General features: G+C 44.4%; 4 protein-coding genes across 15 annotated transcripts; 1 reads left to right on the top strand and 3 right to left on the bottom strand.

Annotated features, from left to right (window-relative positions):
• Positions 1 to 10399: 10399 nt before the first annotated feature.
• On the bottom strand, positions 10400 to 39279 carry RBAK (RB associated KRAB zinc finger). Of its 3 annotated transcripts, none has more exons than XM_068523991.1 (5): positions 38415 to 39279; positions 31962 to 32019; positions 20268 to 20394; positions 19902 to 19997; positions 10400 to 16270 (listed from the first exon to the last, which is right to left on the bottom strand). In XM_068523991.1, coding segments are annotated over exons 1-5 (2190 nt in total). In that variant the 5' UTR covers positions 38417 to 39279; the 3' UTR covers positions 10400 to 14363. The 3 variants fall into 3 exon arrangements, with proteins under 3 accessions (XP_068380092.1, XP_068380094.1, XP_068380093.1); XM_068523993.1 differs by lacking the exon at positions 38415 to 39279 and adding an exon at positions 34086 to 34327; XM_068523992.1 differs by lacking the exon at positions 38415 to 39279 and adding an exon at positions 33037 to 33480.
• Positions 39280 to 39451: 172 nt separating this feature from the next.
• On the top strand, positions 39452 to 110058 carry ZNF12 (zinc finger protein 12). Of its 10 annotated transcripts, none has more exons than XM_068523989.1 (6): positions 39452 to 39669; positions 42024 to 42088; positions 74713 to 74777; positions 81759 to 81885; positions 82154 to 82249; positions 109963 to 110058. In XM_068523989.1, exons 1-6 carry the CDS (start codon positions 39599 to 39601, stop codon positions 109965 to 109967), a joined length of 429 nt encoding a protein of 142 aa, XP_068380090.1. In that variant the 5' UTR covers positions 39452 to 39598; the 3' UTR covers positions 109968 to 110058. The 10 variants fall into 10 exon arrangements, with proteins under 10 accessions (XP_068380090.1, XP_068380091.1, XP_068380083.1 ...); XM_068523990.1 differs by lacking the exon at positions 109963 to 110058 and adding an exon at positions 103400 to 103432; XM_068523982.1 differs by lacking the exon at positions 109963 to 110058 and adding an exon at positions 85130 to 90870 and having other exon boundaries at positions 39452 to 39631.
• Positions 59588 to 62929, bottom strand: LOC137778607 (speedy protein E4-like). Its single transcript, XM_068565772.1, has 5 exons — positions 62794 to 62929; positions 62066 to 62124; positions 61500 to 61585; positions 59808 to 59976; positions 59588 to 59647 (listed from the first exon to the last, which is right to left on the bottom strand). The coding sequence occupies exons 1-5, from the start codon at positions 62861 to 62863 to the stop codon at positions 59588 to 59590; spliced, it is 444 nt and encodes a 147-aa protein (XP_068421873.1). The 5' UTR covers positions 62864 to 62929.
• LOC137749765 (zinc finger protein 33B-like) lies at positions 100746 to 121553 on the bottom strand. Its single transcript, XM_068524007.1, has 7 exons — positions 121367 to 121553; positions 120802 to 121000; positions 120398 to 120544; positions 119717 to 119865; positions 110282 to 110423; positions 109902 to 109997; positions 100746 to 102169 (listed from the first exon to the last, which is right to left on the bottom strand). Exons 4-7 carry the CDS (start codon positions 119771 to 119773, stop codon positions 101094 to 101096), a joined length of 1371 nt encoding a protein of 456 aa, XP_068380108.1. The 5' UTR covers positions 119774 to 119865; positions 120398 to 120544; positions 120802 to 121000; positions 121367 to 121553; the 3' UTR covers positions 100746 to 101093.
• Between the last annotated feature and the right edge of the window lie 1858 nt (positions 121554 to 123411).

Genomic DNA, 123411 nt, shown 5'->3' with positions numbered 1-123411 from the left:
GCGGGTTGAGATTTGTTCTCCTGTTCTCACCTGGTGGCCTCCTGAATGAACAAAGGTTTTCTTTGCTGTGCACCTCACTCCTCACTGTTTGACTTGCTGTGCCTTGGGCAAACAAAACACTCTCCCCAAGACCCTTAGCTCAGCTCCTGCTTTCCCCAGACTCAGGGGAGCTAGGCTGGGACCCTCTGCTGCAGGGCTGGCGCCTGGACAAAGGTCTCCTCAAGCAACAGAACACAAAGAAACTATAAGGGACTAAAAATAACTGCAGGCATGCGCAAATGGGGCAAATTAGGAACAATGAGATACAAAAAGGTCACAAACCAACTGCCATTTCTGAGGTGCCTGGAGCAAAATCAGGGCATGATCCCTGCACCACCAAGGGGGTGGGTAGACCACCTAAGCAGCCGCCTCTCCGGCAGACGCACCGATCCTCCCCCACCCTCATCCCATTTCAGGAGCCAGCCCACCCTCCTTGGAGAGCAAGCAAGGGCACCGGTTACTTGTTTTCACTCCCTCGTGCTGCAGCGTGAATCCCGATAAAGTTTTGCCTGAATTCCTCTTCTGGCCTCTTAAAAATTTCTGTTGATTAAAGGGTCCAAGGACCTGGGTCGGCATCATAAGTGTCACCAGCAAAAGCCCATTAACAATTCCCGGGAAATAAAAATAGAATCTGGGTAATAAAATAAAGTCTAACTTTTTTTTCCCCCTCTGTGCTTAGTCTAGTTTCACTTGCTCACAGGGTGCTGCGGGCAGAGGCCTGGCACCTGGCACTTCAGACCAGAGTTCCCAGTCTCAAAGAGTGCAATCTGGAGCCGTGAGCAGCACAGCTGCGACCACCCCTCCCCCCATCCCGCCACTGCAAGAACCCTACAAAGCAGCCCCTACCCTGGCCTTTCAGCTTCTTGGTGAGGGCAGGTACCCTAGACCCCGAGCTCACACCTCTCCATTCTTTGATCAAAGAATAAAGCTTTTCTGTGCTTCTGAACGGAACTTTAGTCTCCTTTTCTTGGCTCCAGCGGACACCGGGCAGAAGGACTCTCGTTGGGGACCAACTCGGGTGGGTGGGTAAAACCAGGGATCCCAGGGGCAGGTCCTGTGGAGGAAGAACCCTTGTGGGTCGCCCTCGTGTGGCTTCAAGGGCCCCTCCCCCTCCCCCCAGAATTTGCAGGCACAGGCCAGGCTCTACACGGGAGGGCAAGGTGGTCGTGCGAATGAACTGGCTGCCCCACCCACGGCTCCTGCCACGCAGACCGAGCCTGCTGGTCCCAGCATACCCCGGCCGCCACCTTCCATCCGTACCTGCCCCCGGGGCTCAGCCCGAGGGAACCTGAGCTCAGAACCCCTGGTCGGGACCCAAGCGCTCAGAGCCGGGGACCCAGACCCGAACCCCTCAAACCTTTCTGAGGAAGACGAACCCAGGCCCCGGGCAGTGGCAGCCCAGAGGCCCCAACACCAGGGGGCCCACAGCCCAGCATTCAGAGCCTGGGACGAGGAGGAGGAGGAGACCAGAATGGGGAGCCCGGCTAAAACCTCTGCTCCCCAGCCTGGGTAGCCCTGGGGACAAAGATCAGCCCCCGGAACCCAGAGGCCATCCTTCAAACCACATCAAACGTCCCTGGTCTTCAGACGGTCCCTCGCTATCACCTCCCTGAGACCCTTGCTCCCTTCACAGCAGTAATTGTTTTCCATCAAAGTGTTGTCTGTCTCCTCATTAGACTAGTAGCCCACAGGGCGCTTATGACTGGGGGTGTCCCCAGAGCCCCACACAGAGCGGCCCCGTTCCGGGAGGAAAGTACGCGAGTTGGCGGTGCAGTTCCGAGCGCTGCCGCCAGAGGGCAGGGCTGCCCGCACGTTCCCCGGGGACGCGGCGCTCCCGCTGCAGCCGGCTTCCCCGCGTGGACCGGGTTGTCCACGGAGAATCCTGCGCTCTCCTGCCGGGCGCGACGGGCGAGGGTGCTCTCCGCTCAGGAGCCGAGCCGTGGAAGGGGGCGGTCGTGGTCTCACTGTTGGGTGTGCGGCTTTCCCGTGAAGGCCCTGTCTTCACTCGGGTCCTTCACCTGTGCCACCACCGCCAAGCGCAGAGCCGCTTTCTCTTCCATCTTAGGCTGGGGCTAGTGTCCGTGCAGGGTTTGAGGGGGTCCTGACGTCTCACTGCTCTCCACTCAGTTTATCCAGCCCTCCTGTTATCAGCCTCACTCCTCATCCCCGCCCACTAGGTCCTTGGGGCCCCCAACCCCTGAGCCCTCTCCTCTGCTCTTAACTTCTGCAGGAACTTACGCTCCCGTCCTGTTTGCTCGGCTCAGGCAATGCCCACCAGCACATCCTTGTTCTTCTAACATGGTGTGGACCTCTCTCTTCTGCTTTCAACTCTCCCCCCCCCCGCCCCGCCCCGCCCCCGGCCGAAGGGAGAGGCACGTGGGATCCTTGTTCCCCGACCAGGGACTAAACCTGCGCCCCTTGCAGTGGAAGCATGGCGTCAACCACTGGACCACCAGAGAAGTTCCTTCTTTCAACTCTTTTTATGTTCCCTTTATCCTTGGGGTTTAACCCTCTTTAAAAAATAATAAATTCCGTGTTGCAGGTTTTCAGGCCGAGTGGAGATAAGCCTGTCACAGGCTGGTTGGTAGGTTTGGGGGAAGGTTAGATGCTGCATCCTGCAGATTCTGCGGGCAAATGATTGTAGTTTTGGCACCATTCTCTGGAGGTGGTGGGATGAAGTAGAAAGAGCAAAGATACCCAAGCTGACACATACACTTACTTATGCCAAAGATACCCAAGCTGACACATACACTTACTTATGCAGGAAGTGAATAGAACAACTCAGATTTGGGGGCTTGTGAAAGGGCAGTTCACACTGCTCTCCTCCCGTCCGAAGTTTGTAATTCACTGAGAGACACACACAGGAGTCAGACACACAGACGTGAAAATATCAGCTTTATTAAGAATAACTCTGAATTGGAGGAATGATCTAGATCTGGGGCCATGTGGGTTGCCCAATACTTTGTACCTGCCAGTCACAGGTGAACTGGAAAGCCACAGGTGCCTTCTGTGAGGGAAAGAAGGACCTAAGGACACGTTGCCCTGGAGAGACCGGGTGGGGTCTGCACAACGTACCCAGCACCTCCTCCAAACTCACAAATACTGTGAGTCCAGGTGAGCAGGGGGCGAAGGCAGTGGAGAGACCTTCTGTACTTCCTCAGAGGCGTGAAAATCCCTTTCTGGAAACATGAGGAGAGACAGATGTTGCCAGTGGCATAAGATTTTTCCAGATCCCAATTTATATCCCAGTGGTGAAACCCATCTTTGGAAATAAAACAACAGAACACTTGGCATGTCCTCCTCAGATAATTGGGCATCATGCATCCCAAATATGGACAATGGAAATTATGGATAGCACATAGTACCACTTTAGTAAAAAAAGGCATAGATAGCTGAAGCCACAACTACATTGAAGAGCTGCAGGCCACTGACCTGAAAGTCATTGATTGTGTGCAGCAGTGAGCTCAGGGGGAAGAGGGAGTTGTCTTTTCTGAGAAGCAGAAGGTACACATCACAGTGGTATCTTTAGATCGGCCAGAGTAGGATTATGTACGCTGTGAAAATTGGCAAACACTACCAGTCAGGGTTCCGTTCACTCAGAGAGCCGGTTGTTGACACTCAACATCACACCACTGCCTTGCTGCCCCTCAGCTTCACCAGCCTCGGGTACCACCTTCCCCCACACAAAGCAGTTTCCCCACTCCTGACCAAATCCCAAACCTGCTTCCCCTTCCTCTTTTTTTTTTTTTAATTTATTAATTAATTTATTTTACTTTTGGCTGCGTTGGGTCTTTGTTGCTGCGCGCGGGCTTTCTCTAGTTGTGGTGAGCGGGGGCTACTCTTCGTTGCGGTGCACAGGCTTCTCATTGCGGTGGCTTCTTTTGTTGCGGAGCACGGGCTCTAGGCGCACGGGCTCAGTAGTTATGGCACACAGGCTCAGTAGTCGTGGCACACGGGCTTAGTTACTCCATGGCATGTGGGATCTTCCCGGACCAGGGCTCGAACCCGTGTCCTCTGCATTGGCAGGCGGATTCTTAACCACTGTGCCACCAGGGAAGTCCCTCCCCTTCCTCTTGAGAGCACACACACACACACACACCCTAAGCAGGTTCTAGAACACATCATCCAGGCAGAAGGGATTGCAAATCAGTCATCCATCAGCAGTCGACACTAGTACCTGCTTCTCCCTCTGGAGGGACACCCATGGCCTGCCCTCTGTGGGGAGTGGCTTGTGGATTCCTTCCCCCAGGCTCCACGCTGGATGAGGTCCTCAGGGCTGGTGCCTCCAACCACAAATGAAGCTTTTGAGGTGCCTTTGTCAGCAAATCTGAGTCTTGCAGCAGATTAAAACCAGACTAGAAGAAAAGAGTATCTGTCGTGGATCTGCCTCTTCCTTACCCGTGCAAAATTAATATTTCATCTGAATCTCGTTTTTCCCTGAATTAAACATGATGCCTAACTCAACTGACTCAGCCCTGAATTCTACACCATGTGACATCTTATTCAGCCTTCAGTTGCTGGATCCTACTCTGTTGTATACTCACCAGAACAGCTCTGTGCCCGGCAACTTGGGGCTGAGGTTTTCTATGTGATTAAGCCACGGTTCTCACAATTATCTGCCTTAGACAGTGATTGATTTGGCTAATTCATTTGGCTAATATCTCATTTAAGATCTTTTCATCTATGTTCATGAAAGATATTGGACTGAAAATTGTTCCTTTCTCAAAATTTACTTCTTGGGGTTTGCAACAAGGCTATTCTGGCTTCCAAACACAGGTTTCCTATTCTCTGGAATTTATTTAAGATTGCCATTAATATTTTCCTAAAGTGTTCAGAAGGATTTACTAATGAGGTCATCTGAGCCTTTAGATTTCTTGGTGGGAAAATTTTAAACGACAGATGAAATTTGTAAATTTTTACAAATTAAAAAAATTTTTAAACTTACAGTTTCAGTAAGTTGTGTTTTCCAGAAAGCTGTCCATTTTATCAAATGTATCGGCACAGAATTTTCATATCTTCTTCTTGACTCTGGAATGATGTCTCACTTTATTCCTTTCCTGATGGGCTGAGGCGAGGACAGAGACAGGCACTGCGGACAGTGGAGAAGCACAGGCAAAGTCCAGGCACAGAGGATGGACCAGCCGCTGGACACCCTTGTCTGTCTGGAGATTTGGGGCACATGCCCCAAAGATATAAAGGGTCCCAACACCAGGACCTGCGGTTACTGGATGGGCATTCTGCCGGCAGAAGGATCTGCCATTTGACTGGATGGTTCTGTCAGCCTGGGGTCCCAGAGACAACCTGAGTCACGCTGTTTTGAAGACGGGGGCAGGGCAACCATCACACCTTCTGGAGGCTTCCCTGCACCATTTGGGCCCCATTTCTTGCTGCCCAATATCTGTTAGGCATGCTCACTCCGGGCCCCTGGTGCACCCGCACCCCCGCCAGCTGTACCCCTACCCTCGTGAGCTAGTTTATAATGACCAGTCACGCCCACTCATCTTGCCTTTTATGCCAGCCCGGCTGTCTGCACGTCCTCCCTCTCTGGCCTCCAGCTCTGCCCCTGCCCCTTTTCTTGATGCCCATGCACCCATCCTGCCCCCCCACCTGACGACAGATGTCATGGTGGGCCATCTCCTCTGGCTTGGATGGAGTAGGGACCTCTCCAGACAATGGTTGGGACCCTCAGAGCCGCAGCACAGCTGGGCGTGCCTGTGCTGCTGTAGGGCCTAGATGGCCCCACGGCCTGCGCCCAACATTTGACCCCAGAACATAGAACAGAGCTGACGAGGAATCTGTCATTTCTTTAACCTCAAAGCTTTATTTTAGCAAGTGTCCTCCTTCATGATGACCCACTGTGCAGCAGAACCACACTGACCCCATGTTGGCAGCTCCATCTCGGGCCCGCAGTACCCCCCCTCCCCTCTCCCCGGCCTGAGCTTTAGCCCACTCACAAGGAATGCACCCCCGCCAGGTAAGCTCCATGTTTACCCTTGCCTTCATCTGATATGAAAACTGGAAGAATGCCTTTTGCTGGCACAGATGGTTAATGGTCATGAGATCCCCAAGGGGGGAGAAACCCCCATTTCCCGTCAGTGCCGCCACGCATCTCCCCTGGTTGTCAGATTCTAATTTTAGCTTTGGCCCCTGTAAATCCCCCTGTACCCCTTTCAGCAGCACAGAGTTTAGCTGCAAATGCCTCTGGATAATCGTCTGCCTGATCCTGCCTGTAGGTAAGTTACCCACAACGAACGGCATAATTGTACTTTATGGGGTTGCCTGCTTCGTTTTCGGTCTTAAAGTTTCTTCTCCGTTTGGGGGATATTATTCAATATTTGTGCTGCCCAACACCCATCTGTGTGTGTTATCTTCAATTTTCAGCATTAGGACACTTATAAGGACTCAGCATTTTTAAACAGTCCCATGTGATCATCATTTTAGGCGACTTTCAAGGTGAGCCTGGGGCTGGAGCATCAGGGAGCGTGTCCCTCCGGACAGCACCCAGGGGACGCAGCTATGTGACCTCCATTCTCCACAACAAAATGTATTTGAGAATCAAATGTGGGCCACTCTTCTCTGGTAAGCCTCATGCAACAGAGCCCAGTTCCTGCCTCAGGAAATTCTAAAAGGGATTAGGTAAAAGTAAAGAAGCTGTTTTAGTCGGCTACACATTGGAGACTGGCCCGAAAAGGAAACTCCACAGCTGGCTGTAAGAAAGAAATTTATTACTAAATGGAGCTGGGGGTGGGGTCTGGTGAGGGTACACGTCTGTCCCCTGCCCACCCCCAGCCCCTGTTGCTGAGCCTGGGACGGGACAAGAAGTGGGTCTTGGGGGGGTGTTATTTGGGGTGGGGGAGGCTTCAGGTCGCCCCGCCGGTAGCCCGGGACGCTCCTCACAGAGCCACAGGCCTGCCTCCCAGGCTCCGGGGCTGCACTGCTGTGGCAGCCGCCTCGTACCGCGGGAGGACAGCGGAAGTGAGTGATGTGCCTTGTGGCTGCCCGCAGCGCTCTGTTTCCTCCAGCTTGGGTACCTGGGGAAGAACAAGTTGGCTCCAGGTGTTGCCGGAAGGGTGCGGCTTCCCAGCCAGCGCCCCGGTCCTCTGCGCTGTGCGGCTCCTGGAGAGGCACTGAGCCACAGGGCAGGTCCCCCCAGGGCTTGGAGCAGGTGGTGTGTGGGTCTCGGATGCCCCTCCAGACCTGTCCCCATGTCCCCTCGACCCCCTCCCTCTCCACCTTCTGACCCTCAGGGCTGAACCAGTCCACCCCCATCTTGTGCCCTGTTCTTATCTATCCCTGCCCCTCTGTCCCGTCTCTTTTCTGTCCCATTATCTCCTTATTCCTGCCCCTCGTCTGTTCTGCTGTATCGCCCTGTCTCTGTCCCTCGGGCCCCCTCCCTATATCTCTGTCTCTCCCTTCCCCGTGTCCCTCTGGCTTCCTCTCTTGCTGTCTGCCTCTGCCCCTCTTCTCCGTCCTCCTCTCCCCAGCCCCCAACAAGAGGCTGTTGCGACCTCGCTGGAGGCTCTGCAGGCTGTCCTGGGTTTTGGCGTCTGGGCTGGGAGCGGCAGTGGCGGTGGGGACAGGGGCGGCCGGGAGCAGCAGCAGGGCCAGCGGGCACCACGTGGCCAGGCAGGCAGGGCAGCTGGGAGGGTGCGCGCTGTGGGTGGCCAGAGGCCCCGCCCTTTGTCCCCTCCATCCCCACCCTCGCCCCTGTACTCCCCTCTCTATCCCCTCCCCCGTCCACGTGCCCGGTGCCTCACACACAGGTCTGTCACTCTTCACCTGCCCGCAGGCCTGCCGTGTCTTCCGGTCACTGGCCTCTGGCCCCCCAAGGACTCTTAGATCCAAACAGTTCTCGCCTGAGGAGTGGCAGCTGCAGCTCTGGACGCCTCTTTGAGCCCAAGCCAAGCTCCACTGCTGACCACACCCCTGGCCCGAGCCACGCCCCGTCCCCTGTTACGCCCACCCCAACACTCTACAAAGGCCCTGCCCCCAGGACAAAGCCACGTCCCAATGCTTTAACCACACCCGGGCCACGCCCTATCACAGAAGGCCACGCCCCTAGGCCAGAGCCACGCCTCTATTTGTTGAGCAGTCCTGCCCCAGAATGGAGCCCCCAACGCCCTTGTGTTTGGAGTTTTGGGGTTCTCCAGTGTTAGGATCCCAGAGCCCTGCGCAGCTCTCTCCTGTTCACACTGCCCTGACTTCTAGCTCCTCAGCCTTCCTGAATTCTCAACTCGGGGAGGCCACCCAGCTCTGCTTGGGGTGCTCTTCCCTGCACTGTGGCCTGGGGGCCACTTTGTTTCTCTTCTCTCAGGGATCACTGTCCTGCCTGATGTCCAGCGTCCGAAAGCCATGGTTTCATCTATTTTGTCCAATTTTTCAGTTGTTCAGTCAGGAGAGTAAATCTGTTTCCTGTTACTCCAGGAAGTAAAAATGGAAGATGAGAAATCTGCTTATTATCTTTTGGGTGACTGCCTCTTTAGAGAAGCCTTCAAAAATTTATCTTTGATATTCTTAAATTTCACTTTAATGACATGGATATTTCAGTATCTTTCCTGTTTGGAGCTCCAACTGTTCTTTTAATTTGACATCATATTTGTTTTTTCACTTATATAAAATGGTCACTCCCCTCCTTCCATGTAGCTCCTCCCCTTCATTTGTGGGTGTCTTGCTGAAATCTCTTCTAACCTTTTCACATCACATTTTCTTTACTCTCTCTAAAGCCTTCTGCAAAAGCTCTTTGCTACACAGTGTCTCCCACTCATTAACCACTGGCTCATCTAATATATTGAATTTTTATTGTTGATACTAAGTATTTCCCTTCTTTTGAACTGTTTACCTCCACATCGCTTTACCAATACACTTTTTTCTTTGAGGATGTTTATTTAGCACAGGTGGTTCTGTTTGTCTTTCTTCTGTGGGTGAAGTCCTCAGGGTTTGTTTTTCTTTTGCCAGAACTCACTTTCCCCTGGGAGTTCCTGCACTTTTGACTGGAGGAAAGGCCAGTCCTAGCCCCGCTTCTCAGTGTGGGTTTATGGAGGACACAGCTGCCTCAGCGGGAACACAGCCAAGCAGGGATGGACCACCTGAGCCTGTCAACCCCTCCCAGACATCGTGCTACAAAAGGACTCCGCTTCTTTAAAATCATCACTAAAACATCAAATTTCTTCTGACACAGGTCTGAACACCCTATATTTGTTTCATCTACTCCCCCCACAGGATTGGGGGTTCAGTGCTGGCTTTCCACTCCCAGTGATCCATCAGTCAGGCAGATTCCCCTGGGCTAACGTGTGGAGAGAACATTTGTGAAGCTGCGTTCGGCAGATGCCATGCTATTTGCACCAGTTTCTTCACTGTCCCAACTCCACATCTTCCTCCGCTGAGAGCACAGCCGTCCCTTCTTCCCTCGGAGGATTCCTGACACTATTTCCACTCCATACCCTTTGCTCACAAGTCAGCATTCAATGGCAGTTCACCAATCCGGCAGGAACTACAAGGGGGTTGATTTCTTTAATGTGAAAGGAAATTAATTTTTTTGGTTATAATTACCACTGTGGCGACTGGGGAGGGTTACTATTTTCTTTGTGGCCTTCATATAACTTAATTTGGGGAACACTGTGACACTGTCATTGCCACGTTTCCCCTCTTTACAGGGATTAGGTGGGGGACTTCCCTGGTGGCGCAGTGGTTAAGAATCCACCTGCCAACGCAGGAGACACAGATTCGAGCCCTGGTCCAGGAAGATCCCACATGCCGCGGAGTAACTAAGCCCGTGCGCCACAACTATTGAGTCTGCGCTCTAGAGCCCACGGCCCCAACTACTGAGCCCACGTGCCACAACTACTGAAGCCCGTGCCCCTAGAGCCTGTGCTCCGCGACGAGAAGCCACCGCAATGAGAAGCCTGTGCACCGCAACGAAGAGTAGCCCCTGCTCGCTGCAACTAGAGAAAGCCCACGCGCAGCAACGAAGACCCAACACAGCCAAAAATAAAAATAAATGAAATTTAAAATATATATTAAAAAAAACAACTAAGTACATAGTCCACACCATCAAATGTCATAATTCCTCATTGTTGTGCCATAAACCCAGCCAGCACCCCCCATTCCCCATGCTGAGTGCTCTTACATTTTATCCTGCAAGGTCTTAATTAACTACATCCTTCACTCACTAACGTTTGTGCTGTTAACTGCCTATTTTAAATTTGCTGAAAGGATAACTTGAAAACTTTAAAAAATTTTTTATCAAATCAAACTCACCGTTATACTTAACCTCAAAGAAAGGTCACCTCTATGACAGTGTGATGGTTAAGATGCATCCCAAATACAGGAATGTAAAAAACAATTCGCCTGAGAAAATATGAAAGGTTTACACACATCAGTTCTTTATTGAAGAGGCAGTCCAGACCTATTTATATGTGCCAGATGCATTTATATATGCAGAACCGTAGGATGACAACATATGTAATGGCCCTGTCACCTTTTCAAATATTTACTGAAAATATACATTACACTAAGCTTTACGGTCAGTGTAGGAAATCTTAGTAGTTGGCATTAAAACTAAGAGTATTTCCTGCACAAAATTATTCAAAATCTACCAGTTAATTCCTGTTATGCAGCATACTCATATACATCTAGAAAAATATGGCAAGGGTGCTGAGCAACAAAAATGGTAGACACATGTGATTTTTAAAAACATTTTATGGAAGTGTAATATACATGCAGAAAAACACACAAAGCTCGAGTGCACAGAACACTCAGATATTCAGCACCTAGATTTAGAAACCAATTATTACCAGCACCAGATGAATGCTCCTTGTCAGCCTTGGCCAAGGCTAACCGCTATCCTGATTTCTAACTGCATAGACAAGTTTTACCTGTTCTTATACTTTACCTGTTTGCTTTTGTGTCTAGATTCCTTCATTTAGCATTCTTTGTGAAATTGAGCTATTGCCTGTGCTTACTGCCCATTCATTCTCCTTGCCTTACAGCGTTCTGTGGTGGAAACACACCACCGACGTTCAAAGTTCTACTGCATAGGTGCCTTCAGAGTTGCTTTTTGAAGTTTTAGGTCATGAAAATTCTAGGACATGTCCCTTGGTGGACATATACATGCACAGTGGACACATTCATGTATGTCTGCTAGGTTTGGGTTTGTTAAAAGGGTACATACACAGGCTTGGCTCTAAGTGCCAGCTTTCCAAAATGGTTCTATCAATGGGCAATACCACCAGCAGTGTAGGCAAGTTCCTGTTACATTCTTGCCAAATCTTGCTTTTTCATGCTTTTCATTTTAACCACTTCAGAGGGTGGCAGTAGTGCCACACGGGGTTTTAAATCTGCCTTTTCCAAGATTATTAATAAAATTAACATACCTTTTCATGTTTACTGGCCATGTGGATAGCCTCTTTTATGAAGTGGACGTCCAAGTCTTTTGCCCATTTTTTTTTTCCTTGTAGATTTGTAGGTGTTTTTATTTTAGATCAGCGGTCAGCAACTATGGCCTGCTGGCCAAATCCTGTCCTCCACCAGTATCTGTGAATAAAGCCTTACTGGGACACAGCCATATTCATTCGTTTTTGTCTTATTTATGGCTTTCACACTACGACAGCAAAGTTGAGTAGTCGTGAGTGAAACTGTGTAGCCCACAAAGCCCCAAATATTAATACTATCTGGCCCCTCACCAAAAACGTTTACCAAGCCCTCTTTTACACTCGATTCTGCTGCCACATATTTGAATTGCAAACATCTTCTCCCCTCTGTGGTCTGCCTGTTCACTTTCTCAATGGTGGCTTTTTGAGAAACAGAAGTTCTTTAATGTAATATATTCAAATTAACAAGCTTTATTTTATGATTCAGTGCTTTGTGAGTCTTAAGAAAACTTTGCTTGCTGTAAGATTATAGTCTTCTTATATCTTTATTATTTTACATTTCATACTTAAAACTGCACTCCACCTCAACTGATTTTTCTGTTTTCTATTAAATTATGAAATTTAAATGATGACAGAGCATTTAGTGGAAAGAACATCCTTTCCCACATTACGATGATTACCTTCACCAAAAGTTAGGTGACTGAATTATGTTTGGGTGTTTCTGGAATCTTTACTCTGTTCCACTGGTCAATTTGTTTATCTTTGTGCCATTACCACACTATCATAATTCCTATGGCTTTGTAACAGCTCTTGATATCTGGCACTATAAGTTCTCTAGTTCTGTCTATTCTAGAAGATAGCTTTGACTATTATTGGTCTTTTGAATTTTCACATGAATCTGAGAATTTTCATTTACAAAAACTTGCTAGGATTTTGATTAAGATTGCATTGAATGTATGAATTAATTTGGGGAAAACTGACATCTTTTTAAGATTGTCTTGGAATCCATGAACAGGATATATCCCTCTTACTGTTCTGTAATTTTTTTTTTCCCCCTGGATACAATTCTTGAAAATATAGTGTTAGGTAATTTTCCCCCCAGGCACTTAAGGATTTCTGATATTACTGTAAGTGGTATTGTTTTAAAACTTTTCATTTTCTGTGTTCGTTGAAACACAGAAAATATATTAAAAACCAATTTTTGCATAATGACCTTGTATGCGGGGATTCTGCTCAATTTATTCAATTCTAATTATCTGAATATTCCCTAGAATTTTCTATGTATAAAAGCATCTCATCTGCAAATAAAAGTTTTACTTCTTCTAATCCTTAAGCCTTTTCATTCTTTTGCTTCCCTTAACTTTCCTGGCTAGGTCCTTCTACACAATGCTGAATAAAATTAAGTCATAGCAGATAACCTTGCCTCTTTTTTTGATCTTGGGAGAAAACTTTCAATATTTCACCATTTGATATGCTGTTTGTTGTAGTATAAGATACTCTTTATCCAATAAAGGAAGTTCCTTTCTATCCACAGTTTGCTAAAAACACAAATGGATGTTGATTTCACCACAAGTTTCCTGCATACTACTTTTCTTCAATGTGATATATTACAGTGATTGGTTTTTTTATTATTAAAATACCCTCACATTCCTGGAGTAAGATCCATTTGATCACTGTTTTACCTTTTTTCCAGAAACCGTCTGTTTTGTTAGCCTAGGATTTGGTCATGTGACCACTATAAACGAGTTACTGGTGATCATAATAAAATTAGCATGATTGGTTTAGATTACTCAGGATTTACCCTCCGTGTCTTGTGAATAGTAGATACCTAAACTCTTCCAGCAAGTAAAGAGGAGAGGAAGGACACTGAGGTTAATCAACAAAAAATGTCTGCTAGAAGCTTGCATTAATTTGTTACAAAATACTGGGAATAAGAGGCAGTGCACAAAATAATGACATCATATTCATATCAAATAAAAGCACAGGTAAAATTTCTGGATTACAAAATAGTGGCATACTGCACACTCAAACCTATGGGTTAAAAAACAAGAGTGGTAGGAGAGCTGGGCCTATGTTATAGAGCATGAGCAGTACAGCCATCCTTCACTGAACAGACTAGATTCCAAAGGATCTATGCATAGTTTATGAAAATAGTATTTTTAAGTCTTTTTTGCTCAAATGCAGTTGGAAACTTCACAAAAGTCACTGGTTCCTCTGTTGATGAAGCACTCATTAAAAACCATTTGTAAATGCCTCTAAAGAACAGAAAACTATGTATTTAACTATTCTGTACCTGTCAAACACCTCACCAATATATCCTACATTAGTACATTTTGCCACCTTAATACTCAAATAAGAACACTGCCTTTTCACAAATTATTCAAATCCAAACTTGCATAGAGTTGCATAGAATTAATCACATTTTGGAAACGTGATAGAAACTGCCATATACATATTTAATGCTACAATCCTCATTATCAACTCCAGAAGATTTTAAAACTTCATTTTCTGCAATGAAGGTTTATTCAGAGCTGATAGCTTCTGATATCATTCCTAAAAACATCTGATTTTATATCAGAAATATGGCTTTTAGTATAACAATTTCCAAGACAACGTATTTTACACATTCATCACTTTGACAGGTTTCACCTTGGTATGATTCCCTGATATGTGAATACAATTGGAATCCAAAATAAACATAAAATATTCATAGAGTTTCACTCTTTTATAAACTGTCTAGTGTCCAATGAGTTGTAGGGTCGCCTTCTGCTGAAAGCTTTGCTTCTTGTTGCAGTTTTAGGGATTCTTCTCTATGAAAATTCAGATTAGAATAAATCTAACACCTAAATGCTTTTCCTCATTCAGAAACATGAACTCTCAGACAGTGATGCCTGACTCCCGACCGACTTCCCATACTCATTATGTGCAGAGGGTTTTCTAAAATGAGATCTGACTTCAGAGGAGCATTCCCATGTCAAGTACGTTCATATTGCCTCTCCTGTGAATTCTCTGATGGCTATTGAAGGCTGACCTGTGATGGAACTTCTTTCCACATTCGTTACATTCATAGGGCTTCTCTCCTGAATGAGTTCTATAATGCACAGTGAGGTATGACTTCTGAGAAAAGACTTTCCCACATTCGTTACATTCATAGGGCTTCTCTCCTGAATGGCTTCTATAGTGTACGGTGAGGTTTGACATCCGAGAGAAAACTTTCCCACACTTGCTACATTCATAGGGCTTCTCTCCTGAATGAATTCTATGATGTATAGTGAGGTAAGACTTCTGAGAGAAGAACTTCCCACATTCATAACACTCGTAGGGTTTCTCTCCTGTGTGGACTCTTTGATGTCTAAAGAGGGATGAGTTATGGGAGAAGGTTTTCCCACATTCATTACATCCGTAGGGCTTCTCTTCTGAATGACTTCTATAATGTATAGTATAGTATGACAACTCAGAGAACAATTTCCCGCATATGTTACATTCATAGGACTTTTCCCCTTTGGGAAGTGACTGGTGCCCATCGAAGGCTGAATTTTCAAGGAAGGTTTTCCCACATTCACTACATTCATAGGGTTTCTCTCCTAAGTGAGTTGTGTGATGGTCGGTGAGATATGAGAACTTTCCACACTCACCACATTCGTGGGGTTTCTCATCTGTGTGTACTTTCCGATGTCTAATGAAGGCTGAGTTTAGATTGAAGGTTTTGCCACATTCATTGCATTCATAGGGCTTCTCTTCTAAATGACTTCTGTAATGGATAGTGAGGTATGACACCCGAGAAAAGAATTTCCCGCATTCACTACACTGATAGGGTTTCTCTCCTGTGTGTGTTCTCTGATGTGTAATAAGGGTGGATTTTCGGTAGTAGGATTTCCCACATTCATTACATTTATAAAGTTTCTCTCCCGTGTGTGTTCTCTGATGGTCGCTGAGGGCTGACTTGCGGGAGAAGGATTTACCACATTCGTTACATGGATACGGTCTCTCTCCTGAATGGTTTCTCTGGTGTAAGGTGAGATGTGTCTTTTGGCAGAAGGTTTTCCCACATTCATTACATTCATAGGGTTTCTCTCCTGAGTGAGTCCTCAGGTGTTGAGTGAGGTGTAACTTCTGACAGAAGGTTTTCCCACACTCATTGCATTTATAGGGCTTCTCCTCTAAGTGTGATCTCCGATGTACGGTGAGGGTTCCTTTTTGGCTGAAGGATTTCCCACATACGTTACATTCATAAGGTTTCTCTCCAGTGTGAGCCCTCTGGTGTATAATGAATTTTGACTTTTTACAGAAGGATTTTCCACACTCACTGCATTCAAAGGGCTTCAATTCCATCTGTGATCTCTGGTATACATTAAAACTTGACATCTGGATGAAGTCTGATCCAGAACCATTCCAATCATAGGGCTTCTCCCCCATATAAGCTCTCTTATGAGTAATGAAAACAGCTTCATTGTCTAAGGCTCCTGTGCATTCATTATATTCAAAGGGTTTCTCCAAAATACTAATTTTCTGAATACTTTCTTCATTTTGAGAAAAGGCTTCCCCATTTTGATGAAATTCATAGAGTTTCTCTCCATGATATGTTTTCCCACATTCACTACACTCATCAGGTTTCTTTCTTGCATAGCTTCCATCACTAATAATTAATTCTGAAGTAGATCCCAAAGTCTTTCCACATGAGACACAATTATGAGATATTAGGTTTGAAGGAACAAGGCTTATTTCCATGTTATAAGTTTTATCAAATGCAACCTCTCTCTCCTCAGTCAGGGTTCTGCTGTTGATAGAAACAGCTTGCCTTGAACATTCGTCTTTATTTTCTTGGGCTCTCTCCATCAGGTCATCAACTTTCCAGACTTCTTCTAAAAAGGAATAAAATTAAACAAACCTTGTGAATCTGAACATACCAGTTATAGAATGGGAGCAGTACTCAAGGACCTATTGTGGGCTTGACTCTGGCTTTAGGGTCAATCTCCACAAATAAAAATAATTATCAGTGTATAATCCTCTTTCCCCCTTGATTTGTCATATAAGACAAACAGACAGACATGGGGGGTGGGGGAGGGATGGGGAAGGGATGAGAGCAGGATAGGACTCAGCAGTAGAAGAAAGAGTAAATTCACATTGAACACAAGTACCTTTGTTACTTTACAAATATGTTCAGAACTTTGGTAGGAAACATGAAATAAACCCAAGAAATGATGAGCAGAGGAGAAAGTCACTGAAGGGGTCCCAGATCGAGGCTGAAATGGGAGGACTGAGAGCAAGTGGGATTCGTGGGAGAGCAGGAACAATTACTGGATGTATAATCCAAGGAAATATTCAAGTATGGATTATGTTTGAGAGAAACAGATTACAATGTATATTAAACTATATAATATCACTTCATACCAAGATTAGCATGGTAACATGCTAACCTAGACCCTTCCAAAATCTTTGCCTTTCTATTCTGCACATAAATCCAAATAAACATTCTAAATGCTCCAATTCCCTCATGTTTAGAGACAGTCCCACAACCAGGGCTCCAACTCTCTTGCCCTGACTCACACCGACCTGTAAGGAGAGACCCAGGCACATAAATGTCTGAAAGAAACCTAAGTAGACCAATCTCTCCAGTAAGATCAGTTCTCTGGAGAGTCCTGTGGTCTCATTTAACACTAAGTGACTTGTCTACAACACAGTGCACAGTGGCTACAAGCACTGGGAGCCCAACTCCAATGCGTCATAGGCTGGGGGACCTGGGCAAGTTACTTAACTGTGATGCAGTTTCGCTCACCTGAAATGTGGATAAGAGCTCCTAAAACATAGGGCTGGGCAAAGACTATTGATACATTAGTTAGTACATGTTAATGCTTAGAACAGTGACACAAAACAAATGCTCAGTAAGTTTTTCCATGAATTTTCTTTCAATCTGCTGACTTAAATTTACCAAAACCAGTCATGTTCCTGACATAATAGTATAGCTTAAGTCTGAATATAAACAAGAGTTCCCATACTCTCAGGTTTCATTTGGTGTAAAATCTTCAATATCAGATTTCTAAAGTAGCCCCTACAATATCAACTTTTATTTCCATGTATTTTACATGTTTTTGGATCTTCTGAACTATGTTTAGTTACTCTCATCCACATTCAACGCAACTGACAGTTCTGGGCTCAGAAATCTACAACATCCCTGTGCCCAAATACCAGCAGAAAAAAAACAAAAGTTATCCTTTACCAGTAAAATTTTCATTACCTAGATTCACAATATATATTCAAACTAGCATCACACTCATCTTCCAAAAACACCTTCTGCTCCAGGAAGCCTGGGCCCTGCCCTGCTCACGCCCAACCATAAGTCTGCACATGCTCTTGTTCACTCAACCTGACTTCCAGCCTGGTATGTACTCAAAACCTAGCTATGTTTCAGGGGAAGCCTTAAAATATTTATGAAGTCTCTTTCCAACTTTTTGAGGCTCTCCTTCCCTTAAATTTTAAAATAGCCTTAACACAAAGTTATATATCATGTATTTGATTATGAACATTCCATTTGAAAGCTAATTTTAAACTAGTTCATGCAGCTGTGCTCTCCTTTCCTAACTCAAACCTCTGCCTGTCAAATGTATGACCACACTTGTTATTTTTTTTTTTAATCTGTCCAATAGAAATTAAAGTAGTAGTTTCTAATCTGAATCAAATGGGGTGCTTTCAGGTTAGACTCTAACCCCCAGCTGTTTTTTCAGAATCCACAGTTCAGAATAAATTCTCTCAAAGAAGCTCCTCAGTGAGTGAATGAAAAATCTACTGAGTATCTTCTACATGTTACACAGAAAAGCAGAGCACTAAGACCCTTCCTTTTTGTAGGGTTATAATTCAGGTAGAGAAAGGAGCTCAAGCGACAAACACTTGCCATTACACATCAGAGTGCACAATCCTGTGCTAACAACCACTACGTGGAGGGGATGTGAAGAGAAGGGAAAGACTGGATGAAGAGCGAGAAATGAGGGAAACTTCAAGCAGGAGCTGAACTTTCAAGGTCAAATTTAAAGGATAAAGTTCTAGAGATTCTGTTGGACAACAATGTGAATACAGTTAACACCACTGAACTGTTCACTTAAAAATGGTTAAAACGGTAAATTTTATGGTTTTTTTTTTTTTTTCAAACTACAACTAAGGAAGGAAAGAAGGGAGAGCAGAGGGAAAGAAGATGTATCATCTGGGCGAGTAGAGGGACAACGACAGTTTGAATGGAAGACATTTAGAAATCTAGACCAAATGGCATTTGACAAGAGTTGGGGGAAACAGGACATTCATTTTGGTATGCAACATTGCACCACACTGTGGGGGATTGAGGAGAATTTAAATTCCACTTAAGAAGAAACAGAATAGTTACAGGCCTATCTTCTGAGCCTAGTGATAAGATCAACTGGATGTTTCAAATGAATAGATTTTGCAATTTCCAAATAGGATTCACTGTAATCCAGGTACGTATGAGAAAATACTGTTTACACCAATGTCAAAAGAAACTGAGAATATGAAGAACAATTTTAAGGCATTTCATAAAAGACAAAAAAACAGGTACAAGGCAGAGAAGACAAGTACAATGTAATAAATTAAGGGACTTGGGGAAGATGCACAGAATTCGTGGTTTGGAAAGGTCATAGTTTATCATCAGATGTGCTAAGGAAGAAGGAAGTGGACGATCCTTCCTGTGCTATTATTCTGTCAGGTAAGAGTTAAAGAGGCTACAGGTTACAGATGTCGGGTATCAATTTGGATGAGCAACATAAATAAAAAAGCCTTCAAAGTTGAGGCTAGATGAACCCTTTTATGGGATACAAAGACGACTAAAGAAGTGGAAGACAGGTCCTAGGGGCTCCTGAGGAGGCCAGAGAAGAACAGGAATTCACTGATGAAATAAACTCTTCCTGAACATCTGCTGCCGACACAGGGACGGGCAGACAGATGGGACAGGAAGGAGCACTTGGGAAAGAGGACGGCCCAACTCGTGCTGTGTCACCGAGTCACTGAGGATGGGCTTCAGGGACAGTGACCAGTGCACCCACGGCGAGGAGGGGCCGACCCACAAGCGTAGGGAGGGGACTACGCTGGGTGCCTGAGGGCCTAGAGGGGGGCGTGAAACTGGGGTGGAACACAAGCCGGAGGCGTTTCACAGCAAGGAAGGAAAGAAAATGGAAGATAAAAAGAATGACCAGAAAAGTCTCCAGTTAACTTCTCTGTCAGACTTTTGAGTGCCTGAAAACAAAGGAATTCTGTGATAATAGGGAGGTTAGTCACGGACAGTATGAGAAGAAGAGGGAGTGAATGCACCCTCAGTCCTAGAAGACACGGAAATCCTGTAAAATGTAAGCCCGGTGCAAAATCAGAAAGGGAGCATGCGCATACATGGTGGAGGGCAAGTGCTATTGGTGCCAGGAGGTGAGATTTAGGGCATCTGCGGTCACCCCAGAGGACCGGAGTGACCATTTACAAATTCACACTCCACCACCTCACCTGGGTGAAATTGCCGTGGGAACTCGCCATCTGCTACCCAAGGCTCCTCTCCCTGCTCCAACTTGAGGATCACGTTCGGTTTGGTGCTGTCGTACCCTGTGGATGAGAAAGAGCCAACTTCGACCTGCTGCTCAGCTCTGGGTCTCTGAGTAGAAGGTGCTGCCTCAGAGGCCACAAAATAAAGCGTCTATTTTGCACCTAATCAAAATCAGAACCTTTTGATCGAGAAGCAAATAAACAAATACTTTATCTGGTGCCCACAAAGAATTAAACAGTCTCATCACTGATTTCTTCGAAGTCAAGCATAAAATCCTTAAACTGGAAGCCCCCAGCAGAGCAGCAACTCAGAAAGCAGGCTCTCCTCACCCACGGAGACCAGATGGCTGTAGTTCTCCAGCATCACGTCCCTGTAGGTTGTCTTCTCATCAGGGTCCAGCTGCTGCCATTCCTCCTGAGTGAAGTCCACGGCCACGTCCTTGAATGACACTGGCCCCTGCAATGGCACCGTGATGGGAACTGGGTGACATGGAGAAGACTTATGGGGACAAGAGCTCACCCAGCTCACCGGGAAAGTCAACTACGGACCCTGAAAACCTCACTGTTGTTACAGATCGTGGGAGGAAAACAAGCCATATTAGAAACACACTGCCTTTGGGTTCTTTAATGTGTCAAACAAACGAACCAGCCAAAAAACCTCTCAAACCAAAAAAAAAAAGAGCTCCAATTTTGCAACTTAAGTATCTGAGTTCTGGGGACATAAGTTAATGAACCACCACTCCTGCTCTCACTCAAAGAGCTCACAGCCCGGCAAGGAGACACTGGCTAAGTGAACACGGGCATTTCCCTCCTTGTCGCTCTCTTCAGCAGCCTCTGCTGGTTGGGTCTCCTCTCCCTACCTCCTCATGCTGGCGCGGCCCAGGACTGGGGCCATCCCGGTTCAACTCCTTCATCCTCTGGCCCCTCCATTCTTATAGCTGGCTACCTGGAGCCATCTGCTTGGCTAAGTTTTCTAGTACTTCCTTCAAGTGGTATCGCAAACATCTCATTGTGGCAGCAATGAAAACTTGTTGCTTGAAAGACTGCCTGAGGTATTATCAGAGTGACACATACAAGGTGGAGCATGGTCTAACACGAGAAAAGTAAACTATTTTAATTTTACGTTGGCAGACTAGGCTCTGCAGGCTCAGCTGGGTGTTCTACACGATTCAGGGGCAAGAAGAGGACACAGTGTAAAAAGTACCCATGGCAAAACCTGCAGCAGCACCAATATTTAAGAGGTTGGCACAGGGCAGAGACCAAGAAGGCACTTTCTCGAGGGCAGCTTTTGGACAGGAAGAGTTGCCTCTAGTTCAAGAGAGTAAACGACCATATGCAAGTATTGGGTTGGCCAAAATGTTCACTGAGGAAACCCAAACAAACATTTTGGCCAACCCAGTACTTTCCTGCCTCAAAAACAAGACAAAAACCCAAAAAGCCCAATTCAAAGAAATATAAAAGTAGTGTTCTCATAAGAGCACTGGAACACAGAAGTTATCAACAGCAGGAATTTTTTTGAGGAAATTCTTGATTTATCGAGTAGAGCAGATGAGAAACCAGGACCACGGAACACACTCACACAGGGGCAGAGGCGGGACTGCAGCAAAAGTGACAGCAGGCTCGCCACCAGAGCCCTGGAAAATCTCCAGGCCCATCAAGAGGGCCTAGGGTTCCTACAGCAGTAGAGTGACTGGTTGACAGAAGAATGACTCACACAATCAACCAAGCAGCTTGAGAGGCTTCCTGTTCTCATTGCACAGAGCAGCCAGATCCACTCAGACTGTGCCGACAGCCCCTGGCCGTGGGCTCGGGGGCCAGAGATGGAGCCAGTACCACTCTTCAGACCCCTGCAATGAGGGTGATCACACATTCACTGTCCAAATGGAAAACTGCTGTCTGGGACAAAGGATAAACCTGACAGGACACCAGGAAAGGAGGTGCAACCCAAGACTATGTCAGGCACATCTGGACAAAGAGCCAACTGTTTCCATGTTGGACATGGACGTTTCTCCTAAAGCAACTCTTAGAAGACTACTCTCACCATAAAGCACCTGAGCAACTTAAACTTGTCTGCCGACTTGCCACCGGTTCAAAATGCAGTGGTGCCCACAGGTTCTGTGCATCAGAAGACACAGTCGACAAGGAATAAGGGAGACCACGGAATGGGAGAAAATATTTGCAAATCACGTATCTGCTAAGGGGTCAGCATCTAGAATATATAAAAGGAAACCATAAACAAGATGAAAAGACAACCCTCAGAATGGGAGAAAATATTTGCAAATGAAGCAACTGACAAGGGATTAAAAACAGCTCATGCAGCTCAATATCAAAAAAACAAACAACCCAATCAAAAAATGGGTGGAAGAACACATGAAAACATGCTCAACGTCACTAATTATTAGAGAAATGCAAATCAAAACTACAATAAGGTATCACCTCACACCGGTCAGAATGGCCATCATCAAAAAATCTACAAACAATAAATGCTGCAGGCTTCCCTGGTGGCGCAGTGGTTAAGAATCCGCCTGTCAATGTAGGGGACACGGGTTCGAGCCCTGGGCCGGGAAGATCCCACATGCCGCGGAGCAACTAAGCCCATGCGCCACAACTACTGAGTCTGCGCTCTAGAGCTCACAAGCCACAACTACAGAATCCCGCGCGCCTAGAGCCCGTGCTCCGCAAGAGAAGCTACCGCAACCAAGAGTAGCCCCCATTCACTGCAACTAGAGAAAGCCCGCACACAGAAATGAAGACCCAATGCAGCCAAAAATAAATAAATAAAATAAATATTAAAAAAATTAAAAAAAAAAACAAATGCTGGAGAGGGTGTGGAGAAAAGGGAACCCTCTTACACTGTTGGTGGGAATGTAAATTGATACAGCCATTATGGAGAACAGTACGGAGGTTCCTTAAAAACTAAAAACAGAACTACCATATGACCCAGCAATCCCACTCCTGGGCATATACCTGGACAAAACCATAATTCAAATTTAGATACATGCACCCCAATGTTCATTGCAGCACTATTTACAACAACCAGGACATGGAAGTAACCTAAATGTCCATCAAGAGAGGAATGGATAAAGAAAATGTGGTACATGTATACAATGGAATATTACTCAGCCATAAAAAGGAACAAAATTGTGCCATTTGCAGAGACATGGATGGACCTAGAGACTGCCAGACAGAGTGAAGTCAGAAAGAGAAAAATATCATATGATATTGCTTATATGTGGAATCTAGAAAAATGATACAGATGAACGTATTTGCAAAGCAGAAGTAGAGACACAGATGTAAAGAACGTATGGATACCAAGGGGGTAGGGGGCGATAGGATGAATTGGGAGACTGGGATTGACATATATACACTACTATGTATAAAATAGATAACTAATGAGAACCTACTGTATATCACAGGGAACTCTACTCAACGCTCTGTGGTAACCTAAATGGGAAGGAAATCCAAAAAACAGGGGATATATGTATACGTATAGCTGATTCACTTTGCTGTACAGCAGAAACTAACACAACACTGTAAATTTATACTCCAATAAAAATTAATTTAAAAAATACCTAGAATATACAGAGAACTCCTAAAGCTCAACAACAAAAACAACAATTCTAAAACAGGCAGTGAAATAAATAAAGTAAAATTTTGAAAAATGGGCAAAGCACTTGAATAGACATTTCTCCAAAGAAGTTTTACAAATGACCAATAAGCATATGAAAAAAAAAGCTGAACATCACTGATAATCAGGGAAATGAAAATCAAAACTGTGAGATACCACCTCATACCCATTAGGATGGCTACTATCAAAAAACCAAGAAAATTACAAGTGTTGGAGAAATTGGAACCCTTGTGCACTGTTAGTGAAAATGTAAAATGGTGCAGCTGCTGTGGAAAACAGCATGGTGGTTCCTCAAAAAATGAAAAACAGAATTAACATATGATCCAGCAATTCCACTTCTGGGTCTATACCCCCCAAAAATGAAAGCAAAGACTTAAAGAGGTATCTGTATACCTAGGTTCACATCAGCATTATTCACAATAGCTAAAATGTGGGAATAACCCAAGTGTCCATCGATGGACAAATGGTTAACAAAATGTGATATACATACACAGTGGAGTATGATTCAGCCTTAAAAAGGCGGGAAATTCTGACATCTGCTACCACATGAACGAACTTTTTTTTTTTTTAAAGTTCTTTGCTGTTTATCTGAAATTCAAATTTTACTAGGTATCCTCTTTTTTTTTTAAGTAACATTTATTTATTTATTTATTTATGGCTGTGTTGGGTCTTCCTTTCTGTGCGAGGGCTTTCTCTAGTTGTGGCAAGCGGGGGCCACTCTTCATCGCAGTGCGCGGGCCTCTCACTATCGCGGCCTCTCTTGTTGCGGAGCACAGGCTCCAGACGCACAGGCTCAGTAATTGTGGCTCACGGGCCCAGTTGCTCCGCGGCACGTGGGATCTTCCCAGACCAGGGCTCGAACCCGTGTTCCCTGCATTGGCAGGCAGATTCTCAACCACTGCACCACCAGGGAAGCCCCACATGAACGAACTTCAAGGACATTAAGCGAAGTGAAATGAGCCAGTCACGGAAGGACAAATACTGTAGGATTCCGCTTAGATGAGGTATTTAGTCAAAATCCTAGAGACAGAGAGTAAAATGGTGGTTGCCAGGGGCTGGGGAGGGAGAAATGGGAAGTTAGTGTTTACCGGGGGCAGAGTGTCAGTTCTGGAAGATGAGACACTCTCTCGAGGTGGATGGTGGTGGCGACTGCACAACATTATGAATGGCCTTAATACCACTCTACTGTACACTTAAAAAATGGTTACCTTAACACTACCGTACTGTACACTTAAAAATGGTTAGGATGGATGGGAGGGAGACGCAAGAGGGAGGAGATATGGTGATATATGTATACATATAGCTGACTCATTTTGTTATAAAGCAGAAACTAACACACCATTGTAAAGCAATTATACTCCAATAAAGATGTTTAAAAAAAAAAAAGGTTAGGATACTAAATTTATGTTATGTGTATTTTACCACAATAAAAAAAAGTGGAAGGAAAAAAAATGCAGTGATGCCTCTCTAATTACACACCCCTACCCACTCCCTTACAGAGCTTCTGCAGCCATCCCCTCCACAAAGGAAAGAGGAATGAAATGGGGTCATGGGTTGAGTATTTTCACATTAGTTATTAGTAATTATTCTCTCAAAAAGTGAAATTAAAAAATTAAGAATCATCAGCTAATTGAGAAAACAACATAAATAAAGGATAAACATTAGGATGAACAACTCAACAATGACTGAACCAAATTCACAAAGGAAACAACTTGCATTTGTGTCTACTGATTTATATTTTTTAATAAATTAAGCAGGATATTGCTTCCAGAAAATGAGAACATTCTGCTAAGAAAAAGCCACTGGAGAATACTTAGAAATTAAAGACTGGATTGTTGAATTTTAAAAAAATCCTCAAGTAAGAAGCTTGAATAATAAACGGGACATAGAATAGATAACTTAGGAAATCTCTCTGAAAACAAGAAACTGAAATGATGAAATTTTGAGATATTGAAGCCAGATCCAACAGATTCAACATTTTCAGAAAGAGTTATAGAGGATGAACAAAAAATCATCAAAGGCAGAATGGAAAATGATTCCCGAGCTGAAGATCATAAAAATAAACAAACAAACAAAACAAAACAAACCATCATCAAAAGGGGCCATATAATCTGCAAAGAAAAATACTGGGTAAACAAATAGATCAAGAAATTTCCTGATAAAACATCCAAAATTTAAAAATTAGAGGGAACTCCCTGGTGGTCCAGTGGTTGGGACTTGGCGCTTTTGCTACGGGGGCCCGGGTTCAATCCCTGGTTGGGGAGCTGGCATCTCGCAAGCTGCACAGCCAAAAAAAAGAAAAAGAAAAGGGGGGGGAGAAATCCTAAAAAGTTACAGAAGGAAAAAAATACACTAGTTACCCTGGCAACTGACATTCTAATTCTCAACCAAGAGAAAACAATGGAGAACACCCACAACTTTTAAAGAAAAAGGATTTTGAACCTAGAACTGTACACCAAGCCAAACTATCATTTAAGCCTAAAGACATTATAAAGGTATTTTCAGAAAAGCAAGACAATTTTTGTTGAAGAAAACAGTTTCCTTAAAACAGTCAGTGACATACTCCACCGAAACCCAAGAGCTCCAACAAAGACGAACATGGGGATGTAGAAACCTCACTGAATGACCAGCAAAATGGGTTCTCAGTTGTTGGAAGGAGCACTTGTTGGGACTGTAAACATTTAACTTGTATTTTGGAAGGGAAGTGCTCAGTAAACATGTTCTAGTATCCTATTGTTTATAAAGGGATTCCACCCACTGGTACAGCCACATCTGTGCAGGTCTCACAGCTGAGATTCCCCAAGAGAGCCTAAGATTATCCCAAGGCAAGCCAAATGAGCTTCAACATCACCTATAGGAAGTAATAACCTTCTGGGTTAAGGCAGTCCAGAAGGCAAGAAGTGGCAGGGGTTGGAAGACTGATCAATCAAGCAAATAAATTAAATTACATATCAATATTGCTTCTATCGATACAAGTATCCAAAATGAAATATTAGCAAACAAAATCCAATACCGCGTTGAAAAGAAAATATGTAATTATCTAAACAGCACTTATTCCAAGCATACGGACTGGTTTAATATTGGGAAATCCATTAATACAATATGCCATTATAATATAGCTAAGAAGAAAAATCTTACATTTCCAAAGATGCTGAAAAGACCTCTGACAATATTCAAATCATACCTAATTAAAAAAAAAAAACAACTCAAGAAAATAGGAATTGATGGATACTTCACCAACATGAATATACCTATGCATACACATACTCATACCCTAATGTGCACACGTGTGATACATATACACACGGGTACATACATACACTTTGTTGAGTCTAGACACAAACACGTATCTATGCTTCAGTCCTCTTAGTTCTAAAGTCAGGACTTACTTAATGGGTAAACAATAGACACATTCTCACAAAGATTAGAAACAAGGCAAAATGCTCATTATCTCCAATCAGAGAAAACAATTAAAGACCTAATAATCAATAAGAAAAAGTGAAACTATTTCTATTCACAGATGATACACTATACCTAGAAAACTCAGAGAATCAACAATGGAACCAAATCAATAAAAATAACTGTTAGGTAACAAAATATATAGTTAACACACATAAAAGCAACAGCCCTCATTACGTAAAAAGGAGTAAAAAGATGTAATTCAAGTGTACACACAGTTTACAATAGCAACAGAAAAAAACTCTTAATAAGAAATATACAAAATCTATACTAGAAAAATTTTAAAACACTCCTGAAAGACAGAGAAGTAGACCTGAACAAATGGAATGATTCTCCTTGTTCTTGGACACACTGTGAAGCACAATAAAACGAGGCATGCCTTCACCAAGACGTATCAAAACCAAACAGCTAAAAACTAGTGATAAAAAATAAATAAATAAAGACACGTTATATACAGAGGAACAAAGACGAGGATGACATCAGATTTCTCTTGGAATCAATGTAAGCAAGAAGCCAGTGGAGGAACACATTTAAAGTACTGGAGAATAAAAAAACCCAGCAATAATCTCTTTAAAAGTGAAGGCAAGGGCTTCCCTGGTGGCACAGTGGTTGAGAATCTGCCTGCCAATGCAGGGGACACGAGTTCGAGCCCTGGTCTGGGAAGATCCCACATGCCGCGGAGCAACTGGGCCCGTGAGCCACAATTACTGAGCCTGCGCGTCTGGAGCCTGTGCTCCGCAACAAGAGAGGCCGCGATAGTGAGAGGCCCGCGCACCGCGATGAAGAGTGGCCCCCACTTGCCGCAACTAGAGAAAGCCCTCGCACAGAAACAAAGACCCAACACAGCCATAAATAAATAAATAAATAAAATTTTAAAAAAAAAAAAGTGAAGGCAAAATAAAGATATCTTCAGACATACAAGAGCCATAAGAATTCATTATCAACTAGAAGAAATGTTAAAGTCCTTCAGGCAGAAGAAAAATGACAGCAGATAAAAATGTGGATCTACACAACAGAATGAAGCACCAGAAATGGTAACTATGTATTTTCTCTCATTATTTAAATCTCTTTAAAAGATTAATTAAAAATGACAATGTATCAGGAATTCCCTGGTGGTCCAGTGGTTAGAACTCAGAACTTTAACTGCAGGGGCCCAGGTTCAATCCCTAGTCGGGGAACTGAGATCCCACTAGCCACTCGGTCTGACAAAAAACAAACAAACAAAAAACAAACAACAACAAAAAAACCAATGTATTGTGGGATTGGTATTACCTGTAAAAATAAAATGCAACAACAGTATAAAGACCAAGATGGGAAAAATGGAACTGTAGCTAAGTGATCAGGCATATTACTTGAAGATAAACTATAATAAATTAAAGCTACATGCTATAAACACTAAAGCACCCACTAAAATAACAAGTGTTATGGCTAATAACCCAACAAAGGATATAAAATGGAATCACAAAAAATAGTCAATCAAACAGAAGGAAGACAAAGAAGATGGGACAAACAGAAAATAAAGACAACAGACTATAACCTAACTGGTTGTATCAATATTCAGGTTACAAGTAAATGGTCTAAACACCCCAATTAATAGACAGAAATTGTCAAATTGGATAAAAAAAAACAAGACCTAACTATATGCTGTCTACAGTGCTGTACTTTACATATACAGATGCAAATAGGTTAAAAGTAAAAGGACAGAATAAGACATTGCACACCAACACTACTCAAAAGAAAGCTGGAGTGGCTTTATAAGTATCAGAGATTCCATTTCACAGCACAGACCATTACCAGGATAAAGGAGGCCAATTCACAACAACAAAGTGGTTAATTAATCAAGAGGATCTAATAATCTTAAATGGTTAGGTATCTTTTCACAAAATTCATGAAGCAAAAACTGACAGAATTGCAAGGAGAAATGGACAAAACACAATCGCAGGAGATTTCAATTCCCCCTCTCTCACGACTCATGGGACAAGTCGGCAGAAGGTTAGCAAGGATATGGTGCACCTGCCAAACATTCCCAACTTGATGTTACTGACATTTAGAGAACACTCCACCCACAGAGAGCAGAACAGGCACCCTTCTCAAGTGCACGTGGAACTTCTCTGAGAGAGACCCTATTCTGGGTCATAAATCTTAAAAGAGTCATTATTTATGTAGTGTTCCTGCTGAAAAATCACCATCTAAATCTATGAAAAAACATCGGGGAAACATAAATTCAAAGAATTCTACAAAATAATTGGCCTGTATTCTTCAATTACTATAACGGTATTGAGAAACTATTCCATATTAAACAGACTTAAAAAGCATGAAAACTAAATGCAATTCATAATTCTGGACTGCATCCTACATCAAAAATAAAAAATTGCTATAAAGGAAATTACTGGGAAAACTGACAAAACTGGAAGTTGGATGACTGGATGAACTGTAGATTAAAGTATTATATCAAGGGGACTTCCCTGGTGGTCCAGTGGTAAAGAATCCATCTTACAATGCAGGGGACGTGGGTTCGATCCCTGGTCAGGGAACTAAGATCTCACATGCCGCAGGGCAACTAAACCCACGCGCCACAAGTACTCAGTTCGGGCGCCTCAACTAGAGCCCTTGTGCCGCAAACTACAGAGCCCACACGCTCTGGAACCGGAGCGCTACAGCTAGAGAGCCAGCACGCCCTGAAGCCAGTGCACCACAACTAGAGAAGAGAAAACCCCCATGCCACAACTAGAGAGAAGCCCACGTGCCACAACAAAGAGCCCGCTCACCACAACTAAGACCTGACGCCGCCAAAAATAAATAAATAATAAATAAATAAATAAATAAAAATAAAGTATTATATCAGGAACTTGCCTGGTGGTCCAGTACGTAAGACTCCCAATGCAGGGGGCCTGGGTTCGATCCCTGGTTGGGGAACTAGATCCCACATGCATGCCACAACTAAGAAGCCTGCATGCTGCAACTCAGAGTCTGCATGCCACAACTAAGACACGGCACAGCCAAAATAAGTAAATTTTTAAAAAATGTTAAAAAAATAAAGTATTACATCAATGTAAAATTTCCTGAATTCAGTGACCTCTGGCAAACATACGTAAGAAAATATTCTTGATCTTAGGAGATACAACTGAGACATTACAGGGTAAAGGGGCATGACACACACTCTCAAACGGTTCAGAAAAAAATATATGTTAAAGTTAAAACAACTGCAATGCAGTCAACACAATTCAAGACTAATCAACTGCAACATATGGGCTCTATTTGTATCCTCGTTGAAAAGAAAAAACTGAAAAACATGTAGAAAATTGTGAAACTTTGAACATTGATATTAAAAAAAAACGGTATTGTGGGTTATCCCCACCCACTTTTTAAAAGACTCATTATTGTTTAAAGATGCATACAGAAATACAAGTGAATTTTTTCTAAAGGATTTTTAAAAGAATATTTATTTTTAATTAATTAATTAATTTTATTTACTTATTTTTGGCTGCGTTGGGTCTTCGTTGCTGCGCACAGGCTTTCTCTAGTTGCGGCGAGCGGGGGGCTACTCTTCGTTGTGGTGCGTGGGCTTCTCATTGCAGTGGCTTCTCCTGTTGCGGAGCATGGGCTCTAGGCACGCGGGCTTCAGTAGTGGTGGCACAAAGGCTCAGTAGTTGTGGCTCGGGGGCTCTAGAGCGCAGGCTCAGTAGCTGTGGCGCACGGGCTTAGTTGCTCTGCGGCATGTGGGATCTTCCCGGACCAGGGCTCGAACCCGTGTCCCCTGCACTGGCAGGTGGATTCTTAACCACTGCGCCACCAGGGAAGTCCCAAATGAATTTTTTTAAAAGCCAAGAAAAGGGAGACTCCATGAGTTTGGCAGTAACAGATGTCAAAGGCAGATGGATGGTCAGGAGAGGGAAGGACCTGAAAATGTCCACTGGATTTGACTATAATTAGGTCACTGCTAATCTTTACCAACAGATTCAGGAGAGTGGTAAGGACAAAACCAAGACACCAAGAACTGAAATGGGAATGGGAAGTGAAAACACCTCTACTGTAGAATATTTGTCTGTATTGTGTGCTGTACAACCACCCAAAAACACATTAACAGAAATATCTGAAGGATGAGCAGGCCATTCCATGATTTAGGTTTTAGCCTTGGACTAAACCGTAAAAATGTAAACAGGTCTACTTGGATCACAATATTTTGGAGCCTGGAAAAATCACATGCACCAAGTTTCCGCTGGGCAGCAGGCCCACTGCTACGATAAACAATAAGTCTAAGCCATATACTGAAATGATTTGATGCCTGTTATTAGCAGAGCTATCCACAATTATTTCAACTTCAACAAACAAATTTTTCCAGGTCTTAGGAAATCTTTGAGACCCACAAGTAACAAAAATGCTTTCTTCTTATAGTCAACACAAATCACACGATGGATGGTATTTTCCTTTTTCTATAACTATCAAGAACATGAGTCATATTTGCAGCTCAATTCCAGTAGCCTTAAAGCATCATACTACCTATATGTGTGAACTGGACAACTAGGTGCCGCCCTGACTCTGTAACAACTCTATTTTATGTGATAATGTCTTTTACCTATTTCTACCTTCACATTTTTTTAAAATAAATTTATTTATTTTGTTTATTTATATTTGGCTGCGTTGGGTCTTCATTGCTGCGCACAGGCTTTCTCCATTTGCGACGAGCGGGGGCTACTCCTCGTTGTGGTGCATGGGCCTCTCATTGCAGTGGCCTCTCTTTGCTGTGGAGCACGGGCCTCTCTTTGCTGTGGAGCACGGGCTCTAGGCGCGCGGGCCTCAGCAGCTGTGGCTTGCGGGCTCTAGAGCGCAGGCTCAGTAGTTGTACCTTCACATTTTAAAATGTGGATCCTTATACACCTCCTAAAATGCATTACAAAACAAACTGGGGGAAAACATACACCGACAGGAAAACTCACCTGGGATTCATTCATTTTCTGCTGCTCTTGGAAAAATCGTAGACTGTAAACGGTGGACCTAGAGGAAGGGAAGCAAGTAACTGAAGTGCTGAGTAACCTGACCTGCCCAGGCAGCAACCTCCTGCATCAGGACCATCAAAGAAAGTCCAATAAAATGACACCCTATGAACATCCAGAAGAGGCTAAAAGGGTCCTACAAGAGAAACACACACCTGTACCTTTCCAACTCCAACACGATCAAGTTACTCTCATTGGTGAATATGAACAGTGACTGTTTCAAGGAGTTAAATAAAAAATGCAAATAAAAAAAATTTCCCTGTGACACTACTTAAGTATTTTCTTATTGTCTCTTTAAATTGATTAAAATTCAAAGATTCCACCGTAAGGGAGAATGTAAGCTCTCAAAAGTGGGATAAACGTGCATCAAGGCACCGCACTGTTTGTAAATCATCTGACTCAATTTGGTTACCGCTGCACTTATGAGTGTTTCATTATGAAACTGACTTTAAGTGGACAGAACACCTGTCCTAGGAGTTCTGAGTCCTGTTAGCGACCCCACGTGCACACCCGGTGAGGATCTGGGACAAGTCACCTCCCTTCTCAGGCCCAATCTCTTCCTTCCTCAACCGAGAAAGCGGGACAGAAGTCTTGCAGACTCATCCTGCACTAACTACACTGTGCGATTCCACAGGGCACAACCCAGGAGGACACTGGACGCTTAGATTAGACAACCAACGGGCTGATGGGCCTTGAGAGACACGTGCGAGAGCCCGACACGGCGACAGCAGGAGGACGAGGACGAGGAGGATCGGGGTTGGAGGGAGGGGTGGAAGCGGCACGTCCCAGCCGAGCCTGTGGCCCCTGCTCCCCCAGGACACCCGGAACTCACAAGTCCCAGGGCAGCCCCATCCGGAGCAGCCGGCCCTGCTCTCCAGCCCGGCCCCTCCACCTCCGGGAAGCGGTCAAACCCTCCCGGTCGCTCTCCCACGGGGCCCGGGGCGGGCTCCCCCAAGCCCCGCTCTCCAAGGGCCGCAGGGTCTACAACCGCCTGCAGGCCCGAAGACGCACCACCTACCCCGTCGGGACTCGCTGACCAGCCACGGGCTCCCGAGGCTCCGGGCCGGGGGCTGCTCCTCCGGCGCGCTCCTCTCCCGGGGTACCTCCTCTCCGCCTCACAAGGCCACTGGGCCCGAGGAGCCGGCTCTGGGCGTACGGGACAAGCTCCCTTCAGGCCCACGTCCCTCCCGGGGCCTCGCTGTGCCGCGCGCCGCAGACGGTCTGGCACTGCGTCGCCGCCGCCCGCCCGGCCCCTTCGGCCCAGCCCGCGGGCTCCGGGGCTCGCGCTCGGGGGTCCCCGTTCCAGCCTCTGCCCAGCCCACGCGAACCCTCGCCCGCACAGCCCGCGCCCGCTGGGTGCCAGCCGGGCCAGACGGCGTCCAGCCCTTCAGGCCCCGGAACCTTCCCCCGCCGGAGGCCAGAGCCTGGGAACGAAAGCAAGCGGTGACCTGGGCAAGGAAAGGAAACGAGAGCAGCGCGGCGCGGCGGCGGTGCGCGTGCGCGAACACGAACACGCACACAGGGTGAGACTACCAGCGCAGGAGGACGCCGGAAGTCCGCCTGCCAAGGCCCGCCCCGGAGAGCGAGACAAATACCAGGACTCTATTTCCCAGAAGTCTCCGCGCCGTCATGTTAGGGAACGTCTTAAATGTCTCCATCTCATCTGGCGGTGAAGAGGTGATGTGCTGAGAGGATGGGCCGCCTGGACCAGGGACTCAAATTTCCCCTTACTTTAAGGGAACGTCTGTTATGTCACCGCTTCTCGAGGCATCTTACCTATGTCCTGGTGCGCTAATCTTTTCCTTACCTTGCGTGCTTAAGTCTTAGAATAAGTGTCCACAGACAACTGATAAATAAGGGAAAGGGGTTTATGTTAGCTTACTATCATAGTGAGCTATTTAATTAAAGTATTAGTGAATAGAACTTAGCGTTAACATAATAGAGTATTAGCCTAGGATACCTTCCTCCCCCTCGTAGGGAAAAAGAAACATAGGTTTTCCAAACCACTTTTAATTCGTGACAACTGTAGAAAAATCATAAAATACAGAATTGAAAGAAGAAAATTACCCATTCCTTTACTTCCTGAAGAGGATTATGTGTGTGGAAAAAAAATTGTGTGTTTCAATGGACAACTAAGCATTATTTGGAGGACATCGCTCATCGCGTTGATTTCAGCCCTTTCTTTGTCTTCAAGCTGTTTTACACGTCTTTGAAGGTTGTAGGTAACATGAAATTCTGTCCACTTGGTAGGAAGTTCAGTTGACTCGCCAAAACCCTACCCAGGAAAAATCCAATTTTGCCTTCATTTCTTTTTTTACATATTCATTTCAATAGTCCGGATCTGTAATGTGTCTGCTTCTCAGATTCTCTTTTGAACCGGTTATAACAGCTGCAGGTTCCTTCTTGAATGAAATAAAATACTTAGCCTGTGCTCATTTTTATATCTATATGAGAGTCATGATCTCACACTTATTTTTTTTTAAGATTTATTATTTATTTATTTATTTATTTTATTTATCTTTGGCTGCGTCAGGTCTTAGTTGCAGCACGCGGGCTCTTTGCTGTGGAGCTTGGGCTTCTCTCTGCTTGTGGTGCGTGGGCTTCTCTCTAGTTGTGGCGGGCTGGTTTTCTCTCTTTAGTTGTGGCACACGGGCTCCAGGGCACGTGAGCTCTGTAGATTGCGGCACTCGGGCTCTAGTTGAAGTGCGAAAGCTCAGTAGTTGTGGCACGCAGGCTTAGTACCCTGCGGCACATGGGATCTTAGTTCCCTGACCAGGGATTGAACGGAGGTCCCCTGCATTGTAAGGGGGATTCGTTACCACTGGACCACCAGGGAAGTCCCTACCCTTATGTTTTAACAGTTTTGGAGGTCTTCACAGAGATCCTGGATGGATTCACCTAACAGCACCAGGTAAACTTTGTGTCAAGAGTAGTGCACCTCATTCCTCAAGAATTTTAAAGAACTATAATAGGATCCAGAAATTCCACTTCTGTGTATTTTTTCAGAAGAAAAAAAAACACTAGTTCAAAAAGATACATGCACCCCTATGTTCATTGAGCATTATTTATAATAGCCAGTGTATAGAAGCAACCTAAGTGTTCATCCATAGATGAATGGATAAAGAAGATGCATCATATATATATATATATATATATATATATATATATATATATGTATGTATACACACACACACACACACACACACACAAAGGACTATTAGCCATGAAAAAAAAAAGAATGAGGGGCTTCGCTGGGGTTGCAGTGGTTAAGAATCCGCCTGCCAATGCAGGGAACATGGGTTCAAGCCCTGGTTCAGGAAGATCCCACATGCCACGGAGCACCTAAGCCCGTGTGCCACAACTATTGAGCCTGTGCTCAAGAGCCTGCGAGCCACAACTACTGAGCCTGCATACCACAACTACTGAAGCTCGCTGACCTAGAGCCCATGCTCTGCAACAAGAGAAGCCACCGCAGTGAGAAGCCCACGCACCGCAAGGAACAGAAGCCCCCGCTCGCCGCAACTAGAAAAGAGGCCACATGCAGCAACAAAGACCCAACGCAGCCAAAAGTAAAATAAATAAATTTTTTAAAATTAAAAAAAAAAAGAATGAAATCTTGCCATTTGTGGCAACATGGATGGAGCTAGAGGGTATTATGCTACGTGCAATAAGTCAGACAGAGAAAGAAAAATACCGTATGATCTCATTTGTATGTGGAATCTAAAAAACAAAGCAAAAGAACTAATGTAACTAAACAAAAACGGACTCATAGATACAGAGAACAAACAGGTGGTTGCCAGAAGAGGGTAGGTGGATGAGTGAAATAGGTGAGGGAGATTAAGAGGAACAAATGACCAGTTACAAAATAAATGAGTCATGGGAATGAAATATACAGCATGGGGAATACAGTCAGTAACATTATAATAACTTTGTACGGTGACCGATGGTAACTAGACCATAGCTAGACTTATCATGGTGATCATTTTCTAATGTATAGAAATATTGATATTATGCACCTGGAACTAACATAGTGTTGTAGGTCAGTTACACTTGAATTAAAATTTTTTAATTAGAACGAAAAGAATAGTGTGCCTCGTTACCTATAGACACTTAGTCATACAGCAGTTCTCTAGAACATATGCATCCTGTGTAACTGTAACTTTATACCCATGGAACAACTCCCCATTCTCTCCTCCCCCACCCCTGACAATTTATGTTTGACTCTTTTAGATACCTCGTATAAGTGGAAACACACAGTTTTGTCCTTCTGTGACTGACCCATTTCACTTATCATAATGTCTTCTAGTTCTGTCCCCGTTGTCACAACTGGTAGGATTTCCTACTAATAAGTCTGAATCATATCCTATGTATATACCACATTTTCTTTACCCATTTCTCTGTTGATGAAAATTTGCATTGCTTTCCTATCTTGGCTCTTGTGAATAATGCTGTAATGAATGTAGAGGTGCATATATCTCTTCTAGATATTGATTTCCTTTTCTTTGACTATACAGGCTATATCATATTATATTACATTATATCATATTACATTGCATTCTATTATAATTATTGTGCTTCCCGGATCTTGTGTTTTTTACAGATTGAAAGTTTGCGGCAGCTCTTTGTGGAGCAAGTCTGTTGGCACCGTATTTCCAACAGCAGTTGCTCACTTCTTGTCTTTGTGTCATATTTTAGTAATTCTCACACTATTTCAAACCCTCCATCAGCAAAAAGATTACTACTCGCCGAAGGCTCAGATGATGGTTAGCATTTTTTAGCAATAAAGTATTTTTAATTTTTTTTTTGTTTCGGCTGTGCTGCACAGCACGTGGGATCTCAGTTCCCCGACCGGGGATCAAACCTGCGCCCTCTGTATTGGAAGGCGGATTCTTAACCACTGGACCACCAGGGAAGCCCCTAAAGTTTTGTTGTTTTTTTTTTTACACTACATATTTTTATTGCACAACACATATTTTAACCACATTAAGAAAACGATTTAAGGGAGAAAATTCCTCATATATCTCCCACTTAATATGTTAAATTTCTCCAATTCAGCTCTGAACCAACATAACCTGACTCACTGATAACAGTGGTCTAGTTTCTGCATTTAAGATGCTTTGTAAGCTTGGAATTAACATACACACACTACTATATATAAAATAGATAACCAAAAAGGACTTACTGTATAGCACGGGGAACTATACTCAATATTCTGTAATAACTTACATGGGAAAAAATCTGAAAAAGAATGAATATATGTATATGTATAACTGAATCACCATGTGGTACACCTAAAACTAATACAACATTATAAATCTACTATACTCCAATAAAAATTTTTAAAATGCTATTGTACACAACCACATCGTTTGCCTTCAACATTGCCGTTTCTGTTGACTGCATGGTATTTCATTGTGTTGATAAATTAGCATCTCTTGAGCCATTTCCCAAGTGTAACAGTTCAGGTAGATTGATCCTTTAAAAAGTGTTCTGGGGTGATCTCAATATAGGAACTTAAACAAAGTCACAAAATGATTACAAATCTTCAAACAAAAAAGTTCTGAAGAGAAAATCAAATTTTGGCTAACTATTAAAAGAATTAAAAGATCTCTCGTCAATTTTAATGTCAAGTAAACATGAAAACCAGTGTGTGTGAGCACTAGGCATAAATAATAAAAAGTAATAGTATATAGTTTATTCATGAAAACCTATGAATAAATTAAGAAGAAAAGGTATTATTATTATTATTATTAATTACTCATTAAAAAGTCATAGTCCCTCCCTTTTCTGGCCAAGGGATTTACCTCCAATTCCTTCTGGATCTGGTAGAGTGAAGAGGCAATATCTCTTCACCAGCTCCACTATGACCAAGATGTGTGGTCTTCAAACCAGCATCTGATTCCCCTGGGGCATGAGAAGGCCTTCTTAGGGCTTTGATACATGTTTCCAGTTCTTCATTGCCCATAAATTTTCTAACATTGGTTGGCCCAAGTCTAGGTCTGGATCACCAATAGCCCTCTGCCCCTTTATAAGAAAAAGTCATTACCCTTCTTTACTCTTGGAGAGGGCTTCCTGTCTCTCCCTGTCTTGGGCTCATCTCTGTTAAGAGTAAAGTTAAATTAAGACCAGGGCATTCTGCCCCAAGTTTTGAATTCGGATAAATGATAGAGGCAGTGGGAGTATTGACAATTTTTATTCAATAATTTTGCCTCTTCTATCCCGACTATTGCCCAAGAACGCCTAGCTCTTGGAGAGCAGAACAAAAAAGGCAAGAGTATCAGCCATAAAAAAGGATGAAATAATGCCATTTACAGAAACATGGATGGACCTAGAGATTATCATACTATGTGAAGTAAGTCAGAAAGAGAAAGACAAATATCATATGACATCACTTACATGTGAGATCTAAAATATGATACAGGGACTTCCCTCGCGGTCCAGTGGTTAAGACTCCAAGTTTCCAATGCAGGGGGCGCAGGTTCAATCCCTGGTCAGGGAACTAGTGTCACACATGCCGCGTGGCTTGGGTCCAGAAGGGGAATTTGGGCGATGCACCACAGCAACCCCTTGTGCTGGCCAATCCACCTGCTTCATACAGTAGGTCCGTGCAGTAAGTGCCAACCTCTGAGTTCTGATGAAAATCCCATAGAATCAAGTTTCAGCACACATTATCTCTGTTCCTCCTCTGAATCTGTTCATGCTGATCCTGTCTCCCAGAGACCTGTTAGCTACTGCAGGGGTTGGAAGTGTGTCTCATACTTCTTCCATAAGCAGCGTGGTGTGATGCTAATGCTTGGACTTGGGTGACAGGTGGCCATGCAGTTGAGCCCAGGTCTGCCTCTTGCAGTGGATCTTGGGTAAAGGTGTTGGTCTTTCCCAGCATTGATTTGCTTCTCTGTAAAATGGCTTCACTGGGCTCAGAGCCCGCAGGCCCGGGGCAGGGGCCCTCGGCGCCGCTGCGGACTCCGGCGCTCCGGGAGGGCAGGTCTTCGAGAGCGGCGGAGCAGGCAGGCTAGTGTCCCGGCGGGCTCGGGCTGTTTCCCCGTCGTCGCCGGCAAACAAGCCCGGGGCGCGCCGGGTCACGCCTCAGCGCCCCGCCGCCACAGCGGGCCCGAGGGAGGGTTCGCGGCACAGCGGCTCTCGGCCCGGGGCGGGCCAACGGCGCTCAGGCCTGGGGCTTATAGTTCCAGGAAGTCGCTGGCGAAGTCGGGCCGGGTCCGCGGGCTGCGCACAGCCCCTCCTGCTCCTCCCGCTCCTCCCGCTCCTCCCGCTCGGGCCTGAGGACAACCGGCATCTGCCGGCGCGCCGACTGGCGGCGGACTAGCGGCGGGTGCGTGTCTCTTTAAGGGGCCGGGCCTGTGCTGCAGGGGGGAGGGCGGGGTAAGCGTCGCTCCCCATGTGAGCGTGTGGGGGAGAGAGCGGCGGGCGGGCGCCGGAGGGAGGGAGCGAGTGAGCGAGCAAGCGACGCGGGCCGCCCCTGCCGCCGCTGCCGCCGTCGGACCAGCGGCGTCCTCCCCTCCCCTCCCTCCCGTCGCCCTGCCGCGGGGAGGGGGCTCGCGTCGCCATCTCCGCCGCTCCGGATGAAGCAGCTGCCGCCGCAGCCGCCTCCGAAGGTGGGGGATTTCTACGACCCCGAGCACCCGACCCCTGAGTGAGTGTCAGCTCAGCGGCTTCCTGCTGCCCTCGGCGGCCTCAGGGCAAGCGGAGGGCGGCGCGTCCTGACGGGTTGTGGCGTGGGGAGTAACGGGCCTGCGGTGGACTCGCGCAGGCGGCGTGGGGAGCAGGCCCGCGCCGCCGCCACCGGCCCCTTGTCCGGGCCGCCGCGGGCCCAGTATTTTTTTTTTAACATCTTTATTGGAGTATAATTGCTTTACAGTGTTGTGTTAGTTTCTGCTGTATAACAAAGTGAATCAGCTGTATGTATACATATATCCCTATATCCCCTCCATCTTGCGTCTGCCTCCCACCCTCCCTATCCCACCCCTCTGGGTGGACAGAAAGCACTGAACTGATCTCCCTGTGCTATGCGGCTGCTTCCCACTAGCTATCTGTTTTACATTTGGTAGTGTATATATGTCCATGCCACTCTCTCGTTTCATCCCAGCTTCCCCTTCCCCTTCCCCGTGTCCTCAAGTGCATTCTCTACGTCTGCGTCTTTATGTTTCAGACATTACATGAAATTTCTAAAAATCTTATATGTTCTGGTATACTGTTATAAGTCATAATTCTAGTTATTACTTTAAAATGTATATCAGAAATTTAAAAAAAAGATTAACTGTGAGTTGAACCTGGATGATGGATACAGAAGAGTTCATTATACTGCTATTTTTGTTTATATTTTATTGTTTTTATTGTTTTCTATAGTAAAATGTTTAAAAAATTTTTTTTAAAAAAAGCTCCCTAACTTGACGGCGCGGAGATTTCTGGGAAATAGAGTCCTGGTGCTTGTCCCGCTCTCCGGGCGGGCTTTGGCAGGCGGATTTCGGTCGTCCCCCTGCGCAGGTGCGCCTCACGGTTTGTGCGTGTTGGCGCACGCGCACCGTTGCCGCGCCGCCCTCGCTTCCAGTGCGTGGCCAGGTCCCCGCTGGTCGTCGTTCTCAGGTCCTGGCGCCTGGCGGTTGAGGATTGCGGGGCGTGCGGCGCTGGACGCCGTCCGGCCAGGCCGGCAGCCAGCGGGCGCGGGCTGTGCGGGCGAGGGTTCGCGTGGGCCGGGCGGAGGCTGGAACGGGGACCCCCGAGCGCGAGCCCCGGAGCCCGCGGGCTGGGCCGAAGGGGCCGGGCGGGCGGCGGCGGCGCAGTGCCCGACCGTTTGCAGCGCGCGGCAGAGCGAGGTCCTGGGAGGGACGTGGGCCTGAAGGGAGCTTGTCCCGTAGGCCCAGAGCCGGCTCCTCGGGCCCAGTGGCCTCGTGAGGCGGAGAGGAGGGACCCCGGGAGAGGAGCGCGCCGGAGGAGCAGCCCCCGGCCCGGAGCCTCGGGAGCCCGGGGCCGGTCCGCGATTTCCGACTGGGCAGGTGGTGCGTCTTCGGGCCTGCAGGCGGTTGTAGACCCTGCGGCCCTTGGAGAGCGGGGCTCGGGTGAGCCCGCCCCGGGCCCCGCGGGAGAGCGACCGGGAGGGTTTGACCGCTTCCCGGAGGTGGAGGGGTCGGGTTGGAGGGCAGGACCGGCTGCTCCGGATGGGGCTCCCCTGGGACTTGTGAGTTCCGGGTGTCCTGGGGGAGCAGGGGCCACAGGCTCGGCTGGGACGTGCCGCTTCCACCCCTCCCTCCAACCCCGATCCTCCTTGTCCTCGTCCTCCTGCTGTCGCCGTGTCGGGCTCTCGCACGTGTCTCTCAAGGCCCATCAGCCCGTTGGTTGTCTAATCTAAGCGTCCAGTGTCCTCCTGGGTTGTGCCCTGTGGAATCGCACAGTGTAGTTAGTGCAGGATGAGTCTGCAAGACTTCTGTCCTGCTGCCTCGGTTGAGGAAGGAAGAGATTGGGCCTGAGAAGGGAGGTGACTTGTCCCAGATCCTCACCGGGTGTGCACGTGGGGTCGCTAACAGGACTCAGAACTCCTAGGGCAGGTGTTCTGTCCACTTCAAATCAGTTTTAAGAAAAGATTTTTTTGAGTGTCGCACTTAAGTTTCTCCAAATAATTGAAAGACTGAAACGCACCTGAGTGTATCCCTTTATCTTGGGTATCCTGTGGATTTTCTGTTCTGAAGTTGTTAGCAGAGTTGGTGAGAAGAGATAAACTCTAAGCGTTTTTTAATCTCATTTAACGATGGAGGTTTATTTTAATAGGATTTAGTGTACACTGACTACTGAAAACAAAGTATCGCCCCAGTTACCACAGTCACGTGGGAGTTACAGACCTGAGGGTGGTTGCTCCCTCCTCATTCTAACAGGCCCTTCTGAAGGTGAAAGGGCGGGTCTCCCACAGGTGTCTCTTGTGGAGCCCGAGACAGGTGCTCGTGCACCCTGAGCCCCTTCATTCGTAGCTTCACTACCTGCGTTTTCCTTCTCCAGGTCCGCTTCCACTGTCACAGTCCTGCACGTTGTTCCAAGAGCAGCGGAAAATGAATCGGTCTCCGGTGAGTTTTGCTGTTTACGTATTGCCTTGCTGCTCTTGTTTTGTAATAACAGCTTGGGAGGCGAATAGTTCAAAATTTAAAATGGGAAAGTAGAAGTAGGTAAAAGATGTGGTTAGACAAAGCGTAGAGGAACAGGTCAGTACCAAGTGTTTCTGGCAAGTTCTACGCGCAGATCCCACGATCCTCTTATAGCCACAGTACAAGCCTCGGGTTCTTGACATTTGTGGCAAAATACCATCCCTTGCTTGACTTACATTGTCCTGCCGAAGCACTGTTGTTCTCGGGCGTGAAAGGTTTCCTTGAGGATCCCGCTGTAGGCCGCTAGCCTTCCTGAGTGACAGCCCCTAACGTGTTGACATTGGTGCCTTCCTTGTGCTTCCTGTAAGCCGAGAGCATGCTGTCCAGGGAGCACTCAGTGCATATAACTTTTCTGTTCAGTACAACACTGTTGTCCCGTAGGTACATTGTTTTCAGTGCTCAATCCAGGGATGCAGTGAGGATCCTCTGGAGGAACTGCCTTGTCACCCTTCAAGTAAATGTCCCGCTTTGTCTCTTACAATCTAACGGGGTCGCGTTACACACCACGTAGTGATGTCTCTGGCAAAGATTCCTTATTTCCCATCTGAATTTTTTTTTTTTTTTAAGAAATTCACGTTCTTTTATTTATTTATTTATTTATTTATGACTGTGTTGAGTCTTCGTTTCTGTGCGAGCGCTTTCTCCAGTTGCGGCAAGTGGGGACCACTCTTCATCGCGGTGCGCGGGCCTCTCACCATCGCGGCCTCTCCTGTTGCGGAGCACAGGCTCCAGACGCGCAGGCTCAGCAATTGTGGCCCATGGGCCCAGTTGCTCCGCGGCACGTGGGATCCCCCCAGACCAGGGCACGAACCCGCGTCCCCCCACCAGCAGGCAGACTCCCAACCACTGCGCCACCAGGGAAGCCCTCCCATCTGAATTTTATCGTGCAGCCTGCGGTCTTGGTTCTGCCCCTCCCCGGACCCTGATCCGGTTGAGGTGACCTGTCATCCAGCATACAAACCAGTGGAGATTTGCCAGTCCTCACTTCAGACCACTGTCGCCTTCCCATCTGCAGAGTCTCCTATGTTGGTTTCTGTGACAGATCTCTCCTTGCTCTCTTCCTGACTGATTCTTTCTTCCATCCTCTTTGTGTGTTGTCTTTTTACTCTTGGTTCATGACTCTTAAAGCTGTCTGATCTCACCCTCTGGTGCTTTTCACCTCCAGCTCTGTCAGTTCTCCCACCTGGACCAGATAGATGCCTCTGTCCAGCCACTTGCCAGCATCTCTATGGAGTTTGTCCAAAGGGCACCTCAAATGACTAGATCCAGTAGATCCAAAAATGATTATTTACAGCTCCCCCGCCCCTTGCCTTCTCCTTTTGTCCCTGCCGGCTCATCGTTGCATCATCCAGCCTGTCACCCTACCCAGAAAAATGGGTTCATTGTAGAGTCCTTCTCCATCCTCTGTTAGCACGTTGTAGTATTAGGCTTGTTAATGTCGTATTCTAAACGGTTTTTATTCGTTCCTCTTCATCCCATACTTGCTACCATTAAAATAGCTTATTTTTTCATTTCTGTAGTTACAGAACCTTTTTTTCTGTGCTGCTACCTCTTTCCTCCACCAGCTCAAGTGTGTTTTCCACGCTGAGTATTTCTCCTAAAATCTGAATCACAGCAGTTTGTCTCCACGTGGGAAGCACTTTAGAGGTTCCCTGGGTGACTGGACAAACGAGGTTGCCGTTCTGTGGAGCCATTAACCCTCGAGCCCAGCACTGGGGGGAGGTCGTAACTCGCTGCTGATGCGTTTGGATGGGTGTGTGGGGTGAGATCCTGCTCGGAGAGGCTTAGGAGAGAGGAGTGGGAGAACGGGGTTTGTTGTGTTCCTAGCTTTTTCAAGACGTTTTGCTGTGACGGGGAAAAGAGAAATTGGACAGTAGCTGGAGTAGGAGCTGAGGTCCGGGGCGGGTGTTGTGTCGTGTTGTGCTGTGTTGTAACGGGAGAAACAACAGCGGGAATGATCCAGTAGACGCGTGTGGGAGCGGGGAGAGCTGCGGCCCGGGGTCCTGGCGTGGGGAGGGGGTGGCAGAGCTGGGGTGCAGGTGGAGAAGCCCTCCGATGGCTTCTCTGTTCTCAGGGAAGCAGCTGCTCAGCTGAGGGTGAGGGTGAGGTTGGGGGTTGAAGGAGAGGGCAGCGCTCTGGGACCCCATGGACATTTTCTGCTCTGCTGATGGAAGGCTCCCCAGAGGAAGTGTCCTGCTTGCCTGGCTCTTGGCTTTGGCGACCCTTCACACCATCTAGTGTTGTGTCTCTTTTCTTAGACGTAAACATCCAATGTCTTCAGGTTCTGCATGTGATCTTAAGAAGTAATTCTCTGCTTCCAGGAGCTTCTCTTCTCCTCAGGGAAGGCACTTCAGAGACGTAATTATAGGAGAGGACGAGAATCCTGCCCGTCGATGCGTAGGGAACTCCAGAGTGCTGACAAAGCAGAGCCTGGTTATATTTATTTATTTATTTATTTATTTTAATTTTTATTCATTTATTTATTCATTTTTGGCTGTGTTGGGTCTCTGTTGCTGCACGCGGGCTTTTTTCTCTAGTTGCAGCGAGCGGGGGCTACTGTTCGTGGCGGTTCGCAGGCTTCTCATTCCGGTGGCTCCTCTTATTGTGGAACACAACTTCTAGGCATGCGGGCTTCAGTAGTTGTGGCTCACGGGCTTAGTTGCTCCGCAGCATGTGGGATCTTCCCGGACCAGGGTTCGAACCCGTGTGCCCACCATTGGCAGGCGGATTCTTAATCACTGCGCCACCAGGGAAGTCCGAGAGCCTGGTTTTAAATGCATTGTCAGAGCACGTGGCTCAGTGATTCGGGGAAGGGTGACGGCCCTCAAGTGACCAGGACTTGGGTAGCTGCAGAGGTTGGCGAGGCTCTCAGAGCAGCGTGAGGTGGGCTGGATGAGGCTCCTGAGGTGCTGGTAAGGACCGCCTTCCTTAGGATGTGGGCCTCCTGTCAGGACCAGCGGGACGTGAATGCAGGCGGACCCTGAGGTTGACTGAAGAGCCTCCCCTGTGTGCTGGCTTTGCTTTCATCCTGTGGAGAAAGTGAAACCTTGTAATTGGGACAGTGAGTCATCTGATCAAAAGATGTCATGTGTAGAGACTGTGGACGGCATGAAACGCGGGGTGGGGTGCGGTGGGTCAAGTCAGGGGGACTCTGGGCTCCAGCGCGATGCCCGACAGGAAGAGGCGAGGCCGCGGCGTGTTCCCGCTGGTCCTAGGCCCCGGTAAATGGTATGGACTGTTCCCTTGGGGATTTTCCTTAATCGCGAATGAGGTTGAGAGCGTTTTCACGTGCTTAGAAGCTGTTTCTTCATTTTAACTGATAGACAGTTTTAGAGCAGTTTTAGGGTTACAGGAGAATCGAGCAGACAGCAGTTTCCTATCCCCATCCCTCTGGGTTCCCTCCCTTGATAACATCTCGCGCTTGTGTGGCGCGTCATCTCAGTGATGGATCAGCACTGACACCTAATTCTCCACTGGAGTCTGTAGTTTATATTAAGGCTCACTCTCTGTGTCCTGCTGTTCAGGTTTGGACACGTGTGATGACCTGCAGCCACCACTGCAGTGCCACCCAGAACCATTTCAGTGCCCGAAACATCCCTGGGGGCCACCTGTTCATCCCCCCCAATGCCCCCAAGCCCCCGACAGCTGCTGGTCTTGTTACTGTCTGTGTATTTTTGCCCTTTCCAGAATGTCACGTAATTGGGATCCTTCAGTCTGTGGTCTTTTCAGACCGGTGTATTTGTTTTTATATGAAGGGCCTGTTCATGTCCACTGCCTGTCTTCCTGCCCCAATACTCTTTTTTTGTTTTGTTTTGTTTTGTTTTGTTCTGTTTTGTTTCCCTTGTCTTATTGACTTACAGAGTCATCTTAAATGTTTCTAAATTTTTCCAGTTGGGTCATGTTAGTAAACATTGTTTTCCAAGTTTTATTGTCTTTTTCCTGTGTTTTCCAGCATTAGTATGTAATTCATTACTTTTCTTTACTTTGAGAAGTTGAATACTATGCATTTGAAAAGTTTCTCAAAATCAGCACGTTTGTGTGGGTAAGATTCCTAGTTGAACAGCACCCTCCGTGGTCAGTACTGGAGTGCAGCTTCTTTGCGGGGGGAGGCGGGGGATGTGGGAGGAATGCGTCAGTCTAGTGGTTCCCTTTCTGTTGGTTCTTAGTTCCCCTTTCTGGTTCTGGGCACTGCATCAGCCACTCTCCTGGGATAGGCCAGGCTGGTGGGGTCCTCACTTGCTGTCTCTGGAGGCTGTGTGTGTCTGAGAACACCTTTCTTTTTCCCTGACTAGCGAGAGGACTCTCTTGGTTGGGGAGCGGCGTCCTAGGACTGCGGCCCTTGGGCCCCTGCTGTTCTGTGTCATTTGGGCCCCAGCCATGCGTGGGAGGTCTCTGACACACGGACGCCACTGTTAAAGTCCACTTGGGTGTTTGTCATTTACAATCCTCTGAGGAATACTCCTTTTCTCTAATGGAATTCCAGTGCTTAAGCTTTCTAGCCACTCATGAAAGGAATCTCAGAAAGCAAAGGAGACCGGTCCTCTCTGCCCCCAAGCAGGGGAGTGAGCCGACACTGTTAGCCTCACGCTGAGAACATGGCTTGTGGGAAATGTGTAACCAGTGCTGCGTTCTGTGATTACAAGGCCGTCTGTGGAATCTTACTGTACCAAGTGGTCTTTTTTTTTTTATTTATTTATGGCTGTGTTGGGTCTTTGTTTCTGTGCGAGGGCTTTCTCTAGTTGCGGCAAGTGGGGGCCACTCTTCATCGCGGTGCACGGGCCTCTCACCATTGCGGCCTCTCTTGTTGCGGAGCACAAGCTCCAGACGCGCAGGCTCAGTAATTGTGGCTCACGGGCCTAGTTGCTCCGCGGCATGTGAGATCTTCCCAGAGCAGGGCTCAAACCCGTGTCCCCTGCATTGGCAGGCAGATTCTCAACCACTGGGCCACCAGGGAAGCCCCCAAGTGGTCTTTTAAGACACATACATCATGGGTTGTTCCCTTGTGTTTTGAAACGAACCTAAAACCCCTAAATATTTGCAGTTCTGATTGCTTTCTTAATTTGTTATCCAGGTTTTCTGAAATCCATTTTCTTAAAGTTTAAAATGCAAGAAGAGTGCAGTTTTCTAATCTTCTCTTTTCATAAAGTGAACGTGGGCAAGCCACTTAACCCATCACCAAATAGAAAATCATTTGGAACATTCACAGTAATGCTGTTTTCAAGCAACAACAGTGCATGTATTTTTATGCGCATTAGAAGTGAAAACTACAATGTTTTCTTATTGTGCTGTTTTTTTCTCATCAGGCAAAAAGTACAAGCAATTAAACCCCCTCCCCCCTACAAATCACACATTTTGTGAAATTACAAATGCAAAACCGGGAAGTAGAATAAGGTGTGCATGATTCTACTTATGCATTATAATTAGACTAGTTCATGGTCTGATCCCTCACTCTCTTGCATTTGGTAATAACTTCCAGTGTGTGAACGTGTGGGCCCCCAGTCTTCATCCGGGCAGCCTCAGGTGTGACCGGTGACGCCTGCATGGAATTTGGGCAGAGCTTCTGGAAGACTTGCTGTCGCTTTCTGAGACAGGCTTCTGGAGGCTGAGCCGAGGCAGTTCTGCACAGACACTCGTCTGCCTTGGGCGGCAGCCACCTCTTCCCCCGCCCCGTGTGTCCCGTCAGCAGCTGGGCACCCTCAGCCTTCCCAGGCCAGCAAAGCCTGGGTCCCAGACATCTGTGCATCTGGAGCTGGGGGTCAGGTGACCTGGCATCTTAGGGGACCTTGCTAACAGGACCCATCCTGCCTCTTCGATTGTTCCACGTAAAGAACGTTGATTTTCAGTCAATGTCAGGAGTTTGTTGCCATCTGAAAGGGCCTCTGAGCTTGGCGTGGTCTTTTCCTTCACCTCCTCCACACCATTCCTTAGTTACCCTGCGGCACGTGGGATCTCAGTCCCCTGACCAGGGATTGAACCCAGGTCCCCTGCATTGTAAGGCGGATTCTTTACCACTGGGCCACCAGGGAAGTGCCTACCCTTATGTTTTAACAGTTTTGGAGGTCTTCACAGAGATCCTGGATGGATTCACCTAACAGCACCAGGTAAACTTCGTGTCAAGAGTAGTGCACCTCATTCCTCAAAAATTTTAAAGTAGAACTATTGTAAGATCCAGAAATTCCACTTGTGTGTATTTTTTCGGAAGAAAACAAAAACACTAGTTCAAAAAGACACATGCACCCCTATGTTCACTGAGCATTGCTTATAATAGCCAGTGTATAGATGCAACCTAAGTGTCCATCCATAGTTGAATGGATAAAGAAGATGCGTCATATATATATATATATGGCTACACGCACACACACAATGGACTGTTAGCCATAAAAAAAAAAAAAAAACAAAGAATGAGGGGCTTCCCTGGGGGTGCAGTGGTTAAGAATCCGCCTGCCAATGCAGGGGAAATGGGTTCAAGCCCTGGTCCCGGAAGATCCCACATGCCACGGAGCACCTAAGCCCGTGTGCCACAACTATTGAGCCATGCTCTAGAGCCTGCGAGCCACAACTACTGAGCCCGCGTACCACAGCTACTGAAGCCCGCTCACCTGGAGCCCATGCTCTGCAACAAGAGAAGCCACCGCAGTGAGAAGCCCACGCACCGCAAGGAACAGAAGCCCCCGCTCGCTGCAACTAGAAAAGAGGCCACATGCAGCAACAAAGACCCAACGCAGCCAAAAGTAAAATAAATAAATTTTTTAAAATTAAAAAAAAAAAGAATGAAATCTTGCCATTTGTGGCAACATGGATGGAGCTAGAGGGTATTATGCTACGTGCAATAAGTCAGACAGAGAAAGAAAAATACCGTATGATCTCATTTGTATGTGGAATCTAAAAAACAAAACAAATGAACTAATGTCACTAAACAGAAACAGACTCATAGATACAGAGAACAAACAGGTGGTTGCCAGAAGAGGGTAGGTGGATGAGTGAAATAGGTGAGGGAGATGAAGAGGAACAGATAACCAGTTACAAAATAAATGAGTCATGGGAATGAAATATACAGCATGGGGAATACAGTCAATAACATTATAACTTTGTACGCTGACGGATGGTAACTAGACCATGATTCTTTTCTAACGTATAGAAATATTGATATTGTGCACCTGGACCTAACATAGTGTTGTAGGTCAGTTACACTTGAATTAACATTTTTTAATTAGAACGAAGAGAATAGTGTGCCTCGTTACCTATAGACACTTAGTCATACAGCAGTTCTCTAGAACATATGCATCCTGTATAACTGTAACTTTATACCCATGGAACAACTCCCCATTCTCTCCTCCCCCACCCCTGACAATTTATGTTTGCCTCTTTTAGATACCTCGTATAAGTGGAAACACACAGTTTTGTCCTTCTGTGACTGACCCATTTCACTTATCATAATGTCTTCTAGTTCTGTCCCCGTTGTCACAACTGGTAGGATTTCCTACTAATAAGTCTGAATCATATCCTATGTATATACCACATTTTCTTTATCCATTTCTCTGTTGATGAAAATTTGCATTGTTTTCCTATCTTGGCTCTTGTGAATAATGCTGTAATGAATGTAGAGGTGCATATATCTCTTCTAGATATTGATTTCCTTTTCTTTGACTATACAGGCTATATTATATTATATCACGTTATATTACATCATACTGCATTACATTCTATTATAATTATTGTGCTTCCCGAATCTTGTGTGTTTTACAAATTGAAGGTTTGCGGCAGCCCTTTGTGGAGCAAGTCTGTTGGCACCGTATTTCCAACAGCAGTTGCTCACTTCTTGTCTTTGTGTCATATTTTAGCAATTCTCACACTATTTCAAACCCTCCATCAGCAAAAAGATTACTACTCGCCGAAGGCTCAGATGATGGTTAGCATTTTTTAGCAATAAAGTATTTTTAATGTTTTTTTTTGTTTTGGCTGTGCTGCACAGCGCGTGGGATCTCAGTTCCCCGACCGGGGATCAAACCTGCGCCCCCTGTATTGGAAGGCGGATTCTTAACCACTGGACCACCAGGGAAGTCCCTAAAGTATTTTTTTTTTTTAACATCTTTATTGGAGTATAATTGCTTTACAGTGTTGTGTTAGTTTCTGCTGTATAACAAAGTGAATCAGCTGTATGTATACATATATCCCCATATCCCCTCCATCTTGCGTCTCCCTCCCACCCTCCCTATCCCACCCCTCTGGGTGGACAGAAAGCACCGAGCTGATCTCCCTGTGCTATGCGGCTGCTTCCCACTAGCTATCTATTTTACATTTGGTAGTGTATATATGTTCATGCCCCTCTCTCGCTTCGTCCCGGCTTCCCCTTCCCCCTCCCCGTGTCCTCAAGTGCGTTCTCTACGTCTGCGTTTTTATTCCTGTCCTGCCACTACGTTCATCAGAACCACTTTTTTTTTTTCTTTAGATTCCATAAATATGTGTTAGCATACGGTATTTGTTTTTCTCTTTCTGAGTTACTTCACTCTGTTTCACAGACTCTAGGTCCATCCACCTCACTACAAATAGTTCAGTTTCGTTTCTTTTTATGGCTGAGTCATATTCCATTGTATATATGTGCCACATCTTCTTTATCCGTTCATCTCTCAATGGACACTTAAGTTGCTTCCATGTCCTGGCTGTTGTAAACAGTGCTGCAGTGAACATTGTGGTACGTGTCTCTCTTTGAATTATGGTTTTCTCAGCATATGTGCCCAGTAGTGGGATTGGAGGATCATAATGGTAGTTCTATTTTTAGTTGTTTTTTTTAAAATAAATTTATTTATTTTTATTTATTCATGATTTTTGGCTGTGTTGGGTTTTCGTTGCTGTGCGCGGGCTTTCTCTAGTTGCAGCAAGCAGGCGCTACAACGTTGTGGTGCGCGGACTTCTCATTGCTGTGGCTTCTCTTGTTGCAGAGCGCAGGCTCTAGGCATGCGGGCTCAGTGGGTGTGGCTCTCGGGCTCTAGAGCGCCGGCTCAGTAGTTGTGGCACACAGGCTTAGTTACCCTGCAGCATGTGGGATCTTCCCGGACCACGGCTCGAACCCGTGTCCCATGTGTTGGGAGGAGGATTCTTAACCACTGCGCCACCAGGGAAGCCCTATTTTTAGTTTTTTAAGGAACCTCCATACTGTTCTCCATAGTGGCTGTATCAGTGTACGTTCTCCCCAACAGTGCAGGAGGAGGGTTCCCTTTTCTCCACACCCTCTCCAGCATTTATTGTTTGTAGATTTTTTGATGATGGCCATTCTGAGTGGTGTGAGGTGATCCCTCATTGTAGTTTTGATTTGCATTTCTCTAATGATTAGTGTTGTTGAGCATCCTTTCACGTGTTTGTTGGCAATCTTATATCTTCTTTGGAGAAATGTCCATTTAGGTCTTGTGTCCATTTTGAAATTGAGTTGTTTGTTTTTTTGATATTGAGCTGCATGAGCCGCTTGTATATTTTGGAGATGAATCCTTTGTCAGTTGCTTCGTTTACAAATATTTTCTCCCACTCTGAGGGTTTTTTTTTTTTTTTTGTCTTGTTAATGGTTTCCTTTGCTGTGCAAAAGCTTTTAAGTTTCCTTAGGTCCCATTTGTTTATTTTTGTTTTTATTTCCATTTTTCTAAGAGGTGGGTCAAAAAGGATCTTTCTGTGATTTATGTCATAGAGTGTTCTGCCTATGTTTTCCTCTAAGAGTTTTATAGTGCCTTGCCTTACATTTAGGCCTTTAATCCATTTTGAGTTTATTTTTGTGTTATGGTGTTAGGTAGTGTTCTCATTTCATTCTTTGACAGTTAGCTGTCCAGTTTTCCCAGTCCCACTTATTGAAGAGGCTGTCGTTTCTCCATTGTATATGCTTGCCGCCTTCATCAAAATAAGGTGACCATATGTGCGTGGGTTTATCTCTGGGCTTTCTATCCTGTTCCATTGATGTATATTTCTCTTCCCTAAAGTATATTTCAATAAAGGTATGTACATTGTTTTTTTAGACACAAGGCTATCGCACACTTAACAGAGTACAGTGTAAACATAAGTTTTTCATGCACGGGTACACCAAAAAATTCGTGTGACTCGCGTTATGGCGGTATTCGCTTCATAGCAGTGTTCTGGAACTGAAGCTGCAATGTCTCTGAGCTGGGCCTGTATACCCAGAAGTGGGATTGCTGGATCATATGGAATTTTTATTTAAAAGATTTTGAGAAAACTCCATACTGTTTTCCACAGTGCCTGCACGATGTTACATTCCTGCCTACAATATGCAAGGGTTACGATTTCTCTACAACCTTGACAACTCTTATGTTTAAAAAGAAATAAAAAATTGTAGCCATTCTAACAGATGTGAGGTAATATCTCATGATGATTTTGATTTGCATTTCCCGGATGATTAGTGACGTTGAGCACCTTTTCATGTACCTGGTGCTGTGTTAAGTATTCCTAACACACATACACACACACAAAGGGATAGAAGGAATCTTTTGGAAGTGATGAGTATATTACCGTGATGGTGGTGATGGTATCACAGGTGTGTGCATAGGTCCAAACTCATCAAGTTATACAAATTAAACCTGGGCTGGATTTTGTATATCAGTTATACGTAAATAAAGCTGTAAAAGCCCAGCAACAAGTGGTGTGTTTCATGAGCCGGTGAAGCCCAGGTACATCTTTTCTCCTCTCGCAGGGGTGAACCCACCCAAGCAGCCATTGAACTTGGCTCACTTTCCGTTTCTTTAGTTTCCCCTTCTATTACTTTTGTGTTTCTGCTTTGTTTTCAGATTACAGCTAAGTGGTTCCCCATTTGTAGCAGCAGTGATTCTGAGTTTGGCTCTGTCGTTTGAAGACTTTTGATGGTCTCTCCAAAGCGATTAAGTTTCTACAGAACTAATCTCAGTTAGGTGAGAGGTGACAGAGGATCTGGTTTGTTAGTCTTTTCTTAGTCTTTTCTGTTTGTCTATTTGTCTACTTTGACAAGCTCAAATCAGTTAAGAATCTCTTGCCCAATGGGAGGAGAACGGCTCCTTAATATCTAGACTGGTGACTGTTTACTCCTGACCCATGTCTAAGACTTTAGAACTGAAGGTAAAAGTTCCATTTCTCTGTATGTCTGTGTGTCTGTAATTCAGAAAGGTCTTTACCTCTGACAGTGTGAGTATGTAATGTTTTCTTACTTCTGGATCTATTAAAGTAGATTGTAGAGTCTCTTAAATTAAAGGATTTCTGTCCTGATTGGCTTACAAAGATACAAATGTGCTTATAAAAATTATATATCCCGAAAATTCTCAGAGAGAAAGGAATTTGAACTTCTAATACTTTAAATGTGCTAGAAAAGTATTCTTACGGAAATCAAGTCAGGGAATTCCCTGGCGGTCCAGTGGTTAGGACTCGGTGCTTTCACTGCCAGGGTCCGGGTTCAGTCCCTGGTCAGGGAACTAAGATCTAGCAAGCCTCTCGGTGCAGCCAAAAAAAAAAAAAAAAAAAAAAAATCAGAAATTTAAAGACTTCAAGTTTACATAATTTAGGTAAATCTTTGGCAAATGAAGCCAGTTTAATATTTTTGGTTTAATAAAAAGTTATTCCTATCTTATTTATCAGTATTAGGCATACATTGAAAACAATTCTACTTGGGTGTGTTCTTCCTAAATTTATATAGGTGTACCCATCAAATAAGCTAACATTACTTCTACTTAATGTTTAAGGTTATGAAAAATGTAAATTTGTGTTTAACCACATTTAATTTTTATTCTGACAAACTTTATTTCAACAGTAACTATGTTTTGTACTGTGCTAGCTTGTCGATACGTTCCAAGATCTTTAGTTCACGTAAACCCTTGAACTGATATTAAATTGTGTTACTTACTGGATAATCATTGGATACCGAGGTCATTTGTAAGCAAGACAGAAACCTGAAACATTGATCACTAAGCATAATCTCAAGTTCTATGCTCTTGCTGCATATTTTTATTTGTTACCTAGAGGCTATATCTGTGGGTGTGTTAATGAATGTGTTTGTCTCTGGCACTTGGAGAAGTTGTGTAAGGGATGTTTGTGGCCACGTAAAGTTGTGTTATGTGTGTTCATGAGCTCTGCTAGCCTAAAATGCTGATGTGTGATGGTCAGTTGTCAGTTATTCACTCCCAGTTTTCTTTGTGCAATGGAAGTAACTTTGGTTCAAAGTTATTATGAATATAATATGAATGAGACTTGAGCAATAGTAATGTTATTGGCTGGAACAGAACTGAGGTTCAGCTGCTCATCGCTCAGAAGTCAATGTTCCAGAGACAAAGGTTGGTGGAAGAAGAAAGATGCTTTATTCAGGAAGCTGGCAACCTGGGAAGATGGTGGACTAGTGTCCCCCAAAGCATCTCCCAGTTGCCAATTAGAGGGAAAAGGGGTTTATAGGGAAAAGACGGGAAGTCTCTGGGCTGTGCAGGTGGGGGCTACATGCAGAGTAGCACAGTCAACTCTGACCATCATCTTGACATTGGTCATGCAGTGGTGTGGTCAGTGTCATGTTGATTGTTTCAGGCACAGTTAATCTTCAAGTCCAGTGTTGGTTTGTTCCCATTTCCTTGAGGCCAGTTCCTGGAATTGTGTAAGCCATTGGTTCAGGTCTGCTCAAGATGGAGCAGCTTATGTCATAACTCCAGTCTGGTCATCATACAGTTAGCTTTCTCCTCTTGTAGTGGTTTTAGTATCTGCAAAACAAGTTAGGAATGTGTCTCTGACACTGTTACTTATGTCCTTGGGGAGGAACTAAAGATTCTGTGACTGCTGTTGTCCTAATCGTGAACTGCTTGAACCTGTTCTTTTGTGACTCAAGGGAGGCCTGGGAGACTGCAGCTGTTTTACAAACAAGAGGCAGGGGACGTGGAAGGGCCCTGCAGGGTCCTGCTTGGTTCCAGCAACCAAGAGGTACAACTTTGTATGCAAGATGATGAGATGTAGTTTTGTTTATTAACAGGAACAAAAATAGTTTGGTCCTAAAGTAAGATGACTGATTGTTCCAGCACCAGAAAGAGGATAGTGAAGGACACCACCTGAATGAATCTAGAAAGTTGTAGGAGATTGGTGGAAAGGGAATTGTATTTGTCTCAGCCGAAGGTGGCTCAGTTTTGATGTTTATTGCAGAGATTTTCAAAAAAGAGCTTATGGTTCTCTTAAGTATCAAATATTATATTGATGCAAAGCTGGAGTTTGGTTTTCTCTCTGTAAAAATGATATATTTTTTCGTGGAGTATTGGTCTCCTTAATAAGTGGTTGGAAAAGTTGTTCTCTAAATCTGCCTAAACAGCAGAGATTCTGTATCTCACTGGAAGAGCTTTCTGCACCTAGTTCTGAATTCATCCGGCCTTCTTATTTTCTTGAAAATAAATGCACAGGGACTTCCCTGGTGGTGCAGTGGTTAAGAATCTGCCTGCCAGTGCAGGGCACATGGGTTCGAGCCCTGGTCCGGGAAGATCCCACATGCTTTTAGAAACTAGAGCACGGAGAGAGTAAGGTCATATGAAATTTGAAACGCTAAATATTGTCATAGTTTTAAGCAGTTTGAAGATTGTTGGGAGAAATTATGTGTCATTCATTCAAGTAATACACATTTGATGAATACTTGCAAAACATAAACAATAAAAAATCCTCTAGAGCCCGCGAGCCACAACTACTGGAACCCACGTGCCTCGAGCCCATGCTCCGCAACAAGAGAAGCCACCGCATTGAGCAGCCGATGCACCACAACGAAGAGTAGCCCCCGCTCACCGCAACTAGAGAAAGCCCACGTGCAACAACGAAGACCCAACGCAGACGAAAATAAATAAATAAATAAATGTATTAAAAAAAAAAGAAAATAAATGCAGAACACACTTTCTGCATTTCTGAGAAAGTTAAGCTTCCTTAAAACTGTGTTCCTTTTGGTCTGGATTTTTCTCTTTAAAGTGTACTGTCAGGAATTCCCTGGCATTTCTGGGGTAGGACTCTGCGCTTCCACTACTAGAGACCTGTTTTTGATCCCTGGTCAGGGAACTAAGATCCCGCAAGCTGCGTGGCGCGGCCGAAAAAACAGCAAAGACAAAATAATCATACTTTAGCCGTTAAACGAAGTCAAGGACCTTTAGTTCCTCCTCAAGGGCTATCGGGTAATATTCTGAGCCACGTCCTTGGAGCTGTTTTGCAGAGACTGAAACCCCCAGCAGGTGGAAGAAGTTAACTGCATGCTGCCCACAAGCACGTAGACCCCAGACCAGTTGGAAGCAGAAGGCTGATGATGTTGAGTCCCCGTTACCTCACCACCAGCCAATCAGAAGAATGTCCGTGAGCTGATCACGCACCTTGTAACCCTGTCTTCAACATGCAGCCCCTTTCTCTTTTCCCTATGTAGTCCTCAAGCAAAACCTCAGGAGGGGAGAGTTGGTTCTTTGGGACGAGTCCACCTTCTCCCCTGGACTGCCAGCTTCCTCAATAAAGCTATGTTTCCTTTTACCCAACACTTGTCTCTCAGTATTGGAGTCCTGAATGATGCAAGATCTGCCTCATCTGTAGTTTTTTCTCCATGAAAAATAATTCAGGATTATTTTTCAGAGTTAAGAAATGTGGTTGGATAATCACAACTCCAATTAAGCCACACCTCGTTGGGCAGCAAACAGGCAGAGCAGACTGGTAATGACCACGCACATCATGATTGTGAGAAGACTTTCATCTTTATTATATTTCCCCAAAAGCTGCATTGCATGGTACTCTTTAATAATCTAAAATAACATACAAACTTGTTGAGAGAAGTTAAAAAATTATGACTGAATTCCCACAATTCAGTAATGAGAACTAAAAAAATACAAATTTATGCTTACAAGACTTGGGAGGAAATACCCACCTAGCTGTAAGTAGAATGGAAATATTATGTAATAGATAAAATGTATATTATGTAATAGATAAAAACAAAAATCTCTCTTGAAAATGTGGATAAAATTGTATATATGTATAAATATACAACAGCTGTAATACTCATCACAAAACTTTGTAGGAATAAGATGTTTCACAATGAAGACTATTTCAAAACTATTTAAAATACATCTCTAAATATAAAATATAAAAATACAATAATTTTATAGGTGACATTTTCAAAATAAGCCAGTGAAAGTTAAGTCATCAGTCATGACCGTATGGCTCTAATTATATATTTTAAAGTTATTCCCTCCTATTCTGAGCCCCCTACACGCCACCTTCAAATGCTTCTAGACTGGGGCAAACAAGTGTATAAAAAATGGGACCTCCAATGTTCATCTCGGGAGATTTGAATGAAATGATCTGAAAATTGGGGTGGTGCCTTCCAAAGGGATGGAACGTGACAGAACCCTGATTTCTTATTGTCCTGCCACAGACTCCTAGAAGCACGCCCCGCTCCCAGGAGTGTGACACGAAAACTCTCTTGAGCTCGTTCTAGAAGATGCTGGGTTCTTCCCGATCATCTGCACAAGAGGCTTCTCCCTCCCTCCCTCATGGCTGTCATCAGCGTGTGGATTGACCTCCTGTGCAACATCCTCATCTCTCCTGGGCTCTGTGATCTGGAAGTAAGAGAAGGAGCAAGGACGTCAGATTTCAAAGTGGCAACTGTCCAGATACAAAGGTTTTCACATTCTTAGTCAGTTCTCACCAGAATTGAGACTCATTTATGATTGCAGTTTTATCAAATTCTCCATTCGGAGCCCCAATCCTGAACCATTCATTGTTTTCAAGTGCGATTCTTGGACTTTGGTGACCCTGACTCCAAAAACTACTGAATACACCTAAGGTCAGGCCCAGTCATCTGCTTTATAGCCAAGACTCCAGGTGATTCTGCTCAGGGAGCTGGCATTTGGAGAATGCTGCTTTAGTCTTAACACCTTGGTCCTTTGGCACCACTTAAATTCTGAACTTGGAACCACACTACAGACATCACTGACCGGTCAGCATCGTGGACCAGGAGACCTGATGCCTGATCCCTAATCCTAATCCTGGATCCTAATGTCTATTTTATTATTAATTTTTAATTTACTTATTTTCTTTATTTTATTTTTGGCTGCATTGGGTCTTTGTTGCTGCGCGTGGGCTTTCTCTAGTTGTGGTGAGCGAGGACAACTCTCCGTTGCTTCTCATGACGCTTCTCTTGTGGCGGAACACGGGCTCTAGGCGCACAGGCTCAGTAGTTGTGGCTTGCGGGCTCTAGAGTTCAGGCTCAGTAGTTGTGGCTCGTGGGCTCTAGAGCGCAGGCTCAGTAGTTGTGGCGCACGGGCTTAGTTGCTCCGCGGCATGTGGGGTCTTCCCGGACCAGGGCTCGAACCCGTGTGCCCTGCATTGGCAGGCAGATTCTTAACCACTGAGCCACCAGGGAAGTCCCTGGATCCTAATGTTTAAATAAAAGTCAGTCCTAAACTTGGTTAGTGTTATGGGCTGAATGTTTGTGTCCCCCAAAATTCTTATGTTGAAATCTTAAAATCTTAACCACTAAGGGGCTGGTATTAGGAGGGTGGGGTCTTTGGGAGGTTATTAGGTCATGGGGTAGAGCCCTCATGAATGAGATTATTGCCCTTGTAAAAGAGACTGTGGTCTGTTGTTTATAAGCCACGCAGTTTGTAGTATTTTGTTCGGGCAGGTCGAATGGACTGACAGCTAGTTTGCAAGATTTCAACCAAAGGTTTGCTCAATCCTCTGCCCACATCTAGAACTCTAATGTGTCCATTGTAATAAGCCATGCTGCAGATGGCATTCCTTAACCTTCAGTCGTTCTGATAAACCCCCTTGACCATAAAGTTGAGGGAGAAAAGGTGAATTGTACAAGAGGAATCATTGGTCCAGAAGTGGTGAGTCAGGGGAAATAAAGAGTCACAGGTGATCTGGCCATAAGCAATTGGAAAGTAAATTTGGATGAAAATAAAGCTAGTCATAATTCGTCTTTTCTTATTGAACGTGTAGGCTGTTCTATCTAATATCCTGTTTATAGACATTTACTTTGTGGTAGGTAAATCCTAGAACCCATATCCCTGAGGTATGTAAGGCCAAAAATGAATTAAAAAGGGAAACTCGAAACACCGTATATGGAAAAAAATCACCATCTCATCAAAGCTGTTATTTGGACCCAATTGCTTTGGGTGAAGTGACTTCAGTGAGACCCATGCGTCTGTGACAGACTGGTTTCCCCGAGGTCTGGCGCCCACGGGCCCCACGGTGCTGGTGTGTGTGTGTGGCTGTGAGGCCGCGGCTGGGCGCTGAGTCGGCGTGTGGCTGTGTGCCCGGCTGGCCCCCTTCACAGCGTGAGAGGTGATGTGGGTCCAGCAGTGGGATTCCTCCGATTTCCTCAGCAAGCAACGCGTCATTCCGCCCGCACCTTTGCGGACGCAGACCTACCTTTGCGCAGGCCGATGACCTCAGGCCTGCGTGGTCCTGGGGCCTCTAGGGCAAGAGGGCGCGATCTCTTCCCCACACCCAGAGCTCTGGATCAAAAGCCTGGATCTGGAAAGACAAACAGCCCCTGGAAATGAGGATGACGCTGCCTCCCCGTGCCCCGCGTCCGGTTCTTTCTCGTCCGTCCCCAAGTCCCAGACCGAATCCCCCATGATCCCCACCTCCTCTCCGGCCCTGCCCCGCCCCCAGACCGCCGCAGCCCACCCACCTGCTCGCACTCTTCCCGAGTGACCCTAGCGTTCCAGCCCATGGAACGGATGAACTGGAGACGCAGTTTGTGGAACAAGGGACGCTGGGAGCGGTTCTTTCCATAGAGGAACGAAAAGATGGCCTGTTTGGGGGCCTGGTTGTCCTCTTCCATGTCGTTGGCCACATAGCTGGGGAAAGACATCAGGTGGCTGTCATCAGCACAGGAAGGGCCTCCACTTGAGATCAGCTTCCCAGAAATGAGGCAGGCTGAGCATCCTGACACGACCCACCCAGCCCTGCCCAGCGTCCCCGAGAGCTGCCCAGTCATCAAGGCGCCACTGCCAGGCAGGACCTTCGCAAGGGCGCCTCTCACACCTTGATGATGCGGACAAAATCCAAACCCCCTGTTCCCTTCAACTTGTTGTATGTGCACACACCTCTCTCCCTATGTTGTAGGTGTATGTACAGTTCCTGAGGGCAGGAGCTGATCTGATCTATTTCTGCATTCATCCCTCTCCTACCAAATGACACATTTAGGGCTTGGTTCATCTTGATGCATTAATTCAACAGCCTTTTGTGAATCTCTGTTCCCATCACCTCATATTCCCCAGTGTGTAGGGTGTACTTTATAAGGTTTCATTAGATGAATGAATGAATGAATGAATGAACATTTTATCTCGTAGCCAAATGCAATACTGACTACCTCGAAGACTCACAATAACAAACATTCGCAAAATGAAAAGAATTGTGCTGAGTGTTTTGGGAATGCATTGACATTTTGACAAGACCTGCCTTCCACATTGTGTGTAGTCTAATGGGACTGGGGAAGGGGAAGGGGGGAGATAAGAAATGACTGTAATGCAAAGCATCACATTCTAATACGATTTTAACTAAAGTGCCTCCGGGATGCAGAAGTTAGGGAGATCAGGCATCGTGAAGGTTTTGGTGTTTGAACCCACTTTAAGGATAGGGTCATTTTCTTCAGATAAATGTGTGGGAAAGATCCCTGGACAGAAAGCACAATAGAAACTTAGAGGGCAGGGTATTTGGAAGGAACAGTGAAACAAAGGAATAAAGTATCAGGACAGTGTGATGGAGATTGCAGAGAGAGTTGAATTCCAACCCAGAACTCTGGCCTTGATTTGGCACGTAATTAGCCAATGACATTGTGTGAAGCGGTCAGACCTGGGTTTTGGAAGGATATTCAGGCAAATAGAGCCGACTGGCTTGGGAGACGTGGAAGAAACATCAGTGGGGAGCATTTTCCACCAGGTCCGCGCTATGTGATAAGGGCCCCCGATTGTGGCATTTGTCGTGGGAACGCAGAAACGGAAGATAATCACACTTGGTGCTGATGTGGGAAGACCCGAGACCGGAGAATCAGAACCGGAAACGTCTCAAGTCTATTTACTTGCGGGCAGGATGGTGTCAGTTCTTTCTTCCTCTCCTCTTAGGAGTGTTTTGCTTTGTTTCGTTCAGTGTTTTAATTGACATTAGGGCAGTTTGTTTTGACAATGAATGGTATAAAAGACATAACTTCGTTTGAAAAAGAAACCACTCTACCGTAATCCTGTCATTTTCACAGCCAGAGTGGACAGTACAGAGGGGTTTAAAAAAATAGATGAAAGGTCAGAGCCCCAGGTCTCCCCCTCCGCCCTCCGCCCTCCCAGGGGCTTGAATATTGACGGAGGGGATGGAGCAAGATACTCACAGAGCTATAAAGAAATGGATTCTCTGGAATTGCCAGGAGAAGAGCCCGGCCCGGCTGAAATAAGCTATCACCATCGACAGGAGATACTGATGGAAAGAGGGAAGAAAACGTAGGAGAGAGGTCACATCCTGGAAGAGGAAAAACAGTGGGATAAGGGAGCAGGGGACGAGGAATGGGTGGTGCCACTTGGAGAAGAGACCCCCGTGTTGGGTGAGCCTGATTATTTGGGGAAGGGGAGAGGACAGAAGGTCAGAATTTGCGACGCTCCAAGGATGAGAGGCTGTGGGTTTGAGGGCGTGGACTTAGGGCCGCTGGCACTGGACGGTGTTTGATGAACCGGAGCCAAGGCGAGTCCCCAGGAGCTGAGAGGAGAGGGGACTTAGGCAGCAACCACCAAAGGGGCACACCTGGGGCTCAGATCCCAGAGGGGACCTCGAGGCCCCTGGAGGGAAGCGTTGACAAGGCATCAGGTTGGGAGGGGAGTGGAAACGTGGGTGTAGAAAGCACCCCGCGTGCCCACCCAGGACAGGCGCTGGAGCAGGAATCCATCTCAGCGGGGGACTTACCTTGTCAGATACTTGCAGGTTTTTGTCCCAGGCGAGGAATTTCCTAATGACGGGATCCTCTGTGAAAAGAGGGCAGATGTTTGCCAGTGGGAACAGGGCTGTTGTGGGAGCATTCCAGAGCCAAGAGGGAGAACCACGCCCCCCCTGGGGAAATGCCAAGATGTGGCCCAGGGTGAAGCTGATGGGAAGAGGGGAGGGAAGACCATTCACTGTGGGAGGAAAAGGGGTGACTCCCCTTCTAGGGGGGCCGAGTGACAGGGAGTGATGCCCCTTCATCATGCATTCACGTACCAGTGCAGAGGGCATGGAGTTACTCACAGCCAATTTCTCAATTGACAGTCACGTCAGGGGGCGAAGGTGGCTTGTCAGCCCCACCTCCCCCCCAACCCCCCCCCCCCCCCCCCGCCGACCCACGCCAGTAAGATTCAAAAGGCCAATAAGAGCTAGAGTCTCAGGGGTACAGTTGAAACCAAGCGAACCTAATCCTGTATCATTTCTAAATCTAACCCAGTCTTGTATCATTTGTGAGTCTAACCTAATCCTGTATCATTTATGTGTCCCCTGTGTCCTTTATCCGTAGACAGTCCGCCAGGGACGGAGAGTGCACCAAGTAGCAGGGAATTCTTTTCCATTGGGAAAGTGTAGTCATTGGAAGTTTTTGTTTGTTTGTTTTTCAAGTATAGGATTGGAGGGTGCTGGGGGGGGGGGGTGGTGGTGCTGGTCCTTACCGAGCATCCTGTTGAAGACCTCGTGGTGCTCAGGCAGCACTGAAGACACCCGCTGTCGCTTGAGCTTCATCTTGAGCCCACTCAGCGACTCCACGACCCAGGTGTCCTGGGCCTCAGTGGCCGGCTCGCCCTCCTCCTCCTCCTCTCTGAACGCCACTGACCTCTTCCTCTTACAGCCAGGGCGCTGAGGCAGGGAGCTGCAGCCGGCCCAGGGGGCTGAGAAAAGACAAGAGACTACAATAGGACGTTCTCGTCTTGGGAATTCAGCCACTGGTGACCACCCAACCCCACCCCGACTCCGCCTCCCCCCCAAAACACCCCTACCCTTTCCAGTCTCATAGACCTCTGACCTTGCCCCAAGTCATCTTTCCATCTTTCTCTGTCCATATCTACCTATCCCTCCCCTGACTCATTTTGTCATTTTTCCAGCTTCCTGTCCTGAAAACTCTTTCTCATGGTAGGTAATTTCTCCCACTAGGAATAAAGAAGAAAAAGAACCCTCCCCTTGTTTCCTCTCTTCCCCTCTCTCATCTTTGGATCTCATCTCCTAACCCTCTTTCTTGCTTCCCAGGGTTTCCGTGTCCCCAGCTCCTGTCCTCTCCTCCCTCAATCCCTGGCTTTCCGAATGTCTCCCTTCTTTCATAGGCACCTGACGCAGGTGCTCCTTCCCGACCTCTGTACCCTTTCCTCCTTACTGGTCAAGCCTCTGAAATTCCTTCTCGTGCCAGCTCCCTCACCTGACGGTCCTGGGCTTTCTTCGTTGACAGTCACCTCCAGGGGGTACCCTAAGGAGCTGGGCTGGGAGTCCTGGTCCTCAACCTGGGAACTCGGTTGACGATTGGCCATGATTTCTCCCAAACTCTTCCCTTCCTCGAAGCCTAGACTCTGCTTTGTCCCAACTCTTCTTCTAGACTTGGGCAAAACACAAGTGGTCGTCCCTTCTCCAAGCTGCAGGGCAACTGGCAGTGGAGAAAAGCTCTGGCGAGATGCTATTGTCCACCTCTGCTGCCGAGCGCCACGGAGTCTGGTCCTTCCAATCAGGAAGGTCGGAAGCCTGTGACGTCATCATGGGTCATTCCAACCTGGCAACCAGTTTGAATGAAAACACAAGTAACTGTCAGACCTATGTGTGCACTTGTCCCAGAGATCAGGGGTAAATGGTATCTCCTGCCACTGACCCAACCTCTGCCCGTCCTCCAAAACCCCCCTCAAGGTGTCCGGACCCCTCTTTACCACTTCCCAGCAGGTGCGCTGTCCTCTCCCTGCTGGACTCTCCCCCTCGCTCCCATTCCTTTTCCACGGCCTGGTGGGAGAGTGGGGAGAGGGACAAGGAAACTTAGGGGAAGCAGCAACGGTTAAGCCTTATAAGAGTGAGATAAGTATGTAAAAAAAGATCCCAGGTGCACTGACTGACTGGATTGAAAAGTTACGTTAAAACACGCAGTTTGGCAAAGCTCTTCTGCTCAATGTGTACTGACACTGTGTTCAGAATTCTGCACTGGGGGAGCACACGTCCGCCACCCTCAGGCACCTTTGAGTCCAAGAGCCATTTTGAGAAGCTAAACTCAGAAGTACAGGTGCTCACGCACCCTTCAAAGGGGGTCTACAAACAAACACAAAACAACAAAAAAGGGCACCTTTGGATTTCACAAAGTCCATGGATTGTCCAAAGCCTGCCCCTCGATTCCAATTAAGAAATTCTAGTCTACTTATCAAAATTTTGAGAATGTGGTATCACTGTTGACCCAGAAATTTCACTACCTGAATAAAAATGTCACGTGTACAAAAGACTAAATGGAAAAATCTCCAGTTCAAGACAGATTATTTTTCTGAATAAAAATGTCACATGTACAAAAAGACTAAATGGGAAAACCTCCAATTCAAGACAGGTTATTTTTCTATGAGGGTAGGAAGTACACGGTAGCCGAGATGCAGAGAAGAAAATAGCCAACTCAGGGTCATGCAGTGTCACTGGAAGCTTCTTCTGAACCTCCCAACTCATACTTCCACTCCTCCCCTGGGTATCTGAGTCTTGCTTTTCCTTCCTTTCCTTCCTTTCCTTCCTTCCTTCCTTCCTTCCTTCCTTCCTTCCTTCCTTCCTTCCTTCCTTCCTCCCTCCCTCCCTTCCTCCCTCCCTCCCTCCTTCCCTCCTTCCTCCCTTCTCTCTTTTTTTATTGTGATAAAATATACATTCCGTAAAATTTGCTCTTTTTAAGGGTACAGTTATGTGATATCAAGAATTCACGTTGGGTTTCCCTGGTGGCACAGTGGTCAAGAATCCGCCTGCCGATGCAGGGGACACGGGTCAAGCACTGGTCTGGGAAGATCCCACGTGCTGCGGAGCACATAAGCCCGTGTACCACAACTACTGAGCCCGCAAGCCGTAACTCCTCGGCCCGCGAGCCACAACTACTGAGCCTGTGCGCCTAGAGCCCATGCTCTGCCACAAAGAGAAGCCACCGCAATGAGAAGCTCGCGCACCGCGCCGAAGAGTAGCCCCCGCTCGCTGCAACTAGAGAAAGCCTGCGCACAGCAACGAAGACCCAACGCAGCCAAAAATAAACAAAAATATTAATTAATAAAAAAAAAATTCACATTGTTGTACCACCATCCCAACCATCCATCTCCAGAATATTTTCACCCTGTCAAACTGAAACTCTGTCCCCGTTAAACACTGACTCCCCTTCCCCTGCTAGCCCCTGACACCCACCCTTCCACTTTCTGTCTCTATGAATTTGACCCCTCTGGGGATCTCACAGAAGTGGAATCATATAACATTTGTCCATGTGTATCTGGCTTATCCAGTTAGCATAATGTCGTCAAGTGTCATCCGTGCAGTAACCTGTATTAAAATTTCCTTCCTAGACCCCAAAGCCAGTGTGGACAGTACACAGTGAGTGAGAAGGAAATAAAACCCTGGGTCTAAAGAAGTTCAGATGTATGCCAAGTGCAATGGGAAACCGGTGAATGAGAGGTGTCGTGATCCAGTTTGCAATGAAAGGGAAAAGCTTTATTTTGGCTGCTGTATAAATGGATGGGGTGGGGTTTCAGCAAGAGTGGAAGTCAGGAGACCCAGATATGGTTGGGAATTTGTTGTGGTAGTCCAGGAAGACGATGTCTGAGAAGATGGAGAGAAGCAAACAGGTTCCATATACTTGGAGGGAGAATCAGCAGGGCTCATCGGGGGATGAGATTGGGGGGAGGTAGCGGGGAGGTATTTCTATTTACTCCGTGTGCACGTGTGTGCTTATGCCTCTACTGCTGAGACTTAATTGTACAAAGAAACACCTTTCCTCTTAAAAGTGGAATTGTTAAATTTTCACTGTTTATACAAAGAAATATCAATCATTTAAAAATACATAAATGCTCTTTGTATCAATTAGAAACTTCCTTTTTGTGGATGAATAATATCTGTTGTATGAATATACACACTACATTTTCTTTATCCATTCATCTGTCAATGAACACTTGGGTTGTTTCCACATTTTGGCTCTGAATCTTGCTTTTGAATTATTGTTTGGACTTTGATGAGAAGTATCTCTGTTGTTCAGGGTGTGCCCAAAGTTTTATTTTGTCTTTTGATCACTTACATATTTTTAATTAGCCCAAGCAATGCATACGTAGAGTCAAATCAGTTCATCCAAGGTGCAGGGACTGAGTGTCTCTTTGGTTTGCACTCGTGGACTTTCTGAGATGTTGTAGGTCTCAGAGACCATGCAAAGAGCGCCTGAGGTCCTCCAGAGCTGCCACAGCCCGGCTCTCCTCAGGGTCCGCACTGCTGGGAAAAGCACTGCTGCTTGAGGACCTGTGTCCCTCTGCTGTAGACGTTCCATTGTTAGGAGGCCAGTGAGTTCAGATTTGCATTCATCATGCTTTCAACCATCACAGCTGATTGGGTCCTTCTATAACAAAACAGAAGTCACTCTCCCTCTTGGTTAACAGGCTTTCAGATATTAGAAGGTTGGTATTCTGTCCCCGTGAAAATTTCTCTTGTATACTGTGAAATACCCTGATTGCTTTATCTAGTCTTCAGATCTGGATTTGCATAATCCCACCCCACCTCACCTTGTCCAAATGTGCTATAGTTAGGTGGGACCCATCTTAAGATGTGTTGGTATGTTGTCCAAAACTGGCGTAAAGAGCCCAGATTGAATCTGATGTTGTAACTGAGCAGGACCCTGTGGGGCCTTCCTGGGATGGATTCTCCCCATGTCTTCTGCCTGCTTCTTGTCTTCAGAAAATTTTAGCCTCCTAGCCTTCTCTGAGTTCGAAACAAACAATTTAATCAGAGAAGTGAGAAAGTGCAAAAAGAAAGGAAAACAGTCCCAAAAGACCAAATAATATTAGTGTAGCCGTTAAACAAAGTCAAGGACCTTTAGTTCCTCCTCAAGGGCTGTAGATAACTGTTCTGAGCCACGTCCTTGGAGCTGTTTTGCAGAGACTGAAACCCCCAGCAGGTGGAAGAAGTTAACTGCATGCTGCCCACAAGCACGCAGACCCCAGACCAGCTGGAACCAGAAGGTTTACAATGTTGACCTCACATTACCTCACCACCAACCAATCGGAAGAATGTCCACAAGCTGACCACACACCCCTCAACCTCCCCTCCCTCACCTCCCACTCTTTTGTAATTCACTTTAAACATTTTTTAATTTTATATTGGGAGTATAGTTGATTTACAGTGTTGTGTTAGTTTCTGGTGTACAGCAAAGTGATTCAGTTATATGTATACATATACCTATACTTTTTCAGATTGTTTTCCCATTTAGGTTATTACAGAATTTGGGGGGTTTTTTCGTCACTCTGTGTGGCTTGCAGGATCTCAATTCCCTGACCAGGGATTGAAACAGGGCCACGGCTGTGAAAGCCCGGAATCCTAACCTCTGGGCCACCAGGGAACTCCCTAGGTTAATACAGAATATTGAGTAGAGGTCCCTGTGCTATACGGGAGGTCCTTGTTGATTGCCTGTTTTATATATAGTTGTGTGTATCTGTTAGTCCCAACCTCCTGATCTATCCCTCTCCCCCACCTTTCCCCTTTGGTAACCTTAAGTTCGTTTTCTATGTCTGTGAGTCTGTTTCTGTTTTGTAAAGAAGTTCATTCATATCATTGTTTTAGATTCCACATAGACGTGATACCATATGATATTTGTCTTTCTCTGTCTGACTTCCTTCACTTAGTATGATAATCTCTAGGTCCATCCATGGTGCTGCAAATGGCATTATCTCATTCTTTTTTATGGCTGAGTAGTATTCCATCGCATATATGTACCACATCTTCCTTATCCATTCCTCTGTTGATGGACATTTAAGTTGCTTCCATGTCTTGGCTATTGTAAATAGTACTGCTATACATATTGGGGTGCATGTGTCTTCTTGAATGATGGTTTTCTCTGGGTATATGCCCAGGAGTGGGGTTGCTGGGTCATACGGTAGCTCTAGCTTTAGTGTTTTGAGGAATCTCCATCCACACTGTTCTCCATAGTGGCGGCACCAGTTTACATTCCCACCAACAGCCTCACCTCATCTTTAAACACCTTTCCCTCAAAGCCATTGGGGAGTTGGGGCCTTTTGAGCCCTAGATACCTAGACTCCTTGCTTGTTGCCCTGCCGTAAACGCTGCACTTTCCTTCACCGTGACCCGGTGTCAGTAGATTGGCTTTACTGCGTGTGGGCGAGTGGACACAAGTTCGGTTCAGTAACAGCGTGTTTGGAGACAAGCAATACTATCACCTCTCCTCCTGTCTTTTCCTCCTGTGGGTGCAGTTTAATATAACAACGGCTGTAGCTCTAGTGCAGAAATATCAGTAGAGTGAAGCAGAAGTGCTTTGTCAATACAATCCTTTCGGCATGAGAGTCACGTGGAGAAAATATTACAACACAGATGCCTGGACACTGCCTCACAGATTCTAATTCCACAGCACTGAGCTAGGGCCTAATTTTAACTTTCTCAATTGACCTGCTTCTGCTTTGGAAATCTCTGGGTGGGATGTGCCACCCAGGCTGGTGCAGTAGGGGGTCTTCAAGGCGTCATTGAATGACATAAGCGGGAGGGAGGTGAACCGTGACCTGGATTTAACACAGGCAGCCTCTGGCAGGGCTGTGGCCAGGCCATGGGTCCACAACTGAGCGGACGTCTGTGTCAGCCTCCAATCCTCCTGCCAACGGGTCCGTGACAACCCCTCCGGCAGCCTGGTGCTGCTGTGGATAAGCAGCCCTGGGGTCGGAGTTCAGCCCAGGCACTTACCTAGTACATACATAGTGCATGTGCTGCTGAGGAAACGGCCCTCTCCACCAGGAAGCCTGGAGCACATCCTCCCGTACAGCCCTCAGAGGGGCCCAACCCTGCTGACACCTGCATCTCAGACTTCCAACCTGCGAAAATGTCGGACAGTGCATTTGTGCTGCTTAAGCCCGCCAGTTTGTCGTACTTTGTGACGCAGCCCAAGCAAACTGCTACGGCCTCTATTTTGAATAAGAAGGAATTCACATGTGACGGTCACTTTCCTGCTTCCCCTGCATTTATTTTTTTATTTTTATTTTTAAAGAATATTTATTTCTCTTAGGCTGCGTCGTGTCTTAGTTGCGGCACGCGGGCTTAATTGCCCCGTGACGTGTGGGATGTTAGCTCCCGGACCAGGGTTCCCAGGCTTCGAACCCACGTCCCCTGCATTAGAAGGCGGATTCTTTACCACTGGAACACCGGGAAAGTCTCTCCCCTGCCTTTAAATTAAGACGTGTCCCTGAGCTTCAAAGAAGAACCTGTCCTTTTCTGTTAGATGAGAAACTTGAGCTTTCTTCTTAAACGTTGCATTTCCCGGTTGTGGTAGATGTGTTAGTGTTGAAAAAAATGGTTGAGAGACTTTAAGAGGAGAATGATTTACAAATCCTGAAGATGGGTGCCAGTTATCTTGATAAAATTGGTATGTTAAGAGACCAAACATAAACAGGAGAAAACACAGGCAACTACTTAGGAAATGAAGGATGGGAAAGGCTTCTTCAAGTACAGTGTCAAAGCAGATGAAAAGTATGAAGTGAAAGTGAAAGATTTGAACACAAAATATGTTGTTAAGTATCTGTATAACAGAATGTGAGAGTAAAAAATTAAGTTAAAAAGATAAAGAACAGGGATTGACAGACATACACTTGTATATGTAAAATAGATCAACAATAAGGACCTACTGTATAGCACAGGAAACTATGTTCAATATCTTGTAATAACCCATAATGGAAAAGAACCTGAAAAAAGAATATCTATATTCTTACATAAATACATGTAACCGAATCACTTTGCTGTACACCTGAAACATTGTAAACCAGCTATACATCAATAAAAATAGATAACTGACAAAAGAGGGAAAATATCTGTATTTAATAGAGACACAGATACAAGAAGAGAAAGCTTTATATTGTAAATATCCATATATATGAAGAGAGTTTAATGAAGCCAAACTAAAAGGTGGCCATTGCTGCTTCTGGTCAAGTTGAAATCACAGGGTCCAGGTTTACCCTCCTAGCTTAAACAACTTTAAAAGGGGGAAATGTATGAAGTGACGGTTTTTCGCCTTTTGGAGAGAGGGGTGAGTCGTGAGAGACATCAGCTCCCCGCTGGACACCCTGTTCATTTGGATGACTCCGTACTTATTCCCCCCTTTTTTTAAAAAAAATTATTTATTTATTTTTTGACTGCTTTGGGTCTTTGTTGCTGCGCGCGGGCTTCCTCTAGTTGCGGCGAGCGGGAGCTACTCTTTGTTGTGGTGTACAGGCTTCTCGTTGTGGTGGCTTCTCTTGTTGTGGAGCATGGGCTCTAGGCGCACGGGCTTCAGTAGTTGTAGCACGCGGGCTTAGCAGTTGTGGCTCGCGGGCTCTAGAGTGCAGGCTAAGTAGTTGTGGCGCACGGGCTTAGTTGCTCCGCAGCATGTGGGATCTTCCCGGACCAGGGCTTGGACCCGTGTCCCCTGCATTGGCAGGCGGATTCTTAACCACTGCGCCACCAGGGAAGCCCCTTATTCCCTTCTTTCGAGCATTTCCTCAAGACAACTTGTAATAGAAATACTTCCAGAGAGTGTCCAGGGCAAAGTACAGGGCAGGGGGCTGGGGAGCCCAGCATGTCTCTGGGCTGAAGGGATAGAGTGAGGTGTTGAGGTGGGCACAGCAGCTGGGGTTCACAGGCCACCCCAGTCTTCTGCTGAGACCCGGTCAGTGCACGTGGGTGAGGTGAGAACTGGAGGCCTGGTGGCGGGCTGACGGGCGCACTGCCCACCCAAGGTGCTTCCAGGGTACTCAGTGTAGCTGACGTCTTTACCTGGTGACAATGGAAAACGCGAGAAGTGCGCCCTGGAGGTTTGCCAGGCTCAGGCTCAGAGGAGGCGTGGTCGCTGTCATTCCCACACAAGCAGCATTTCATCGGTGGGAATTCAGGCAGAGGCCACAGTCAGCAGCAGCAAGAACCGGAAAAGACCATTCCTGGCTCTGAGCAGCCACTGCCAAGAGCAATTGTGGAGAAGCACACAGTTTGCGCAGGATTAATTTAATGTGGCACTTCGGCTGGGGAAATCAGGAATGGGTTACGTGCTTATTCATTTGGATGAGTCATCACTTCTTATTTCCGTTTGTAGAGGATTTCCTCAAGACGCTTGTCATATAAATACTTCCTCGGTCCCTCTCATAAGTATCTAAATCTTTTTCAAAGCTAAATCAGTCTCTTGCCAGCATTACAACCCAGGAATGTTTTTGTGAAGGACCTGAGAGCTATCTTCTTTATCTCTCTGTCACCAGGGGAGTTTAGGCTAGGTGTTAGGCACTTTGCTCTGAGCTGTAACTACCTGCTTGTCGTAGAGATAGGAGAAGTTGTCTTTCTCCTTTGGATAAAGGGTATGAACTAGCATGGACAGCCACCGAGATGACCAGGTGATTTTAGGATGTACTCTGAAAGAATGTATGCCACTTTTATGGTGTTGTCAAGTCTTTTCACATGAGACAAGTTCCCGTTTATCTTGAGGACATGTATGCAACAGATTTTATCTGCTGAGCTATTAAAAAAAAAGGTGAGGTTGATTTCATTTGCACAAACATTAGTGGTTCGCCTGTGGTGCACAACACAGTCTGGTTGAATGGCTATTCAACAGTAAAACCGTTTTCTTTATTTCTACATTTCTGGAGAGGATTTTCTCTGTTGGCGGGAGATTTTATTTTTATTTTTATTTTTTTTGTTAGTTAATTACTTCATTAATTAATGAGACTGCGCTGTGCAGCATGCGGAATCTTAGTTCTCCAGCCAGGAGTCAAACACGTGCCCCCTGCAGTGGAACCTAGGAGTCTTAACCACTGGACCGCCAGGGAAGTCCCTGGAGATTTTATTTTTAACTTTTCCCCTAGCAGCTTTTAAGAAACAGTTGGCCAAGAACACAGTTATATTATTTCACCCCAAAAATAGTGATAAATCATTACCCTTATGATTCCATTTTTGAAAAATGATATTTTTACCTAACATAAACAATATCCTCTTTAAGAGGTAAGATCCCAGGTATCTGTTTTCTTTTTTCGGTTTCTGTGTACCATCTGATTTTCGTATAGTTTTTAATGCGTTGGTTGTGTAATCTAAAAAGCTTAGGGGCTTCCCTGGGGGCGCAGTGGTTGAGAATTTGCCTGCTGATGCAGGGGACACGGGTTCGAACCCTGGTCTGGGAAGAACCCACGTGCCGTGGTGCAACTAGGCCCGTGAGCCACAACTACTGAGCCTGCGTGTCTGGAGCCTGTGCTCCGCAACAAGAGAGGCCGCGACAGTGAGAGGCCCGCACACTGCGATGAAGAGTGGCCCCCGCTTGCCGCAACTGGAGGAAGCCCTTGCACAGAAACAAAGACCCAACACAGCCAAATAAATAAATAAATAATAATGTTTTTTAAAAAAATTAGAGCACTTAAAAGATATTTTAAAATAAATAAATAAAAAGCTACAATTTCTGTTTTCTTTCCCTTCCGTGGGTAATATTAGTTTGTATCATGGCTGGGCATTTATTGTATTCTAGGATTTGAATGAAAGTTGTAGCGTTTCAGTTAAGCGAACATGACACACTCCTTCCCCTCTCCTGGTGGTGGGGGAATCTCAGATGTAACCCGAAATGTCTGAGGGCAGGGAAAGGACCAGGGACCCTGGAGGCCATCCCACAGCCCCCACTTGAGTCCACACCTTTCCTTGATCGCTAACAGGAGTGAAGACAAATGGGCAATTGAATCCCTGGTCCAGGCGGCCCACCCTCGCAGCACAGCAGCTCTTCACCGCCAGATGAGCTGGAGACATTTAAGACGCTCACTAACTTGACGGCGCGGAGACTTCTGGGAAATAGAGTCCTGGTGCTTGTCCCGCTCTCCGGGCGGGCTTTGGCAGGCGGACTTCCGGCGTCCTCCTGCGCAGGTGCGCCTTCACGTTTTGTGCGTGTCGGCGCACGCGCACCGTCGCCGCGTCGCCCTTGCTTCCCTTGAGTGCCCAGGTCACCGCTGGTCGTCGTTCCCACGTCTTGGCCTTTGGAGGGCCAGGATTTCGGGGCTTGCGTAGCTGGACGCCGTCCGGCCCGGCCGCAGCCATCGGGAGCGGGCTGTGCGGGCGAGGGTTCGCGCGTGTCGGGGGGAGGCTGGAACTGGGAACCCCGAGCGCGAGCCGCGGAGCAGACAGGGCCGGAGGGGCCGGGCGGGAGGCGGCGGCACAGTGCCCGACCGTCTGCAGCGCGCGGCAGAGCGAGGTCCCGAGAGGGACGTGGGCCTGAAGGAGCTTGTGCCGTAGGCCCAGAGCCGGCTCCTCGGGCCCAGTGGCCTTGTGAGGCGGAGAAGAGGGACCCCTGGAGAGGAGCGCGCCGGAGAAGCAGCCCCCGGCCCGGAGCCTTGGGAGCCCGGGGCCGGTCAGCGAGTCCCGACGGGGTAGGTGGTGCGTCTTCGGGCCTGCAGGCTGTTGTAGACCCTGCGGCCCTTGGAGAGCTGGACTCGGGTGAGCCCGCCCCGGGCCCCGCGGGAGAGCGACCGGGAGGGTTTGACCGCTTCCCGGAGGTGGAGGGGTCGGGCTGGAGGGCAGGGCCGGCTGCTCCGGATGGGGCTCCCCTGGGACTTGTGAGTTCCGGGTGTCCTGGGGGAGTAGGGGCCACAGGCTCGGCTGGGACGTGCCACGTCCACCCCTCCCTGCAACCACGATCCTCCTCGTCCTTCTCGTCCTCCTCGTCCTCCCCCTCCTGTCGGCGTCTGGGCACCTCGTACGTGTCTCTTAAAGCTGGTCAGCACGTTGGTTGTCTAAGCGTCCGCTGCCCCCCTGGGTTGTGCCCCGTGGAATCGCACAGTGTAGTTAGTGCAGGATGAGTCTGCAAGGCTTTTGTCCTGCTTCCTCGGTTGAGGAAGGAAGAGATTGGTCCTGAGAAGGGAGGTGACTTGTCCCAGATCCTCACCGGGTGTGCACGTGGGGTCGCTAACAGGACTCAGAACTCCTAGGGCAGGTGTTCTGTCCACTTAAAGACAGTTTTAATAAAAGAGTTTTTTGAGCGTCGCATTTCAGTTTCTCCAAATAATTGAAAGACTGAAACGCACCTGAGTGTATCCCTTTATTCTGGGTGTCCTGTGGATTTTCTGATCTTAAGTTGTTAACAGACTTAGGAGAGATAAACTTTTAGCGTTTTTTAATCTCATATTTAATGACGGAAGTTTATTTTAATAAGATTCAATGTACAATCGGTACTGAAAAAAAGTATCGCCCCAGTTACCACAGTCACGTGGGAGTTACAGACCTGAGGGTGGTTGCTCTCTCCTAATTCTAACAGGCTCTTCTGAAGGTGAAAGGGCGGGTCTCCCACAGGTGTCTCTTGTGGAGCCCGAGACAGGTGCTCGTGCACCCTGAGCCCCTTCATTCGTAGCTTCACTACCTGCGTTTTCCTTCTCCAGGTCCGCTTCCACTGTCACAGTCCTGCACGTTGTTCCAAGAGCAGCGGAAAATGAATCGGTCTCCGGTGAGTTTTGCTGTTTACGTATTGCCTTGCTGCTCTTGTTTTGTAATAACAGCTTGGGAGGCGAATAGTTCAAAATTTAAAATGGGAAAGTAGAAGTAGGTAAAAGATGTGGTTAGACAAAGCGTAGAGGAACAGGTCAGTACCAAGTGTTTCTGGCAAGTTCTACGCGCAGATCCCACGATCCTCTTATAGCCACAGTACAAGCCTCGGGTTCTTGACATTTGTGGCAAAATACCATCCCTTGCTTGACTTACATTGTCCTGCCGAAGCACTGTTGTTCTCGGGCGTGAAAGGTTTCCTTGAGGATCCCGCTGTAGGCCGCTAGCCTTCCTGAGTGACAGCCCCTAACGTGTTGACATTGGTGCCTTCCTTGTGCTTCCTGTAAGCCGAGAGCATGCTGTCCAGGGAGCACTCAGTGCATATAACTTTTCTGTTCAGTACAACACTGTTGTCCCGTAGGTACATTGTTTTCAGTGCTCAATCCAGGGATGCAGTGAGGATCATCTGGAGGAACTGCCTTGTCACCCTTCAAGTAACTTTCCCTCTTTGTCTCTTACAATCTAACAGGGTCGCGTTACACACCATGTAGTCATGTCTCTGGTAAAGATTCCTTATTTCCCATCTGAATTTTATCGTGCAGCCTGCGGTCTTGGTTCTGCCCCTCCCCGGACCCTGATCCGGTTGAGGTGACCTGTCATCCAGCATACAAACCAGTGGAGATTTGCCAGTCCTCACTTCAGACCACTGTCGCCTTCCCATCTGCAGAGTCTCCTATGTTGGTTTCTGTGACAGATCTCTCCTTGCTCTCTTCCTGACTGATTCTTTCTTCCATCCTCTTTGTGTGTTGTCTTTTTACTCTTGGTTCATGACTCTTAAAGCTGTCTGATCTCACCCTCTGGTGCTTTTCACCTCCAGCTCTGTCAGTTCTCCCACCTGGACCAGATAGATGCCTCTGTCCAGCCACTTGCCAGCATCTCTATGGAGTTTGTCCAAAGGGCACCTCAAATGACTAGATCCAGTAGATCCAAAAATGATTATTTACAGCTCCCCCGCCCCCTTGCCTTCTCCTTTTGTCCCTGCCGGCTCATCGTTGCATCATCCAGCCTGTCACCCTACCCAGAAAAATGGGTTCATTGTAGAGTCCTTCTCCATCCTCTGTTAGCACGTTGTAGTGTTAGGCTTGTTAATGTCGTATTCTAAACGGTTTTTATTCGTTCCTCTTCATCCCATACTTGCTACCATTAAAATAGCTTATTTTTTCATTTCTGTAGTTACAGAACCTTTTTTTCTGTGCTGCTACCTCTTTCCTCCACCAGCTCAAGTGTATTTTCCACGCTGAGTATTTCTCCTAAAATCTGAATCACAGCAGTTTGTCTCCACGTGGGAAGCACTTTAGAGGTTCCCTGGGTGACTGGACAAACGAGGTTGCCGTTCTGTGGAGCCATTAACCCTCGAGCCCAGCACTGGGGGGAGGTCGTAACTCGCTGCTGATGCGTTTGGATGGGTGTGTGGGGTGAGATCCTGCTCGGAGAGGCTTAGGAGAGAGGAGTGGGAGAACGGGGTTTGTTGTGTTCCTAGCTTTTTCAAGACGTTTTGCTGTGACGGGGAAAAGAGAAATTGGACAGTAGCTGGAGTAGGAGCTGAGGTCCGGGGCGGGTGTTGTGTCGTGTTGTGCTGTGTTGTAACGGGAGAAACAACAGCGGGAATGATCCAGTAGACGCGTGTGGGAGCGGGGAGAGCTGCGGCCTGGGGTCCTGGCGTGGGGAGGGGGTGGCAGAGCTGGGGTGCAGGTGGAGAAGCCCTCCGATGGCTTCTCTGTTCTCAGGGAAGCAGCTGCTCAGCTGAGGGTGAGGGTGAGGTTGGGGGTTGAAGGAGAGGGCAGCGCTCTGGGACCCCATGGACATTTTCTGCTCTGCTGATGGAAGGCTCCCCAGAGGAAGTGTCCTGCTTGCCTGGCTCTTGGCTTTGGCGACCCTTCACACCATCTAGTGTTGTGTCTCTTTTCTTAGACGTAAACATCCAATGTCTTCAGGTTCTGCATGTGATCTTAAGAAGTAATTCTCTGCTTCCAGGAGCTTCTCTTCTCCTCAGGGAAGGCACTTCAGAGACGTAATTATAGGAGAGGACGAGAATCCTGCCCGTCGATGCGTAGGGAACTCCAGAGTGCTGACAAAGCAGAGCCTGGTTATATTTATTTATTTATTTATTTATTTTAATTTTTATTCATTTATTTATTCATTTTTGGCTGTGTTGGGTCTCTGTTGCTGCACGCGGGCTTTTTTCTCTAGTTGCAGCGAGCGGGGGCTACTGTTCGTGGCGGTTCGCAGGCTTCTCATTCCGGTGGCTCCTCTTATTGTGGAACACAACTTCTAGGCATGCGGGCTTCAGTAGTTGTGGCTCACGGGCTTAGTTGCTCCGCAGCATGTGGGATCTTCCCGGACCAGGGTTCGAACCCGTGTGCCCACCATTGGCAGGCGGATTCTTAATCACTGCGCCACCAGGGAAGTCCGAGAGCCTGGTTTTAAATGCATTGTCAGAGCACGTGGCTCAGTGATTCGGGGAAGGGTGACGGCCCTCAAGTGACCAGGACTTGGGTAGCTGCAGAGGTTGGCGAGGCTCTCAGAGCAGCGTGAGGTGGGCTGGATGAGGCTCCTGAGGTGCTGGTAAGGACCGCCTTCCTTAGGATGTGGGCCTCCTGTCAGGACCAGCGGGACGTGAATGCAGGCGGACCCTGAGGTTGACTGAAGAGCCTCCCCTGTGTGCTGGCTTTGCTTTCATCCTGTGGAGAAAGTGAAACCTTGTAATTGGGACAGTGAGTCACCTGATCAAAAGATGTCATGTGTAGAGACTGTGGACGGCATGAAACGCGGGGTGGGGTGCGGTGGGTCAAGTCAGGGGGACTCTGGGCTCCAGCGCGATGCCCGACAGGAAGGGGCGAGGCCGCGGCATGTTCCCGCTGGTCCTAGGCCCCGGTAAACAGTATGGACGTTCCCTTGGGGATTTTCCTTAATCGCGAATGAGGTTGATAGCGTTTTCACGTGCTTAGAAGCTGTTTCTTCTTTTTAACTGATAGACAGATTTTAGAGCAGTTTTAGGGTTACAGGAGAATCGAGCAGACAGCAGTTTCCTATCCCCATCCCTCTGGGTTCCCTCCCTTGATAACATCTCGCGCTTGTGTGGCGCGTCATCTCAGTGATGGATCAGCACTGACACCTAATTCTCCCCTGGAGTCTGTAGTTTATATTAAGGCTCACTCTCTGTGTCCTACTGTTCAGGTTTGGAGAAGTGTGATGACCTGCAGCCACCCCTGTAGTGCCACCCAGAACCATTTCAGTGCCCGAAACATCCCTGGGGGCCACCTGTTCATCCCTCCCAATGCCCCCAAGCCCCCGACAACTGCTGGTCTTGTTATACTGTCTGTCTATTTTTGCCCTTTCCAGAATGTCACGTAGTTGGAATCCTTCAGTCTATGGTGTTCTCAGACCGGTGTATTTCTGTTTTTATATGAAGGGCCTGTCCTTGTTCTCTGCCCGTCTTCCTGCCCCAATACTGTCTTGTTTTGTTTTGTTTCGTTCTGTTCTGTTTTGTTTTCCTTGTCGTATTGACTTACAGAGTCGTCTTAAATGTTTCTAAATTTTTCCAGTTGGGGTCATGTTAGTAAACATTGTTTTCCAAGTTTTATTGTCTTTTTCCTGTATTTTCCAGCATTACTATATAATTCATTACTTTTTTTTACTTTGAGAGGTTGAATACTATGCATTTTAAAAGTTTCTCAAAATCAGCACGTTTGTGTGGGTAAGATTCCTAGTTGAACAGCACCCTCCGTGGTCAGTACTGGAGTGCAGCTTCTTTGCGGGGGGAGGCGGGGGATGTGGGAGGAATGCGTCAGTCTAGTGGTTCCCTTTCTGTTGGTTCTTAGTTCCCCTTTCTGGTTCTGGCACTGCATCAGCCACTCTCCTGGGACAGGCCAGGCAGGTGGGGTCCTCACTTGCTGTCTCTGGAGGCTGTGTGTGTCTGAGAACAGCTTTCTTTTTCCCTGATGAGCGAGAGGACTCTCTTGGTTGGGGAGCGGCGTCCTAGGACTGCGGCCCTTGGGCCCCCGCTGTTCTGTGTCATTTGGGCCCCAGCCATGCGTGGGAGGTCTCTGACACATGGACGCTGCTGTTAAAGTCCTCTTGGGTTTTTGTCCTTTACAATCCTCTGAGGAATACTCCTCTTCTCTAATGGAATTCCAGTGCTTAAGCTTTCTAGCCACTCATGAAAGGAATCTCAGAAAGGAAAGGAGACCGGTCCTCTCTGCCCCCAAGCAGGGGAGTGAGCCGACCCTGTTAACCTCATGCTGAGAACGTGGCTTGTGGGAAATGTGTAACCAGTGCTGAGTTCTGTGATTACAACGCTGTCTGTGGAATCTTACTGTACCAAGTTTTTTTTTTTTTTTTTTTTTTAATTTCATTTATTTATTTATTTATTTATTTATTTATGGCTGTGTTGGGTCTTTGTTTCTGTGCGAGGGCTTTCTCTAGTTGCGGCAAGTGGGGGCCACTCTTCATCGCGGTGCGCGGGCCTCTCGCTATCGCGGCCTCTCTTGTTGCGGAGCACAGGCTCCAGGCGCACAGGCTCAGTAGTTGTGGCTCACGGGCCTAGTTGCTCCGCGGCATGTGGGATCTTCCCAGACCAGGGCTCGAACCCGTGTGCCCTGCATTGGCAGGTGGATTCTCAACCACTGCGCCACCAGGGAAGCCCACCAAGTGGTGTTTTAAGACATATACATCATGGGTTGTTCCCTTGTGTTTTGAAACGAACCTAAAACCCCTAAATATTTGCAGTTCTCATTGCTTTCTTAATTTGTTATCCAGGTTTCCTGAAATCCATTTTCTTAAAGTTTAAAATATAAGAAGAGTGCAATTTTCTAATCTTCCCTTTACATAAAAGTGAACGTGGGCAAGCCACTTAACCCATCACCAAATAGAAAATCATTTGGAACATTCACAATAATGCTGTTTTCAAGCAGCAACGGTGCACGTATTTTTATGCCCATTACAAGTGAAAACTATGTTTTCTTATTTTGCTGTGTTTTTCTCATCAGGCAAAACTACAAGCGATTAAAAAAGCCCCACAAATCACACATTTTGTGAAATTACAAATGCAAAACCGGAAAGTAGAATAAGGTGTGCGTGATTCTACTTATGCATTAAAATTAGACTTTTCATGGTCTGATCCCTCACTCTCTTGCATTTGGTAATAACTTTCAGTGTGTGAACGTGTGGGCCCCATGTCTTCATCCGGGCAGCCACAGGTGTGACTGGTGACGCCTGAGTTGAATTTGGGCAGAGCTTCTGGAGGACTTGCTGTCGCTTTCTGAGACAGACTTCTCGAGGCTGAGCCGAGGCAGTTCTGCACAGACACTCGTCTGCCTTGGGCGGCAGCCACCTCTTCCCCCGCCCCGTGTGTCCCGTCAGCAGCTGGGCACCCTCAGCCTTCCCAGGCCAGCAAAGCCTGGGTCCCGGACATCTGTGCATCTGGAGCTGGGGGTCAGGTGACCTGGCATCTTAGGGGACCTTGCTAACAGGACCCATCCTGCCTCTTCGATTGTTCCACGTATAGAACTTTGATTTTCTGTCAATGTCAGGAGTTTGTTGCCATCTTAAACGGCTCCTGAGCTTGGTGTGGTCTTTTCCTTAACCTCTTCCACACCGTTCCTCCCTCCACGTTCTTTTGAAATCACCTGAACTTTTTTGTTTTTAACATGCTTGTCCTGTGTTGTATTCCTTTCTTGGCAATTGCGTAAACTTAACAGCCACCTTACATTTAGTTATTTAAATTTACTTCTCTGTTTTCTTCTTCATATGTGTCCTCCTTTAAAGAGTAATGAGATACACTTTAGATTATCAACAATAATAGTAGGTATCATTGAGAAGCATGTTATGTCCAAAGAACTATGTTAAGTGCTTTCCATGGATGAACCCATTTGATACTGATCTGTATCATTATGTGATAGGTACCATTATTATCTTTATTTCAGAGGTGATGGTACAGAAGGAAACGGTTTTTAATTACTGGTGTGAGTGTTTGTGAATTTATTCAAAAGATCCACGCTAAAACATCTGGGTGTAGCAATTTCTGGTTCTTTTGTGAGCTCTCTGTCCCTTGTCAGGAGTGTGCTCCTCCCCTGGAAGGTGTTGGTGGGAAGAAGGGATTCCAAGTCCCCAGCTTGGAATTAGGGGCAGCTGAACCAAGCTGTCCCCGACAGCTCGTGTAGCAGATCAGGGTCAGACCGCTCCAGGCTTATCCTCATAGTAAATACGGAACTAGGATGTGTTGCCTGGCTTGCTTGTTTCTTTGGTAAGTGTGGCGAATACTGCAGCTCGGCTCCTTCTGTGAGCTGTAGGAGAAGCTTAGGGCAGGAACGGGACACATGTGTCTGGAGTTTAGGAGAGAAGCCTGGGCTGGTGATATAAATTTGGGAAATGTTGACATGTAGATGGTAATTAAAGCCATGAGGCCAGATGGGATCACCATCAAAGCAAAAGGTAAAAGAAAAAATAACTGAGCCCCAGGCCACTCTAACTTGAGGATGACTCAGGGGAGAGGAGGAGCCAGCAAACGAGACTGAGAAGGAGTGGCTGGGGAGGTAAGAGGAGGACCACGCTGTTAACAGTCTGGAAGCAAAACGAAGGGGCACAGTGCATCCCGGGTTGGCACGCACGCCCTCAGGCCTGTGCTCCTCGGGGGCAGGGGCATTGTCTGCTGTTGTAGGTCCCCAACAGCCAGGATTGTTCCTTGCTCACAGTATAAGACAATATTTTCTTTCTTTGCTGTACACTGAACGAACTCATGGCAGTGTATTGTATTTATTTTCCTCCCACGAGATCCATAACATAAAAGAGGTATACAGTGTTAACTTTCTTGGTGAGCTGGGTAAGCTCTTGTCCCCCTAAGTCTTCTCCACGTCACCCAGTTCCCATCACGGTGCCATTACAGGGGCCAGTGTCATTCAAGGACGTGGCTGTGGACTTCACCCAGGATGAGTGGCAGCAGCTGGACCCTGAGCAGAAGACAACCTACAGGGATGTGATGCTGGAGAACTACAGCCACCTCGTTTCTTTGGGTGAGGAGAGCCTGCTTTCTGAATTGCTGAGATAAACAGGATTTCCCTCTAACTTACTGACTTTAACTTTGAATTTAATGGGACAAATGTGAGTAATCTGGGGCACCAGGCAGGAGGGCATTTGTTCTCTGCCTCCAAGTAGGTTCTGATTTTGGTACAGCACAGATGGCCACTTCTGTTGTGTAGCTCGAAAGGCAGCCCTTTGCTTAGACAACAGATCTGGAAGCCCAGCAGCCAGGCTCAAGTTCTCTCTCATTTCTGTTAACAGGGTGTCACATTATCAAACCGGAAGTTATCACCAAGTTGGAGAAAGGAGAAGAGCCATGGATAGTGGGAGGAGAATTCCTACTTCAGAGTTACCCAGGTGTGTGAGTGAGGCAGTGAGGAGGTCGGTAACTCGGAAGTGTTTTTCCCTGGAATTTTTTAATGGTGCCAAGCCTTAGAAGTGACTAAGGAGAGTTGCTTGTGTGCTTTAGCTACGCAAATCTCGCTCCCAAAGACTTCCTCCTTCCCCACAAAAGCTTATGTTGGTAGAGCTTCTCCACGCTTGCTTCTACCCAGAACCAAACCCACTCGCTTCCTTCTTCCTCTTAAACCTCAGATCAGATCCCTTGTTCTTACAGCATATTCAGTAACCTCTTATCGTAGATTCTTTTTGCTTTCAGGCATTCATAATCTGTTACTAGAGAATAACTTGTGACTTTCCATATTCTTATTACTTTCCTTTTTTCTTCTTTCCCATGAAATGCCTCAGACTTGTGTCTGTCTGCAGTTTCAGTTCTCTTTCCTTGAGGTCAGAGGTCCAACCCCCGTCCTGTGCATAAACCAGTAAACTCAGTTCACCTTTGCTGTCCTGAGCACGGGTGCTGGTCATTCCTGAGACGAGTGCTGCTGGAGTTTGGTGTCTCCCTCTTCCAAATGCCCATTTTCATCTTGTCTCCTATTTATTGTTCTGTGGTGAGGGCCTTGAATGCTGTCGTGTCGGAGTAGGTGCAGAGTGAGTAGGAGGTACAGAAATGAGTCGTGGATCATTTATCCTCCCACCCCCGCCCCCTCCAGAAATGTCTCTGAAGGATCTGCTTCGCCCTTCGGTGGTTTGTTTCCCGACTTCTTCAAAGGGCTCCTCCTGTCTCAAGTCTTGAGGGTTTTTGTCTGTTTAATGCTGCATTGTCCACCCTGACCTCTGGTTCAGTGTTTCCCGTGGGAGCAGTGGGCGCTCCTTCATTCTGACTGGATTTGCAAGATGTGTTCATCTGCCTTTCTAATCTGTCTTATCACTAGTCTCATAGGGTAAGCCTACAGCGATTTCCTGTTGATTCCTAAAAGGAATTTAAATTCCTCCTCCTTTAAGAATTACCCAATATTGGCCCTGTGTTAACCTGGAAATTTTAATTTTCTATTTTTTCCCGAAACTCTGGATAAATTCCCTTTGGTCCACACTTCTAAATGTCTTCTGTTTCATTGGGGTGTGGGTTATTTGTCCAGATTACACATTCTTTAAGTCTGAACTCAAATATTCAACCCCTCCTTGAAGTTTTTCCTTCCAGCTCTAATCATCACTCCAATGTTTTCTTTCTCTTGACTTTGACTCCACCTCATGGTGATGCCTTAAAAAAAAAGCTAGGTCTGATCAAGGAATCTGTTATTTGATTATGTATTTTTTGCTTGAGCTTCTGCACACCACGCCCCCCATAATCCAATAAAGAAAAGGCCATGTTCTCTCCCCTCATCATAGTATGTAACATATAGTACATGTTTATTTCTTTGATTATCTGAGGAGCCAGGTAGGTGAAAGAACCTTCTTGTCCATTCAGTCAGAAATAATTTATAGGCAGGTATTTCTTTTTATTTTATTTTATTATTTTCATTTTTTTAATTGAAGTATAGTCAATTTATAGTGTTGTGTTAGTTTCAGGTGTACAGCAAAGTGATTCAGCTATAGGCATTTATTTCTAAATATGCATGTCTAGGTGACATCCCATATATTCTGCTGGTAGTCGAAAGATGTCCATATGATTAAGAACAACTATGATTTCTATTGAGGGGTTCAAAGGAAATAGGAAATAGAGCCATACTTTCTAAGACGTTATGGTTAAGAAAAGAGAACAGAGATGCATGGGTAGTTTAAAACTCAGCATTGCACATGGAATGTTAATGTTCCAATGCAAGGCTGAATCAAAAATGTATGGAGAGTAATTATTTTCAACTTTAAGGGGAAATGGAGCTAATTAACTTGAGAAAGGACTTGAATAGTTTTTTTTTTTTTAAGCATGACACACCCTAAAATATAGGGTTTGAGTGGATCAAGGCTGGAAGTCCGGCAAACTTAGTAAAACAATAGGAGCAGAGACCTGTGGTTGAACGTAAGCTGGGGCATTGCTGGTACCAGACATCTCGGTGTAGGTGACAGTGCCTTAGCCTGTGATCTGTCTCTCCACTTGATGTGAAGTGCCATGGTGTAAAGCGCTGATCCACCTCCTCAGACTGATTCCTCCTTGTCCTTGTCCAGCGGCTAAACTCATTGTCGCCCCAACAGTTTACCTGTTTGCTGTGAGTCCTTTCACATCAAAGAGTTGGTCATTCACCCAGCATCCTTTGTCTTCTCATCATTGCTCTACGTTTGTATTTTACTTTCTATACCCAGTTTTGAACAAAATCTTAAAAGTAGCAAAGATCAAAGGTGCTTGTGTGTTTTATTACATAAATTTATTTTTAATTTTTATTTATTTTTGGCTGCATTGGGTCTTCGTTGCTGTGCATGGGCTTTCTCTAGTTGTGGCGAGCAGAGGCTACTCTTCGTTGCAGTGTGCAGGCTTCTCATTGCGGTGGCTTCTCGTTGCAGAGCATGGGCTCTAGGTATGCGAGCTTCAGTAGTTGTGGCACGCAGGCTCTAGAGCGCAGGCTCAGTAGTTGTGGCACATGGGCTTAGTTGCTCTGTGGCATGTGGGATCTTCCCATGTCCCCTGCACTGGCAGGCAGATTCTTAACCACTGCGCCATCAGGGAAGCCTGGTGCTTGTGCTTTTGTCAGCTTTCCTCACCACTGGAGATTGTGGAGGTTGTGTGTGTGCATGTGCATGCTTATTCCAAACCAAAAGAATAAGGGAAAAAAGTACACTTGGAATTGTTTTCACCTGTCCATGAAGCTAGCACCTGTGCCACAAAGAAATGGCTTGTATACAAGTCACATTTCATATCTTATATAGGAAGATGTATAAGAATTGGTTAATTTTGCCTCTTTTTAGAAGAAGACTGGGAAGTCCATGATCTGATAGAGGGAGCCCAGGAAAATGAAGACAAACATTCAAGGCAAACTGAATCTGTCAACAACAAAACCCTGATTGAAGAGAGAGGTGATGTTTTTGGTAAGACTTTTAATGTGGAAACAAACCCTGTTCCTTCAAGAAAAATATCCTGTAAATGTGACTCATGTGGAAAGAGTTTAAAATCTACTTCAGAATATATTAGTAGTGATGGAAGCTATGCAAGAATGAAGCCTGATGAATGTAGTGCATGTGGGAAATCACTTCTCCATGTTAAGCTTGAAAAAACTCATCCAGGAGATAAACCTTATGAATTTAATCAAAATAGGGAGGCTTATGCTCTAAATGAAGGTATTTTTCAGAACATTCATATTTTAGAGAAACCCTTTGAATATATAGAATATCAGAAAGCCTTTCAAAAGGGTACAGTGTTTGTTAATCATATGGAGGAGAAGCCCTACAAGTGGAACGAATCTGAAATAGCCTTTCTCCAAATGTCAAACCTCAGTGTGCACCAGAGAGCTCATATGGAAGTGAAGCCCTATGAATGCAATGCATGTGGGAAATCCTTCTGTAAAAAGTCAAAATTTATTATACACCAGAGGACTCATACTGGAGAGAAACCTTATGAATGTAACCAATGTGGGAAATCCTTCTGCCAGAAGGGAACCCTCACTGTACATCAGCGAACACACACAGGGGAGAAGCCCTATGAATGTACTGAATGTGGGAAAACCTTCTACCAGAAGTTACACCTCGTTCAACATCAGAGAACTCACTCAGGAGAGAAGCCCTATGAATGTAGTTATTGTGGAAAATCCTTTTGCCAGAAGACACATCTCACACAACACCAGAGAACACATTCAGGAGAGAGACCCTATGTTTGTCATGACTGTGGAAAAACCTTCTCCCAGAAGTCAGCACTTAATGACCATCAGAAAATTCACACAGGCGTGAAACTCTATAAGTGCAACGAGTGTGGGAAATGCTTCTGCCGCAAGTCTACTCTGACTACACACCAGAGGACACACACAGGAGAGAAACCCTACGAATGCAATGAATGTGGGAAATTCTTCTCTAGGTTGTCATATCTCACTGTACATTACAGAACTCATTCAGGAGAGAAGCCCTATGAATGTAACGAATGTGGGAAAACCTTCTACCTGAACTCAGCCCTCATGAGACATCAGAGAGTCCACACAGGAGAGAAGCCCTATGAATGTAATGAATGTGGAAAGTTATTCTCCCAGTTGTCATACCTCACTATACATCATAGAACTCACTCAGGAGTGAAACCCTATGAATGTAACGAATGTGGGAAGACCTTCTACCAGAATTCAGCCCTTTGTAGACATCGGAGAATACATAAAGGAGAGAAGCCCTATGAATGTTACATATGTGGGAAGTTCTTCTCTCAGATGTCATACCTCACTATACATCATAGAATTCATTCAGGAGAGAAGCCCTATGAATGTAATGAATGTGGGAAAACCTTCTGCCAGAATTCAGCCCTTAATAGACATCAGAGAACACACACAGGAGAGAAAGCCTATGAGTGTTATGAATGTGGGAAGTTCTTCTCTCAGATGTCATATCTCACTATCCATCATCGAATTCATTCAGGAGAGAAACCTTTTGAATGTAACGAATGTGGGAAAGCCTTCTCTCGGATGTCATACCTTACAGTACATTATAGAACTCATTCAGGAGAGAAGCCCTATGAATGTAACGAATGTGGGAAAAAATTCTACCACAAATCAGCCTTCAATAGCCATCAGAGAATTCACAGGAGAGGGAATATGAATGTACTTGACGTGGGAAGGCTTCTCTGAAGTCACACCTCATTTAATGTCACAGAACCCTCAATATAATGAATCAGAAACTTCCTACCGTCCTAAGACAGAGAGTTCACACAGATGAGTGTGGACAAGCCTTCGAGCATTAGTCAGACTTGGAATCTGGAAGTTCGCAGGACGGAAACCACAACTGTAACTAGGCCCCATGATCGGTTGACAGGAGTAAAAATTTATTGATACTTAAATTGTGCATAGTTTCACCATGGATTCAAACTGTTTCACATATCAGGGAATTCAGACCAAGGGAAAATCTCTCAACTTAAGGAATGTGGAGAACATATTCTGTTGGAAATTATGAATACTGAAAGTTATGTTTCTGATAAAATATAAAGCTTTTTGTAAAAAAGCCACAGAAGATGGTTGTTGTGAATAAACATGCTCCTTATGTAAAGAGAAGCTGTAAAGTTGTCAGGTAGCTAATCAAGACAGCAACATGGCAACATTAAGCTCATATATGAGTGGGTCCTGAGGATGTAGGACTAATGCTTTTGAGGGCGTTTTGGTCTGTTTGCTTTTTAAGATGCTGCATTACAGGAATTGTATGTTCAGTTTGAATCATGTTTGAAAAGACATCGTATCCTTATTAGAATAATTTCTAAGGCATATGGTAATGACCCATTTTAAGTAGCATGACTATGTTAGTATCTTAATATGCATTGTTACTGAACTAATATTTGAAAGATATGAAGTATGTTTCTTTTTGTAATCTTCCCTGGCATTTATAAATGCATTTTATCATTGTTAATGAACTAAGTCTTCCATAAGGGAGCCAGCGTTTTTAATAATGTTTTCAACTGTATCTGAGTTAGCAAGAGATAGAAATCTATGCAAAAAATAGAAAATGGCATAGATAATTTAAAATTGTTAATGCCAGAAGTCTGTAGTGAGGAACATAGGACTCATTGCACTCAGTACAGTTTTTAAGATATACCTAAAACAGTTTCATTTTAATCTAATTTTTTTCACCTACTGTTTTTTATTTAGATGCCTACGTAAGTGTAAGTGTGCAGAGCACACATAATGTGTAACCTAGGAATTAACTGTAATTTTATTTGATAAGATGGTGTTTTTAAACACCGTGCTTTGCTCCTTCCTGAATGGATTAAGAGTGGGTTCATACGGGTTTGTAGCTGGCATTGTTGGGTGACCACCCTACTCACTCGCTTCTTATTGTTGGCTGGCCAAGTTTGGGTATCCATTCCTCCTGACAGAACAGAATAAATCCTGATTAGTTTCAGCCAATAATGATAATCCCTTTCTCATGGCCAGCAACTGGTTTAGAGTGGTCCGAGAACCCAATTCTAGACAAATAAAGGAAACATCTGACAGGTTATTTCTGGAAAAGTTTTCTTCAAAGCTTCAAGGAATCATGCTGGGTGACATGGAACCTTGTTGAACTTTTCCTTGTCTGGATGTGATGCCTGGCTCCGTCTTTCAACAATGAATTATGATAATAATTTGCACATGGCAGTGCAGAAAGATTGGAAGAACCTGGGACCTGGACAATGCTCTTGAGCCACTGAACCAGCCAGCCATGTAGCCATTCCACCTCTGGACTGTTTCTTTTCTGAAAGACTAAATTTATTTTTAAGCTGATTGGTTTAGGTTGCTTTTAGGGATAACTACAGATACAGAGTTTGTAGGAGTTACGCAATTGAGAAGTGGACTTTAGGCAAATCATTTATTTTGAGGTGCTGATATAGAAATTATCTTATTTTCTGTAAATTTTGGTGTAAATAGTTTGAATATTAGAAAACCTGAAACCATTAAATGTGTATGTTTTCCTGAATTGTTATGTTACTGACCTAAGAACCTCTGGAACCTGATACGACGTCAGGTATATCTTTCTTTTGATAATGCATGACATAAATTTTGTTTAGGTTAATTTGTTATTCATGGATCATTGCTACCATGTTGTTGACAATATATGGTGTGAGGTAAGGACCTACTTTTGTTGTCCAGTGATTAGCCTGATGATAGCCTGTATTATTTGAGTAATTCACCCCTTACCACGGAGATGAAATGCCATGTTTCTCATGTATTTCTATCAGTCACTCAAGGCACCTGTTTTTGTTGCTTATCACTTTTCCACCATATTTGTCTAGATGATCTTGAGTCTGCTACATAACAGGAATTAAAATTCTGGTAGAGTGTATAATAGTTTTGTGTAGCAACTATATATTCATAGTATATTTGTTGAAATGATATTTACAGAGGTTTCCTACACTAGTGGGAAGTAGCTTAAATACACAGTATGCATTTTAAGTAAAATATTTGAAAAGTTTAAATGGCTTACCACATTCTTTTTCTCTTACGGAGTGCCTGACATGAAAGGGTCCTGTACATGTAAGTGGTCCTCAACTGCCTCTTCAGTAATGTAGTCGTGATTGTTTCAGAGATGTCAGTGTTTTCATATTATTACATCTCTGAAATTAGAATCTATAGCATGTTCTGATTCAACTGGCATCGATTTTTTTTTCTTCCTTAGAGGTACTTAAAATAATGGGTTGTCTTAGATTTGATGAAATGCAATATTTGAAAAGTTTTTAACTATTCCCGGCAAGGCCTAAAAGTTCATGAAAGGAGGCACCACAGGGATGGTTCTGTTTCCCCACCCAGCAGCAAAGTCACAATGTGGAATTGGGGCAGAGCAGGAGTACTTGCTCTTTATACACAGTGACCTCATACTGTGGAGTATGAGCAGATTTGGAACTCCCAGGGGGTTTCCAAGGGCTGAGCAGGAGGTTGACCCCTCCTGGCACATAGAGGTGAGATTCCCCCAGTTTTTTTTGTTTGTTTTTTCAGTTATCCTAGTGTTAGTGAAATGGTGGTTCATTTGTTGCTTCTGTGGCCTCTCAAACAGGTCAAAATGAAGACCATTCCTAACACCAGGGCCCTCTTCTGAGGCCACAGAGAGTCACCCTCTCTTTATTCCACCTCAATGTGCTTGGCTGGGCTGTCCACTCTAGTGCCCCAAAGAAGGTTGTATGGATAGATATTGGTAAGGATGTATTGGTATGTTTGTATACTGTGGAAGTATGTAAAATGATACAGGCATCTGGGAAACTAACCTGGAAATACCTTTTAAATTCAATAATATGTGTGCTTTATCATGCAGTAGTACCCCAATCTGTTTATAGATCCCAGAGAAATTCTATACACAGGAGGATGTATATACAGGGAATTTCACCACAGCAGGACTTTTGAGATATCCTAGGTGACTGTCATTAGAAAAGGTGAGTAAAATGTGGATCAAGCAGTGGGGTGGTGTCCAGCAGTTAGCAGTGTGCTCTGTTGTAGCACAGCTGATTAACACTTTTACATATGAATGAAAAAAAATGGATGGAATGAGATTTCATGCAACTAAAAAACGTTTACATCAATTAAAGTTACACACACACCGTCATAGAGGCTACAGTAGTATGTGCTTAAGGTCAGTGTGAGTACCTGTGGGGGAAGGGATGGAATTGGGGTTTGGCATGAAGAAACAGTGGGGTCCACACAGAAACCAATGCTGATAATAAGTATGTTTTTAACTGAGTAGTACAGTTAACACTGTGCTCAGGACTCCTCCAGAAATATGAAAACATGCACACAGGAAAATTAAAGGCCCCTAATTAAAATCCCCAATAATGTTTTATTCTGTTCAGTTTTAGCCAGAATTTTATAGATTAGGTACCTAAATGATGCCTCCTGTGCCTTTTCTGGCAACTTCTACCCAAGCCAACTTTCAGGAAAATGGCACAGCTGCTCCACCTGTTGGTCACTTTGTACTTGTAAACGTCCTTACAATGAAAGAGTGTTCTACATGTGAGTGTCTGCATCACTTCCTAGAACTCAGTGTAATAAACTGGGCTGCTGACTGTACTACAGTGTTACCCTGCTTTGTTTATGAAAGAGATTCCCCCTTCAGTTTCAACTGGCACATCACTGGAGATTTGACTTCTCAACTTACCTTTCAGGTAGGTGTGGCCAGGTGATTATGTTGGAGCCCATTACGGAAATCTGTCGTCGTCATCTGAGTCACATTCTTAAGAGTTGGTTCTTCACTGCCTTTCCTCCTTCCCTTGCTTGGGCTGTGACTGATAGAACTTATTATTCTTTTGATTTTTTAAAAAACTACTTGAACATATAAAAACCATTCTTGGTTTATGCTGTACAAAAAAGAGGCAGTGGGCTTAATTTGGCCTATGATCCATATTATTTTGCCGACTCCTGCTTAGGGGATGGAAAAGTAATACATTAAAGGGAAACTTTTCTCTGGATAACACCATGGAATGGGATGGGGAGGGTCCCCTACCTCCCTGGACCCCCTGTTTGGAATTGTACCTGAGATTTCAATCTTCTCTCTTGGTTCAGCCACTTTGCTTGGCAGCCAATCTGACACTGACACAGAATTAGCCAACAAAAAAATGAACTGCAGTCATGTCTTCTAAAATGCAACCTATGCCTTCCTCCAAAACTTAGTGGTGCACTAATGATGAAATACAAGAGTGAGTCTTAGAAAGTAAAAGGCAGCCCACTCAAAATCTTTTCAACATCCGAACAAGATTATTCATGGAATCAATAGAATCCTAATAAATACTAGCACAGTGTAATAGTATTAAATTCCTAATAAAATGTGCAGTATTTTACCTTCAGAAAAATGTGTGCACACCCCCCCGCCGGCAAAAAAAAAGAAAAATGTTCACCCAAATCTTGGTTTGTAATTATTCTCCACTAAATGGAACCAGAGCGCTTAAGAGTAAAAGCTTATTCCAATGCTGATTAGGAAAATTAAGTGTAGAACAGTCATTTGTACTAGCAATCAGGAAGTGCTCGAAAACTGACGGGAAGTGATTTCACCAAAAATGGCAGAGTAGAGAAATCTGTCCCCCCCCTGCCCCCAACATGAACAATTAATGAGCTGGCAACGTTGGCAAAACTCTAAAATCTAGTCCAGGACTTAGAACCACCAAGGAAGCTTGATAAGGGCAACACTTTGCAGTGAGAAAGCTGCCCACCCACCGTCCCCCACATTTCAGGTCAGCAGCCCGATGGACGGCAGTCTGAGTCCCAGGCACAGGTTGCTGGGGGCAGGGCAAGAATGAGAATTTACCCCACAGGGCTGTGCTTGTGGGCCTCACCTGTGGGCTGCTGTCTGTAAGTAACAGGGCTTCCCTTTGTTGTTTCCTTGACTCAAAGCAGTCTTCCCAGAGGGCTGGTGCGGAAGGCATTTAAAGGCATAAGTCCTGGGGGTGGGGCGGGCAGCAACCTGGGGCAGGATGACAGTCAAAGTGAGCAGCAGACGTATTGAGAAGCCTGGGAAGGGACAAGTTGGAAAATGGAGTTCTGTGTTGCAATACGGGCTTTTGAAAAGCTTCCTAGTGCACGTCATGTGTGCCAGGTGGGACACAGCTCAGAAAAGACCTGAAAAGTCCCTATGCTCTCACCTGCACTGGCCTGCAAGCTCCATGTAAGCTGGAAGTGAAGGCTAAGGCAGAGTGGAACCAGCCTGGCTAAGCGCTGAAGGAGTGCCCAACACAGAGCCAGCCTGCAAAACTGGGGGAATGTCCCCCCCTTTTTTTGGCTCCAGGTGTTTACAGAAACTGACAAAACACAGCTGACCTCTGGAAGCTAATGGAACAGAATTAAGTGGCCACACAATATACAGATTCAATGCAATCCCTATCAAGTTACCAATGGCATTTTTTACAGAACTAGAACAAAAATTTTTTATGTTTGCACAGAAACACAAAAGACCCCGAATATCCAAAGTAATCCTGAGAAAGAAAAACGGAGCTGGAGGAATCAGGTGCCCTGACAAAGCTACAGTAATCAAGACAGTATGGTACTGACACAAAAACAGAAATATAGATCAATGGAACAGGATAGAAAGCCCAGAAATAAACCTACGCACCTATGGTCACCTAATTTACAACAAAGGAGGCAAGAATATACGAGAAGACAACCTCTTCAATAAGTGGTGCTGGGATAACTGGACAACTACATGGAAAAGAATGAAATCAGAACATTTTCTAATACCATACACTAAAATAAACTCAAAATGGATTAAAGACCTAAGTGTAAGTAAGACCAGACATTATAGAACTCTTAGAGGGAAAACATAGGCAGAACACTCTTCGACATAAATCGCAGCAATATCTTTTTGGATCCACCTCCTAGAAAAACAAAAATAAAAAACAAAAAACCAAATGGGACCTAATTAAACTTAAAAGCTTTTGCACAAAAAGGAAATCATAAACAACAAAAAGTCAACCCACAGATGGGGAAAAAAATATTTGTAAACAAAGCCACTGACAAGGAATTAGTCTCCAAAATATACAAACAGCTCATGCAGCTCAGTATCAAAATAACCCAATCAAAAAATGGGCAGAAGATCTAAATAGACATTGCTCCAAAGAAGACATACAGATGGCCAAAAAGCACATGAAAAGATGCTCAGCATCGCTAATTATTAGAGAAATGCAAATCAAAACTACAATGAGGTTATCACCTCACACTGGTCGGAATGGCCATTACCAAAAAGTCTATAAACAATAAATGCTGGAGAGGGTGTGGAGAAAAGAGAACCCTCCTGCACTGTTGGTGAGAATGTAAATTGGTGCAGCCACTATGGAGAACAGTATAGAGGTTCCTTAAAAAACTGAAAATAGAACTACTGTATGATCCAGCAATCTCACTCCTGGGCATATATCCAGAGAAAACCATAAGTCGAAAAGATACATGCACCCCAATGTTCATAGCAGCACTATTTACAATAGCCAAGGCATGGAAGCAACCAAAATGCCCATCAACAGAGGAATGGATAAAGAAAATGTGGTACATATATACAGTGGAATATTACCCAGACATAAAGAATGAAATAACACTATTTGCAGCGACATGGATGGACCTAGAGATTATCATACTAAGTGAAGTCAGTCAGACAAAGACAAATAAATGATATCACTTATATGTGGAATCTAAAAAAAATGATACAAATGAGCTTATTTACAAAACAAACAGATTCACAGACTTCAAAAACAAACTTATGGTTACCAAAGGGGAAAGGCAGGGGGGAGGGATAAATTAAGAGTTTGGGATTAACGTATACACACTATTATATATAAGATAGATAACTAACAAGGACCTATTGTATAGCACAGGGAACTATATTCAATAACTTGTAATAAATCACAATGGAAAAGAATATGAAAAATAATACATATATTCTTCATGAATCTTTATGAATCACTTTGCTGTACAACAGAAGCTAACATTACATTGTAAATCAACTATACTCCAGTATAAAATAAAAACTAAAAAGAGTTAAGTGGCCACACATGACAAAGAATATAGACTTATAAAAATAGTTTAGAAAAGTCAATAAGGAAGCAAACGACAAGAACCCACAACAAAAAATCCCTGGGGCAGGGGGAGAATCTGATTTCCAGAGTTCCCATGTTATCATATTTAAAATGTCTAGTTTTCAGCAAAACATGCAAAGAAACAAAGTATGGCCCACTCACAGGAGAAAGACCAACAGAAACTGTCTCTGAGCCCTGCCTCTGGTTGGGGGGAAGTGGTCCAGCCAGTGGGATTCGGAGTGCCACTCAGTAGGCAGCTACTTGAGACTAAATTTAAATTCAATCAGAATCCCAAAAAGCTCCGGAGAGGAGCCTGGTAAATCCGTTCTAAAGGTCGCCTCTAAGAACTAATGTGGGAAAAGCCAAGAAAGTCTTGAAAAATAGAAATGAAGAGGGACTTGGAGAAGTGTTACAAAGCAAGAGCAATTAAAATACCACTTTAATTAGCACAAGTGTAAAATATTAGCTATATAAATAAAACACAAACCTGGAAAGAACCAGAGTACTTACAACCTGTGAGTCAGGACAGAGAAGGCAAATAAGACAATGTAACCAAGCTGCCTGCAGCTCCCAAGGTCAAAACAGACCAACCACTGGTCTACAATCATCTGCTATTGCAAACCCCTGTGAGAACTCCCATTGGCTCTCCCTGGCCTCTCAGATTAAGTGTCCATCCTGGGAACAACCAAACTGGGCCAGGAAGATGGTGCTGTGACTGGCCCACCGGGAAATGTGCCAGCTCTGGGGTCTCAGCTTCTTTCTGGAAGGATGTAGGGAACGGTGCTGAGCAGACAGGAAGCAAAGCCACTACACATGAAAATTTAAGCCACAATAAAGATCGTATTTCAAATCAGCGACAAAAAAGATTAGTTAAATGGTGTAAGGACAACTAGCAATTCATTAGAAAAATAAAAATCAGACCCTTACATCAAGCCACATCTTGTCAAGAAAAGTGGTTAAAGATCAATGAAAAATTCATTTAATTTTTAAAAGGTTGTTTCATATAAAGAGAAAGAATACTTAATATGTAACTAGGTGCCAAGAGGAAATCTCCTGCACTCTATATCTCTCGAACAAGAAATAACATTATTTCTTCGTTACATGGAAATTTACAAAGCAGAAAGCAGCGGCTGAATCATTTTCTCAAAAGAAATTATTCTTGCCCCCAAATTCCTATATCTAACACTTGTGAATGACTAATTTTTAAAAATGCATACCTCTGCATTGCATACCTCTGCAATGTTAGCATGCCTTACAGCCCCAAGTGACAGAAAAATCTCAACTCCAACAGGCTTACACATGACCTCAGGTCTTCCCAATACAGAGCAGCTTCAGAGCTGGTAAGGTCACCACTCTGGGTCATCACTGCCCACTTTCTTCCATCTCTTTGCTCCCCATCTTCAGACGACTAGCTCTGAGTCACAAGATGCAACCAACGGGGGGCTTCCCTGGTGGTCCAGTGGTTAAGAATCCGCCTTCCAATGCAGGGGACACAGGTTCTAACCCTGGTCGGGGAACTAAGATCCCACATGCCATGGGGCAACTAAGCCTGCATGCCACAACTACTGAGCCCGAGCACCACAGCTAGAGAGAAGCCCAGGCACCGCAGCGAAGAGCCCACCTGCCACAACAAAGACCCAACACAGGCAAAAACAATTAATAATAAATAATAATAATAAAAAAGATGCAACCAAAGGGTTGTATCCGGACAGACAATGCCATTCTGCTCATGACTTATCAAATCACCCAGAACTTTTCCCTAAACATCCTATGGGCCATTGCCAGAAACAGTCCCTGGTGAGGGGAGGAAAAACAGGCCACATCAAGGCTCTCCCAAAAGGAGGGAGTGCAGAGTAGCCTGCCAACCTGCTGCCAGGAATCAGGGAAAAGGCAGAAAGCAAGAATCAGGGCACAGTACCCAGTGTCCTATTAGGCAAATGGTTCCTGGGTTCCTAATGCCTGGGCTACAAGCACTGTACCTCTGTAGGTAGCCCTTAGAGTCCCACCAGAAGCAGGAAAAGTAAGGGTGCACATGGCACAATTCTTAGCATAAGGAGCACTGCTGTTCTCAGTATTGCTGAACATAGGCTTGTGCTGGTAACAGTGCTGTACCCGCCTTTGCATATTTAGTGGACATTTTCATCACACCAGCTAAACCCAAGACAAACACTTTTTGTTTTTTTGAAAGGCATTGTTTGGTGTCTTTATTGAAGAGCAAATCAGTAACAATGGGAACTTTTATATACGTATGCCAGAAGACAGTAAGAGAGTAGATAAGTGATGTGATACTTTTCCAAAACTTTTTACAAAAATTTTCAGAGCTCTTTTAAGAAAAATATAGTGAATACTCATGTGCCTACCACTAAGTTCAACACTTGCTATAATTTTGCTATTTTTACTTATATATGCATTTTCCCCCTGGACCACTTCAATGCTGCAGATATCATGAGAGCTCATCTCTCCAGTCAGCAAATGTGTCCTCAGAAACACATTCATAACCACAATTATCACTTAAGAAAATTAACTCTAGTTCCCTAATATCATCAAATTCCCATCCCACATTCAATTTCCTCCAGTTATCTCCAAAGTATCTACGTAGATGTCTTTTTGAACCAGATGTCTTTTGGATCCAATCAGGGTTCATGCACTACATCTGATCATGTCTCTTTAGTTTCTCTGAATCGAAAAATCTTTCCCTGCATTTCTTTTTAAAAGTGACACTGACTTGTGAAGACCAGGCTAGCTGTCTTGAAAAATACCCCACATTCCAGATTTGTCAGATTGTTTTCTCCAAAAAAGCTGTTCCTCTATCTCCTGTGTTTCCTGTAAACTTAAAGACTAATAAACACTTGATTAGCTTCACATTAAATATTTTGGTAAGAGTACTCCACGGTGCAATGTAAGTACTTCATATTGCATCTAATCAAAAAACATAATGTCACTGCTGCTCATTTGATCACTTGGTTAAAGTGGGGCAATCATTCAATTGTCCAGGTTCATTTTTCCCAGCTTCAGTGTGTAAGATATCTGTGGGGGACACTCTGGCTCTACACAAATACCGCTTCCTTTCCATCTAATGATCTAGACGTGCCAGAGGTTGCAAATTAGCAGTCAGTCCTTCTACATTTATGAGCTGGCATTTTTCTACAACAGAAGTCTTTCCACAACTGGAGATGAAAGGCTGCTCCTACTAAAAGGACAGGGTGAAAACCTAGTTCTAATTACAGAGTAAGGAGTTTAAGATTTGCCTCCAATGGTGGAAATGAACTGAGCTGCAGACTCGGATTTTTTATTAAAATGTGACAGTCGTTTTGTCTGACCATCAAATTACCTCACATTTGACCTCTGACACATCCCCATTGACATTCGCGTGCTTCCTTGGTTTCTGACCAAGATGTTCCAGGCTCACCCTGGACACTCAGGGCCCAGACCTAGACTCAGCTCTTTCTCCAGGGAGTCCTGGTGCCTTGGAGGGGGCAATGCTGGACAGAGCTATGAAATACATAATTTTTTAAATGAGGAATATTTTCAATCTATATTTATCATTATAGGGAGTTTTACATAAATTCTTTGATTTTTATGGTTGTCTCTTTTAAACTGGAAGTTTTGATTCCTAGTAACTTTAATAATTTATTTTTGTTTTATCCTACAATATATACAAAATAGATTCAAATAAATGCCAATACTTTAAGGAAATTGATGATTTTATAATTTTTTACAGGTCTTTTTGTCCTTAAACACATCCCATTAAGGGTGTATAGTCATAATATGGAGTTCAGAAGTTTCTTCAAAGAATTATTTCTTTTGTGTGGTTGAGTTGCCAATTTGATATTAAGTTGATTTGTTTTCAATTTCAGAATTTTTTTTAAAAGATTGATTGATTGCTATGTTGGGTCTTCATTTCTGTGCTAAGGCTTTCTCTAGTTGCGGCAAGCAGGGGCCACTCTTCATCGCAGTGCACAGGCCTCTCACTATCGTGGCCTCTCTTGTTGCGGAGCACAGGCTCCAGATGTGCAGGCTCAGTAGTTGTGGCTCATGGGCCTAGTTGCTCCGCGGCATGTGGGATCCTCCCAGACCCGGGCTCGAACCCGTGTCCCCTGCACTAGCAGGCAGATTCTCAACCACTGTGCCACCAGGGAAGCCCTCAATTTCAGAATGTCTTATTTTTACTTTTGAATATATAAATCATTTACATTTGTTCAAAAGTCAAAATTCCATAAAAAAGTAAAATCAAAGAAACCTTGCTTCCACCCCTATCTCTACCTTCCTGTTCACTTCTGCCTCCATAGGTATTTGATAGTTTGTAGTTTATCCTTCTAGTGTTTTTCTTTGCAAAAATAAGTAATTGTGTATATGTGTGAGAATCCTCTCAATTCTTACACAAAAGGTAGCACGCTGGATAGTTTTCTATACTTTGATTTTCTCAAAAATATGTTGTGGTACAGTACTTCAAATCTGTCAGTATTTCACTTAAAATGTATACTGTATACCAAAATACAAACACTGGTGGCATTTAATGTGAGAAATCTGTCATAATAATTATTAAGCTATGGGGAGATATCTCCTACTGACAACCATTTTGACATCCACCATGTAAATCAAACACACAACATAGGTATGTTGCTAACATGCCTAAGCCTTCTTACCTGAGGTACACTTCACGTGTCTAATGCTGTCAATCTGCTGCTGCAACCTGTGTTTCCAAAGGCTTCATATTACGAAACGAGTATCATTAGCATTAGACAGATCTTAGGTCACATTTTCAAAAGTTGGTACCACATGAGAATCATGACTTCCAGTATTACATTATTTCTGGAGGAAAAAAAAAATGTATCCATATTTCCTAAATTGATAGATTTCCCCTCAGTATTAACTCCTTATATAATAAAGTTTGGTTTCCTTCTTGAACGCTTGTACATAAAACATTTATACAGTTTCACTCCAATACCAGTTATCTGATGTTCAGTAAGTTGTGACTTTGTAAATGCTTTAATACTTCTGATGCCTTTCCCCTGTGATTTCTCTGAAGCATATAGTGGATCTGTAGGTGGATACTAATAACGTTCTCAGGGAATCTCTCTCCTGACAAGTCCTCTGATATAAGAGAGCTTACAGTTTCTCCTGTGAGTTCTCTCAGGTGTGACAAAATGTGACTTTACACAGGAGTCTTTTCCACATTTGCTGCCACTTTGGGTATCTCTCCTGTGTGAATTACCTCACGTTTAGAGAGAGTTGACTTCTTGCAGAAGGCTTTCCCACATTCATTACATTCATAGGGCTTCTCCCCTGTGTGTGTTCGCTGGTGCACCATGAGTGTTGACTTCATACAGAAGGATTTCCCACATCTCTTACATTCATAGGGCTTCTCCCCTGTGTGGGTCCTCTGATGATTAATGAGGTTTGACTTCACATAAAACGTTTTCCGACATTTATTACATTCAAAGAGGTTCTTCCCTGTGTGAGTTCTCTGATGTACAGTGACGTGTGATTTCATACAGAAAGACTTCTCACATTCATTACATTTATAAGGTTTCTCCTCTGTGTGAGTCCTCTGATGTATGGTTAGGGCTGACTTAGAAAGATTTCCCACATTTATTGCACTCATGGGGCTTCTCTCCAGTGTGTGTTCTCTGATGTTCAATGAGGTGTGACTTCTGGAAGAAATTTTTCCCACATTCTTTACATTCGTAAGGTTTCTCCCCTGTGTGTGTTCACTGATGTTTAGTGAGGTGTGACTTCTGGAAAAAGGTTTTACCACATTCTTTACATTCGTAAGTTTTCTCCCCTGTGTGTATTCTCTGGTGCTGACTGAGAGCTGACTTCATATAGAAGGCTTTCCCACATTCATTACACTCATAGGGTTTCTCCCCTGTATGAGTTCTCTGGTGTACAGTTAAGGTTGACTTATGGCGAAAGGTCTTCTGACATTCATTACATTCGTAGGGTTTCTCTTCTGAGTGTGTCTTCTGATGATCAGTGAGGTTTGACTTCATAGAAAAGGCTTTCCCACATTCTTTACATACATGGGGTTTCTTTCTTGTGTGATTTCTCTGATGAATATTAAGTAGCAACTTCACATAGAATGACTTTTCACATTCATTGCATTTGAAAGGTTTCTCCCCAGTGTGAGTTCTCTGGTATATAATGAGGGTTGACTTCATAAGGAAGGCTTTCTCACATGCCTTACACTTGTGTGGTTTCTCCCGTGTAAGTTTTCTGATGTTTAGTGAGTGCCGACTTTTTGTAGAAGGACTTCTCACATTCATTGCACCCGTAGGGTTTCTCCCCCATGTGAGTTCTTTGATGTACAGTGAGGATCGAATTCATAGAGAAGGATTTGCCACACTCAGTACACTCATAGGGTTTCAATCCCGTATGAATTTTCTGATATTTAGTGAGATTTGCCTTCACACAGAAGGTTTTCCCACATTCATTACAGGTATAGCGTTTCTTTCCTGTATGGGATACTTGATGTACAATCAGGCTGACTTATAGCAGAAGGATTTCCCACATTCAGTACATTTATAGGGTTTCTCTTCTGTATGCTTCCCCTGATGTACTTGTAGGGCTGACTTATAGTAGAAGGATTTTCCACACTCAGTACATTTGTAGGGTTTCTCCCCTGTGTGTGTTCTCTGATGATCAGCAAATTGTGACTTCTGTGAGAAAGGTTTCTCCCCTGTATGCGTTTTCTGATGCTTAGTTAGGTTTGATTTCACACAGAAGGATTTCCCACAATCCTTACATTCGTATGGTTTCTCCCGTGTGAGTTCTCTGATGATGGTTGAAGTTTGATTTTGCATAGAAGGACTTCCCACAATCCTTACATTGATAGGGCTTCTCTCCTGTGTGAATTCTCTGATGGACCTTTAGGGCTGAACAATGACGAAAAGATTTCTTGCATTCATTACATACATGAAGCTTCTTTTCTGACTGTGTCCTCTGCTGGTCAGTAATGGCCGACTTTCCAGGGGCTTTATCACATTCATGGGGTTTCTCTCCTGTGTGGGTTCTCTGAGGGTCAGTGGGTTGTGATTTCTGGAAGGTTTTCCCACATTTATTACTTTCACATGGTTCCTCTCTTGTGTGTGTTTTCTGATGTTGAGTGAGGTGGGATTCCTGGTAAAAAGATTTCTTGCAGTGACTGCATTCAAATGTTCTCTCTCCCGTGTGAGTTTTATAAAGTTGAGTGAGATGGGACTTCTTGCTGGAATTATTCTCATTTTCATTTGATTCGTGGGTTTCCTCCTCCACGTTAACTTCCTGATGTTTAAAGAGGGTTGACTTCTCACGCTCATTAACTTCAGAATGATTCTCCCTTGTGTGAATTTCCTGCTGGACTTTAAGGGTTGACTTGTCACTGGTATTTCCCCCCTGTTCCTTATAATCCTGGGGCTTCTCTTCAGTTTGGGTCCTCTGAGGTGTGATGATGGCTGCCTCACTAAGGACAGCTGCCCCACATTCATGACCTTCAACAGGTGGTCCCAGAGGCTGAATTTTCTGTTGCCCAGTAGGGTCCTTATTATGACTTAGAGATTTTCCATCTTGGTTATGTTCATCAGATTTCTTTCCAGGATGAGTATTTTCTTGATTATTATCAAGAAGCAACTTCCCACATGCATTAATTTCATTAGAGTTCTTACTTGAATGATTTTTATCACTAATAACAGATTCTGAAACATTTTTCAAACTCATTCCATGTAAGTCATATTGACAGGGTGTTTTTCTGAAAACATTCTCTCTCTTCTTAGTCAGTGTTTTTTTGTTTACGAGTGAAACTCGCCACAAATGTTTATCTTGGTTTTCCTGGCTTCTGTCTATAAGGTCATAAATAAGAAAAATTAGGTGTACTTTAAAAATGCTAACACATTTCCTATGTAAATAAAATTTATTACATCAGTGATTCTCATTTTTTAGTCCCAAGCTCCTAGGATGAAATCCCCAAATCCCAAGCATATATATCCCCTTAGATCAGAAAAAAAGAAAAATAGAAAACACCTGCTACAGTGGAAAAGGGAGAGTAAAACTATAATGCACACACATATATTTGCTGTTTTAAAAATAAGACCTTCAGAACTAAAAAGAGAAGAGACTAAACACAAGGAACAGTGAGCTAAGGGAAACTCATAGATAACTGGGTTATTATCCCAACGAAAACCATGAACAGAAGTAGAGTGAGAAATATTAGTGTACATGGATTTCAGGAGAAATACCAGAGGAAGTCTTAGGTGTGGGATAAAACAAATTATCTGTACATACACGGATACAGCCCACTATCTGTAAGCCAATGGGCAAAATAAGACATATTAGTTGTTCAAGATATCCTTACAAAAATACACAATAAATATTTTTTTAAATATTTATTCCCAATCACAGGCCACAAGTCTGATAAGTTCTTACATTCAGAAGTCTGCTTTTCAGCTTTGGTTCTACTAAAAACTCAAGACGTCCTCCAGGAAATGTATCTGTCCCCTTTCCTCCCCACTTCTTCCCTCTCTCCCTCTCCCTTCCTCACATACTTTTTTCAAATGATGCCTCCAAGTCCATCTTCTCCAACACTGAAATAGTCACTACCTATACTTTTTATTAACACACTATGGAAAGGACTAACTTTATCCAATAGCACTTGGTAACACTGAATTTCAATACAGATCACACAATTTTGTTTCTTTCTCCGAACTACAGCCTATGCTCCTAGCAGGTTTTTAATGTATCTCCAGTTGCCTTTGAGTCCCTCTGAGTAGACATTCAGTTGGTGGCCCTCAAAAAGCATCAGAATTACCTGGAAAATTTTCTTAATTATTTTTATTTTGTATTGGAGTACGGTTGATTTACAATGTTGTGTTAGTTTCAGGTGTACAGCAAAGTGATTCAGTTATACATATACACATACCTATTCTTTTTTAGAGTCTTTCCCCATATAGGTTATTAGAGAGTACTGAGTAGATTTCCCTGTGCTATACAGTAGGTCCTTGTTGATTATCTACTTTATATATAGTATTGTGTATATGTTAATCCCAACCTCCTAATTTATCCCTCCCCCACAGAATAACCTGGAAATTTTTGTTCAAAACATGGAGTATAGCTTCCCTGGTGGCGCAGAGGTTAAGAATCCGCCTGCCAGTGCAGGGGATATGGGTTCGGGCCCTGGTCTGGGAAGATCCCACATGCCGCAGAGCAACTAAGCCCGTGCGCCATAACTACTGAGCCTGTGCTCTACAGCCCATGAGCCACAACTACTGAGCCCATGCGCCTAGAGCCCATGCTCCGCAACGAGAAGCCACCGCAATGAGAAGCCCAGGCATCGCAACAAAGAGTAGCCCCTGCTCGCTGCAACTAGAGAAAGCCCACGTGCAGCAACGAAGACCCAATGCAGCCAAAAATAAACAAATAAATAAAAACAAATTTATAAAAAAAACAGAAACAAAACATGGAGTATAGACTGTCATAGCCCCATGTCAATCCATGTACCCTATGAATCAGAATCTACAGGTAAGTGATGTAGGCCTATGTACTTAGGAAATGCTTTCTGAATAAACGTATCTATCAGCATTAATAGATGAGCATATCTATTATATATTATACATCAAATTAAGGAAGAGTTAAAAAAAAAAAAAAAGAGGCCCTCCAGATGGGGACAAAAGCCTCAGCAATAACCAGATGCTCTCAGGTGTCACAGTATATGATGAGGTCTGAATTCCTTGTGGCTCAGCTGCTAAGTGAAATGGGAATTCTAAGAGGGGAGAGAGTAAGAAGCACTTCAAAACAGAGGTGAGTACCTGAGCTCAAACATAAACTAAGTGTAAAATATGCACAACAAGCATTAACTACATGCCAGGCACAGTCCTAAGCCCTTTCTTAAGGATCTGGACAGGCAAACCTCAAGAAGAGGTGCATATGTGGGTAAGATGTATGAGCAGTATTTAGAAGGAGGATCAAATGGAACTTACCATGAGTTTTTGAGTAACATCAACAAAAAAGGATGAATATGGACTGATATGTTTAAGAAGAGGTGTCATAAGTAATAGAGGACAACCCTAGGATTATATAAGGCCAGCAACAAGACGAAACAGATGCTTTAGATTTAAATATATATACTTACAATTAGGAATGAAATAAGGCATCAGAGAATAAGGTTCTGGTTTTGAGTAAGGTCACTGGAAGATAAGAATAAAAACTATAGAAGATAGTTTTCAAAAGAAAATTAAAAATAAGAGGAACTATGGACAGATCAGTATTACAGGTGCTTTTCATGGTTGTCAGATACGGGAGAAGAAAAGTGTTAGAACCCAAGTAAGTGGAAATAAGGAATGTGAGAAGATTTACAATTTGGAAGAAATGATTTTAGGGTTAGTTTTTGCCACACTGACAACGAAAGGACTGGAACATCTCAGGTAAAACAGAGAGTAGAGGGCAGATGAGGCGGAGATAGAGGACCTGGGAATTTTTCAGTCACTGGGTAAAGCGAAAACCTTAACTCTTAGGAACAGATGAGGTACAGGGAAGAGACATTGTAAGACCTAGTTCTTGACAAACTCTTCCCAGGAGACAGAGTGATCGTGTGATCAAAACTGCTTCCTATTGTATGACGTCTTAATTTTTGCCAAATTTGAGCACAGAAAATGCTATTTCACTGTCATACTTTTTACTTCTCTGATTACCAATAAAGTTGTAGATATTCTCATTTATCATTTGTGTTTTTGTTTCCCACTTGTGTCTCCTTTTCATGTATGTCTTTTGTCCACTTCTCTGTTGGGTTGTTTGACTTTTTCTTATGAATTGTAGGAGTTCATTATTCAACAAACTTTTATTGAATGCTAAACTGTGGCTGGCACTATCCTAGAGAGTGAAAACAGACATGAAAGAAAAAAAACCCTGTTCTCATGAAGTTTACATTCCAGTGGGAGGAAGCAGAAATTAAGTAAAATGAATAATGTATAATGCCTTATTTAAATTTCTGTTTGAGAAAAGCCATGAATATATTTTGGATATTAAGCCTTTGCTGGTTATATATGTTACAAATAACTTCTCTCACTCTATGCCATGAATCTTGAATTTTTATGGTGTTTTGTAATGAGTGAATGTTCTTAATATAATCTATTTTTTTTCTTCTAAAACAGTATTTTTGTGCTGTTTGAGAACCCTTTCATAAGGATTGTACATAGATGATGATACATATATATCGAGCGTACATATATTCCCCTTTTATATAGTTATAAACATATTCCACTATACTTTCTTCTAGAAGTTTTATATATTTTACTTTTAAATTGATTTCTGTATAATGGTAAAAGACATAAATGTTTTCTCCATATGAGTAATTTTCTCAACAGCACTTACTGAATTATCTCCCCTTTGTCTGTTTCTCACATATCTGATTTCCATATGCGTGGAGCTAGTTCTGGAATCTTACTTCTGATCCATTTATTCTTACATCAATATCACACTACAGCCAATAGCTAGCACTGAATTTGAAAGGGCAAGCTCCCCCTAGTTTTTCTTAGCCTTCTAAACTGCTTTGTTTGTTTTGGGACTTGGCTATTCCAAATTTTAAAATTTTATATCTAATAATCCTAAAATCTTAAGTCCTTTATGTTTTAATTCTATCCTGATAATCAATCCCCACTTCAGTTTTAGACTTGGTTCTCACTTAAATAAATAGCACTCAAAAACAATCTTCTGCTGTTTTATACTTTACCATTTCTTAAGTTCATGTTCTAGAAATTTCTTTAAAAAGAATTCACGAGAACAATATTTCCCTGCATTCTTGCATGTTCAAACTTACTGTTGTTACTTTAGCTAAATAACATTTTGTCTACATATCAAATTATTGGGATTTACTTTTAGTTCTTAAGGATTTTGTAATTCTTTCTCCACTGCTTTTAAAAGCAGTGGATGTTATTATGGACGTCTGAGATCAACTTGATTTTTTTCTCCCCCTTAAAAATGACTGGGGTGTTCCCTGGTGGTCTAGTGGTTAGGATTCAGTGCTTTTGCTGTCATGGCCCAGGTTCAAACCCTGGTCAGGGAACTGAGATCCCGCAAGCCGAGCAGCACAGCCAGAATTTAAAAGAAAAAAGACTTAATTCAAGTGCTGGGATCTAATGTAGAGCATGGTGACTATAGTTAATAATATGGTACTGTACCCTTGAACGCTGTTGCAAATATATCTGAATCATTCTCACACACACACCCCCAAAACACACATACAAATTACCTGTTAACTACGTAAGGTGATGGATGTGTTAATTATCTTAATCTTGGTAACCATTCTACAATATATGTACATCAAATCATCACACTGTACGTTTTAAATATATACAATTATATTTGTCAATATTCCTGTCAATATTCCTCAACAAAGTTTTAAATGACTTAATTCTTTGGTTTTGCAGACCAAAAAGAATCTTTCTTTCTTTAAAAATCTAGTAACTTCCCTAGGATACACCATGGTAGCGACAATTCTGAGTTAGTTTCCCGTAAGTTAGTCCTTTTCATGTAGACTCCAGTCTTCTTTCATACCAGGAAGTTTCCTTGAAATGTATCTCTAAATATTTGTTCTGTTCAATTATCTCTGGCTTTCCACATGGGGGACTGGATGGTGTGCATGCTGAACCTCCTTTTCCAGTCTTCCACATGTGACCCCTTTAACTGTGCCCCAATTCCCACTCCTTCTGCTCACTTCCTGTGTTTCTCTCTTCCAGGCCCCTCACTATGTTTTCAGCTCCTTGTGCTCCTTCCAATTCTACACATTTTACTGTCAGGATGTTTTTTCTTCCAGTTCATTCCTGAGCACTGGAAGCTTTCAGACAATCTCCTGTGTCTCTTCATCTCTCCCCTCAGTGCTTATATATGGTTCCTTGTACTTTTGCATCATAAAGGCAATTGCTTCATTAAGTTGTGAAACATTCATAGTGAGATACTTGGTCACAATATTTCTCTCTTCTATGACTATTTTTCAGGTGCGTGTTTTCACTTACTAATTTTTTTTTTTTTTTTTTGCCTTTTCTTTTTTTCTTTCTCCCCTTTTTTTTTTCTTATGAAAACGTCCATGCATCCTGCACTGGCTGCTTAGGACCAAGGACTTAACATTGCATTTGATTATCTTTTATTTCTCTCAGAAAACCTCTGGGCATTTTCACGTGCAAAGTCTCATTTATCCCCCAAATGCTACAAAGACCAATACTTTACACAGCTAAGGGTTTTGTGTGTGATTCCACCCTGAATACCACTTCTCTGCTTCTCAGAACCAAAGCAGGTAACAAGGAAGTTCCTGCCACAATCTTGTTCAAACCCTTCCTGATGTTTTACCAAGGGTTAGTCACCTTGCATTTCCTTCTGAGGTCAGCAGCCCTGGAGGGTCTCTCTCTGGTTCCAATTCCAGGTGCCTGTACCCAGCTTGATTTTTTATTGCTTTCAACAGTTCTTCCCCTTATGTCATGGTTTCAAGTTTAGCTATTTCTCAGATTTATACGAAATACCAGTCTGCAACTCATTTCTCAATCTCCTAGTTGGTTTTAGATGGTTTACAGGAACAAAGGGGGAAAACGCTGACTTCATATTTCCAATTTCAAACTAGAAATTCATTGTGTCCTTCTTGACAAGCACCTTTCTTCGCCTCCAGACATCTCTCTGGGTTTTCTTCTCTGTTACGCTTATGACTCCTACATGTTGTAAGGCTGTGGGTTGCAGCCTCTTCTCCTGTCTATCCACATCCACTCCCCAAGGCCCAGTTATGTCTGCATACCACCTTTCAACTCATGACTTTCAAATTTAATCTGCACTCCTGTCTGTTCTCCAACTCCAGATCTGTATGTCCAAGGGCCTCATCAACATCTAAATTTGAATAATTAATAATCATCTCAAGTCACTGACGCTTCTCAAAGTCACTTCTTAAAAAATTTGCCCCGAACTGCTCCTCCCCACTTTTCCCATCTCAGTGAACACCTCCCACCCCAGCAGGTTGCTCAGACTAAATACTGAGGTCATCCTTGGCTCCCCACCCCGTTCTCTCACTCCACATCCTACCCAACAGCAAATCCTACTCTCCAAACATGGAGCCACATTTCATCACGTCTACCCCCTCACTTCACATCTGAGCCACTGCAAACACCTCTTTGCTGTCGAGAGCTGAAACCGTCAACATCCGCACAGCTTACTCTCTGCATTACCATGACTACTGTTCTACTGTGTTCACCAGCAGACTTTCCTGCTCCATGAAACTCATGCCCAGGAAGACAAAAGTTGCAAATGATTTTACTGTTCATTTCAGAAGCTTCCTCAAAACCCTTTTAAACAAACTTCTCACCTTTCCCATAGATACTCTACTACTTATTCTCCAAGACCTGTCCACAAATCCTAAACTGTTAAATCATAATTCTTACCCAAAGGTTATCAAGCCCCTGAATTAAAAAAATATACTTTCAACTACACCCTCAAATCTCATAAATAACCTTTGTTCACTCTTTTCCAAGATGCTACGAAGACTGTCAGGGTGAGCAATAAATTAAGATTTGCCTTAACAATGGTGGTGGTCAGTATTTCAGGAGCCAGCATTTCACACTGTCTTTATGCTTTTACTTTGTCCACCACCCTTGTCCCTGTCCCCAATTTTCTCTGCATAGTAGCAAAGAAATTCTTTTAAAACGTACTCTTTTGCAGAAATCCAGTAATAGCTACCCATCTCGCCCCAAATGAAGTCAAAGCCCTCACCATGTCCTGTAAGACATCATTTGGCCCCTGGCTACCTGTCTGATGTCACCTCCCACCAGCATCCCTCTCAGGTGCTCCCCTGCCACCATTCTGGCCTCCCTGTTTTTCTCAGAGCACTTCCAACAAACTCCTGCCGCAGGAACTTGGCCCTGTGGCTGTTCCTTCGCCTGGAACCCCCAGAATCCACATGACTCACCTCCTTACTTCATTATCTGCTCTAATGCTGACTTCATCAGAAAGGCATTCTCCAACCACCTTTTACAAGAGCACACCCTGCTCTCCATCTCCTGCTTTAGTTCTTTTCACCATTCTCGTCACCGCTGGACATGTAAACGTATTTATTCACGTCTCCTCCTCCTGCTAGCTTATAAGCTATAGGAGCTCTGGGACAGTGTTTGTTCATCGGCATATCCCCAACACCAGAAGCGTGGGTGGCACAGAGTAAGAATATCTGCAGAATGAATTAATAAATGCCTGCGGGGAAAACTGAAAAGAAAATAGTCCATGAAAATGGAGAGAAGATGAATACTAGAAAGGAGAAACCAAGAACAAAGGTCTAAGATGAGGCAGGCAGGGGGTCAACGCTGGGCACAAGAATGGTCACCTTCCCTAAAAGTCAGGCCAGAGAGGAAAGCGCTAGTACTTAAGAGTGGTGGACAGAAATGTGGTTCAGGTTATCTGAGGCAGGCTGGCTCGCCGTTCAGTTACTTCCCAAGGTCTGAAGCCCCTACACAGAATTACTGAGACAGAGACCAAAGGTCTCAACTTCTGGACCAATCCATCTGGGTCTGCATTTCCAGTGGCTTCTTTTTTTTCACCTGATAAAGACTAACTCACCTGGATCACTCCGGCATGGAAATGCTCTCTCTAATGGCCACGGCTCTTCTCCTTGCTCTAGCTTGAAGACCACCTCTGGTTTGCTGATGCAGTACCCTGTGAGTGAGATACAGGGTTAAGACTTCGGACAAGCTGCTTGGACATCGGGGCCCTGAAGGACAATGAAGGTGCCGGTTCAGGATTCACATAATAATGGTGACCATTTGAACCTTTCTTTAGGGAAGTGAGAACAGAAACATTCTTTCTGTGCTCAATAGCAGCAATCATTTCTGACCCATGAGGTGTACAAATATCATAAAGCTCCACCAAGGGCTCATAAGTTTTGGCAGCTAAGAAAAGAAATGCACACTGTGAGGCATTACACAGGGAAGACTCCTCACCCACGGAGACCAGGTGGCTGTAGTTTTCCAGCATCACATCCCGGTACAGGGTCCTCTGCATACAGGTCAGCTGTAGCCACTCATCCCAGGTGAAGTCCACAGTCACGTCCCTGAATGACACGGATCCCTGGTCAGCACACTTCTGTTCAAGCCAAAGAGATCAGTATTGGGTGATGTGAGAGAGATGGGAAATAATTCTTAACATGTTGATTTTGAGAGTTTACCATAAATATTATATAGGCTGCCTATTCTATACCTTGTTTTGTGGTTTACTTTGTGGGATAAAGTGATATCATAATAGGAAAATCCAGATGGTATATTAACTTATTAATTCAAACAAAAAAAATTGAAGTTTCTACCATGTGTCTGAAACTGTCCTAGCTTGCCAAGAATATTGAGCTAAATCAATCGTTTTTATTTGGCCTTTAAGGAGCTTAAATCTTGGTAAGGAGACAAATCATACCTATGAATACTTATCGTGTAATAAGGTATTATTAGAGCTATGCTAGAATCAGTGTTATATAATGTAGGAAATATGACTATTTTGTATTGTCAGTTCGGGATTCACAATAGCAGATCTTCATTAATGTGGTGCAAGCACATAAACAAAGTCAAAGAGGTATGAAAAACACACAGCAGTATGACAGGAACAGGGGAACAGGGCAGGGCCACGAGAAGAGAAAGAACTGCAAAGGTGTTCAGCAGCACATTGTGCAGTAATTCTGGACTCATCCGTGTAGTTGAGTGCTCTCCAAAATACTTCATCACCATCCTGGCAGTAAAGTTTTGAGCACCCCCAATTTATTCATTTTTAGTAAGTACTATATACATTCTGCTAATCCACATGATAATGATAAGCTTAATTTATCTTTATTTTCCTCATTAAAAGTTTAAATATAATCAACCTACTGTTTTCTTCCCAATGGAGAAGAAAGCACTGGGATATCTTGTGCCTCCACAGGTGGGAGGTGTGACCACTGAAGAAATGAGGAGCTGGTGAAGACACACATGCAATCACCATGGTAGCTGTAACATTTACATTAAACAGCAGCAAGGAAGATCTCAAATCAACAACCAAACATTACAATTTAAGGAACTAGAAAAAGAACAAATTAAACCCAAAGCTAGCAGAAGGAAGGAAATAATAAAGACTAGAGCAGAAGTAAACAAAATAGAAAATAGAAAAACAGAGAAAATGAAACCAAAAACTGTTTTTTAAAAAAGATGAACAAATTTTTACCTAGATGGAATAAGAAAAAAAGAGGAAAGACTCAAATTACTAAAATCAGAAATGAAGATATGAACATTACTACCAATTCTGCTGAAATAAAAAGGATTATGGGAGAGTACTATGAACAACTGTACACCAATAAATTGGATTACCAAGACGAAATGGAAAAATTTTTAGAAACATAAAATCTACCAAGACTAAATCATGAAGAAAATAGGCATTCTGAATACACCTATAACTAGTATGGAAATTGGATCAGTAACCAAAAATATCCCGACAAATAAAAGTCCCAGACCTGATGGCTTCACTGGTTCATTTTACCAAACATTTAAAGAAAAGCTAATACTGGGACTTCCCTAGCAGTCCAGTGGTTAAGACTCCATGCTTCCACTGCAGGGGGCATGGGTTTGATCCCTGGTCGGGGAACGAAGATTCCACATGCTGCGCAGCACAGCCAAAGAAAGAAAGTAGAGCTAATATAAATCCTTCTCAAACTTTTCCAAAAAATTGAAGAGGAGCAAACACTTCCTAACTCATTCTATGAGGCCAGCATCACCCTTAAAACAAAGCCAGACAAAGATGTTGCAAGAAAACTACAGACCAATATCCCTTATGATACTACAAAGCTACAGTACTAAAAATGGTGTGGTACTGGCATAAAAACAAACAGACCAAAGGAATAAAATAGAGAGCCCAGAAATAAACCCTCAAATTTATGCTGAAATGTTTTTTGACAAGGTTGTCAAGACCATTCAATGGGGAAAAGATAGTCGTTTCAGCAAATGGTACTGGGAATACTGAAGATCCACATGCAGAAGAATAAAGTTGGATCTTTACTTAACCTCAGATAAAAAAATTAACTCAAAATGGATCAAAGACCTAAATGTAAGACTTAAAACTATAAAACTTTTAGAAAAAACAGGGCAAAAGCTTCATGACACAGTATCTGGCTATGATTTCTTGGATATGACATCAAAGGCACAGGGAACAAAACAAAAAACAGACAAATTGGACTCCCTGAAAACTAAAAATGTTCTGCATCAAAAGACACTATCAACAGAGTAAAATGCAACCCACAGAATGGGAGAAAATATCTGCAAATCATATGTCTGGTAAGGGATTAATATCCAGAATATATAAAGAACCCCTAAAACTAAACACCAAAAACTTCCCGAACATCCAATTCAAAATGGACAAAGGACTTGGACATTGCTCCAAAGAGAATACACAAATAGCCAATAAGCACGTGAAAAGATGCTCAATATCACTGATCATTAGTGGAATGCAAATTAAAACTACAATGAAATACCACCTCATACCCATTAGGATGGCTACTATGAAAACAAAAAACAAAACAAAACATGACAACCACTACAAAATAACAAGTGCTGGAGAGGATGTGTAGCCACGGGGACTCTTGTGCACTGTTGGTGGGGATGTGAAACAGTACAGCTGTTACAGAAAAGGGTGTGGCAGTTCCTTAAAAAATTAACAGAATTACCATATGACCAAGCAATTCCACTTCTGGGTATATACCCAAAAGAACGGAAAGCAGGATCTTAAAGAAATATCTGTACACCCATGTCCATAGCAGCATTACTCACATTAGCTAAAATGTGAAAGCAACCCAAGTGTTCATCGACAGATGAATAAATAAGCAAAATGTGATATGTATATACAATAGAAAGGAAGGAAATTTTCACATATGCTACAACATGGATGAACCTTGAGGACATTATGCTAAGTGAAATAAGACAAGCACAAAAGGACAAATACTACATAAAACCACTTATATGAGGTACTTAGAATAGTCAAAATCATAGAGACAGAGAATATAATGATGGTTGCCAGGGTCTAGGAGGAGGAAGGAATGTGAAGTTATCGTTTAATGGGTACAGAGTTTCAGCTTTATAGAGTCATGTGGATGGATGGTAGTGACGGTTGCACAACATTATAAATGTACTTATTTAATACTACTGAATACTTAAAATGGTTAAAGTGATACTTTTTTTAAAAAATTTTTTGGAGTATAGTTGATTTACAATGTTGTGTTAGTTTCAGGTGTACAGCAAAGTGAATCAGTTATACATATACATGTATCCACTTTTTTAGATTCTTTTCCTACGTAGACCATTACAGAGTATTGAGTAGAGTTCCCTGTGCTATACAGTAGGTCCTTATTAGTTATCTAAAAATGATAAATTTTATATGTGTATTTTACCACAATAAAAAAAATGGGGGGGAAAACTCCATTAAAGATAAGAGTTTGAACACCCCTCCCCACCATGTACATGGATGGAGAAAGACACACCATGATAATACTAATCAAAAGAAAGCAGGAGTGGAGTGGCTATATTATTTTCAGATATAGCAGACTTCAAAGTAAGAAAAGTTATCAAGGATAAAGAAAGTCATTCATAATGATAAAGGGGTCAAATCTCCAAGAAGAGGTAACAGTCCTTAACATGTATGCACCTAACAACAAAGTGTCAAATACATCAGGCAAAAAGTGATAGAACTACGAGGAGAAACAGACGGAATCTACTGTTGGAGACTTCAACACAGCTCTATCACAAACAGCAGGCAGAAAATCAGTAAAGACACAAAGACAAGCCTCATTTTACTGTGCTTCGCAGATACTGCCTTTTTTTTTTTTTTAATACAAGTTGAAGGTTTGTGGCAACCCTGCATCGAGCAAGTCTACTGCCATCATTTTTCTAACAGCATCATTTTTTAAATTAAGGTATGTGCATTTTTTTAGGCATAATGCTATTGCACACTTAACAGACTACAGTACAGTGTAAACATAATTTTTATAGGCACTGGAAAACCAAAAAATTTGTGTGACCCATTTTATTATGATATTCGCTTTACTAGGATGGTCTGGAACCAAACCCACAATATCTCTGAGGTTTGCCTGTAGTTGAACTCAACAACACCATCAGTCAATTGGCTCTAATTGACATCTATAGACTGCTTCATCCAACAAAAGCACAATACACATTCTTCTCAAACTCACATGGAATATTCACCAAGATGGACCACATTCTGGGCCATAAAACACACCTTAATAAATTTAAAAGAACAGAAATCATACAATGTCTAACCTCTCAGACCACAATGGAATTAAACTATAAATCAGTAACAGAAAGATAGCTGAAAAACTCTAAAATACAAGAAGATTAAACAACACATTTCTAAGTAACACATGGGTGAAAGAAGAAATCTCAAAAAATTTTTAAAATATTTTGAACTAAATGAAAATTAAAAGACAATTTATTGTGGGATGCAGCAAAATCAGTACTTAGAAATTTATAGCATTGAATGCATATATTTAGAAAAAAGAAAGATCTAAAATCAGTCATCTAAGATTCCACCTTAGGAAACTAGATGAAGAACAAATTAAATCAAAAGTAAGCAGAAGAAAAGAAATAATAAAAACTGGAGTAGAATCAAAATGAAATTTCAAAAGAAACTGAAAATAGGAAATCAATGGAGAAAAATCAATGAAACCAAAAGCCGGTTCTTTGAAAAGATCAATAAAATTTATAAACCTCTAGCTAGACTAAGAAAAAGAGAGAACACAAATTACTAATATCAGAAATGAAAGTGGGGATATAACTACAGATCCCATTGACATTAAAATAATAAAGAAATATAACGAGTAACTCTCTGCCCACAAATTTGACAATGATGAAGTGGACCAATCTGTTCAAAGTCACAATCTACCCAACTCACACAAGAACAAATACACAATCTAAATAAGTCTGTATTTTTAAATTGAGTCAATAATTAATAACCTTCCAAAACAAAAAGAACCAAGCCTAGATGGGTTCACTCATAAATTCTACCAAACACTTATGAAAGAAATTATACTAAATATCTACAATCTCTTTCAGAAAATAGAAACAGGGAATAATTCCTACCTCTTTGTCTCAAGACAAAGACATTACAAGATAAGAAAACCACAGACAAATATCTCTCATGAATATAGATGCAAAAATCCTTGACAAAATATAAAAAGAAATATACACCACAAACAAGTGGGATTTATTCCAGATATCAAAGCTGGCTCAACATTCAAAAATCAATTAATGTAATCCATCACATCAACAGGCTACAGAACGAAAATCACATGATCATATCAAAAGACACAAAAAAAGCATTTGAGAAATGATTAAAAAAATTCTCGGGACTTCCCTGGTGGTGCAGTGGTTAAGAATCTGCTTACCAATGCAGGGGACATGGGTTCAAACCCTGGTCCAGGAAGATCCCACATGCCGTGGAGCAACTAAGCCTGTGCACCACAACTACTGAGCCTGCACTCTAGAGCCCACGCACCACAACTACTGGAGCCCGTGCACCATAACTACTGAAGCCCCCGTGCCCTAGAGCCCACACACCGCAACTACTGAGTCCACACGCCTCAACTACAGAAGCCTGTGCACTCTAGGGCCAGTGTGCCGCAACTACTGAGCCTGCGTGCTGCAACTACTGAAGCCTGTGCACCTAGAGCCCATGCTCCGCAACAAGAAGAGCCACCGCAATGAGAAGCCCATGCACCACAACGAAGAGTAGCCCCTGCTAGCTGCACCTAGAGAGAGCCCACACACAGCAATGAAGACCCAACACAGCCAAAATAAATAAATAAACTCTCAGTAAACTAGGAACAAAGAGGAACTTCCTCAACTTGATAAAGAATATCTACAAAAGCCTACAGATGACATCATACTTAATGGTGAGAAACTAGCAGCTTTCCCACTAATATAAGGAACAAGGCAAGGATGTCCTCTTTCACCACTCCTTTTCAACACTGTACTGGAAGTCCTAACTAACGTAACAAGACAAGAAAAGGAAACAAAAGGTATACTGATTAGGAAGGAAGAAATAAAACTGTCTTTGTAGTCAGATGACAAAATCGTCTATGTAGAAAATCCGAAAGAATCAACAAAAAAGTCCTGAAACTATTAAGCGATTATAGCAATTTTGCAGGGCACAAGGTTAATATACAAAAGTCAACCATTTTTCTATATAACAGCAATGAACAAGTGGAATTTGAAATTAAAAACAGTATCATTTACATTCACTCACCCCCCAAATGAAATACTTATGTATAAATCTAACAAAATATGCACAAGATGTATATGAGGAAAACTGTAAAACTCTGATGAAAGAAATAGATGAACTAAATAAATGGAGAGATATTACATGTTTGTGGACAGGAAGACTCAATGTTACCATGATGTCAGTTCTTCCAAACCTGATCTACAGATTCAATGAAATCTCAAAATCCCAGTCAATTATTTTGTGGATATCAACAAACTGGTTCTAAACTTTATATTAAAAAGGCAAAAGACCCAGAATAGCCAAACAATATTGAAAGAGAGGAACAAGGTTGGAGGACGGACACTACCTGACTTAAAGCCTTACTGCAAAGCTACAGTAATCAAGACAGTGAAAGAATAGACAAATAAATCAATGAAACAAACCGGAGATCCAAGAAATAGACCTATATACATGTAGTCAACTGATCTTTGACAAAGGAACAAAGACAATACAATGGAGCAAAGATAGTCTTTTCAAAAAATGGTGCTGGAATAACTGGACATACACATGCAAAAAAAATAATCTAAACACAGACTTTACACCCATCACAAAAGTTAACTAAAAATGGATCACAAACTTAACTATAAAATACAAAATTACAAAAGTCCTAGAACATAAAACAGGAGAAAATCTAGATGACTTTCAGTTTAGCAATCACTTTTTAGACACAGCACCAAGGGCATGATCCATGAAAGAAATAACTGATAAGCTGTACTCCATTAAAATGAAAAATTTCCACTCTGTCAAAGACACTGTCAACAGAGTGGAAAGACAAGCCACAAACTGGGAAAAAATATCTGCAACAGACACATCTGATAAAGGACTATTATCCAAAATATACAAAGAACTCTTAAAACTCAACAATAAGAAAACAAACAACCCAAGACTTTAAGGGACTGCTTACCAAAGAAGATATACAGATGACAAACAATAAGCATATGAAAAGATGCTCCACATCACATGTCATTAGGGAACTGCAAATTAAACCAATGAGATTCCATTATACACCTGTTAGAATGCCCAAGATCCAGAACACTGACAACACCAAATGCTGGTGAGGATGTGGAGCAACAGGAATTCTCATTCATTTCTGGTGGGAATGCAAAATGGCACAGCTACTTTGGGAGATAGTTTGATGGTTTCTTACAAAGATAAACATGCTCTCACCGTATGACCCAGCAATCATGCTCCCTGGTATTCACCCAATGAAGTTAAAAACTTATGTCCACACAAAACTCTGCACACGGATGCTTACGGTAGCCTTATTCTCAACTTCCCAAACTTGGAAGTGACCAAGATGTTCTTCAGTAGGTGAATGGATAAACTGTGGTACATCCAGACAATGGAATACTATTCAGCACTAAAACAAGATGAGCTATCAAGCCATGAAAAGAAATGAAGAAATCTTAAATGAATATTACCAGGTCAAAAAAAGCCAATCTGAAAAAGCTACATACTGTATGATTCCAACTATACGACATTCTGGAAAAGGCAAAACAACGGAGACAATGAAGTGGTTGGTGGGGGGAGGGGAGGCAGGGAGGGAAGGGAGGGATGAACAGGTGGAGCACAGAGGAGTTTTCAGTGCAGTGAAACTACCCTGTATGATACTATAATGGTGAATACATGTGATACATTCATCAAAACCCACAGAATGTACAACACCAAGAGTGAACCCTAATGCAAACTACAGATTTTGGGTGACAATTATGCGTCAACGTAGGTTCATCCATTTTAACAAGTGTACCGTCTGGTGGGGATTGTTGATAATGGGGAAGGCTGTAGGCGTCTGGGGGCAGGTGGTATAAGGGAAATCTCTATACCTTCAGCCCAACTTTGCTGTAAACCTAATACTGCTCAAACAAACACGAATTCTTACAAAAGCAACAATAACAAAAATACTCCACCTTGCATGATCCAAGATAGCATTCAGAGAAGGGAAAGGAGACCCCAATTCTCCTGGATGGCCCTGCTCTGTATTCAGGTAGGATGATTATCCAGTCAGAGCAGAGTTTGGTTCCCAAGCCTACCATTTGCTTATTCAGCCACAAACACGTAACGAGCACCTACCAGGAGCAAGGCACAGGGTGAGGAACGGAAAATATGAAGATGAACACGGCATGCATCTGGACTTTGAAGGGCTAATGGCCTGTCAACACAGACACAAACAGGTAATTTCCACGCAATGGACAAAGTGCAGTGACAGGGACAGCAGGGACATTGTGGAGCACAGAGGGGAAGGGCAATTAATCCAGAGGGGGACAAAGAAAGAGGAGAAGGGCTTCCTGGAAGAGATCTCCCCCAAGTTAGCTCCTGAGAGATGAACTGGAGACTCAGGAGAGGAAGTGGAGCAGGGCTCCTAGGTCAGCCCGCAGGACAGAGACATGAGATGCACAGGTGGGCGGTAACCAGATGTGTTCAGGAAGTTATGTCAGGTTTGGGGTCACTGGAGAACACTGTTACATGTTTACTCTTTAAATGTCACCTTCTCCTCTAAACTGTGAACTCCATCAAAAAGGGACCAGGTCTCTATATCGTTCTGAGCAGAGTCTGTGGCACACAGTTCAGTACCTCACACACTAATCCATCACTGTTGAATAAAAAGTAGAATATGAGAATTTTTTTAAATATTTAATAAAACAAAGAGAAATAGGAAGTGGTTCTGTTCTCAACAGCCTGAATTTCATGATAAGAAGCTCAGCCTTTTCCCTCTGGAGGGCCAGAAGCTATTCAAGTGGTTTCCATACTGAAGTGGCAGCATCTGAATAGCATTTCAGATTACTCAGGAGGACAGACTTAACCTCGGGGAAAAAGAAGCAAAAAACTGTTCCAACAGTGCAGGGGAGAGAAGATGAAGCTCTGATAAGGGGAGAAAGAATTAAGTAGAAAAGACAGGTTTAAGAAATGATGACATCTTAAAGGTAGTAGAGCCTAGATGCCACCCAGGATGAGGTGAGGGGTGGGAAGGATAGGATGAATCCCATTTTGGTGGCTTTTTATCTGTTTCCACTTTTCCATCTTAATATATGAACACCCTAATAAAAGCCATGAAATCCACTGGAAAATGAAATAGGGAATAGAGAAAAGAAATACTTCACCTGGGATTTGTTCATTTTCTGTTGTTCCTGGAAGACTGTCAAAACCTGGGAAGGCATTCCTGGAAGAGGAGGAAAGAGGAACAGGATGATGAGAGCTCCTCAACGCTCTTCCTAAAAACTTCCACACGCCAGCTGGGTAACCTTTAATCCTGGAGAAGGAGAGGAAGGTTAACATCTGCCCCTTCGTGAATCCTTAAACCCACAATGTTCCCTACTCCTTTAACTATTTATGTTCCCCTCTCACTAACACAGAAATATTTAAAGCAGAATTATTAAGCAAATGATAGCATCTCAAAATATGAAATATGATGCCTTCATTAAAACTGATATAGCAGGGGGAAAAACCCTAAAGGCTATTTTGCGTAACTGTTTTACTACCAAGATGTTAACCCCCTGAGTCTGAGAATCCTCATGAAGTTTTGAAAAAAAGGATAAGTGCCTTAAACTTGTTTTTTTAAAAAGAAAAACTGTTTCTTCTAACTTGCTGTTTCTCAAAAGGATTTTTTTAAAAATATTTATCAATTTATTTTTATTTTTTTATGGCTGCACCGGGTCTTAATTGCAGCACAGGGGATCTTTAGTTGCAGCATGTGGACTTCTTAGTTGCAGCATGCATGCGGGATCTAGTTCCCTAACCAGGGATCGAACCCGGGCCCCTGCATTGGAAGCGTGGAGTCTTACCCACTGGACCACCAGGGACGTCCTCAAAAGGATTTTTTTAAGAGGAAACGTGTTTCCGTGCGATCGTGTGGACAGCACATGCCAGGACTTCTATGTGCCTCTTACCGATTCCTCACAAGTCATCTCCCCTTTCAGGCTTTTTCCCTTCTGTCAAATGAAAAAAAAATAGATAATCCTGGCAAACCGTCTGGGAACTACTACTCTTGACTCTAAGAACAGGAACGACAGAAAAGCGCTGCCCAGCTTCTGGAAAGAACTGGTGGAGAATGAAGGGAGGGGAGGGTGCCATTTGGGGTGGGGTTAAAGATAAACGCTTCCCAGCTGCGGAATCCCCCAGCATCCCACCACTCCCGCCACGTGTCTCACTCAGTCCCAGCTCCCTTCTCTCGTCCAAAGTGACTCACAGCTGATGGTGGTGAAATCACTCAAGCCTCGGCCCGCCGGGCGATACGCTCCTTTTCTGGGTTTCTTCCGCTTCTCTTCTGAAGCTCTGATGGGTCTCGGGTCAGAGGCTGGAGGGAGCGGGGGTTCTTCCCTGTGAGATTCCCGTTCCTGGAGTCCCCCTCCTTCCGGCTCAGTAGAGATGCTCTGTTCCAGTAGAGCCTAGGGGACAAATTCACTTCAGCGGGAACCTTCATCCGGGTGCCAGATCTGCCTCTCTGAGAACACGCAGCTCCAGAGACCTCAGGCCGCACGTCTACGACCGCAGAGGAGGCTGAGGACAAAGGCGGGCCGGCCGCGGCTGAAGTGCCCTCGGCCCCTGGACGGCACAGCTGCGGGGCGTCTCCGTCGCGGCCGGAGGCTGTTCCGGACAGCGCTGGGCCAGACGGACACCAGTCTAAGGGAACTAAGGAAACCCGGGATGCAAACCGCCGCCGCAAGCCTCAGGCACACACGCTTCGGTTACGTATTCGGGCCCGAGGAACGCGCGCCACGCCGCGCCGAGCAGCGTCGCGGGGCTCGTCTTACCTCCCCGGGCTGCGGGGCCCGATGGGGTCTGTCGCTCAGTCTTCTGGGCCGCGTTCGGGCCGCCTCGGCGATTACGAGGATGGAGACCCCGCAGCCAGCGCGGCCTCTCCCACAAACGCGGCCCTTCCCGCGCGTTCGCCCGGGACCCCCAGTCTCCCCCCATTCAGTGTGGACGCGGCCCAGGCGGCGCTGCCTCTGCCTCCGCCCCACCCCCCCTCTTCGCAGCCTCGGGAGGCCCGCGCTGACCAGGGCGCCGACCTCCAGGGCCTACAGCCCGCCCCACGCGCGGCCGCGCCCAGACAGGCCCGAGACCACCAGGGGGCCACGCCGAGGACCGAAGCGCGCCTGCGCACAGAGCCCGACGCCGCGCGTTGTAGGTCCTCGGCGAGCTCCGCCCACTGTGGGGGCGGGGCCTGTGCGGGCCCGCCCCCTTCACCCCCAACCCCACACACACATCGCCCCAACTCCCACAACCCCGTCGCTCCCCACGTCATCCCCACCTCTCCTCGTCCGACCTCACCTGCCCCTCCCCCTCCACGCCCCCGCCCCTACATCACCCCCACAGCACCCCAGCCCCTACCGCTCTGCATCACCATCACCCCCGCCTGGAGATGAGGGGCCTCCTCGCAGCCGCCAGCTAGAGAGAGATTTAAGAACACAGATGAAAAAGTTAACCAAATTAGCCCAGCCAAGCAATTTTCTTTGTCTTTTTTTTTTTTTTTTTTGGCATTGCTGCCGGGCTTGTGGGATGTTAGTTCCCCTACCAGGGATGGAACCCGCCCCTCCGCAGTGAGAGCTTGGAGTCCTTACCACTGGACCGCCAGGGAATTCCCCAAGCAATTTTTTTTTAAATGTGAATGAAAAAGAAGTAAGGGGGGGTGCAAAATTTAAGATTCAATACACGAAAATTGAAGGTAAGTCAAAATGCACACAAGTGAAGGGGGGTGGGAAGTATCTCACACATTCTCCCAGAGATGACTGTGCTGAACCGTTAGGCGCGCATCTTTCTGACATTTTTACCATAAGGAAAAAATTCAAAAGGATCATGAGCTAGAGAACAGGCCTAGGACAAAGGGTATTTAGCACTTTACCAAATGGTAAAGGGGCCTTTGGGATTGGTGGGAAGTATTCAATATACTATGTTAGCTCAACCAGTGACTGCACTCAAATACAATTAGTGTTAAATTCCTAGTTCACACATTAGAATAAATGAGTTTTACCTGGATTCAAGATTTTTAAATTCAAAAGAAAATTCTTCAAGCATAGTGAATTTTAGAAATATATAATCAATAGGGAAAACATATGATAACAGAGAAACCATTAACCTAAAAACTGTTTTTATTTTAGAAAGTTACACATTTCAGTTTCAGATTAAAGATTGGAACTAAGTTTAAAGACAAACTAAGACAAGGTCTTTATAATATACATAAGAAACAAAGACTTTATAATTTTAATGTATTAGCAGCTCTTATAAATCATTGAAAAGATCAACATTATCGTCACTTCTTTAAGATATGAAAAGGGAATTAATAAAGGACAGGATGTATCAATAAGTGAACAATAAATATATTAAAAAGTCTCTTGTGATAAATAAAAGACATCAAAATTTAAGATATTTTTTGAAAGTAAAATTTGAAAAGAATAAAATAATAGGAATATCCAGGACTTCCCTGGTGGCGCAGTGGTTAAGAATCTGCCTGCCAATGCAGGGGACATGGGTTTTATCCCTGATCCAGGAATATCCCACATGCTGCGGAACAACTAAGCCCGTGTGCCACAACTACTGAGCCCGTGAGCCACAACTATGGAAGCCCGCGTGCCTAGAGCCCGTGCTCCGCAACAAGAGAATCCACTACAATGAGAAGCCCACACACCGCAACGAAGAGTAGCTCCCGCTTGATGCAACTAGAGAAAGCCCGCACGCAACAACGAAGACCTAACGCAACAATAAATAAATAAATAAATAAATAAATGAAAGAACTTAATGCCTGTTGGGTTGAGCTACTCAGAATCTGAGGTCAGTGATTTGTCACAGCAAAGCCTAA

Source organism: Eschrichtius robustus, chromosome 16, assembly GCF_028021215.1.
Source record: "Eschrichtius robustus isolate mEscRob2 chromosome 16, mEscRob2.pri, whole genome shotgun sequence".
Classification (NCBI taxonomy): domain Eukaryota; kingdom Metazoa; phylum Chordata; class Mammalia; order Artiodactyla; family Eschrichtiidae; genus Eschrichtius; species Eschrichtius robustus.
This window is presented reverse-complemented; position numbering and strand designations above follow the sequence as displayed.

Coding starts and splice junctions, on each gene's coding strand:
- RBAK (XM_068523991.1), bottom strand. Junction 19,998..20,267: donor CAGCCATCTGGTCTCCGTGG/GTGAGGAGAGCC, acceptor TCTCATCCACAG/GGTACGACAGCACCAAACCG. Junction 16,271..19,901: donor CCCACGGCAATTTCACCCAG/GTGAGGTGGTGG, acceptor ATTCCTTTTTAG/AAGAAGTCTGGAAAGTTGAT.
- LOC137778607 (XM_068565772.1), bottom strand. CDS start 62,863: ATGAAGCTCAAGCGACAGCGGGTGTCTTCAGTGCTGCCTGAGCACCAC. Junction 59,977..61,499: donor ATCCATTTCTTTATAGCTCT/GTGAGTATCTTG, acceptor GTCTTTCCCCAG/CTATGTGGCCAACGACATGG. Junction 59,648..59,807: donor CTCGGGAAGAGTGCGAGCAG/GTGGGTGGGCTG, acceptor TTGTCTTTCCAG/ATCCAGGCTTTTGATCCAGA.
- LOC137749765 (XM_068524007.1), bottom strand. CDS start 119,773: ATGCCTTCCCAGGTTTTGACAGTCTTCCAGGAACAACAGAAAATGAAC. Junction 110,424..119,716: donor AGAAAATGAACAAATCCCAG/GTGAAGTATTTC, acceptor TGGCTTGAACAG/AAGTGTGCTGACCAGGGATC. Junction 102,170..109,901: donor TCCATGCCGGAGTGATCCAG/GTGAGTTAGTCT, acceptor ATGACCTTATAG/ACAGAAGCCAGGAAAACCAA.
- ZNF12 (XM_068523981.1), top strand. CDS start 39,599: ATGAAGCAGCTGCCGCCGCAGCCGCCTCCGAAGGTGGGGGATTTCTAC. Junction 74,778..81,758: donor GGAAAATGAATCGGTCTCCG/GTGAGTTTTGCT, acceptor GTGCCATTACAG/GGGCCAGTGTCATTCAAGGA. Junction 81,886..82,153: donor CAGCCACCTCGTTTCTTTGG/GTGAGGAGAGCC, acceptor TTCTGTTAACAG/GGTGTCACATTATCAAACCG.